Source organism: Meleagris gallopavo, chromosome 6 (genome assembly GCF_905368555.1).
Source record: "Meleagris gallopavo chromosome 6, MGAL_WU_HG_1.1, whole genome shotgun sequence".
Taxonomy (NCBI): Eukaryota; Metazoa; Chordata; class Aves; order Galliformes; family Phasianidae; genus Meleagris; species Meleagris gallopavo.
The window spans coordinates 39907706-40028499 of NC_139409.1; the positions used below are offsets into that span (position 1 = coordinate 39907706).

The 120794-nt window shown below is 43.2% G+C and overlaps 2 protein-coding genes across 3 annotated transcripts; one reads left to right on the forward strand and one right to left on the reverse strand.

Annotated features, from left to right (window-relative positions):
• The first annotated feature begins 3145 nt into the window (after window positions 1-3145).
• Window positions 3146-33637, forward strand: CNOT10 (CCR4-NOT transcription complex subunit 10). The gene is made up of 19 exons (XM_085226406.1): window positions 3146-3849; window positions 7045-7136; window positions 9316-9477; window positions 9726-9876; window positions 10611-10756; window positions 11675-11761; window positions 12457-12540; window positions 13550-13667; window positions 14703-14852; window positions 15548-15750; window positions 19852-19973; window positions 20423-20599; window positions 22569-22649; window positions 28920-29033; window positions 30133-30263; window positions 30699-30734; window positions 30831-30958; window positions 31876-31951; window positions 33347-33637. Exons 1-19 carry the CDS (start codon window positions 3828-3830, stop codon window positions 33499-33501), a joined length of 2235 nt encoding a protein of 744 aa, XP_085082532.1. The 5' UTR covers window positions 3146-3827; the 3' UTR covers window positions 33502-33637.
• Window positions 33638-35415: 1778 nt separating this feature from the next.
• Window positions 35416-92946, reverse strand: TRIM71 (tripartite motif containing 71). 2 transcript variants are annotated; one of them, XM_085226402.1, is made up of 5 exons: window positions 92579-92946; window positions 90529-91949; window positions 52485-52652; window positions 45406-45540; window positions 35416-43121 (listed from the first exon to the last, which is right to left on the reverse strand). In XM_085226402.1, exons 2-5 carry the CDS (start codon window positions 91408-91410, stop codon window positions 41670-41672), a joined length of 2637 nt encoding a protein of 878 aa, XP_085082528.1. In that variant the 5' UTR covers window positions 91411-91949; window positions 92579-92946; the 3' UTR covers window positions 35416-41669. The 2 variants fall into 2 exon arrangements, with proteins under 2 accessions (XP_085082528.1, XP_085082529.1); XM_085226403.1 differs by having other exon boundaries at window positions 90529-91954.
• Between the last annotated feature and the right edge of the window lie 27848 nt (window positions 92947-120794).

A 120794-nucleotide genomic window follows, 5' to 3' on the forward strand; every position in this document is an offset into this window, starting at 1 on the left:
TACAGTGGAGTCTGTCACAGACAGCAGGACTGAGAAAAGTTAGCTGGCTTCCACCTGTGAGGACATTGGAGCCTGGTGTGGAACAGACCTGCATGAGACAGATCCAAGCAGAACATGCTGCTTCCCAGCAGTCCCACAGCTGGGGATGCGATGTCTGGTGTGAGGGCTTTGCCCCACGAAGTTCCAAAATGTGTAATGGTACGGGGCCAGTTCCCACCCGACCCAAACCAACCTGTGTGAGTGTGCCAGGGGCGTGAAGGACCTCAGCACAGCTTCTTACAGCCATCAAGCCTGCTCCTGTTTCTCCAAGTGGGTTGTTAAAGTAGACACAGCCCATCCTGGCTTATTACCTGCCTGCAGACAGAATAAAAATGGCAAGTCTGCAATACGCCATCATTTTCCAGGAAAACATATTCCATAGCACTCTGAAGACGCAAATACTGTATTGAAATGAGAGATATTTTATTGGCTTTGATGGACAGATTCGGAAAAAGAGGATTACCAAACTGAGACTAATAACTGCATTCAATGTACTTACATTTACACACTTTACATTTTAAATAAGAACTCAATCTGCAGGGGGAAATGCAGTCCCGGAACGTGCCTTGTTTTATTGCATAGTGCCACCTAGGGGGTGGACGCTTCTAAGGTTTAGAGGGGCAAGAGGTACGAAGTCCTATTAGTAGCAGGATAGGCGTTAACCTAATCACCTGTAATTTGGAACTTAGCAAGAAAAGTAAAGTGCTGCCAAGATTTCTATACTGCTGTATCTGGCCAAAGAATTGTAGTTTTTACAGTTCCCTTTGGAGCTGGCTCTACTCTTACCTTTCTTTGCAGCCCAGCAGTGATGGAGGATGTTGTAGATCCTGATTTTCTCCCCTATGAACCAGGTTTTGCTTGTGTGTGATCAGCAGGGATGTTATCTGCTGCTGCAAGGCTGGGGATGGGATTGCTGTCTTGCTGGTTTTGAGTATGCAAGGACTTAAAAGAAAGCCTTGAATGAACTGTGATGATTTATTTCCTAAAAAATGAAAACCCCAAAATGGGAGTTTTAAATATTTTTTTTTAACACGCTTTTTATTCTCTCAAAGGACAGTTGATTTTATTCTTTATCTTCTTCAGCAGGTGGCGTACCTGCCTTGCTGGAACCAGATGCATGTTCTACTGTCTGCTCACTTGCCGAGATCTTCAGGCAGAATAATGCAAACTGTACATATGTGTACTCAAGAACTTCTTTCCCTCATCCTTGGAAGAAGGTAGTGATGTTATTGCTATATTAATTTTTCAAGAAAAAATATCAGCAACATTTCTGATTGTATGACCGTACGCTTGGACTGCACAAAGGGCATGTTGCTTCATTAGCTCTCACACACATAACCATAAGATTTGATTAGTAATAAGAAGGAGGAAAAAAAATACATTTTATTCATGACAAGTTCCTTTTTTAAAATAATCTATACTGGAGGAAAAAAAAAAAAAAAAAAAGGAGGGGGGGGACTAGCCAAGAAAGGGGATAAATATTTTCATTTTAGAAACATAAGCCGCAGACATGACAAACGATTGCTGTAAGTATCCCTCAGGTAAACAAGCCCTGCAGTACATTGACAGCATGAGGGATGAAGTAAACTACATGATGTCCTCCTGATGTCATGATGGAGAAGAGATGCAAAGCTGGGTACCAGTGCTGCCATACTTCAGGCTGAATGAGTTCTGACAGGACTGTCAAAGCAAAAGTATAGCAGGGAGCAGTACATTCACAGTGGTGCCTCTCTGTGTCAGTGCAAAACACTCTGTAACTACCAGGCTGTTTTAGCACTGGCAAAAACACTGTAGCTAATCTAAAGAGGGGCAGGAGCCTCTCTCCACATCAGACATTCCTGCTGTCGGGGTGGGTTTGGGGCAGCTTTATTGCTCTGGTAGAAGTCAGTCAGAATACAGTTATGCTGGTAAGCAAAGTGCTTTTACTTGTATAGGTTCTATTGCTTATCAAACATACCAGCATAAATCATTAATGACACTAGTAAATACATACACACATTAGGAGGGCTTGCTGTTACAACTTTATTGGCAGATGTTCTTAACACAGACATGGGCTGACAGCCTGGGTCAGCAGCTGTTTCTCACAAAAGAAATACAACAAATTCAGAGGCTTGGAATAAAGTATTTAAGTATAGGGACTGTAGGATTTTCTCACATATATGCATGTATGTCCAAAAGAAAGCCTGACAATCCAGGTAAACTGAAGAGGAACTGTAGACGTGATTAATAGAAGTCATTAAGCACAGGTTGGAATATTCAGAATTACGAAAAGAAAATCACTGTACTCTTGAAATTGTTCAACTAGTGTTGTCAAAAATGCGTCATTTTATGCAGCTTGGCTCATAAAAAGCTCTCATGGTTTGAAGGCATTTAGAGCCAGTGGGGTTGTGAGCATGTTTAATTCTTTCTAACTCTATCCCTTTGTCAAACAAAGTATCACCTTTCCTTGCAAACCTTCCTCTGCGTTATGTCAAAGAGTAGCATTAGGGAAAACAGAGTAGCTGGATGCCTGCGTCAGGAATAGAGCAGCCAGCAGGAGCAAGGAGGTGATTGTCCCTCTGTGCTTGACACTGGTGAGGCTGCACTTTGAATGCCGTGTTCGGTTTTGGGTCCCTCACTGCAAGAAGGACATCGAGACCCTGGAGTGTGTCCAGAAATGAGCAACAAAGCTGTGAGGGGTCTGGAGTACAAGTCTGATGGGGAGGGCTGAGGGAGCTGGGATTGATCAGTCTGGAGAAGAGGAGGCTCAGGGGAGACCTGATCGCTCTCTACAGCTGCCTGAAAGGAGGCTGTGGTGAGGTGGGGGTCGGCCTCTGCTCCCAGGTAACAGCGATAGGATGAGGGGGAATGGCCTCAAGTTGTGGCACTGAGGGATGTGGTCAGTGGGCATGGTGGGGATGGGCTGGCGGTTGCACTAGGTGATCTTAGCAGTCTGTCCAATGTTAGTGATTCTGTGATTCTGGCAGGAAATCCTTCTTCTACTAAACTGGTTCTGTTTTCCACTTTCCTAAGGATAAGTTTCATCCTCAAATCTTTACTGAATGTTCAACAGGCATGTAAGAAGTGCAGTTTGCTTTAGATTGCCTGGTCTGTCTTCGCAAATGTTGATAGCTGGCAACAATGTCAAAATCATATAAGGTAGAATCTAGTGATCAGAATTGGGTATATCTGCACTTATAGTTACGAGCAGAAAAGTGACTCAACATGAATGAGGAAGGAGGGAAAGTCCTGGAGAACCAGACCCGGAGAAACAACACAAAAAAGTATTCCTATGTTAACAGACAGCAAAGTTCTAAAGGCAACATCTGACAGGAACTGCAGTGTGCTGGTGCAGCACGGGGAGCCCACTGATGGGAGCTCACATCCTCAGAAGGGAACCGACGCCACTGCTCTCGGCAGCCAGGCTCCTCATGCTGCTGAAGGGAAAATCCCCTTCCGGTGTGAGATCGCAGCGCAGCCCGGCACTCCCGGACGCCGACTGAGGCCAGCAACATGGCGGCCCGGGGACGCACCGAGGTGGCGGGGCGCATGCGCACGGCGCCCCTCCCGGGGGGAGCGCGGCGGCGTCATGACGTCAGACGCGGTCCCCGGCAACGGCCGCACGTCGGCGGGCGCCGGCAACCCGGAAGCGGCGAGCGAATAGGGACGGAGCGGCGCGGAGGGGACTGGCGGAAAAGTAGTCCCGCAGGCGGCGCGGCGTTCGACGGAGGAGCGGGCGGCGCTCGGCGGAGCAGGAAAGGGCCTCGTCCCGCTTGGCGCGCTCGGATCGCACGGCGACGGCGGCAGAGATGGCGGCGGACAAGGCTGCGGGTAAGCGGGGAGAACGGCCGCGGGCCCGGGCGGAGGGATACGCTCTCGCGCTGGGGCGGTGAGTGCCGGCACGGAAGGCGAGGGGCGTGCTTCTGCCTCGTGTCCTTCCGCCGAGGAAGTAGCGCCCGGCGGGCGGGCCGCCGTGCGACCGGTTGATCCCGCGGGCTGTCCGCCTCGGTCCCGTCCCCGTCCGCCTGGCCGGAAGGGGCGAGCGGCGGCCGCCGGAGCTGTGTGGGAGGCTCTTCTCTGTCCCAGAAGAGATTATCCCCTGCTTCGGGAAATAAAGTGCTCCCCAGAGCTGTGGTGCTCAGCAGCACGGCTTGTGCGGGATGTACAGGGCCTGGGAACGAGAGGGCCTGGAGGCTGCTGCCGCTGGAGGTGCAGCTAACAGGTGTGAGGAGGATAGCTGCGGCGCTCCGGGCATCAGCCGGCCTGCCAGTGTGGGAGAGGTGCCAGCTGGTGCTGCAGCAGCAGGCCGGCGGGCCAGCAGTCTCCCTTCCCAGGTGGCAGTCTGTGCTCTCCCTGCCTTCCCCTACAACCGCTCTGCCCCACATCCTGTTGTCCACCATGCTGCAGCTGCTCCAGTGGGAACGGCTGCCCGCTTACACACAGCAGAACAGAAAGCCTCCGTGATGCACACGGCATTTCTCCTGGACTGCCCCTACGTTGCCAGCCATGGAGATAACTTTATGACCCGCTGCTTTTATTGCTAACTCATCTGCCTTCTCCAGATGAAAACTCAACCTGGCTTTTACATGCTTTCCTGGGTTGACTTGTTTGCCCCGCAGTTGAGAGAGCAGGAGTGCTTTCTTCCTCCCGGTTTAAGTGGGTGCTTCCAGTATCTGGCACCAGGCAGCTTTTAGGTAGCCTGGTTGATGATTTTAGGTTGATGAGATGTCTCAATGATGAAGATCAGCTGAAGTTCTTTAAGCACGAGTGTTAGGATTGGTGTACATTAGAGGGACCTTAAGATCTTCAACAGATTTCAAGCGTATTTGGGCAAAAAGATTGAAGAGCAGCCGAAGTGGTTTTGTCACAGGAAGGAGCTGTGCTGCCAGCTACTTCAGCTGGACTTTGGGTTTGTTCTTAAGAGCTTCCAGTTCATATTTACAAACTCGCTGTCTTTGGTGATTTGTAAAGTAGATGCAAGTCTTCAGTTGGCAGCCATAAAAGTGACTTTGTAAGGGAAAGAACAGCCCTGCATTGTTTAAAATAGTCCCAGGTTTCATTTTTGTCTTTAAACATGTGGTATAGAGTCTGTAGTGAAGTCTGTAGACCTGCCCTGATGCTTCCCTAGGAAATACGCCATGCAGGTGTGTAAGTGGCACATTTCCTAGACAGCTAACAGTCTCTTTCATTTATTGTTTGCTTAACTGAAGACACGTTACTTCAAGATTCAGACCTCCACGAAGCACCAAATTGCTTGTATGATCTGCTTGCAGACAGAGGCAGTACCCAGTACTGTGGCTTTGGCTGGCCCTACCCAAAGCTCAGCCTGTGTATGTGGCAGCTCCTGGCCAGGCTGAACATTAGAAACTTCCCGAGGTTTGAATTCTCACATCTCTGCATTGTTGTTCCCTGTGCTGGTGTAATCTTGAAGGCCCAGTGAGCGAGTAAAGCAGATAACTTATCTGTTAGCATGATAGTTGGAGGGAAAATGTGTTTATTTCTTCACTGCTGTGAAAAAGGTCCTTGAAAGTCAGTGGGTTCTGTACCACAAATATTAAGGAGAAGTCAGATCTATTATGTGTTTAGATGAGGAGAGGTGCTTCTTGTTCCTTTCCTTTCTCTCTGTGAGAAAACTGTGGCATGTCAAAGCTTTCTGAACTTTACTGACGCTTGTTTTCTCTCTTGTTATGGAAAAGGTTCCACTGGTGAATGCGTTATGTGCAGTCAGATTTCATAGCAGGTGTGTGTAGTCTTGTAGCACCCTAAGGGTTCATCCTTCCCAAGTGCTGGAATTGCTGAGTTTTGTCCAAATCACAGCCCGTTGCTTTGTAGCTGGCTGGTGAAAGATGGTTGAGATTTAACATCTCAACTTCACGGGCATCTTGATGCAGGATGAAAGCCTCAAGCAACAAATATATTCTTGCTGAAATACATGATTGCATAGGTTGGTGGAAAGGGTTTCCCTGCAAGAAGTACAACCCAGGAACTGGTTAGTGACTCTGTTCTGATCCTGCCATGGATGTTACCCCAGGAATGTCCCTAGGCCTGGTTATTATTGTTGTCCATCTTCATAAATAAATTTTAAGTGTTTGTAGCGAGTGAGTAGCAGATGATTCAGGTATGTTGGTGCTGATGGGGAGTGGATTTTGTGGTGGAGCTCATAGAGGAGTGTTTTCATTTGTTTGGTGTGAAAACAAAGTTAGCAGAGTTTGCGTTACATCCTTTAATTCTAGGAAGAGAAAGACATTGAATATGCAGTGCCCACTGTCCCCATTAACATGGCAAAATGTGGGCTCAAGCAAAGCCCCTGTTGTGAGAATTAGTTATCTGCAGCAGTGGAAACTCATTGCATTTGTATAATCTTTGTTTCAAAAACACTACATGAGCGTATGAGCTGATGTTTCCAGATACAAACCGGGCTGATGCGATGCTGGTTGTTCTGATTTTCCCTCCAGTGGTTTTGAATTTTGTATCAAAGAAATTGAAGACGATCAAAATCTTGTTAGATTACTGTATAAGTGTTCAAACCATTAAAAAAAAAAAAAAAAAAAAAGCCCTACATGCTGTGCTGGTCTTCATCTAGAAGGGAACATAGAGAAAATACTGCAACTATAGTTTTACTGTATTTTTCATGTTGTTCCCTAAAAGCGTCTGTTTCTTGCTGCTCAGGAAGCAGGATATAGGATGCATGAGATTTAATCCAGTGCAGTAGGGTACTTACTCATCTTATGATAGGTGGTCTTCACTATAATTTTATCAAGTCTATTCCTGCTGTCTGGTTGCAGCTTTAAAGAGAAATCTAAAATGTGTTCATTTTCAGTGAACTTGCAGGACGTGGATTATTGACAGAGCACAGTAGGGTTGTTGGGTAGCTGAAGATGTTGTCATGTAGTAGAGCAACAGTGTTACAGTTACATGGGAAGCTACTCCTGCTGGCAGGAGGATCCTGAGAACTGGCACAGTGGTTTTTTTTTGAGCTGAATTACTTCTGTTGTGTTTACAAACTTTTCTCTCATCCTTTGTCAGACCAAGGTGCTGAGAAGCATGATGGAGCGGGTACTTCAGGGATCACTGATCAGGAGAAGGAGTTGTCGAGCAGTGCATTGCAAGCCTTTCTGGTAAGATGCAGCCAAACCCATATTTCTCATCTACCACATAACTGCTAAAGTAGCTTATAGCGTTTTCTTTTCTGGTTTTCTTAGCATGACTGAGAATATATTAGCAAGTTATGATACTAAAATCAATGCTTGCGTTACAAAACCGGCGTGTACATTTTCATAGAATCATAGAATTGTGTCATAGAATGGCTTGGGTTGGATGGGACCTCAAGAATCACCAAGTTCCAACATTCCTGCCACGTGCAGAGTTGCCAGCTGCTAGATCAAGTGCCAGATCAGGTTGTCCAGGTCTTCATCCAGCCTGGCCTTCAGCACCTCCAGGGACAGGGCATTCACAGCCTCTCTGGGCAGCCTCTTCCAGCACCTCACCACTCTCATAGTGGAAAAACTTTCCCCAGACATCTAATCTAAATCTTCCCTCCATTACTTTAAATCCATTCCCCCTTGTCCTATCTATCTGTGTAGAAAGTTGATTTCTCTCATGTTTATAAATTTCCTTTTAATGTTGGAAAGCTGCCCTACAGTCTTTTCCAGGCTGAACAAGCCCAGTTCCTTCAGCCTGTCTTCACAGGTGCTCCAGCCCTCTGATCATCTTCATAGCCCTTCTTTGGGCTCTCCCCAAAAGATTCACATCTTTCCTGTGCTGGGGACCCCAGACCTGGACGCAGTACTCCAGATGGGGCCTCACAAGTGCAGAGCAGAGGGGGACGATCACCTCTCTCACCCCTTTGGCCACCCCTCTTCTGATGGAACCCAGATACTGTTTTCTGTCTGTTACGGTGTTTGTTTGAACAAAGTGTTTAAGAGCACACTTACTCTTCATTCTCATAATCAGTAGCTATAAAAGCAGTATGATGAGTGAATGGTACTCTGAGTCAATTTTGGAAAAGCCCGATCTTTCTAAAGAATTGATCACTAAAAGCTAATCATGTTGTGATAAAGGATTTAAAGGAGCTATATAAATCCCTGTGCTTCTATACATTCTCAGTAATCATCTGATAGAGTTGTGGAAATGTAGCAGGACAACAACATGCAATATCTCTCCACAAACTGCACAACTCTGCTTTCAAAGCAGAGCGAAGGATCTGGGATGGTTCTGTTGAGAATAACCACAGAATGGCTACTTTGTTAGGAAAGCAGAGGACTGGGTTTCTGCTGAAGGACCACAAGTGTTTCTTTGCTGCAGTGCTTTTCTCAAACAGGAGTTCAGGAGAACCTCAGTGGAACAGCACCTTAGAAAAGGAGTAGAGAGTGGGGAGCGATGGTGGTACTCAAGAGAATGGTGAAATGTTGACATGTGGAAATGATTCTACATGTGTAAATGGAAACTGCTCTGATCTGGCAGAGGTGAAGGTGATTATTCATGTCAATGAGTTTAACAATAGAAAGCAAAGAATGATTTTAGGCTTCACTTAGTTGAGACAGTCTAGAGTTCTTTCGTTACTCAGTGCTACTAAATTCCTCCTGCACAAACACAGGAAAGACAAACTGAAAGAGAAGAGGTATTTCAAAGTCCTTAAAATTAGTTTTCTTGTTTCTGAGGTCAAAGAGATTTCTTCATTAAATCACTTTTCAGAGGAGCACTGTATTTTGGCCATGTTTTTTATTGGACAAGTGTAGTATTCTCGAATAATTCATTCAACAGCACAAATTAAGCCTGTCTTGGGAAAGTTGGGAAAGGAGCATAACCCCCCTCTTCTGCCAGGCTGTGTTAAACAGACACCCAGGGACTAAACTGTAACTCAGTCTCTCAAGATGAAGTGAGAGATGAACATAAAGATGGAACAGGAATTAGACAAGCAGCTGCTCAATATACATTTGATGGAGACAGATTATAAAAAAGTGAGGAAATAAAGAATCTTGAAGCTTGATATGATTGAAACCATCAGAACAACAGTTTTCGTAGAAACATGTTTGTAATAGTTAACTATTGCATTTGTTCTTCCTCCACCAAATTCTTTTTCAGTTTCAGTTAGGCCCTCAACTTTCTGACTTGCTTCTCATACGTACCAGTCTGCATAACAAATGAAGTTTTATGTGGAGCTGTTTATCCTTGTTGGCCAGGGAAATCCTACCTTGCTCTCTGGACTCAGAGAGAGGAGACTGCCATTAAAAATTATTGACATATTAAAAGATACAAAGTTTAAACTAATCCCTTTCTGATACATGCTGTTTCCAGGCTGGAAATTATGATGCCTGTTTGCAACACTTAAATAACCTTCAAGACATAAACAAAGATGACTACAAAATAACTTTGAATACTGCAGTTGCGGAGTTCTGTAAAAGTAACCAGACCACAACAGACAATTTGAGACAAACCCTGAACCAGCTGAAGAACCAGGTAATGCAATCACTGCGTGGAATTTTGATGTTTAGGCACTGTTAATGGTAATGGGATCTTCCAATGAAATAGAAAGACAAGGCTTGCCTCTTCCCTTTATTAGCTTATGACTGTTACTGCCCTATCTCTAGGCTAATTAGTACCTTTGGGTTATTTTTCTAAAATAAACATTTGATGCTTTAAAATCATAAGTATGGAAAGCTTAAGGATAAACAAGATTCTGTTTTGTTTTGCTTTGTTTTTTTCAGGTTCATTCTGCTGTAGAAGAAATGGATGGTTTAGATGATGTTGAAAACAGTATGCTTTACTACAATCAAGCTGTTATTTTGTATCATCTCCGTCAGTATACTGAAGCTATATCAGTTGGAGAGAAGCTGTACCAGTTTATAGAGCCTTTTGGTGTGTAGGCAGAAGAGTTTTGTTTGTGCAGTAATGAGGCAGACTAAATGATCTTCCTCTGCTTATCAGAAAAGCGATTTGTAAATGTACATAATAATAATAATAAAAAAAGATAGGCTTAGGAATTATGTGTAATCTGTACTTACAAGGACAATGTTTGAATTTGGGTGGGAAGGTGCTTCAGAGACATTTAGCAGATGAGTGTAACAAAACCAAAGCAGATATTTGACAACTTCAAGAGGTGTTTATGAAGCGACGGGGATGAAGTTTGTGTGTGGGGGTCCCAACAAATCCAATAAGTGTAATGCTGTTTCTCTCTCAGTTCTCAGTATGCCTATGTGGAGCTTGCTCAGCCATGCAGAGATGTGTTTGTACGGAACCCTTAAGTTCTGTAAGATTCTGTGTAGGCATATGGCCCACACTGGATCTTTGGTGCTGATGTACTTAGACCAGTTCTCAGAATCAATCAATGTGAAGTGCATTTTAAGCTGTCTCTGGTCTTTGCTTTCAAATGACATCAGTATGAAGGAATTACCTCTTTGTGTTAAAATACTTATCTGTGTGATGGAAGTGTCTGCATCTTTATCTTTTTTCTTATGTAATATTCTGATTTTTCTCATAATGTCGTGTATACGCACTTAAATTGTTTTTCTATTATTTTTGTCTTGTGATCGTGTTTGGATGGATTGGTATTAGAACAGTGAGATCTTTTCTACTTCTTTTGTTTGATACAGAAGAGAAGTTTGCCCAGGCTGTGTGCTTCTTGCTTGTGGACTTGTACCTGCTGACTTACCAGGCTGAGAAAGCCTTGCATCTCCTTGCTGTTCTGGAAAAAATGATTTCACAGGGCAACAATAACAGCAAGAATGGGAAAAATGAGGTAAGCTTAAAATCATATGAATGCTGCTGCTTTTACTAAAGATATGTTTTTATTAAATCCAAAAGTAGTCTTTTAAAATACTTCAGAATTAAAAAGCTGTTAGAATGTCTGTAATTCAGACAACTGATACATTTTAGTAACCAACTTAATTGTGTACAGTAGCTGTATGTTCTCTCCATTCCACCCTTCTTCTGTTAGGGAGCTAAGAAGTGTCTCAAATCAGAAACTTGTATTAGAAAGTCAGTTGTGATTTTCACTTCAGTGCCAGATATACTTGGTTTTCCTTATGTGTCTTGGATGATGACTGTGTTGTACTCCATGTTTGAAATGTCAGAGTGGAAGTACAGTTAGTGCCACAGTCATCATTCAAGACTGTTTGAGAAATGAAACATTCCTTTAATTTAGTGTCTGGCAGACTTTCAAATGCAATCTTCAATATATAACTTTTGGAAACTACAATGGAATGAGTAGTGGCTTGGAAGTAAAAAGTGGACGCTTCCAGTTGATGTAATGTCACACTTAAAATAAAACTTTGAGCATATAATAGTTCTACTGAAGAAAATAAGGAAAAAATAATCAGGAACATGCAAATTATCTTTCTGAATAAGAGCATTCTTAAAATTCCTCAGTGCTAGAGCAGATTAGTGTAAGATTACCCTGCATATAGAGCTCTGCGCTTTGTAGGCTGATGTGCTCATTCTTTGGTTTTGATTGCAAACCTCAAGTTACAATTTTTTGTGGAATATGTGGGTGTTTTTGTGTTTTATTTTAAACATTATTGAATACTGATTTTCTTCCTTAAAAAAAGATTATTTTTACCAATCATCTTTTAAATTCAGTTTACAGTTTCCTTCTTAAGCTATTAACACTTTTTTATTGTTTCTTGGTTGTTGTTGTTTTTGTTTTTGTTTTTGACAGTCAGGTAATAATACAAATAAAGATTCCTCCAATCAAAAAGCTGAAAGTGGAGCTTTAATAGAAGTTGCTAAATCTAAGATACATCAGGTGGGTGTACGTATGTGATTTATATAAGAATATCCATTAGTCCTTCTTAAAACTGAGTGCTACCTGCCTCAAGTCTAACTCAGCATGAATTGTGATATTGTCACCTTAAATTTCATTTTGTAGATCAGAAAAATGGATTTAACTGACCTTTTCCTTCTTTTAAGATTCATGTACAGGAGAAACTGACTTAAAAAAAATTCCAACTTCAGTCCCTACATCTTAAAATAATTTTGTTAAATTGCATTTAGCTCTGATAATCTTACATCTGTTTGACTGAATCACTGAGGTTTTATTTCCCAGTAGTGCTCTTTGGGAAAATGGGTGAAGAAACACAATGCTTCACTATCACCTTTCACTTATTGTGTTGTCACTTGAACAGGTGAATGCCTGGAATTTACACATTAAATTATTTTAATTAATTTATTGTTTCATGTGCTGATGTTTTGGCATTTGAATGTAGAGCTGTTGAATGTCAGCCATTGAACAAAATGCACGTTTGCCTCTTGTAAATATGAACTCTATAAATTTGTTATTGATACTCTGAATAGAAATTCTTCCTTAGAAAGACTTTTTGAAGAGCTTTTTACTACCTATTTTATGATGTAGGAAATTTTATCATAAATCTCTAGTTATGGTCCATCTTGCAAATCTGCACAAGTTACTGTTTCTAATATAACAAATTTAATTTTAAACAGTATAAGGTGAGAGCCTATATCCAGATGAAGTCACTAAAAGCATGCAAAAGGGAGATCAAGTCTGTTATGAATACAGCTGGAAATGTAAGTATTCTTAAAGCTATTGTTTTTGTAATCTAGGTCTGTTCCCTATCTTAAAACTGGATTTGGTAACTTACTTTACAAGGAAAGGTCTTCCTGAGGATGGATGTCTGAAATAGTGCTGTATACAATCAGTTGGGTTTGTAATCTCTTTTCTCTAAGTGTATTTAATATAGGACTTTAAATTGCTCAGGAAGTTGCACATTGTTGTTAACAACATAAAAAAAAAAAAACAATGAAATGCTGTGTACAATAAACTGGTCAAGTATGATTTATAACTTGAGCAGTGCCAAGCAAGTTTTAGTTAACCATAAATGCTCTGGGAAATAAAATTTTCTGATGTTACTGCTGAGTAAAACCACTTTAGAAAGATTAATTTGGAGGTTTTCAATATTTGGGGGTTTTGTGTGTTGTCTTTTTTCTTTTGTAATTGTTGAAGTTGTTTTGGAGGCTTATCTCTTGCTAGAAAGCAGTTTCTTCTTTTGTATAGGAGTTCTCAACTCAGCATTGTGTCCACCATGCCATGTATGTTCTGCATTAACTGAGGATCAGGGATTAGGAGGAGAGCACTTGCATTTTGTTGCCAGTCTCAACAGGTGCTGGTTTGATAGAAGTCTTTCTGGGTTATGATGTGTCTTGTGGCAGGCCAGGAAAATCACAGCTCAGGAGGAAGTTGTTGAGCTCCACAGGGAGGGAAGCATGGAGGGGAGTGTATTAGAAGGCAGGTTGGAGAAAGAGCCTCTTAAAGCAAAAGGGAGATCCCCTGTACTTTGCTGCTGCTGTGACAGAGTTCTTTAGCATAATATTTAGTTTTGAAGCAGAAACAAAACAAAACAACTAGTTCTGCATTTCAGGAGAGGTTGAGTATTCAAAGAAGAAATGTTACTTCATGAAATCATTAGGGGCTAAGCTCATGTATTCTTAAAATGGCAGCAGGGACAAGCTGATCTAGTATTAGAAATCATTGAGGAAAAAAAAAAATAATAATTAACTGTTGTTTTCTTCTTCACAGTCAGCTCCTTCTCTCTTTCTTAAGAGCAATTTTGAATATTTGAGGGGCAATTACCGTAAAGCAGTCAAACTTTTGAACAGTGCAAACATTGCTGAACATCCAGGCTTCATGAAAACAGGTAAAATAAAATAGAAAGCCTTCATCCTGCAAGTACTTACATATGTGGTACAACTAGGAATGCTAATTGATACTAACTTTAAAGACATAAATGATTACTTAAAGCAGCAGGCCCTAAGCATCATGGATTTATATTCTGAGTATGTGTTCCACTTTATTGGTGCACTCCTTCAATTAACAATGCTGTGGCTTTCACTGAATGGTCATTTAGACAACATAATGACTAAGAAAATGGATCTGTGAAAGTCCTTCTGTACCGTTTATAAAAAGTTTTATTTTCAAATTACATTTTTTTTTACACAAGCAACAGTAGAATGTTCACTTAGTAGTCTTCCCAGGTTATGATTAAAATAACATCAGGCTAATTTGTTCAAAAATGTTCTGGTTTTTGGTCGCTTGATTTTTTTTTTAATTATTTTCTTATTTTTTTAGTGGTGTGACTTTATTGATGATGATTTTTTAAACAGTGGTAACGCTGTAAAGCTTCAGTTATCAGCAAATAAGTCAAACATTTGTTTGTTTTTTTTTTTTTTTGCTGTTGTGTGGAAGAAGCTTCTTCCAGTGTTAATCTGAACATGACATATTTCTGAAGGAGAGTGTGTTTCCTGCTTGAATGGTGAGGTTAACAAGTTTGTTTATTTTATAAAACTTAGGTAGATAATGTCATTAAAGAATTTCCTTTTTACAAGAGCCATCTGTTGGAAAAAGAGAAATGTTTATATACTCTAAATACTATGAAAAATTACAGATAAACTTGCTTCAAGTTGCAATATGTCAAATTGGCTTTCTACCTGGGTGTCTTGGAACATGGTGCATAAGATCTGAAAGTCTTTGGTCTTTACCCATGGATCACTTTAGGCAAAGTGTCCAGGAGAAACAGAATGATAAACAGAAAGGCAGGCTGTTCAAATACTGGAGACAGTGACGTAACTTCATAATCCTTGAACATCTTGCTGACCCACGAGAGTGGTGGGAATGTTTTGTCAGCTCAGTGACTTTTTTCAGTTTATTAAAGTAGTCTTTTCTGTTCTGTCAGGTGAATGCTTACGGTGCATGTTCTGGAACAATCTTGGCTGCATCCACTTTGCAATGGGAAAGCACAATTTAGGAATTTTTTACTTTAAAAAAGCCTTACAAGAAAACGATAACGCATGTGCACAGCTAGGAACAGGTAGCTCAGATCCAGGTAAGATTTGTAAGAGATGAAAATAGGTGGTGGAAAAGAAAATATATCCTGTAGACTTTCAGTATTTACCAATGAAATTCCTGTTCCATTTGTTTTGAAATGTGTTTCTATTTTATATACATTATAAAAAGTTTTCTTGTTCTGAGTAGAAGCACTCAAGTTTTTTTTCTCTCCCAAATGATTTCATGTGAAATAATAATTTGTTTGTTTTTTGTTTTCTTTAAAAACTAGTTCTTATCACACATTGTTATTTTTGCTGTTTCTCCCTGCTTTTGTATATACTGTATAGTAGTGTGAAGGCAGAAAATGTTTTCTACTTAATAGCAAAGTAGATTTCTGGAATTTCTAAGACTGAAAAAGATGCACGTTCTCATAAATCTGGAATTCAGTGCTATTGCATGACACTTAACTCAGGTGACAAAGTACATAAGTGGTTAACATTTAATTTACTTCAATCTTTATTGAAGATACAATGAATTTATCTCGAGTATCAGCTTTAGTGAGGAATGAATTTGCTTACAGAGGGAGTTTAGCTGATTTCTGTAATGGAAGTCGGTTTTTGTTTTTTTGGTTTGGTTGCTATTTAGTTTATGGAGGTTTCCCACAGCCCCCTTCCTACTTCTGCTCTTGCTGCCTTACCCTATTACGCTTTCACCTCTCCCTGCACATCCAATATGATGTATCCTTTTGTGCAGGTAAAAAATTTTCAGGGAGACCCATGTGTACGCTGCTGACTAACAAACGGTATGAGTTGCTGTACAATTGTGGAATTCAGCTCCTGCATATTGGGAGGCCCTTAGCTGCCTTTGAATGCCTGATTGAGGCCGTCCAGGTTTATCACTCGAACCCTCGTCTTTGGCTGAGAATAGCAGAATGTTGCATTGCTGCCAATAAAGGGGTGAGTAGATCTGCACATTCCTTCTGTTGATTGGCATTATGAAATTCGTGTGACCACAGAAAGTAACAAATAGTATATAGCCCAAGTCAAGGTATTTTAAAGGCCTGAGCTTGCAGCACGTCTAGGTCCAGATGAATTCTTCTTGTATATGCGTGTGTTTGTGTGTTTAACCTGAAGCTGCAACAAATGGAAGAAAACGAATGTCTGTATATTCTGTAGAAACAGTGCCTTGAGACCCAGAGTTAAATCGATTTTTCTGAGATCATAAACTCCATTGAGTGGACTGTTATAAAGGTTGCATGAGATAAAACAGATGTGTGTAGGTGCATAATGTAGCTCTTCAGTAATGCTACAAGACTTTTGCTGGAGAACCTGGATAAGTACTATTTTTCTCACCCCTAAGACATTCCAACTCATACCCTGAAAGAGTAATCCTGAATTGGTTTGAAGCCCTTTGGATTTCTCCAGGTCATCTGTTGGTTTCTCTTACTCTGTCTTAAGTAGTTTTAGAAATAAAAACAAAGATATTATTTGGTGATAAACTTATGCTGTTATCAGTGAGGCACCCCTTTCTAATGGGAAGTGATTTCACCCTTTCTGTAGAGAATACTATCTACTTAGTATGTAGATACTAGCACTAATAGTTTGACTTATTACTGGTGGACGTCTTCTAATGTCTGAGCTTCCTACACTCATTTCATATAGGTAGCAAAATCCATATGCATTGATTTATATAAATATGTAAGTATAAACCTCACAACTAAATTTTGTCTTTGTGTGCACAGAAGAATTAAACTTGTACAAAGTTTTTTCCTTGGTGCTAAATTTGTACTTGCAAGGATTTCTGTTCCTGATTGCAGAGATAGCAAGATGAAATTGGAGTCAGTGGCCAGTTTGAGCAGTATCCAAAGAAAGCAAGCCTGGCTGCTTGCAGGTTTGATGTTTGTTTTGAGGTCTGATGGGCAAAAACAACTGCAATAGCTTTTGTTACTGCTGCTTTGACAAAGAAAGGTTGTTTTTCTTCTTCAGTTTTTATTTCTGACTGTAATACCTCGGATTTTTGTATTTAGTCTCTAGGAGTTGTTACAGCTTCTGAGGTGATGATGTTCTAGCTTAAATTTTAACTGAAGTAGTAGGAGAAAACATAAAACTATCCTGTGGACATCCTCTGTCTCTAGCATAGGGCTGTTTTCTAGAGTGTAAGCCGTGACTAAGTATGCTGCTGCTGTTCTAGCAAGCGAATAAGGTTAGCTTTGATGTTTTCATGAGCATGGTTATTGGATCAGACTGACAAATGTCTTATTTAAAAACAGAGTATAGCACTGTGTCCTGGAACTTCATTGGAATTTGCAAAAACTCTTGAAGAGAACCACTTAGCATCTGATTCAACAGCTGTGTTCCTGGGATATTTTTAATTATTGATAGCCTTCTAGATGTATAAATAATGTAAGCTCTTTAAATGCTTTTTAATTCTGTCAACTATAAATCCACTTCCCAAATTCAGATATGATGTCATTCTATAGGGCTACTCTGGATTTGGATAAATTCTCTGACTTCCACTGATATCTTTACATGGAATCTTCCCTTTCATGCTGGCAAAACTCTAAATTTCCATTATTTCCTTACTGTGTTTCTGCTGGAGGTTGAAAGGGATGAGATGAGTGTGATCAGTCTAGAAGTGGTGGAGGCTGAGGTCCGTGTTCTTCCACCTGCATATGTGTCCACGGCCACTGGGGACCTGAATCCCTAATTGCTGAGACTTGTCATTCCTATGCTAGTGAAGCTTGTGGAAATCTGCCAGCAGCAGATGTGTTGCATGCCCATTGGACGTGTTGGCTTCTGTCTATTTAAGATAAACATGTACCATAGAATCATAGGGCATCCAGAGTTGGAAGGGAATTGCAAGGATTGTGGAATTCATGTCCTGGCTCCACACAGCACCGCCCAAAACCCAAACCCAATGTCTGAGAGCGCTGCCCAAACGCTCCCTGAGCTCCGGCGCTCAGAGCCGTGCCCAGTGCCCTGTGCAGGCTGTTCCATGCCCACCGCCCTCTGGCACAGACCTGTCCCTAACTCCCAACCTGACCTTCCCCTGACACAGCTCCATGCAGTTAAAATTCAAAGGGGTGGGGTACAGTGCTCACTTCTTCTGAACAGGAAACTGCCCCAAAATAGTAAGCCTGTGAAATTGAGATAACATCATTGATTCCCATGTGCGTGTGGTGACATAATCTGTAATTACATGATCTCATGCGTTTATTTGCACGGTATGCCCGTTTCCTTTAGAACAAAGGATGGCTCTGATGCATTGAACAGCAATATTCACTCCTTTTCACCCTGAATTCTGTTTTTCCTCTGTGGCTTTATTTATTGTATCCTATCCAAATCCTTCTAAATAAAAAAATCCATAAGATTTGCTTGGATTTTTCAGCATTGCTCATTATTTTGGTATCTCATTTTCCAATGCTTGAAAAAAAAAAAAAACAATTCACAACAGCTTTATAGATGACGTTTTCTTATGTCTCCACTTCACAGGCTCAAAAATTGAATTTTCAAGAATTTTAGGTCAGAAATGCACTGATTGCAGTTGTATGTAGATTGCTCTGAAAATAATGCCTCCTATTTATTTCCATGGAAGCTACAACAGGTATGAAGAGTACAATATTATGATGTGATAAAAATAAATTCTCAGCTACAAAATATTATTCTTTAACATAGGCACTGCATTTTCATGATGAACAAGAGCCTGCATGTCATGCTGGTTTAAAAAAAAAAAAAAAAAAATCTGCACCAGTGGAGGTGAACTGCTGTCACCACTGCTGAATTGCACCACCCACCACCTCACTGTGCTCACATCCATTATTTGGTCTCCATAGACATTTAGCAGTGGATGAATGTGAATGGGCACCATTTTTTCCACATGGAGGAATTCAATTCTACCCTTTTGCTTCAGATGCACTTCCATGTCAGATGCCATTCTGTCAAACTGCCCCTCTGCTGCCCTCTGTCACACAGCAACAACATGGAATGAAATGTTGGTCTACTGCCATACGACCAACATCTGCATCTGATGTGGGCCAACATAATAAAGCAGGAGGCATTACTTTTGGAGCAGCCCTCATATATATATATATATATATATATATATATATGATGTTATTCTGTAGTTCTGGGTGCTTAGTTTTATAAAGCAGGGTGACTGCAGGAAGAACAGCTTTTTTCACAGTAATTTTCTAATTTTCTGTGTCTTTCCTATTGATAACAAAGAATATACCACTGATCATCTCTAATGGAAAACTGTATGGGAGGCTTGCTGAGCATAGATTTTTGTGGCAAAAAAAAAAAAAAAACAAAGCTAGGATTCGCATTTGCTTTAGTATTTTAGTTTATAAGGTACAAGTGGAAGATGGCATAATTTTTTTCTTCCCATTGCAATTCTTCACAGGCTGTACTTAACAGCTTTGTTGGTAAGTACAGATGGCTTATGGTGGTGGGCTGTTTGTGTTGCTGTTGCTAGTGAATGTGGTGCAGATAGAAGTCTTGGGACCGATAATTAGTATGCATTAAGTTTGATTCCCCAGAAAACCTGCATACACAACAGTACATTTAACAAGAAAATTTAGTGTAACTTTGCATTCATTGTAGTTCAGCTTTGTGTTCCGCTTAGAACACCTTGAGATCAGTTTTTCAGATAACATCTTGAATTCTGTGTAAGCAGAGAGAGAAGATAATGCTCTAATGACAATTGTGATACTGTTTGGCAGAGCATATAATTTATTTTCTTGATAATCTAGCAGTTCTTGTAATATGACTTGATTGTTCCTCTGCTTTCCAAACAAAGGAGAAACTAGGTCAGTGGGCTATCAGACAAGCTGTCGGAAGGGATCTGTGAGAGCACTGTGCAGTAAAATCCCTGTGCAACACAGAGACAATAGGAGGTATCTGATTCTTCATGGCACTTAAACTTAAAACTGTATCCGTACAAACCATTAACATTACATTGTAGCTGGGTTTGAAGACTTCAGTTCTCACTTACCTTGCAAGGCTCTCAACGGTTCGACTGCCTTGATATTTTAGTCCTCCTTTCTTTTTTTTCCCCAGACATCAGAACAAGAGACTAAAGGTCTTCCCAGCAAAAAGGGGATTGTGCAATCTATAGTAGGTCAAGGCTACCACCGTAAGATAGTCCTAGCATCCCAGTCAATACAGAATGTCGTTTATAAGTAAGTATGTTTTCCATGGACCTTTATTTTGTTATCATAACTTTGTTAAGGATGCATGTTTGCTTAACGAGAGTCTTTTAAGCTGTCATGGAATTACCATGTTCGTTTTGGAATACTCATGTAATGAGAGAGATGTGTTTTAAAATGCCTAAGTACTACCTCATCATTCGGGTGTCTCCTGTGTAGTGGCCAGCAGAGGGCTTAATTGTGTGCTGTGTATCTAAGATTGCTATTAAAGCTTGAAATTTACTTATCTATCTGAAACTTGTGTTTCCAGATAGCTAAATCAATCTTCCTTCTCTCACATTAAAATACATATTTTTGGTAATCCACTCTGTAAAACTGCAGGTAGAATCTAGTTACTCTGACCTGCATCCAGGTCTTTCTGGATCTCTGCTTTTCAAGTTAATAGGATTGGTACTCACCAGCTAACTCTGTATCTCTTCCAGTGACGGGCAGTCCTCAGCAATACCTGTAGCCAGCATGGAGTTTGCAGCCATTTGTCTAAGAAATGCCTTGCTGTTACTTCCAGAAGACCAGCAGGAGCCAAAGCAGGAAAATGGATCTAAACCTAATAATCAGCTGGGGGGAAATACAGAAAACAGTGAAAGCAGTGAAGCATGCAGGTAATCAGAATATTATAATTTTGATTGCCTGTAAACCTTTCTTTTTGTCCAAAGTAGCTCTAGGCTGGCAATCTGTGCCTGCTACCTGTCCTATTTTGGCCAGCAGAAGAAATTACGTGTGTAAACTCTCTTAGCAGTTGGGGTATCCAAAGAAGCAGTTGAGTTGCCTGTTGTTTTAACTGCTGCTATGCTAATTAAAGAACAAAATCCAGAGTTGATTCCTGTCATGAAACCACTTTAATGAATGACACAGAGGCATTCTTTTTTTTCACTGATCATCTTTTTTTTTTTCTGTGCTGCGAATGTTTTGTTTTCCCACACACCCCTGCAGTGCCTATTGATATTTCTCTAATTGTAAGTGAAGTTTCACATTACAGTGATTTTGTGTACGTGCACACATGTGCCATATACAATTCAATATATAGATGTCTAGCAGCTTAGTTATAAAGATTTGCTTGTGATAAGATTTCGCATTCATCAGCCCTGTAAGCCTGTCCTCCCAAGGACAGTCTTTCCTGTCAAGTGGTCAAATGATCTATAAGTCTGGGCTGATTCTGTAGGCCCAGGCTGGTATGTAGTTTGTTTACTCGGTTGTTTTGTTTTTTTTTTTTCATTGGTTGGTGTTTTTGTATGTCAAGGGTGGACATTGTGAGCTGCCCAGCTTCTCTTGGTGAGCTGTATGCAGCTTTCTGGGATGAAGCTCTTCTGATTTAAGTGAGACTTTTAAGTTAAGCTTATGGGGCCCAGTAAAAAGCAGCGATGTAGACAAAATGGTGGCCCTTACTCAGCTGTGACCAACTTGCTTGTGTTGCTTCACTTTGTCTTCTGTAGGGGTGAGGAAAGGAAATCATGCCCTGTACAGGGAAGTCCTTTAATACCTTCTGCTTTAAAACCAGATGCTTCTTCAGTGTAAAAAGTCTCTGATATTTCCATGGTCGTTCATCTCTTCAGAGTACCCAGGAATGAGGCGGGCTGTTCTTGAATTTGCATGTTGCATTCTGAAAGGCTCTAACAGGATTTGTTCCCTCTGACAAGGGACCCTCTGTGAGAGAGCAGTAAAAGATAGAGGGCATTTGAAGAAAATCACACTAATTGAACAGGGTGATTTTGAAGCAAATCCCACTAATTGAATAGGCTGACTCTTGGGTATTTCCTTTGTTATTCACTGGAAAACTATGACTACTTTCAGTGGTTAGGGGTATTTCTGAATATTCTATCTGGCAAAGGCATGAGGTATCTGCACTACAATGGTGCTGAGTATAAGTGGGAAGGTTTTGTGCTTGGTACATGGATGGAACTTAGTTTCAGTTCAGATTTTTTTTTTATCTCTTTGTAAACTACAATGTCTCTCTGCCAAGGTGCAGCTGTTAACTTCTCTCCCTGTCTCTTCCTTTGGAAGGTTTTCTTTCCACTTACTGGAGAGTTGAAGTTTAAAATAGAGTTGAGGGTTTTTTTTTTGTTTTCTTTTTTGTTTTCTTTTTTTTTCAGTGGGATGCAGGGTAGTGATTTTAAAGTAATAAAAATAAAGGACAGCTATAAATCTAAAAAGGCTGTAGCAGTTTGTAGGTTTTACCATTTATAAAATATATGTGTAATGACTGGGGGTAGCTGTTTTGCTGCTTTTCTTAGTGGCTGAAGGAAAAAAGGCTACAGATTCCTGCATTTCTGGAGTTTGAACTTCTTATACCACATGGAACTTCAAAAATAGCCCCAGGCTGTGAAAAGTGGCATGGTTTGTTTGGTTTGTCAGTCAGATCCTTCCCAGCAAATGCCCCCATTCTTCTTTCTCAAACAGAATGGTTAGGGTAAGAGCATTTGCCTCATTTTTTTGCTTCATATCCCTGATTTCTGGGCTATAGAGCTTTTTGCAGACTTTTTAAATGGGCTGAGTAAATATTGATGCTTATTCTACTGTGAATTTTTATATTATTTATAGTCGTTCCTTATAATTAATATTTTTTTATTCTAGCAATAAAAGTCACGAAGGGGATAAATTCATTGCAGCTCCACCTTCTTCACCTCTGAAGAAACAGGAATTAGAGAATTTAAGGCAAGTAAAAAACAAAATAGTGACAAATTCACGAATCAGTAACCCCCCTCTTAAGCTGTGCTGTGATTCTGGAGTCGGTACTAGCTTTTTTTTGTTTGTTTTAATGCTATAGCACTTGCAGTGTTGCATTATAACTGTATGTGTAAGGATGACTTTGTTCCTATGAACTTCCTCTCCTCAAGGATTTGAGTAAGAACATCTATAAACCCTCCAGAATTTCAGTTTAGATGTTAGATTAGTCTGTGTATGATCCTGCTGTTACAGGCCTGGCATTATTTATTTGGCAAAACAAAAAAATCAAGACCTGTAAATGACAAGGCTAAAAACCTGACAGTGGCTTACACGATTGGTGGAAGAGAAGGAAGTTACAGCCTTGCTAAGGCTGGTTTGGAACTTAGGTGGCACTATTACATTCTTGCTGGGTTTCAAATAGAGCAGTGCTCACAAAGAAACTGATTCAAAATCTGACTTCTTGTCATAGTTAAAATGACCATGATATTAAACAAAAATATGCATTTCATTGAAGATAGGTTTAACTAAGATCTACTAAGATAATCCAGTTGGTGACTATTTTTTTTCCTGTGCTACTTCAGATAAGGTAGGATTTCCACAGTCTTGTCTAAAGTAGGGCTTATATATGATGGCCTGAGTGTGTGGGGAGATGTATGTTTATGGTGGTGTTCTACTCAGCTCTCATCTGGACTAGAGACACAGTCTTTAATAATCTACGCTGTCCTTTAGTTTATTCCTTTATTTCTTTCTTTCCATCATGTCCTAAAAGTTTTGCTTTTTTTTTTTTTTTAATTAATTTCCCATGATCACTTTTTCTTATATTACTTAGCTATTAAAGTAATAAAGACTCTAGGAATACTTCAGTACCATTATTTAATGAATAATAAGTGATGGCAGCTTTCAGGTTGTTTTTACACTTTAGGTGCTTTGGTTCTAAATAGTTGTTCCATGATCAATAATGAAAACCTGGTAGAAATATGTTGTTTGATAAATCTCCTATGTTCTTTCTCTCTGTATCAGTTTTGACTTTGCTTTTCGAAAGGCATATTTAAGAGAACAAGGAAGTTTGCACTAAGTATGTTGAAATTTAAAGACAAATGTGAGGGTGCCAACTTAATACAGTGCTAATTAGACATCATAAATCTAAGCTGATGTGCTTGGCTTTGCATTGATTGCGCCTCTGAGCCTGAAATTTCTTAGCATTGTAGTAATGCAAGCATCCATTATATCACATGATTTTCACATTTAAGCTGTTGTTCCATGTTATGTGTAATATCATCTGTACCAGGTGATGGCAAAACAGAAAAATACCTTTTGGTGGTTAGCTTTTCCACCTGCAACGAATCCACAGTTTGCATACAGTAGTAAGATCACCCTTGTCCTGCCATTTGACTTCTATACCACAGAAGAACATAAATAAAATTTGACTGCAATGCTTCTGTGTTCCCAGAGATCCTTAAGCTATTTGTTTAGCAGTCTAAGTGCTCTCCAAGTGTTATCCGAATGAGTATGGTGTTATCTGGAACCTGTTTTCCCCAACAAGATTATTGTAGCTAACAGTGCTAATTATTACAAGAGGCTGCTAACTTGTTAAAAATCTCTTACAATGCTTGTACCACCTGTTAAAACAGTTTTGTTGTGTTTTTTTTTTTTTTTTTTAAGTTTTCATTATGGACAAAGCATACACTAATTTCCCACTTAAATGCTTGGGTAAACACTGTTCCAGCCTAACCACAGATAACCCATGTTTTGTAATGGCCAGCTCAACCTTTTCTTTACTGCATTGTGTGTAGCAAATCTACTTGGGGTTTTCAAAACAATTTAGCAGTAACCTGTGAAGAAACTGAGACCTTCATTATTTATTCTGAAGTGGTGTGAGAATATTATTTGAAACAGAAGGCATTGGATCAAAAACAGTGCACATACTAATATTGTGTTTGTGTGTAATGAGTTGCTCACTGGGAAGCTGAGTGAGGAAGCTGAAATCCTTATCCATTTGGGAAAAGTTAAACTACTGAATGTTGGCAAGGATTGTCCTGAGGAATTAGGGTCTGTATACTTCAGTTTCTCCCCTCTGCTGACAGTCACTGGATTGAAAAATCTCCATTGTTTTTAATATTGACATGGGGAACTTAAATATTTCCGTTTTTTAACATGATTTTGTACATCCTAATGAGAGTTTGAAAGACTGATTTTGCTTAGAACTAGTTCTTTAAAAATGTCCTCTGTACAAGACTTCAGTGTCACATCTATTGTTTGGTAGTTGTGTACAAATTGGTTGAACAGACTTTTCTCATAATAGCAGTAATTCCATGGTAAGGCTTTAAGGTTAACAAGAAGTTTGAGGACACCAAATGTGCTAAGACTACATGCTTTGGAAGCAGAAACTCCAGAATTTCCTTCAGAGTTTATTATCAATTCGGCTCATTCTCTGAGAAGCTTTGCTTCCAGCCTCAGATATGTGTCAGTGCACCAGAACTACCCCATGCTGTTGGGGCTTATGGAGTTGTGGTAGACCACGGTGCTACATTTGGAGACTCCTGTGTATTTTCTTGTAAAAGTGAGGTGGGTAATAACAGACCTTGGTGTAACCTGTTTCCTCACATTGGACAGCTTTGTGTGAACACAAACATGACAACTTACCCCTTCAAAGATAATAGAAATAAGGGAATAGCTTGATCTGCTTCTTTATCCTGAATAGATTTTAACAGTGGGCCCTTCCCCTGAAGCATATGATCCCATTTCATCATTTTTTTTCTTCGTTTTGACTCTTCATGAGCCAGCTCCAGTCTGTCATGATGTTTTGCTTTATTTTATATTTCCTTGAAGCCTTTGTGCCCCAGTACTGTACACAACATTCCAGGAGCATCAGTAGCACCACCACTAATTTCACAGATAGTAATGTAAAATCCACTATCACTCACCAGCATACCTCGTCCCTTGTCCCCACGTGCCGCACACTGCCTCACTTTGTCCCCTTAAAGATTGCTGTGGTCTGGTTGGCCCCGGCACAATACTGGAAGCTTACAATGATCCTCTATAGCTGCTGCACCCCCTTCTTCCTCTCTGCGTGGATCTCTGCCATGGCCTCTGTGGTGGTGCTGATTTTCCCCACCGAGTAAGCATCATCTGTGTTCTGTACTTCATGTTTTAGTTTGTGTTGTCAGCACTGAAACAAAAATAACCAGATGGTATATATCCACCACTGGGCTTAATTAGCTACTTTAAATTATTTCAGATTAGTGATGTTCCCTAAGTGGTTTAGAGATGCCATTTTTATGCCTTCCTGCTAAGTTGCGAAGGACTGGGTGATCTCTGCCTTGCCTCTGCCCTGCAAAATGAGTTCAGCCAAATGTATCGTTCAGGTTCTATAAACTTGCAGCCAGTGTGGGCTGACAAATCTTGTTGCCTAGACCTACACAAGAGGTTGTTTGACATAATCTGGCGGTTTAAAAAAACATTTTTCTTTTTCCTAGTGCAGAGACGGTTTTATTTAGGGAATGCAGGGGCTCAGTAATGCTGGAAGTCTCCAAAGCTTAAAGACGACCTGCAGAGTTTTGTCAGAATCCTGACTGGGGTGAAAAACTAGTTTGTCTTTTCCCTTGTGGTGCAATTCTTCTGCTCTGATTAGCTGTCAGATCTCCTGAGTGTTCTGTTCGCTTTGGCTGCTTCAACAATGAGTCCGAGTGCGCGAGGACAGCGTTGTGAGGAGGAAAACGTTGAATGTTTTCCTCCTCTTTGGATGGCTTTTGCTGAAGAGGTCTTAAAGGGATTAGATGGGGATGAGTCCTTAGAGCGGAGGGATAGGTTTCCAACTCAATGGGCTTATTGCTGTATGGCTGGAGCGTGCCTTTTGTTCAAGTATAGACTTTCAAAAACAAAAATAGTTTAAAAGTTGTGGTGAGTAGAAGACCTGTATTGACTGAAAGGGCAGGAGCAGCAGTGCAAGGCGTTTGGTTGGTGGGACAGCATCTCTGCTTGTTTAAAAGTTGTGCTTACTTGGGGCAGAGAAGAAAGAGACTGCTTAGAGGCAGGCCATTATTTGGGGATTTTCCCCCCTCCCCACAGTCACAACCTTTCAGAAATATTTTAGGTTTGGGACTTGAGTTGGGGAAGCTTTCCTCTCTTTCTTGAAAGCTTTTGTATGTGTTCAGATTTGATGTGACATTTGGGCACGCTAAGAGGAAGTGGGGGGTAGGGAGAAACGCTGGAGAAGTTTCTTCCCCTGCCTGTGCATAATTAAGGAGCATGCCTCCTGGGAACGGGGAATAAAGGCACCCCAGGCCCTGCCACGAATTACACGACTTACTGCGGGACTCAAAGTGGGCTTGACAGTTGCCAGAAGGGCGGCGGGTTGCAGCCACCTCCAGGCAGCAGGGCTGGCTGGGAGCGGGGCAGGAGGGCTGGGAGCAGAACAGGGCCCAGCAGAGAAAGGTCTGTGCCCCAGGACAGGCTGACCCCACCAAGCAGTGCTGTGGCAGAGCCCCAGGAGCAGGACCAACCAGTAGAACGGGAAGCTTGGCAGGATGGAGGCATCCCAGTGTGGGACTGTTGCATGAAGGTAGAGAATGGGAGTAATTTTTTTGCACAGACTGTCAGGTTTTGTGCTCTTTGGAAACAGGGAAGCCTGTGGCAGCCACAGAATGCCACATCTGAAATCAGACTCCTGGCAGAGGATTATAGCTCTGTGTAACTCAGAACTGGCAGTGCAGAATTTTATTGTCTCTCTGTGTACAGACGTTGTAAAATACAGGACTGAAATATGTTACAATTTAATTGACCACGACAATATATCTGCAGTTCCAGGTGATTTATAGTATTGTGTGCTACAGAAAACTGCTCTCCTTTGGTGAAGGAGGCGGGAGGGCAGAGAAGTGCAAATAAAGATCCAAGGTTTAACAAATAAAACGAGGGTGGGAAAGTTTCTGAGACAAACAGTGCTGTGGTGAGGTCCCTCTGTTATGGAGAACAGCGTTCTGAGAAGTGCAGTGAAGCTGTGAGGGATCTGGAGCACAAGTGTTTCGATGAGTGGCTGAGGGAGCTGGGATTGTTCAGCCTGGAGGAGGCACAGGGGAGACCTGACCGCTCTCTACAGCTGCCCGAAAGGAGGCTGTGGTGAGGTGGGGACCAGCCTCTTCTCTCTGCTACGGATAGGAAGAGATGGGATGACCTCAAGTTGTACGAGAGGAGGATCAGGTTGGACATGAGGAAGAATTTCTTCTGAGAAAGAATAGTGAGGCAGTGGCACAGGCTGCCCAGGGAGGTGGTGCAGTCACCGTCCCTGGAGGTGTTGAAGAACCGTGTGGCACTGAGGGACGAGGTCAGTGGGCATGGGTTGCTGGTTGGATAAGGTGATCTTAGTGCTCTTTCCAACTTTCCACAGATTCTATGATTCTGTGAATGGGCACAGTATTGCTGGCATACAGTGATTCTTGCATGACATGGTGGAACACAATGCGTGCATCTCCTGGTTGAGAAAACATGATTGAGGCTGCAGATAAAGACCAGCTCCTTGACTTCCCACTTTGCTGATATTGAAGGCTTAGGATTTATTGCTTCACCATTTAAAAACTGTCTTTCATTTTTGTGAAATCAGAGTGGAGCTGAGTAGTTTCTGGACAGTCACTGATAAGCTGAGGTCTTTGTATTTTGTGCTAGTGGATGGTTTATTCCCTTTGGGTACTACTTTTAGAATAAAATGTACTTAGCCTAACAAAATCTTTTTCATGTTTTTTTTTTTTTTTTTTTATTTTCCCTAACTTGCAGAGAATAGTAGTCATTATCTAGTGATTATTTTGTTTTTAGGTTTTTTAGGTACATGTAGGAATTCAGTAATTCCAAATATTTTCCTTTGAATGTACAATAACTTCAACTGAGAACTAAGTATTAATGTAGTGATGTTGTATGGCTTTTAAAAAGAATATGTAGGTATATATTTGTATATAAGCATTCATTTGACACCTTCATATATGACACAAATAGCTTTTTATTGCTTTGAACGTGTACAAATCAAGTCTGAAATGTTGCTGTGTGAAAATGAAGGTAAATCTCCAGAATTACTGAGGTCATACTAAGAACGTAGTGATAGACAGCATGCTCTTTGCTCCTGCTTCCATTTCTTTTCGTACTCTGTGTAAGTAATGCTAGCATGTCTTTATCTGGATTTGCTGGATACTTGTTAAAGAAGAAATTTCACAGCTGCATTTGACATCACAGAATATTAACACATTGTCTCCCCCCTTTTCTTTTCTCCTTCAGGTGCTCAATACTTGCCTGTAGTGCTTATGTGGCTCTGGCTCTGGGAGATAACCTTATGGCACTAAATCATGCAGATAAGCTCCTCCAGCAACCAAAGCTGTCAGGGTCTCTGAAGTAAGTCTGACGTCATCGTTCCTTCCTCTTTTTTGCTGGAGAGCTCTGAGCTGAAGCTTCTCATGTCTGTAGTAATGGTATTATGATGATGGTAATAATGGTATTTGGCAAAATTGGTAACGTACTGGTGGAGAGCAGTCTAACTTGTGCCAATTTTAAATGCTGGAGGCAGCATACTCTAGAATGTTCTATATCCATTAATTTCTATGTCTCTCTTCAAACTACTGTAGAAGCTCATCCTTTTGCAATGATTAAAGCAGGAGTTTAGAGGAGTCTGTAAGGTAACGTGTAGTTTTCTGCAGTGTTCTTTTAATGCAAGAAATTCAAGACTGTTGTTTGCAAAGATAGAGCCCTGTTCCTGGTGCCAAGAAGCAAAGCCTCTGTGTAAGCTGGAGCACTGAATTGTTCCTCTTAAGTGACACATAGGTTGGTTACATGTAAGAAGTTACTCTTGTTTTAGCAGATCTCACTTGCAGAAATTCTTTTGAGTGATGCTTTCTAATAATTCATTTCAGTCAACTATACAGTTAATGTGAAATGTACATTATACAATCGCATGCTCAACTTTTGTTTCAGATTAAAGCTTAGTAATTTACTAACAGTGCTGTCAGTCAACAGGACTCCAAAGCTGCTGAGCAGCTAAGCTACTGCTGGCTAGCATCAGACTTGCTTAGTTCTTTGGTAAAGTCTTATGTTTGGAAAGCTGTTTGTGCCCTATGGACAGGCCTGCAGATACGTGGTGTCCTCAGAATCTTACCATGCAAATATCTTAGAGAATTAATTATTATTGAATGCTTACTTAACACCTCCAATTATAGGTGCCTTGGTATCCAAGGGGTGTTTGTGTAAGCGTTCATTTTTTCCTTCTTGAAAGAAAAGCCATGGTAGTGTCTGTCCAGAGTATTGGTGCCTGTATATGAATTGGAGTCAGAATGGAGTATTATGGCAATACTTTACAAGCAAGCTAACTTTGTGTATATTTATTAAGTAGTAGCTTTCAGATGCTCGAGTTAAAATCTGAATTCAGTTTGTTTTTGATGAGTGGTGAATTTTGAGGGTTGCCATGCTGACACTTACGCCTGACTCTTTGCTTTTGTAGGTTTCTTGGGCATTTGTATGCAGCAGAAGCTCTCATCTCTCTTGACCGAATATCTGATGCCATCACTCACTTGAACCCTGAGAACGTCACCGATGTTTCCCTTGGGATCTCCTCAAATGAACAGGATCAAGGTTAATGAATCCACACTTCATTAGAACCAGTTGTGCTATCAGCTGCCTTCCTGCCGTAACTTTTATGTATCAGTGATGATGAATACACCTCATTTTAAGACCATAACTTGTTAGGGGCTTGTTGGTTGGTTTGCTTGCAGAGCTAATTTTCTTGCAGTGTTTCCTGCTGGTAGTACTTGTGTTCTGGAGCAGAAAAATATGTCGAGGGCTCACCTGTATGGCTAAGACTACAGTAGCTCTGATCTCAGTAATGCCTGCAATTTGAACTTCCTTTTTCTCGTCTGCTAAAGACCAAAACGATGTTTTCCCCTTTAATGGCAGACCATGAAAGAAAAAGCAAATTTGTATCTGCTGGTCTGTGACAATGATTTTTGTAATGATCTTGAAAAAGCTGTCAGAAAATGATGTTTTGTGGTTGCTTCTTTTTCTTTGTAGGGTCTGACAAAGGAGAGAATGAGGCGATGGAGTCCTGTAAGTACCAGCCAGCATATTCAGCAGAGTATGGGAACTTCTGTGGGTGATTCAGAACAAAAGTCTTAATAAAAGGATAACTTATTTTACTTACAGCTGGCAAGCAGACCCCCCAGTGTTATCCCAGCTCAGTCACATCTGCACGGACGATGATGCTGTTTAACCTTGGAAGCGCTTACTGCTTGCGGAGTGAATACGACAAAGCTCGAAAGTGTCTCCATCAGGTATGGGAGGTGAACCTCACGTGGCTTTAGGGACAAATGTGCTTCCTACAAAGTGTCATTTAGATCACAGCAAATCCTGGTGATTTCATAGCTCGTATCTGTTGACTTTGCTGAGATGGTGGCTCTGTTCTGCCTTCATGAACTAATCTATATCAGTAAAATAAGGGAATTCCAGAGTTCATTCTCGTGTGAACAGGTCAGTACTGTTTTATTTTTTTTTTTCTAGGTTATTTCAGAACAACAGAATACAAAGGAGCCGTTTCACTTTTCCTAAGGTTTTGTTTAATGTTTGATAGTTATTGTTGTATTCTAGAAAAGAAACTTCTCGAGGGCTTTGGCTCCATGTGCAGGGAGTAGTCTGGGGGGCTGCTGGGGGCCCTTCAGCAGAGCTTGTGCTGTTCTGAAGCTCAGCTCAGGACCCAGCTCAGCTGGAGCACAGGGATGTGCCCTCAAGTCAGCTGAAATCAGTGGTGTGCCAATGCAGTACATCAAGAGTAAGAAGTCAGATATGGTGTTTGTGTAGAAGACAGCATCATTAACTTTGTAGGTGAAAAATATTAGGATATAGAAAGCTTATGATGTTTCTTGTTAACTTTGTATTCTGAACCTTGGAGCATGGAGGTTACCTTCACCTCTCAGCAGGAAGTGGCAGGCTGGCTCAAGAATGACAGACTCACATTGACGGAAGCATACAGCAGATGGTGCTACTAATTAGAGTGAAGCAATCTTGCAAGGCAGACAATCTTTCAGTCTCTCCTTGCAGGAACAACCCTAATGGAATATATTGGTTTGAAAAATCTTGTGTTATGAAGGATTCCATTTTGTTAGGCAAGCTGGCCAGGGTCTACTCAGGGGACACTTTGAGCTGAGCCTTTCTCTTAAGCACTTGTTCTCCCCCCCCCTTCTGTTTCAATAAGGCTGCTTCGCTGATCCACCCCAAGGAGATCCCTCCGGAGGCTATCCTGCTGGCTGTGTATCTGGAGTTACAGAATGGTAAACAATTTTATTCTTTTTCTTTTCTTGACATTAAGACAACTAACATAAAGTGTAAGCTGCAACTTCTGAATGCGACTTTTGGCATCTTTGTCATCTTTCCTTGAAGCTTACGACTAACATAGGCAAAGTTGTAGAACACATCCATAGCATTTTAAAATGTTCTGTAGTCCAGAGTTGGGGTTGATGAGGAGAAACAGTGCTGACATCAGAGTTTTGCCAAGATTCTGGCAAACCTTTCAGGTGCAGTCTCTATTTTACACTGCCACAGATCTACCTATGGATCCATGCATCTGTACCCTCATGTCTACAGAACAATTGCTTGCAAACACATGGGGTTTTCTTCTGTTTGAGTTTGTTTGTTTTTATGGCTTCATAACAGAAGCCATAACCTTCTTGGTAGAAGGCAGGGGATGTTGGTATTTGGCTGGCAGTTCCTACTTCTAGGCCTGCACAACCCTCCCTACATGCAGCTGACTTCCTAACCACACATCTTCTGAACTGAAGTCCTTTACGCTTTGTGCAGTAGCCAGCAGTCCTGGAGAGTTTCAGTAGCCTGTAATGGAGTACTCTAGCAAAACTCTTAACTTTGATAGCTCTCTTCCAAATCTGTCCTTCTCATGAAAGCAGTTCAAAAAAAGAAAATCTATATGATAGGAAACAGGAAATCTTGCACTTTGTTCTGACTGCTCAGTGCCCTTGGTTCCCTTTTAGGGGTTCCCTTCAGGTGTCTCACATCACAGGGATGCAGGGGACTTGAGCATTTGTGTTCTGAATGGAGGCTTACAAAGCTCTCCTTACAAAGATGTTTCCAAGTTGGAATTTTGAAAATGTTTCCTTCTGTAACAAAGAAGCACGGAGCGGAAGAAGGTACCAAGTTGGTACCCTCTCACATCCTTTTAAGTATAACCAAAAGGGTCTAAGGAGACACTTTGTTCTGTAAGTGGCAACAGAAAGGCACTTCTGAAAATAAAACTTCAATGAAAGTGATGTATTGGGTAAAGTGGCAAAATATTCTTTTTAGAACTTCACTGTTTTTTCTCCTACAACTACAGGAGTTTTAACAGAGCTATTTTTTTTCCAGTTGTATTGCTGCTTACTTGGTGAGCTATACGTAGCAAAAAATGACTCTTCTCTTCAGAACTCATTTCAGAAGATGCTCTGCACCTTCCAGCTCAGAAATTTAGTTTGATGTCTTCTGCTCAGCATCAACAGAATCAAGCATTGTGCTTGTTTCAGATTTACTTCAGTGCTTTACGTGTCTGTGTCAGCCCCTCACTGAATGGGAAGTGTGCTTGTGGCTGGGTCCAGCTGCAGGGCTGATAGGGACCTGACACCACAGCTCAAGAATTGCTGCTCTCACAGCAGAGCTGTTATTGCTGTTTTCATTTGCAGGTAACACTCAGCTGGCGTTGCAGATCATCAAGAGAAATCAGCTTCTCCCTTCAGTGAAAACGCTCTCAGACATGCGGAAGAAGCCCGTTTTCCAGCCAGTCCATTCGCTCCAGCCCATTCAGATGCCGACTTTCACCGCTGTGCAGAGGAAGTGAGGGTCTGTTGAGCTGCTGCCCTTCCTGGGAGGGCTGGGGATTTTGTATATTTTTTTAACCTCAGACATCTGCATACCCGGATTGCTGGAGTGTGTTCCTTTATGTAAATTTTTAATAAAACACTTAAATGTCTCCAGTCCTGTCGTCTTGTTGGTAAAGGTTATTTTATAATGGAACAGAGGTTGTGTCCGTTTGAAACATGAATGGCCTTTAATGGGGCAAGTGGTGTAGTTAACTAAGTGTGTAATCTCTGCTGTTTGAAGGGATAAGATGGGAGGGCAGTAAAGGTGAGGGAAATACTGTTTATCTGAAGTTATGCTGACACAGCAGTTATGCAGTATGGGTGCAGTGCATTTTCATCTAGAGGGAACGCTTACGGGTATGGCTATGACAGAGACTGAGCACAATGGGGAATTTGTACTGAGTCCTGCAAGCAGTGTGCCTCTATTTTGATTTCTGTCTTCTGATTTCTTTTTTCCTGCTGTTTCTGCTCAGACCAACATATTATAGTTGATAGTAACGAGGATTATTCATTCATTTATTGTGAACACGGGTGAAGAGCTGAGGCGCCTCCAACCTTAGGCCTTAACCCAGAGGGAAGTGAACCAGGGCTCGGCATGGCTATGTGTAGCTATTTCCCCTGCCCCCCCTCTGCCCAGTTTGTGCTGTTTCAGCTGTTCTGAGAAACCCTGGGAGAGCCAGGATCCCACCTTATCTATCTCCCGGTGTGCTGTGCTCGCTGCTGGCACTGCACTTTGCCTCTGGCCCCCTCGGGGCACACACACCAGCAGGGAAGGTCACAGAGCCGTGCGCCTGCTGGGGAGGGGGAGCCTGAAAGTCCTGCTCAAAGGAATGTGCGTGTGAGCTGGCTGCAGTTGGGTACCGCGTGTCCTACGTTTGCCCCCAAGATGTTGAATGGGAAAGCCACAGCTGCTAGAAATTGCACTGTGCAAGTCTGTTAAACAAGGTGCAGCGTGGCTACATGCATCTCTCCCTTCATGTGGGGTAAAGGCTGAAGCAGTGCAGTAGCCCGCTTTGGCACAGCCTCTCCCTTTGGGGAAAGGGCAGCCCTTGGTCTTCCTCAGCCTGTCAGAGTGCTGGATCAACGGGTATGTCGGTTGGTGTAGGAGTGGCACCAACACTGTCCCCAGGTAGGGAGGAGCAGTCCGGGTGTATCAGTATCACGTTTCTATAATAAGGGAGCCCCACTGCCGATGCATGGTTCGTGTCAAAGTAGATTGACCGATTCAGTACAAAAAGGTCCGAGCCGCTTGCTGTGTGGTCCCACGTCCTGAATGGAGAGGATTCTTCCCGGCCCTTCCCAGCCCCCCAAGGAATGCGGCGCATTCACATGCAAAACCGCAGCGCGACGCCCGCAGGCACGCAGCGCTGCCCCGGCTGGGGGTGCGGCCCGCGTCCCCCCTGCCCGCACGGAGCTCTCATCGCAGCGCCGTTCAGCCGCGCGGCGGGACAATGGCTGCGCCTCTGCCCTCGGGGCTGCACCGCCCGGAGCGGCCGCGGGATGCTGCTGCTGCCGTGCTGAGGCCTCCGCACCACGAGGTCAGGGCCGGGGGCGGCTCCCAGCCGAGGGGCAGCGCTGGGTTGGACGTGAACTGCGGCCAGAGCGAGTGACTGCGCCCAGTACGGCCCATATGGGCTCCCGTCACCACCGCAGGAGAGGACGCTGCATCGTGACTTACGCCTCTCCCCAGCACCTCGCATTCCTCCTCCCCTTGCAGAGCTGTGCCTTCAAGTTCAGGTTTTCAGTAGTATTCAGTAGTATCGCAACAGCATCACCAGCTGCATACAGGCAGGCTCACAGCCAGGAGAGGGTTTAATTTTTTTTGTTCCCCCTTTTGCATCCTGGCAGAAAAGAAGTCCTTACTGGTTAATACAGAAAAACACACACACAGATTTGCCATGAAAAAACAAACAAACAAAAAAAACTCCTCACATTTATTTGATTAAACAAAAATAAAATAAACTGCATAGGAACATTTTAAAGTCCAGAGAGACACTGACTTTGTTTTAAGGCTGCCAGTAGCTGATACATCATCTCCTTGCTACATCCTTCAGCCTTCCCTATGGACCACAGAGATACATTCAGAAGCCTCCATTAACACAGAAAGTTCTAACGTTTTGCTCACTTATCCTACGTAAAAGTTTGCACATAACCTGTCACGCTTTCCTTCCCGCAGTACTCAACACCCCACATCTCAAACGTCGCCTTTTGTCCAAGCAGAAATGCGATGCCCTGTTTGGAGCACAGAGGTTCTTGTCACAGCCTGTTTCATTATCCATTAGATATAAAAGCTCTGAGCAGCTCATTAAAAGCTGGGCACTGTCTGTCCTGCTGAGACATTTGTATTATTATGAGGAGAGAAGCATGATTAATCACTAAAGTAGAAGGAAAACAACTGCAGCAGAACAGGAAACTACAAACCCAATTGTCTCAAGATGCTCGACATCCAAGGGCTGACAAAACCATTCCGGATCTTGATACAAGCCTGCATCGAGGCAACATGTTACACACCGGTAATGAACTTTTCTAAGTTGGGGCCGTACTCTGCAGCCAATTAGAGGAGGAGAGAAAATGCGATTTGTCACACACGAGCCTGAAGTGAGTGACCATCTTGTTGCGGGCTTCCCATTTCCACCCAACTAAGGCAGGCGGCACGTGACAGGTGATGTGCAGCACAACAGCTCACATACAGTAGAACCCCCCACCGACGCCGCTGACTAACCACACCTTACAACCTAGGTAAAAACTTTTCAGTCGTTTTAGAAAAGAAACTAAAAACAAAACCCAGAAACAGACATCTCTCCCTCGGAAGGAAAAACTACTACGCTGTCTGAAGAGGACTCTACAAACCTATAAAAGGACTCTTTTTTTTAATCTAGTCTGGTAGCTCAAAAGGAAGTTACTCAACTACGGCACTACACAGACACTTAACATTCAGTCAGAAAGGCTCTATGAAAAGAGCTTAAAAAATTATCGACCTGAGTTTGTAAGTTGATACAATCATTAATAGAAGGTCTAAGACCATGCAGGTACACAAAGCATTTTTAGAACCATTATTGGTTAAACAATGATGGAAAAGATGCCACTCTGGCTTGTCAACCCGTAAGATCACTTAGAGACATCAATGTACGTTTTCCACCATAACATTTACCAAACCCAACACAGCTCATCAATATTAGGGAGTTTCTGTACCCGCTTCCATCAACCCCACATGTGAGCGGGGGAAGAAAAGAGATCTTCCAATACAGTGATCTGAAAATGTGCTTCTGCAACTTCACTCCACAGGTAAAGCAAGGGGAATGCTGCATGTCACTATTAAAGTTGCGTAAAAACCCAACATTCTGGTTCTCAACTGCCTCTCCTGACAATATCTGAACTTAAATCGCCCTCCAGGAATAGGAACTTGGTTGCTTTGTCATGGTGGAAAAAATCCCATTGTGTCAAGAAAGCTACTACTATAATCACCAAGTCTAACACAAATCAGTATCATATTCCCTTCAAGCATTTGGTATCGCATTGCATTTGCAGCAATTGTAACATCAGTCTTTCCAAACAGGAACGGGACAACTTGGAGGTGTGCACAAGAGTTTTCTCTTGTAGAGAGAAGACCTAAAGGTCTTAAAGACGTAAGAACACTGCAAATGGACAAGGAGTATGTCAGCCAGTAGTGTCATAATACTGAACAAAGTCTACATCTCCGTACTTAGTAGTAAAAACGGAACAAACTCAAGTGTTTCAGGTATCTCAGTCCTGTTTGCCAGAATACACAAACCTTTGGTTTCATTTACGGATTCTCTACCAAGGGCAGCTTATTATTTCCATGGCAGGTAGAAAAACGCCACCAGAAGCAAGAAGTCTTCATATTGTATGCACTATCTGTTTCGATTAAATGCCTGTCCAAAAGGCAGGATGAATCCTTTGCCAAGGCTGATTTCTCAGCTATTTCTCAAACCTGTCTGATGCTAAACTGAGGTAGATGATTAACTTCTGCAAAGTGAGGTAGAACTTCAAGAAAAAAATAGTGGCATCTCTCGTTGTGCATTTTGTACCACATCAGACTGGGTTTCAAACTCCCAAGAACTTGAAAACCAAAAGGTACAATATTTGTCTAACACAAGTACCAGTGTTCATTTTTATACAGTTCCAAACTGTGTCTAAATATCTCTATTTTTAAATACCTCTTACCTTTTGGCACCGTTTGGCTTACACTCCTTAAAAAAAAAAACAAAAACAAAAACAAAACACTTTGGCACAATTTCTTTTAAACCGGAAATAAAGCAAATTTTATGATCAAAGATATGGCCTGATAAGGCTATCAATCTGCACTCTTCAGAAATGATTTTGGTTTCACTGTAACAAAACAGACTGGGCCCATTTTCCTGCAATTCCAAGGGAACACTACACCCAAGCGCCTTGCTCTTTCTTCCCTCACCTTACTTATGTCTGGCCCCAATACACATCAGTTTTTCAGGCATTGTCCTCCTTTGCTCGCTTTCTTTATAGTTACGGGCTTCCTTTAAGCTACTTAAAAGGTACTAGGCAAAAGGAGTGAGTTATCTGAAGGACCTGCATTATCAAGTATTGTATCTGCTTTAGCTCGGTGCTGAAGTTCCTGCTTAACTGCCAAGGAACAAGATTGCTTCACAGGCTGACCCTGGAGCAGCCATACTGACTGCTGATAACATTGTCAAGCAAGTTTACTGAGAGCCACCGGTTTAACCTGGCAAGGTGGGAATTTCTTTGGGAGTTCTAATCAACAGGTCTGTTACCCACATCTCTCATTCGCCAATGCTAGAGCTAAGAGAAAGAGGCACAAGCTCACCTCGGCCTTCTCCACGCCACCTCTGCTGGTTCAGAAGATTACTCTGAACACTTTGGCTTGTTTGGTTTGCAATGCAGCATCAAAGCCTTGCTTTCTTTTTTTCTCCCCATACACTTTCACCATTTATGTTCTGATACTGGGGCATCAATCTTAGAACGCGCAGCCCAAGAACACTCACAGAAAAAAAAGCAAGGTTTGAATCTCATTAATTATATATTACTTTTTAAAAGCTCCTATGGGGCATCTGCTGTTAGCACTGAACTTGTATATTATTGTTGCTTATTTTCATTGCATATAAAACACTCCATTTTATAAGCTACACTACTGCTTTTCAATGAGACCGAGTGTGCTTAGCACTATGACAAAGATCTGGAATTATTCTGGGTAGCTAAACAGTAGCGTTTTTAAAACAAAAAAGCTCCCCGACATGTGAGGCCTAATGATTTTGTCTGTAAGCAAACCCACTGATTAAGCAGACAGCAACTAAAGAAGTTGAAGTCGCTCCTCTTCCTGAGGGAGCTGGACTGGTGGTTTGTGCAATGGCTCCGTACAAAAGAGCAGAGGGCAACTTCTACATCACCTTCTACACAGTGCAGGCTGGAGAGAGGCAAGGATGTTTCTCTGTTCAACACAAGGGTGAACACACACACATAGCCTTTTTTACTTTTTTTCTTAATGCCTGGAAAACAATTCCCTTCTCCCAGCCCCAGAGAAGGGGGGAATCCAACAAGTATTAAAGCACAAGAGCATTTCTAGAATGCTCTAATCACTGACAGCCAGTCAGGTCAAGATATTAACAGAGCTGGCATTTTCATTAAGACGTGACAGGATTAAAGCAAGAACACTGCAAACTAAATATTAAAGCTTTTTAAACCAATTTTCTTTGGTATCTAGATGTTGCAGGGTATTCATTTTCACAGCCCAAACTTCAAATAATTCTCGGACTGAATAATACAAAATAAACAGGGCCATCTGCCACAAATGTTGGCCACCCCCAAGGAGGGAGGCATGGACACAAGCAGAACTTGAAGCTGAAGGTAAATTGGGTTTCTCTCATACCCATATGTTGAGTGGCCACACAAGTTTAATGACAGACATCTGTATAAAAGATTATCCTTTTGAAGACTATTTTTAAACCATGCTATCCTAAGATTAAGCCCAGCTGAAACGCACTGCTTTGAAGAGTTTGCTTCCTCGAGGCTTTGGCTGAAAGGCAGCACAGTTACTTCATTTAATTTAGGTGTTTTTCCTTATCCTTTTAAAAGAGGTTTTGCCATCTCATTGAATTGGTCTGTTTCCTTCTGGTCCTTTTAGTTTAAGCCTCCTTTAAGTGAAGGACGTCTGTACGCAATACATCAGGATTTCTACAAAACCCAGAAAGTCAAACACTCCTTGGAGGGGAAAAGCAGCAATAAGGAAAGTGCACCTTGTGATTTCTCACAAATTTGTAAAGAACTTTTCAATCTCAGGACACTTTTGAGCATGGCAGCTGGCAGCGGGATGAACCCTTTCCGCCAAGGATGGTTAAGGCCCTTCAGACTTTGATAGTGACCATGCTTATGTATCAAGAGATCTTCTCTTGCAAGCAGTAAATGTAGATCCCAAAGCATTTCCGAAGCAAAGACTGGATAATCCTTCCATCAATGAGTGACAAAAAAGCCCCTTTCCCAACTTTAACCATTGCCACTAAATGCCTTATCCAGAGGGTAAAGCAACAATTCTAGAAACCATATCTGCACTAACAGCCAAATGGGAACTGGAACAAAAAAGAATAAGACTAAATCTTCCGAGGGACTCAAAGTCCTTAGTACGTTAGAAAGGTCTCTAATCTCCCAGAAAGTTTCTGCTTCTCAAAAAAAGCAATTTTTACATCCCTGAAAGGGCTCATTTCCCCCCGCCTCCAAGCTTGTAAGGATCATATTCAGTTATTTTACACAGAATTCTTTGGTACTGCCCTGGAAAAAAAAAGAAAAAAGAAAAAAAGAAGCAAATTTTCATCTTGATGCAGTTTGCCTTAGGCTGGAACTCGTAGCTTTTCACTTTGATCTGTAGCAAGAACTACACGGAGCCACAGGCTGACCCCACCCTAACAACTACAGCAGAGCTTCTGGACTTCTCCAGTCCAGCTCTTTGGGGAAGCCAGAAGATGAAAAAAAGTTGCATTTATCACGGTTAAAGTTATTGCAATCCTCTAAACACAAGAGACTTAAATTCTCCAAAACTCACCCTGAATCTCCAAAGCTGTGCTTATTTCTTAATTTTGGAAAAAGGTACCACTTCTGTTCTAACAAATCCACTGAACTTCTTGTTTTTCTTAAAGACTCTCTATGGGGAGAAAGAAAAAAACCTCACCATTTCACAAGAACATAAACCAAGGCTTGATTTTTCCTTGTTTCAATGCCCCCTGTAACCTCTGTTACCCAGATTAGGCGCACATACTGATAAAAGAAACTTTTTTTTTTTTTTAACTAATTTAGCTTTCAGGTGAAAGGAGTAAAAAACAAAAACAAAAACAAAAACAACAAACCTCAAGATGTTAAACTAAAGAAAGCATTGCTTTTTTGTTTAATCTTTATGATAACTGTACTAAGCCACTAAAATGAACAATTTGGTTTCAACTCAAAAATAATTGTGCATTTTCATCAGCTTCTCTTTGTGCTGTTGGATTACTGTGTTTCAGAAAAAAATACACAGAAATGCCAAAAAGATGCAAACTCACTCTTCCTGGCGAGTGAATCCCACTCACTTCCACAAAACGTTCAAAAGTCTTCTGGGAACAAAACGCTGTGCTCACCAGTAAATCAAACACACTGAGGTATAAAAAGGAGAACAGGAAAAAGTTCTCTGCTGCAGCAGCAATTCAAAAAAAAAAGAAGAAAAAAAAAAATCCCCCCCTCCCATGTCCCCACCCACAGAAATGCAGAATGGTCAAGAACACAAGTTCTCTACAGATATCTACTATCATTTTCTCCATTAAAAAAAGTGATATAGAGCCTTTTTGGCTTAGCCTACAGAATTCACCACACAAACCACCTAATGTGCACAGCAACACATGTTTGTGCATGAAACCCCATCAGGGGAGAGGTAAAATTTTCTGAACTGCGAGTGTGTTAGGATGGGGAGGGGGGAGAGAAACCGGGGAGGGAAGGGAGGACAATGAGGTAGATAGAATTTAACTTTACAGGCTCACTCCCTGCAGAAAAGATAAGTACATTCATCTGTAAAAAAATTAAAGATGAGGTAGGTTTGAATCAACGTTGTATTTTTTTCATTTTCTCTTAGAAGAATTTCCCTGAGACAGTTTCTTCCAAATTCAAACGCAGATTAGAAGACGAGAATTCGATTGTTTCCAAAGTCGACCACAACAATCATGCCATCAGGGGTGACAGCTATACCTGAAGGACGGTCCATCTGACCAAAGCCGCTTCCCTGAGTGCCGAACTTGCATAAAAAGCTACCATTGGACTCGAATATCTGCACCCGGTGGTTCCTGGAGTCGGCCACGATGATGCGCCCCTCTTGATCCACCGCCACTCCCTGCGGGCGCAGGAACTGCCCGTTCCCACTCCCCTCCGAGCCCAGGAAGCGTGCTGACTGGCAATCTGCATGGATGACCAGAAGGCGATGGTTGTTGAAGTCTGTCACTACCAAGTGGCCCTCGTGATTGAAAGTCACACCTCTGGGGGAATCAAAGTGCTTCCAGAGTGCCCCTTCAAAGCCATACTTATTAAGAAACACACCATCGGGCCCGAACAACTGAACGCGATGGTTCCTTGTGTCGGAGACCAGGATTTTGCCCTCTGCGTTGACGGCCACGTCCCACGGGTAATTGAATTGCCCATTCTTTGTTCCTTTCTCCCCAAACTTCAGAATGAACTGCCCCTCAAACGTGAAAATCTGGATGCGATGATTGTCCTTGTCAGCCACGACGATCCGGCGTGAGACGTCACAGGCCACACCGGCGGGACGATCAAACTGGCCGGGCCGGGAACCCAGAGTGCCAAACTTGTGATGGAAAGTCCCACATGGTTTGAACACCTGGATACGGTTATTGCTGCGGTCAGCCACGATGATGTAGCCTTCTTTATCTACACTAACCCCCCAGGGGCGGCAGAGTTTCCCATCGCTGTCTCCTTCACTGCCAAATGAGAGCCCGGGTAGCCCGATACCTATGTAGCTGCGCCCGGATTTCACCACAACTTTGAAGGGGCTGTTCTCAATGTGTTGGTTGCACATCATCACGGACACCAGATGCTCTCCCTCTAGTTGCGGACGGTAGCTGACCAGGTAGGTTCCGTTCTGCTGATCACTGACATCTGCCCCGAACAGATTTCCATCTGGGCCCATTACCACTGCAGAGATCATGTCACCTCCTGAAAGGCGAGGCTCACCGTCGTGGTCGTAGCCTATAACTGTGAAAGAGGCCACTTTGCCCTGCAGTGCACGCTTGAGGCCTTCCCCAGTGGCTTTGGTCAGAGGAGCAAAAGCCCCACTACTAACAAAGCCCATTGACTTAATGGCCATATACAATGCCTGGTCAGGGGGTGTGAACATGATCCTGTCATCCTCCTGGGGCTGCAGAAGGCCTCTCACATTCTTGAGCTCCTGCACCTGAGCCAGCATGCGGTCCCGGGCCAGAAGAATATCTATGGTACGACCTTCCTCCAGGACCTGCTGAACAGCACTAATTGTGTTGTCCAGCTTATTTAGGTTCTGGCGTAACTTTTCAACTTGCAAGTAGAGCGACTTAGCCTTGACTTGACGAATCTTTTCCACCTGGGAGAGGATGAGGGGTGGGGAAAAAAGCATACATCAGAAAAGACAACCCTTAGAATCATAGAATTACCATGGTTGGAAAAGACCTACAAGATCATCCAGTCTAACCATCCACCAATCACGAGCAGTTATCACTTAACATCAAAACACATCCCAACATCGCTTTTACATAAGTGGTCATATATCTGTTGCAGCATGCTGACACAAGACATGATAAGACCAAGAACTGTCAGACAAGTCTTTAGAAACCCTGATGCAGGGGAGCAAAAACAAGGAAAAACAATTATCTATCCAAATTCAGAAGATTATTTTCTCCAGTCTTCAGTTAAAAATCACACATTCATGCTCCATGGAACTGCTGTATCAGTATAACATTTGAAAAGAAGATTTGCTTCTTTAGTAGCTAATAATGACTATCTTCCTTAAAAGCTGTTCTGCCTTCTAGTTGCAGAGTACTTGACAGATTGTCAGAAGGTATGTCTTATTTAATGACTCTGGAGAGGAAAGAAGTAACTGCGAACTCCCAGCCAAGGCTGCTCTAAAAAGAGAACTGAGACCAATTTCAGAAGGCAGGCTGTTATCACATAACTCTTAGCCTCCTAAGAGTTGGCATCAGCTAATGGATATGGGCTCTCCTCACTCCCTTGCTTGTCCGAAGTGCTTCCGTGTGATTGGATAATACCAGACATCTGGAATTTTTAGGGTCCAATTGCTTTAATATTTTCCTACAAATACCAGCAGCCACACTGAACTACTGCTTTAAAATAAAATGCTATATAATGCTACTTCAAAGGACACAGATAGCAGCTGCCAGTCCCTTCTTGGGCAACTGTAGATCAAGCAAAAACGGTTGGTTTTGTTTGTTTGCTTTCAGGTTTTGTTTGTTTTGCATTTGTTCGTTTGTGTTTACATGACCGTGTTTGTCTTTAATTGTGAAAAATCACTCAGGATCCTTTGGCAAATACACCTAGCTTGCAAAATTAATGAAACGTAATTGTTTTATTGTTGGAAAAACGTATTTCCTCATGTCTGAATGCTTGCTTGGCTGCAGAACAATATCTCTAGTGTATTTCACTGAGGGACAGAATCACAGAATCACGGAATTGTAGGGGTTGGAAGGGACCTCTAGAGATCATCGAGACCAACCCCCCTGCCAAAGCAGGTTCCCTACACCAGGTCGCACAGGTAAACAGGACAACTCACTGTCTGAAGAGTCCTTGGTTAAACACTGACTAGCTAACAGATGTATAAGAATGTAATTTCATATATATATGAAATGTATAAAAATATGCATTTTTTAAAAAGGCTGCTTCTGAAAAAAAAATAGAGATGCTTCTTTCAATATCCCGTTAAGATCACCTGTTTCCAAAAGATTACCAATCACAGGTACTTTCTGGATGCTAGTGAGCTTTGTTACCCAAAATAATACACTAGCACTCTTCATACACTACCTTAATATATACTCAATTGCCTTACTTTTGTTAGAATGATTTCTCACACCTCCAAAGCGTATACTAACAAGAACTATTTTTACTTCTTAAAATATTTTATAACCCAAAAAGAACTTGTTCTCAGGCATTCCTTAAAAGTATATATTCAATCTCTTGAGATACAAACAACTTAAGAATAGCTCTTACTTCTCCTGTACTATATATGATACTTCAAAAGAAAAGGTTGTTGAGCTACTTAGGGAAGGCTTAGAGTGGAAAGTGAACTCATTTCCCTCAATGTGAGTACCTCAGAAAAGCATCCTTAGAAGTATAGAAACTACAAAGTTAACTTTTGTAAAAACGTCAGTACTAAGAAAACAACATAAATACAAACCTCTCCTTCAGAAGATTAATCTCACTTAACTAGTGTAGTTCCATGAAATAACTTTACCAGTATAATGGTCATTTTGCTGGCAACACATACACCAGAAAATTACCATTTCAACAGGATAGGAGGCAGGAGAGAAGTAATTTATATCAGGATGGCACTATCTCTTGACATCTTGACCTCAGTACTTGAGATGTGATGCACTGCTGCTGAGCCAGCAGGGGGAGTGCCCACCTTACTTGTGTGGCTGAGCTTGCCTAAGGACACAGTATTTCCTACAAAAAAAAAAAAGCTTTTTCATAAGGCTAAGAAATCCTTCAAAATAAAACCAACTAGAGGCAGAACACAGCAACCTGCTCCCTAGAAAACAATGAGTTCACCATAAATGGTAGTGTTTCTGCTTAGTGTACAAGTTCAAGAGTGTTTCCAATATCAAATGTACAAAGCACAAGTGTTAGGTACGTACCTTCCAGAGCAGCTCACACTCTCGCTCTTCCAAGGCCTTCTTATGCCTAGTAGTCACTGCTTTGACTTCAGACTGTACCACCTTCGCCTTCATCTCAACTTGCTCTGCCACAGCCTGGGCCTGTTCAATACTCAACTGGAGAGAAAAATAATACACTTAGGGCTCAACCAAATCTGTAAGAGCTTACTCACATTTAACTGCACCTTTAGGAAAAGGCACAAAGTAACACTTCTTCGATTCTACTAGGCCTTCACCCATTTCATACAGCAGAGCCCGAATATCGGCTTGATTATATACATATATATAAGCAAATCTGCTGTACAGAGCTTGTGACTTCATTGTACCATGCACCAGTACAAGGGATTAAAGGACAGCTTCTGGGAGCATGAAAATCTCCTGCACTTTCCAATTACTGCAGGGTGTCACAGCTCTGCCACAATAAATCTGCTGTTGTTCAGCAGGCATTTCCTGTATAGAAGTTGTCCTCTGAGAAGCCAGTATTTTAGGAACAATGTTGAGAAGTAGCATTCCTTTTTCTAGTCAAGCACTACACAATTTTTTCCACCACTAATCCTTTCTAAAAAAGGCACCATTCAACACTCTCATTCCAGCTTCATCCTTCCAGTGTTTGTGAATGAAATAGGTAACTAACTAACATGCTTGGGAAACTGGAGACAAGAGCTGTGTTCAGGAAACCATCTGATTCAGTTATCCATTACCAATCCAGTAGCATCTACTGTGGCTCCTGCTGTTGGCAGGTGCAGTTGTCCATTTTCAGCTTGCACCTATGCACTCATGTGGCTATCCAGGAGCTAAAAGACTAACAAGATACTCTCCATTCTATTATGGATTTCACCAGAGCCTTGTGTTGCCAAAAATGAAGAAATGACTTTGCAGTATATCTTGCCAACTTCAGGACTGAAACCAATACTCCACCATAGTAAAATTTAAGTAATGACAGTGTGCTCACTTGATGCGATTGAGAGCCACAACAAATGGAAACCTTGCAAATCAAGCTTCCATTTGGCAAACAGGTATGTTTTCATGATTAAATGCAATGCAGTCCAGCAGACATCTGTCACTAGCTACAGTTACCAGCCCATTTCAGAACACCCTGTTCTTCTCTATAAATCTACTCAAAAAAGCAACACACGAACACAAACACATTAGCAGAAGAGGACTACAGCATGCAACGTTATCTGTACTCTCAGACTGCAAAGTATTTAATGAGGACTATTAAACGAGCAAGTCTTGTTTAATTTAGGCATTTTATACAAACCGAAAGAGTTTGCTGAAGCCTCAAGATAGTTACACCTACTGAGTCATACATTTTATATGCTTCAGCCACTTCTGAGTAAAAAGTGAAGAGCGAAATTGTACCAAACTCCTTGTGTCCTTCAGGACATCTCTGCAAGCTTTCTTGTAGTTGCTTCATGTTTCTGCAGGAAACTCAGAGTAGTTATCTTGCTACAGTGGTTCTGACACGGCAACTGATGCTATAACACAAAGTAACGAGGAGCTGACTGTAAGAGCCAGAAGTAGCAAGGAAGTCTAAAATTTAGGTTTTGTTTCTGGATACCTGGGCTGACTATGGAGGGACCCAAAGCAGGACTTGTCAATTTCAATTTTCATCAGTTTTTCAGATGTCCCATCTTCTAATGGACATTAAGAACTCGCACTCTGACTTAACAGAAAACCTTAATAGTTTCATCTTGGCTGAATTATAATGTGCCTATGAAATATTTAAGTGTACTTTTCTAGATACAACACTACTTGTTTTCACTAGTGCCAGTTTTTTTTTTAAATGAAAGGTATGGTCAGAAGAGTGCAACACTCAAGGAGAAAGACAGACTACAAACAAATATGGAGTCACTGTAAAGATGCTGGTATCATTGCGTGGTTTCTGCAGATTGCTACCCAAATTAAACAAGTACATCCACAATTACATCCACACAGCAAAGTTAATGGAAAAAGGCCAACTTAAGTCTCAAAGAGAAGAGCCTGCTAATCCAAACGCAGAGGCAGAACGTTAGAATTACCTATTTGAACACTGCTGTACAACACAGCCCTGTGTGGAATCACCAAGAAAATAAAGGCTGTTTAGCTATAAGTGTATCGCAGAGCATCAATGTTAAGCTTACCTAACTGCTTAAAAAAAGGTCCTTCCACAGATAATGGATAAAGAACTTTAAATACCTACCTACCCTACCTCTGCATGGAAGATTTAAACCTTAAACACTGAGGAATTTAAGAGCAAGTTTATCCTTCTTAAAGGATATCTACGGGGGGCAGGGGAAAGACCTTTGAGAAGCATATTCTCTGGCAAACCCTCACGAGACTTTAGAAGTAAATTAAATGAACTAATGAATGAACTTTCTGCATCTCAGGTTAGCCCTCTTCCACCACATTCTGAAAGGTGTTCTGTCCATAAGCATTGTTTGTTTTTGGTTCCTTGATAATAAGGATAATACATGATAGAGGGCTGGTTTCTCAGGATTCTTCCAATTACTTGCTACAGTGCAAGGTGAAACAACTCAGCCACAACAGCCAGTTTTCTGCATCATAAAAGCTTCCTACTGTTCCTCTACTAGAGAAATTAACTGCAAACCTTACACAAAGTATAATTACAGTATGAATATTAGGATTAATCAGCTTAATTACAATATTAGTGTGGCCATAGCACAGATCACAGTAGCTAGGTCAATTTAAATGGTCAGACCTCAAACTGGAAACAAACTAAAGTATTCTCACTTCTTGTGGTTAAAGAATTTGACATAGGGAGGGCTACAGGAGAGATTAGCTCACATCAGACAAACAAAATCACTTTCTCAATTTTGCCTAAAGTTTAAGGTAAAGCAGTAGTTGGACAGTGTCACGTGTAAAAATACATCTTCCATGATAACTATCTGCTTATATATTAAACTGAGGAATTTATTAAAGCAAGGCACAAACCAGAAATACCTGAGGAAACAAATACCCACAGGACAGCTCCCACTGAAGGGCATCCTTCAGTGCTCAAGACAACCGAGCATTTACTTTGCTGGAGAAAAATTACTTAGCTACCTCCCTCCCTTTCTAGCAAGAAGGGTGTTCAAGGTCCACCTCATCTGCATCATACCAGCTCCCCTCACAATTTCTATGAGAAAAGAGGTACTGCCTTAACGGATGACCCTCCTTATTGGCAAAGTTTGAGCCTTTGATGCTGGAAGATAAGTCTCTTCTTCCATATTCAGCTAATGACCAGATACCACTGCAAGCTTCCACATTTCACATAAAGCACTGCCAAATACCTCATGCAGATATAGGCTCAGATCAAAACAGTTTTATTAAAAAAGACAACTGACCTACACAAATCAAATTGTATTTTAACACTTCCACCTGCAAATTAACCCCAAATGGTAGGAAGCACTCCTTGCTTTACTGTTATGCAAGTGCATTAGATTACATACACATACATACATATATACAATTACACATGTATAGATGTATTTTAAGAACATGACATTTCAAAGAAGCCATCTATCTTTCATCATAACAGATTTACGTTCAGTTTGTGGCCCACTCCTTGGAAAAAAATTTATAAGAAGACAGCTAAGTGTGTACTTTCCTAAGGTACAAACAAGCCAGCAGTACAATCTGTCAGTATCAAAAGGGAACATTTCTGTCTCACTCCACCTCATTAACTTCAGCTTTCAGATCCTTGTGTGAATCACTTCAAGCCACTGAAAATGTGAGAAAAGTATCTGAGCAAAGCTTTCTAATGAGATAAGACTGCTCAGAAAGAGGTCCAACAAGCAATAAAATGGGGTGTTTCTGTTCCATTCCTGGGCACGATCGGTCTCTTTAAGATCGCAATGAGCCAGCCTAGGGAGTTGACTCGGCCAAAAAAGCAATTCCACTGAGAGGCTGTCTCTTTAGCTGGATCAGTTCACCACTCAGTTACACAAATGCAAGTTCTTAAGTTAGGGATAGGCTTAGAAATGCACGATTCAGGTCAAGACCAGAGCAGTACTGGTGAAGAGAAGCTCTCCACTGCTGTAGAATCAAGAAGATTGGCCAACAAGCCTCATGTTGCCAGGCTTACTACTTGTTTTAGAGGAGTTCCAAATCCCTTGAGGAGGGAGGTTTTTACTTTTCAGCATTTTGAGTCACTGAAGCCTCATCTGGTGTGTCACCCCTGAAACTGAAATGTACCTTAACGTATGGCAATCGTCATAGCCTGAAAAAAAGGCTTTCTTCCAAAGCCACAGGAGGAGTTTAAATAAACATTTATTCCTAAAAGCCTTCAACTTTGGTTAACCAGATATTCTCCAGCCAGTTGACTTATGGCTTGATTTCCTCTCTCCCGCAAGGCCCTTCAGAGCTCACCTCTTTCCCTTTACTCTGAACTACCTCTCCTCATTTATCCCCAAGTTTTCACATCAGGGGTATCTCTTTCCTAGCCTATTTTAAGAAGATACTAGAACAGCAGTATGAATCAGTTGCATGGAGAAGTGTTTCTGCACCATACTACTTTTCAATCATCTCCTTAGAGCTGAAGTCTATGTTCCTCATATTGCAGCTTGTATAGGAATTTGATTCTCTAGACTGCTTCCAAGCTTTAAAAAAAGTATTCAAGTCAATTTCTTTTATTTTAGTCTAATTTCCTCAGAGTTTGTCCCAAATGCATGCTGATATGCTGTCTCCTTCCTGGGATAAACATGCAGCTTTACAGCCATGTTGTCCCAGCACAAGCTCTTCTATACAAAAATTCCCTTGTGTAGCAAGTTCACTGCATCAACCTTCGACTCAAGTGCCTCAGTTTTAAAACCTGCTTTTCTTCTAGCTGTTGCTGATGACATTGAGGCAGTAGCTGCCCTGAGCTGCAGTATTCTCCATCTCCACATATGCAAACAGATTACTAACTCCTTAGCTTCATCACAGATCAGCTCGCTCACCAGCTTTTTTCTGTAGAGTGGTCTAGATTAAAAGGCCTCGATGAAAGTCAGTTCTTGAACAGCCTCATTCATTTTACAGATTTTTTTCTCACTAACTGCCCAATTGCACTTCCTCTTAAAGTGGGTGGGCAGTAGCTGAACCAGGGCAGAACTGGACGAACTAAACTCAAGAGCTATTTGCTTAAATTATATAAGCAATGCCAGGCCACCCACCTTTTACCTGCCCATCAGTAGTCAACTCACCACAAGAGCAGGAGCCTCCAAAAGAAAAGCCAGAGAACAAGAAAGATAAAAGAGCAAAGTAGACCAGGAGCAAGCAGGGATGAAAGCGTGCACGCAGTACTAGCAGAGTGATGCTCAATATTATTCTTTTGGTATCTACTCCAAGAGACAGTCACTATTTAGATGATTCATCCATACCAGTTAAATGATTAAGAGCCCTAAAGGCCAAAAGCAATAATTTAATTACTAACAGACAAACCCTTGTTTAGGGCAGCCTAGAGAAATTCAAAACACTGCACTACTGAGGTTCTCTAGACTAGAATAATCCCTTCATTCTTGCTCATTCTTGGGACATGTTAGATGTTTCTGAATGTTTCTGATAATGCTGAAGAGCCTTATAATTTTATTTAGAACAAATCTGGGAAGTTAAGTTTTGCAGGGTTTGGAGTTAACATGATGTTTTAAAATGGCCATCCAGCTCCAAAACTTTGGTGCTTAATGTTCTGACATATGTAACAACCTCATAAGCCAAAGGGGGCTATCTAAAACAGTTAATATCTACACCATCACAATACTTTTTTCCTTCCCTGGGTGCAAAGACTCAGGAGGGGTAAAATTAGCTGCTCCTTTCAGACTGAACAAGCTCACCTAAAAAAGGGTTATAACTGTCATTTATTCTCACTTATTAGGGAGGCACAAAGTTGTCACATCACAGAGAGGGATTCTCCAAAACAACCAGCCTCTGAGACTCACTCTACACTTTGAAACATGCCTGGAGTACAAAGAAATTCTGTAGCACTGCAGGAAAACAACTAGCAGATATTGCTGTTGACTATGATCACTCCTTTGGAGGATGAGATTTAAAAGATTTAACAAGAAAATTTAAAAGATCCAACTCAAAATAGTCATCTATTAAAAGAAGCAATGATGAGGGGACAGCTCTTATGTAGCACACAATTGAGAGAAAAACACATCTAATTGAGAAAGCTTACTTCTGCCAGTGTTTAACAAAAAAAAAAAAAAAAAAAAAAAAAAAAAAAAAAAAAAAAAAAAAAAAGTCTTGTTGGTTAAGTCTAACATAGAAGTATTAACTATCCAGCTCAGAGCATTTGAAGCTGACAAAACTAGGTAGTCGTAGTGCAAAATCGCTTCGTACTATGCCTTCCCGGTCCAAAGGCTCTTTATTAAAGGAAAACTACTGCTAATACCGTAATAGTTACTACTAGATACTACTCAAGTTAACACACAAGTTAACTAACTACCAACATATACTTGCAAATTCATTTCCTATGCAGATTTTCCTTCTACCGGTTGAAGCACTGTGTTACCTTCCTTCCAGACCTCACTTAGCATTTGTATGTGCACTGCAAAGTAGCTGAGGTAGGATGCAATAGGCAGCTATGGTGTGCACCTGTGTGGGCAGAGCAATCCTTGTATGGAGGTAACTCTGATCCCCCACACAGGCAGATTAAAGTTCCACACCAATCCAAACAGATAATTAGCGTTTTATATGCGGTGGCAACGCTGAAGACACAACCAGACCTATAAGTAGTTACAGTGTAGATGCTGTACAGACATAAGAGACATCTTAGAAGTTTCAGCTGTAAAAACAGAAACATGCTTGGCACTGCCGTACAAGATCAGAACTTTGCTCAAAACGCCTCATGTTCAAGTGCATTTGGACATAGCTTCATATATATTATGATTTACATGACAGGACTATGCTGCAGGAATGCAAAATTCCTAACAGCACTTCGTTTTCAGCTATACAGCCACTTCTGTCAGATCTGGGAGAACAGAAGGGGTGAGAAAGCTGACAGAAGCAGCAGAGAGCTTTTTGCCTGACAACCTGCCCTGTACCAGACAAGCTGTGAGGGAATAGAAAAAAAAAATGGAATACTTGAGTTGGGAGTATCTTACCTGAATAGCCTGTCGTCCTTGCTGAGCATCTGCCAGGAGCTGGATGGTAAGAGTCCTGGAGTCCTGGAGGGCATCTTGGAGGTAGATAAAGCTGTGACCCACATGTCTCCCCATGGTACATTCACGACATATGGGGACAGAGCAGGTATCACAGTAGAAATGCAGTACCTGGAAGAGAAAAACCTGTATCACCATCTGATGAAGAACTGAAGAGGGAAAAAGAAATGCAAGGTTGGCAAACAACAAAAACAAACAAGAGATAATGAGAAAAAGAAGAGGCTGGAGGCAGTAGCCACGGGCAAAGACTTCACAATAGTTTCTCCTCAGAGGAAAAGCAAACCCTCTTTCTTAGTAAGCTTCAAATTGTATTCTGAAAGTTGGATGGAAGTGTCATTGTTTTCTTTGAAATACAATACTAGGAAGAGTGTCCACATCAGCTCCTCTTAAGAACGGAAGCCATCTGCCAACACTTACGGACTGGAGATGTCATGTATGCTAAATTTCAGATGAAGACTTTTCCTGCATTCACCAGATACATTCTCTGAAGTGGGTCGTTTAATAGTGACTGTGCTGGAGAACAAGAGCATCCCCATCCCCCAAGAATAGAAAACCATTATGCATGCTGAGAACCATCCTGTTTCCTCAAAACACGTAAACCCTCTATGCTTACTCAGAGCAGCACAGCACCGGGCAGAACTCCTTTCTGTCGACTCCCAACCGCAAAGAGAAAAAAAAAAACCTTTGCTCTGCCACAGTGTTTCTATTCTGGTAATATCTGGAGACACTTGATATGGAGAGCAAGACAAGACAGTAGCATATCCATCAGTCTTTCAGTTTTACCGAGAACTCTGGGTAACAACCAAAGCCCATTCTACTCACAAAGCACTTAAAAAGTATTTCCAACTCACAATGGAAGTCTTACACAAGACATTAGCCTAGAAAGCTGGATCCATTCATCAGCCACAACTGTTTCCATTCCACCCAGTAGAGGGAAGCAGCACACAAAAGTAGTATTTTCCACACATTTGTGCTTTCTCAGAAGAAAACAGATCAGCTGTTTTGTTTTCAAAGATGCAAGCAAAGGAGTACAAAACCGCTAAACAAGAAACTCCACATTCAGTCTCACTCCTAGCAACATACACTATATTTTTTAGAGCAATGTTAGAAAAATCTAGCTTACCACGGAAGAGTCAGGAAACCACCACAAAACCCTGTCTGCCATTGTGGAGTACAAATAATTTTTCCGTCACTAGCTATTTAAATTCTACCTCAGAGAAAGCAGCAAGAGCAGAACAAAGGCTGGGCAAGTATTTGATATGCCTGTCTCCTCACAGCTGTCACCCAACCAGTCCTGACTCCAGCTAAATATGTATATATATTGTGATATGGTGCATGGCATCCCCACTTCCCTTCTGCAAAAGAACAGGGGAGAGGGAGGACAGGTGATTCCCTCAGATTTCCTGCATTGCATGAAGTGCTATTTTAAGTTCTCCTGTAAGCGCAACAGCTGAAGTGGCGTATGGATTAATTTCTCAAAGGAACATGTGTGTTTGTGCATGTTAAATTTTCTTCACAGTTAAGTTTTGCTGTAGGGAAATGGAAAAAATTGTTTTGCGTCTGTTCAAATTCTAACCCCTCAAGCAGTATCCTCAGATCCTCAGTCTTCTTTAAGGATGTAGGTGCTGTCTTTCTGAAATGCATTTTTCAATATACATCACCTCCCTCAACTTGAATGTTCCTCATCTTTACACTGTGGTTGTCTGAATCTGTAGGCAATGTTCACTTGCTCACGCTGTTCTGTAATTTTGCTCTTAAAATTACAGGGAATGTTTATTACATGTTGCTGAATGACTCCACATACGCAACTGAGAAGTTGAGAGAAAATGAAAACCAAGGGAGAGTATCAAGTTAAGTCATACGAATCCGATATACTTCAAAAACGTACAGGAGGGATTTAGGGACTCAATCAAGCACAGCAGCTGAAAGGAAAATGGTGACCATATGAACACAAGTCTAGAAGCAAGTTATATCTGTTGTTAGTCCTCCAAAGTAGCCAACATCAGAAGCAAAAGCTGAATGCCACAGATCTGCCCTGTTACCAGTACGTTCCTGCTGTGAGGTGACAGCATCCACTGGCAAGATCATCTGGTTGCCTGAGCCAAAGAGAAACTAAATTGAAGCTCTTCAGCTGCCTCTGGCCATGCAACAAAATGTGGAGGAAAATACCACTCCTCAATTTAGAATGGAGAGAGACAAGAGCCATAATTTCATTTCAGACACGTACAGATTATGTAGGATGTGGCTGGCAAGTATTTTGGGTAAATGCTACAAAGACATCGTTGAAGTCTCCCAATTGTTTCTTAGAAGACTGTGAAAATCACCTAGATTTAAATTTGAGAGCAAAAGAGTTAACAGGCTTGGGCAAAGAGAAGGGGAATAAGCAGCAGTGGACTGATCTCCATCATTATACTGCTGTTTAAAAGTTATCTTAAATACACACAAAAGAGAACACAAATGCATAGTATCATTACTGCACTCAGTAGGGAAGGGAGCTGGTCACCAAAAGTAAACTAAGAGAGTCAGCCAGCTTCTAGATGAACAAGGAACCGCCTAGAAACTCCCTTCTGGGCATGCTGACTAATTGAGAAAAGAAAAACAGGAGCACCCCCCAGGATGTACACTGGCTCTACCAAGCAGTGGGGCCCACAGCAGGCCGCTCTCTCAGGGTTAGAACTGGGAAGTACCCAGCTGTGCAGGGGTTGGGGGAGATCTGTGCCAGTCAGACTGACAGAGATGGGAGCTTCTCTGCGCTTGTATCCACAGCTGGCCATTTATTATGCTCCAGCCTTTTCACATCCCAGTCCCTAGGTCATGGCCTCAAAGGTCAGGTACTGTTAGGTAAAGTTTCCATGCCTGCTACATAGAATGGGAGAAGCAACAACCAATCAACCACTACCAACACATTGACAACAAAAATAACCAAGCAGCTCACTCCAAGAAAAATCTCACGCTAACAATACATAGATTCCTTACTTTCTTGAAGTAGGACAACGCAAGAGTCTGCTCTCTATTTGGATGTGATGCATTTGCAGTGCACCTAAAAGCTGGCAGGGCTCCCCCTTCTGCTAATCTTAGCAGCTAGGAAAGGCCACCCTGAATTTCAGTTGTGCCGTTAATACAGCAATATACTGCTCCTTCTGTGCCCGTATCGCTGCCTTAAGAACAACAAGCCTAGTCTTGAGCAGTGGTGGGAGGGAGGGAGTGGAAGGAAAGAGCAAGGCTAAGTCCTCTGGAAAGGCCGGGCTTATGGTGCACAGCCTAACAAACCAATTTCAAGGGGAAAAAAAAGGTCTTAAAACTGCTCCCTCCTACTGAAGAGGGGGAGCCAATGCTAAGTAAAAGGACCCACCAATTAATTTAGCTATTGTCCTATTAATTTCACCATTTTCCAGCAGCAATTTGAGCAAAACCTCCAAACACTTTTGCTTTTACCTTATGCAAGTGTTCTGATAGGAAGGCAACAGAAATGAGAAGAAGCCAGGAATAGATATATTTTAAAGAATTTTGCAAGGTTTTATCTTTTTTTTTCTTTTAGTAATATACAAATACAGAAAAAAGATTGTTTTAAGAGAAAAAAAAAGAAAACTTTTCAGCATTCAAGCCTTTTCAACATTTCTCTTGGTAAAATTGTTCCCACTAAGGAAAGATTTCTAAGCGAGTTGGGTGGATTTTTAAAATAACCATTCTATTACAATAAATAGTATCTCAGAGTTTCCATCAAAATCAAATGAAGAGATAAAAGTCAGAAGCGAGAGCAGAACAGTTTCAGAGATAGTTAAAAGTGATTTATTTTAAAATAAATCAGCTATGGGTTGATTATTTCCCAAACAGGAAATATTTCCTGAATTGGTGGCATACAATTTTAGACACAAAACAATAAAGGGAGCCTACTTCAATTTAAACAGAATCAGTGAACCATATTACAGGGCTATTCATCTTTTACAGCCACAGCAGCCCAAGAAATACAACAGCAAGGCCATAAATGTGATTGCTTCAGGAAAGGCTGTACAGTGCACCGTAAAAACATTTTACAACAGCAGGAATTCCTGGGTGTCGCTCTCCCCATTTTTTGGTCCATCTGCTTTCAAAGGGGGTAGGGGGATGGGCGGAGATGTTGTTAAACGTCCCCCGGGACTGCACAGCAATCAATCATCATCTGATGAATGGCCGCTGAAGTTAAACCCTGACCCCGCTCCACAATTCCCACACCAGTGCTCCTCTCCTCGCTGACCAGCTTCCAGCGTCCTCCCCCCCCCCCACCTTCCAGCCCTCACCAAAATTTCCCAAATACCAAGGGCAGACAAAAGCAATGGAATGCAGTAGGCACCACGACAGAAGAAAATTCAGCAAAACCAGCAGTTGAGGGGGTTTATCCCTAACCTGCCTCTCCCGGCTCACGAACACTTGATTCCTCTCACTTCAGAGCACATTTAAGAGCACATAGGCACACAGTTGTCAATAAACCACGTGAAATCTGTTCCAGCATTTTGCTTTCTGTCACGACGTTTCAGTGTCTTGACAAAATTGTATTTATGCCTGCAGCATTAAGCAATTGTACAAGGCAGCAACGTGTAGGGCCACATTTTAAAATACAGACGAAGTCTGATGCCCTGAGCGCTGCCCTGTAACCTTAAACAACAACAAACTCTTACAAACTAACTGTAGCCTCTTGGTTTTCCCTTTGGAAAGACCTCCGTCTGGCATTTGTGCATTAACTTATTTTGAGTTTATGACAGAAAAATCACACACGCTATGTCAGTCTGAAATTTTCCATTACTAAAGGTGCTTTATTATTTAATTCCCTTGTCAGCAACTCAAACACCAGTGGCTTTGTTAGGCAGCGTGTGAGGCTCGGGGCATTATGAATTTAGCAGAAACTCATTTTCCAATGAATGTCAGCCCTTCTCTTCCAGCACTGGCTTTGATTTTTGTTGTTTTTTTCAGAAGATCTGGGGGGAAAAAAGCTGCTTCCCTGCATCATTCAAGCAGCAATATATTTTAAACAGCATATAAATGCAACCACAATGGACAACTGGGTCAGAGTCTGATGCAGTTAATTGTTTTGGAGTTTAAGCAGAAGAAGGTGTGGGGTTTTTTTGGTAGATTTTTGTTTGTTTGTTTGGTAGGTTGGAGTCTTTTTTGGATTGTTTTTACTCTGTAAGACCCTGGTCTTTAGTTCCCATTTTAATGGCAACCTGTGAGAATTACCTCATGATTAGTAACTTATTTCACATCATGATCAGAAAAACACTTTTAAATTCCTTAACTTCTCTGGATAATTCTTAAAACTTAAATACCACATACAAGTCCTGAAGATACAAGAAAGCTATGTGATACACATTTAATGTCTCCGTTATATCTGGGACATTAACTTATAGAGATGCTTAAAAAACTTTTGTGAGTACTAGCTAATGAACAAATTAATAATTAATCAATTAATCATATGTAGCTCTCCTGACCCAATGCATAAGGAGAAAGCACTCTCCCAGTGAAAACTCAGCTCGTGGCTGTGATTTCACCCTACAACTAAACTGACCTGGTGGCTGGCACCACTGCAAAAGGAAGTCCTGTACCTCCTGTGTCCTTCTCCTTTACTTCCTTCCCATCTCAGTTAAGATACCTGGGATCTTTACAAACAACAGGGAAAAAAATAGAAAGTACTTTATTCCATCAGCTGACCCTGAACAGCAGTAGGGCCAGCACAAGGGAAGGGGCGTAAGAACCCACAGCTAATGACACAGAGCATGGCTGAAAGACTGTCAAGTAGAGCTAGGGGAGGTCCAGGTTGGATATCAGGAAACATTAGGAATGGTCAGATGCTGAAACAGGCTGCCCAGGGAGGTGGGTGAGTTACCATCCCTGGAGGTGTTCAAGAAATGTTTAGGTGTTGTACTGAGGGACACCATTTAGAAGGCCAGATTGGTGATAGGTAGACAGTTGGACCAGACCTCTTGGAGGTCTTTTCCAATCTTGGTGATTCTATGATTTTTATATGACTTACTTAAAATATCAGCGGAGCTACAGAGCTAAGCCACACAGTTCAGTTCCATATTTAACCAGCCTCACAGCTGGAAGTCTGCATCTTAAATCTGGTTAGGTAGTGTTCATCTCAAGTTCTAACAGAGGGGATGCTATCAACCAGAATTAAAACTGTTAAAACAGGCTTTTAAAATGGATGAATGTGCTGCTTTCACAGTTCATGAGTTTTTGCCTTCTCCAGTCCTGCTGTTGGGACACGAAGTCACATATTTTAGAGAACGGTAATGCGACAATCAGTCAGATTACCTCGATTAAAAAGCAAAAACTTTTTGGAAGATGGGTAGTTTCATTAATCAAGGTCAGAAAATCCATTGAGCGTTAGGCGGTAGTAAAGCAAAGGCCACCTAGGTCCTTTCAGGGGAGGAAAGCAGTATTTGCTAGTTCTGTGACAAGCACTCTGAAGGCCATATCCTCAGTGATGGTGCAACAAAGTTTGCAAAATGTGGCTAAGAGACATGCAGTCACATCAATGTCAAAGCTAATTTAAAGATTTGATGGCTTTACTGTATTACAAAACTGAATCTGTTTTGGATTGCAGTCTTACAACTAGAGCTCCATTTGATGACTGTAGCTGCTGGTTACAGCAACCCACCAGAGCCCTGAAAATGTAGAGTGCCGTGCATCCCAGCAGCACCTCCACCAGCTGCAATGCACTGTTCATCTGATCCAAATATAAAGAAAGCATTTTACCACTTATCTGGAATGTTAAGGTTAACAACTCGTCAGCTAGCTTTCTTAAAGCTCCTGGGTGCAAGTTAACTGGGCCCACTGATCCACTCCACTGTCTTGGGTTATTGACAAACTGGTTATTGATAGAACATTTCATATCCACCTTATAAACGGATTTCTTTTTTTTTTTTTTTCCTAAATAAGTACGGCTAAATATTCTTCTAATGTTAATACTGATGAGGTACAGGTATAATTTTCACAGTGGAATATCTGTAAGTCTACATTTCAGGATTTTCTTCCATAAAAATTATTTGGGCTAAGAAAATCTCTCTTTTGTCTTAAAAAGTCAAAGCATCTGCTTCAGCACAAAAGCAAGTAAAGGAGCCAGTCTATGGGCAGATGCAATAGTATCAGTAGCTAGTAGATTATGCAGCCAGTGATAAGTCAGGTCTTTTAGAGCTTTCAATAGGGAGACCAGCCTGTGCTTCAGCATGCAACTCATTAGCTGTTTAAATGCAGCTTGTATGCCAAATCTGCATGACACGAGTAGCAGCAGGGTGGTCTTGGCAAAGGGGACAGTGGGCGGATCTAAATATTCAACAGTTCAAGAAAGCAAGTTAATAGCCTGCTGTGGAAGCAGATACTGGAGTGGGTCAGGACCCAGTTCCACTTTCAAGCCAAGTTTCATCCAAGCCACTATCGTAAGTCCCTGCAGGTCAATCACTGAGCTTCCCTGACTCTTCAGCTCTCTTAAAATGCTTGGGTGCCCAAAAAAGGCTTGCCCACAGTTTCAGTGATTATGTAAAGAGCCAATAATTACTGTTATGCTATTACATCTGGAGTTTTTATGGCTGTTTGTTTTAGAGAAAATCAACAAATTTAAATATTCCTACAATCTACTTTAAAACATTTTTCCTTTCATGCACAGCTCAACATTAGAGCTTCTCAAATTCTCTTCCAAGAAGAATTAGAAACAGATGTCAAGGTATGCTTGAAATACACTCCCTCACCTGCAACTAACATCAGGTACAGCCCTCATCTCAGCTGCTGTATGTATTCCTCTGCTTTGTCCTGTCCCAACAGCCTTTGCCTCCATTCTGGCCCTTGGCAACTGTTGACATTCATACAAGTCTGACAGCAAGGCTGCTATTATACAGCTTGCAAACAAATAGCTACAAAACATTGATTTGATGGGTGTGGGGGGAGGAAAATGGGAATTCTACTACGCCAAAATTCCCAGCTCTCCTTCAAGAGAGCTAGTCCTTACGCAGAAGACAAGCCAGTTGTGAAACATATCTTAAGTTTGACAGACTGTGCAGCTTGCCAGAGCAGTTTCCTGATCCCAGCACAAACAGGTCTTTTGTAGGTTCAATTTTCTTATAGAGCAAGCCTGTAGTCAAACCACTGCTCCCTAAGAAATTTCTTTGGTGAACTAAGTCCTATTTATGCAACAGATTCCTATTAATATTTTTAGTGGGCTTCACTGGGAGGGCAGAGAACCTACCGGGCTAGACATCTTAAATTCATAATGCTTAATTGTTAGGGAGGAAAAACTTGACTGAGGAGAAAGAACACATTTATCCAAAGAAACCCTGGCTTTGCAGTTTATGTGTACGGATACACACACACGTACAGGTCCCACACCAGTGTTACTGTGCAGGGTTTGTTTTTTCACAAGCACTACCGGGTACCTTGGTTTGGAAAAACGTTTAGAGCATGAATCTCTGCTTACCCTTTCACACTGTAATGCTGCAACTGCAGCATCTAATGCTTGTTGCAAGAAAGAATATTAAAGTGCATATTTGAGAAATCCAACTGTTTCAATGTTACACAAATTTAATTTGTAAGTCAAACCACAGCAGCTAAATACTAGAAAACTAAACAACCATGAACTCCCATCCACATTTGAATGTTTAGCCTAATATGTTGGATGGTCACAGCCAGAGGGATGTAGTCAATGACTCTGTGTCCAGATGGAGGCTAGTCATGAGTGCTGTCTCCTACGCATCCATCTTGAGACCAGTGTTCTTCAACACCTTTATCGATGATTTAAAGACAGTGGGGTCAAGCATATCCTCAGCAAGTTTCCTGATGACACCAATCTGAGTGGTGCAGTTGACACAACAGAAAGATGTCATCCAGAGGGACCTGGGAGAGTCTTGAAAAGTGGGCCCACGTGAACCTAATGAGGTTCAACAAGGCCAAGCACAAGATATTGCAATTGATCACGGCAATCCCAGATACACGTACAGACTGGGAGAAGAACTCATTGAGAGCAACCCTGCTGAAGACTCAAGGGTCTGGTGATGGAAGGCTGGACATGAGCCAGCAGTCTGTGCTTGCACCCCAAAAGGCTAATGGTATCCTAAGCTGCATCAACAGAGCGATGGTCAGCAGGGTGAGGGAGGAGACTGTCTTGCTCTGATCTTCCCTTGTGAGGTCCCGTATCTGGAGTACTGCATCCAGATCTGGGGCCCCAAACACTGCAAAGTGTGCAGCTGTAAGAATGGTTCCAGAGCAGAGCAACAAAGATGATTAGAGGGCTGGAACATCTCTCTCATGAAGAAAGGCTGAAGGAGCTGGGCTTCTTCAGTCTGGAGAAGAGAAGGCTACAGAGAGATCTCACTGCAGCCTTCCAGTAGTTAAAGATTATGAACAGGAGGGGAACCGATTTTTACATGTTCTGATAGCAATAAGACAAGGGAGGATGGCTTTAAACTAAAAGAGGGGAGATTTAAGTTAGATGTTAGGAAAAAATTCTTCACTCAGAGGGCAGTGAGGCTCTGGCACAACTGCCCACAGAAGTGGGTGCCCCTCCCTGGAGGCATTCAAAGCTGGGTTGGATGGGGCCCTGGGCAGCCTGATTTAATAGGTTCAAGCCTACCCATGGCAGGCAAAACTGGAATTAGGTGGTCTTTAAGTTCACTTCCAAACTAAGCCATTCTATGATTCTCTGAATTATAGTCTAGTTCCCCTTGCTTACGCGGCAATAACAAACGCCAGAAACCAGAGTCACAGCTAGTACAGAATATTGATCAAAAGTAACAAATTTCAGAGATAAAAAAACATATTTGTGAATGACATTGGTTTAAAGAAAATAATCTAAGCATGGGATGGCTCAACATTTTTGCTTTATGTTTAGAAGTAAATGCTGTTTGAGGGAGATGCCTCTGTACAGTAGAGCAATTTTAATAACATTATGTAATCTTGACAGAATTAAAAAAGCATTTCCTTGTACCTTTCTTAAAAAGAAGATTAAGACGGAGGGGAAAAGTATATCAAGTTTTAGGCTAACTAAACTCAAAGCCCTTTTAACAAAGAGGACTGCTAACGTACATGTAGCAGAATTAAGCAATTTGGCTAACATCACTGCTAGATTCTGGTAATACTAGTTTAAGTAACAGCCTTGTAGGCAGTTCACATACTTGTCTAAGACAATGTCCCTTCTCCATTTTCCACAATCAATTCTCCAACAGATTTACGTAGTGTAACGCAAGCTAATATCAATACAGAGATTGCAATTACTGACTGCTTGCAATGATGCCTTGTGGTGAGAGTTAAATACACTTACGTATACAAACAAAAAAATACCTCCATCAGTTTAAATTTAGAAATAAAACTCTACTGCGACCCAACAGTAGAAACTATGCTGAGTAAAAACAAAGAACAGCAATACCAATTTATGCTTTAGGGCATAAGCTGATCACCTGGGATATTAGGAAGGAATTCCTCCTGTCTATCACATTCTCAATGAGAAATGGCGTGCTTGGCCAACTGTGTCTACATTCTGAGATGGACACAGGAAAGTGCCAGCCTTCTCCCCTCAGCACTAGGCATTGTCTGCTACTGTAGGCTGGATTGTCTGATGGAGAACAATTTAACTGTTCCTCCCAACTCTGCATTTCAGCTCTTCCATCGTTAGAGAAAAGCTGTAACAAGAACTGTCTTGGTGCTGAACACCCACAGCAGGGGCTGTTAATTTTTTTTCTTTAATTGTGAAACAATCCATGCCTATTAAACAAGTCCAGTTACCGCCAAGTGCCATATGCACATCAAACTCAGGTCAGAGCAAATATGACCAATTGCAGCCTTTTATTAGGAAATACAGGCAAGACTTGTCTGGGAAAACTGACATATAAACCCATTCCAAGTGTTTTATACTGCAGTGTTTTCAGTTACTGATTATGTGGAACAGGCTGTTTTGAAAACACAAAGGCAGCACTGAATTACCCCACCCCACTCTTCTGTTCTTTACCTTCTCTGCTCCTCTCGCGCTGTCCCAATCATTGCTTTTATAACCATACAGCCACATAACTAGTCTTTATTGGATAAGACCTTTGAAGAACCTTGCTTTTCGTTGCTGAAACCCCAAATGGCTAACACAAACATTTAGAAAAAAACATTTCATCACTCTCTATACCATCATCCTCTCAAATGCTCGCACACTAAAAATACACAAGTGTAATAACTTTACTAGCGTAAGTACACGTTTCAGAGCAGGAAAAAAACTACAACATGTTGAGGTTTTGTTTGGGATTTCTCATAAATGAGAAAACTTAATTAAGCAAAACCAAATTTGGACTGCATTAAAAGAAGGGGAAAAAAGTAGTTAAGTCCCAGAGCCAAGCCGCAGCTTCCAACAACACATTATCTATACACCATATCAGGGTTCCTCAGCTAATACCATCTAATTGTACCATCCATGTCAAAATAATCATTATCTGCTCTCAGCATACAACTTGGTGCGTATGTCTGACTATCTCATTCAGAGAAATGAAGTCGAAGATGAGGATCAAAGTTTCACTGCTAGTGGTAGAATGCCCAAACTGAATTTATCAGATTAATATGCTTGTTACACAATTCCACTTAATTTTAAAAAGGATTATACAGTCACATCTTAGGAAAGACTTCTCTTGAAAGTGCTATCCTTTGGGTGCTAGTGCACTGTTACTTCCAAATGAACTCTACTATCTGATGTTTGTTTTGGAAGACCTGGCTGTCTTAACAGCCACAGGGCATTTCAATAATCATATAGCAAACATTACCACAGGTTACTCTTTAATCCCTTGTGAGTGAATGAGTAAGTTCTTGTCCACGTATCATATTATGACACAGCTCCGCCGTTGCTGCCAAAAAGGCACAGTAAATCATAAAAGAAAAACAGATCTAAGAATAAGGAGATCTGTTCCTAGAAGGCAGATGTGTTTACTCAGAATAATTTTATCTTCATCATTAAAGAACAGTAAGAACAGATAAACCTTTGTTTACAAGCCATTAACACAGAACAAGACATGTATATTTTTTTCTGAAGATTTAAGGCAAGTCTTGATGGAGTATTCAAATATGTCTTTATACACCTCTGGCTGACTCTCTAGTGACACAGCACAACCAAGTCCTCAGAAGTTTCGGTACTAAACATTAATCACTCCTCTGCCCCACTCTTCTTTCCAAACTGATGAAATGCAGGAACAAACAAGTTCAAACCCTATGGCTCCCCTTTCCCCTCCTCAAGTTTCTGTGTTTGTTTCTGTTTGTTTGTTTTTTAAAGCTGAAAGATAGCACCTTGAGAGGAGAACAGAAAGTAAGTACTGCAATTTTATTTATTTTGTTCTTTTTTAAGTGTTCTAGTATAAGAAGCTACTTTCCTCATGGAGATATTTAAGAAAGCTCTCCTGAATTTGGAAGAAGAGGAAAGAGATAAGCATTCCAGGATAAATAAACAATCATGAACTGGAAGAGAGCAGAACATCTTTTTAAACTGCAGAACAGATTTGAAATAAAGAACTTAAAAGTAACGAACAACTAATTATGCTTTTTCATTGCATCATAGATGCTGTTACAGAGAAGTAGGTTCAGTTTGAGGAGACTAAGGACAACCTTCCATCCCAGTCAAGGTTTAAGTTATGATTCACACTATTTTAACCCATTCCACGGGGCTCCCGTAAGTAGCAAGTAGTGAATATATTCACACTGCCAAATGATTTGTTGTAGAACATTATACTTTTGGCCGAACCAAACTAAAACAACAAGTTTTTTAACACCCTTGAATGGTTCAGCAATATATGTCACAGGCCTTTTTAAGAATTTGAGAGCATTTGGCATTTGTAAAATAATTTAAAAACTTGTGCGAAATATCAGGCCTTCTCAACAGCATCAGCTTTTTCTTGTTACACTTTTTAGCTTTAAACTGCTTCTATACTGTGCAGGCACATTAAACTTATCTAAACTTCCACTGCATCCTTGTTTGAGCTTTAAATCGGGATAAGAACAAATACAACAAACAAAGAACAAGGTTTGTTCAGTAGTCAACAGCAAAGACGGAAGAAAAGCCATAGAGGCAGAACTCGGCAGGAGTGTCCAACACCTTAACAAAGACAGTGGGGAGCAGGAAAAGCTAAGACAGTCAGCTCCTTGCCCTCGTCTGAGAAAATACTTGTTGCAGTCTTAACTACAGAAAAGCAGTTTTGTGATGGAAGTGGTACTGCCTTGTCATGGGACACACTCCTAAGGAAGAAGTCTTTTCTACATCCAAGATGTATGAAATGCAGCATGAACGCCCACATTAAAAATACACTATTTCTGACAAGCACCAGCAGACACTTGCATTTCGGGTATGTCTTTTCACCAAAAGGCCACATTTACACAAAGTGTGGTTTTGCTCAGGTAGGCAATGCAGGAGAATTCTTTTTGATATATATATATATATTTTAATACTATCACAGTACAATCAGCAGGAAGTCTTTATGAATACTCTCGTGTAAACATGCTGTGCTCTAGAGCCAGGCATAATTGACACTCAGTTACCAAAGTTCTGACAAACACAACTATTTGTAAAACGCAAGATTAAACAGAAGTTTAACAGAAGTTTAAAACAGAAGTCTACAATCCAGGCAAAAGAACAAAACACGTTTAACCACATTTCCAAGCAGAAGAAAATTAACCTACTGAATGAAGTCTGCTTGGGTCGAAACACTTCCAGGGAAGTCAGCTCGCTGCCCCCTGCATACCACCTTCACTGCAATCAAAATAATGGAGCAACTTTAAGAGCCACACACAGGCAAGTACCTCTGGTAACTTAGTACCAAGACAGACCTACTGCTTCAGGAACATCGCTTCCTGTAACTCCCCTTTCAAGTAATAACCAGACCACTGATTCACTTAGGATTTAATGAGATTACAGCTTGAGGTGATTTGACTGGAGACCATAAAAGTTTTAGGAGCCCATCTGCTCTGCAAAACGAACCTCTCACACGCTGGGTACGAACTGACCTTTGAAAGCTGCGCTGTAGCTTACATAGGCAAGATTCAAATCCAATTGGTACCTGATGGGCAGGCAGGTCAAACAAAACAAGCGATTGGTGCTTTTGAGCAAATTTCCATATGCACCAGTACTCAAGGAGAGTCTTTCCAAACAATCAACAGCCTTTTCATCAACGAAAGACTAGCCACCTCAGGGTACTTCCCCCATCATTACCACACCATTAATAGCAAATTCAAACGGTATCTGGTGTAATGGCCATAAAGAAACATAATTCTATTCCGACTTTGCCCATACTCCCACAATCCATGACAAAGCACTGATCCTTGATCAAACACCACACTTACTTAAAAAAAAAAAAAATTCTAATTGCACTGAGATCATCACTGGCTTCCATATCTCAATTTACACTTCTCTTCCCCCATTAACAGCTCGCAGACACATTTTACGAACCAACTAGTTACCTTTCTCCCATTTCCTGGTATCAGATCAAACACTATCGACCCTTATTCGACGAGGAAAGTACAAGAAAAAAAACACATTGATTTGAAAAGATTAACAGCGTAATGGGAAAGAGCTACTGGTTTTACTTTCAGAGAGCTGTAAGAAGTGGCATCTCAGAGACTGGAGAGTTAAAAAACTTTGTGAGTAGTTGTCCAACGTTTGCATCTAGACTTGAAGTGTTTCACAGTTTGTTATGGCAAACCTGACGTTGCTCACAGAAGAGATGAGTCTCCCTGGACAGCTGTATGTTGTATTTAAAAAAAAATTTAGGTGCTGTTATTTTTCCCTCCCCGTTTAGGCTGAGATGTTTTGTTGTTTTGTTCTCACTTCAGTAACGGGCCTCTTTATGCAAGTTACATCTGGAAACAGACAAAAGCCAACTGCCCAGCGGTATTGGAAAATTAAAACATTGGGTCAGACTCCAACGGACTAGGAAGCCAAAGGTCAAAGCGGCATTAAATCATTAGTTTCCCAGCTGCCACCAAGGCATGGAGTTGACCTTTGATTTTTTAAGAAGTGGTCCAAGCAATTTTCTGGTGGCAATATGGGCAATCTGGCACACTGGAATATTATCCTTAAGAAGGGTGGGGGGGGGAAAGGAGTTTGGGTCTTGGAGGCAAGAGATTAAACTAACCCTTCGGTCCCTCCAGACAAAGTTTACTCTGCTAAACTGTAAGTGCAATTAGTGAATATGAAATTATCCAGCTGCAAAGCAAAGAGACTCAAGCATGTGAATAATTCAAGTAGCTTCTTTTATTCATTTAGTAGGCAGAGCAAGAGGAATTTAAGAACATAACCAATACATTCTAGAGAATACCAGAATATTGTATTTATTTCCTTGAATGGTTCAAGTCCAGAAATTGTGTTGGAAAGCCCCTTTTTTAGCAATAAGCTTGAGATAGGAGGTCATGGTTCTTCAGGTGGAACAACGAGAGCACTTTATTTAACACAGCTAAGGCAGCAAAGGCCAGCTTACTGCGTTGTCTTTCTCTAGTCTCCAGGATATTAAATTTTATCTGCTGCTGTCCTCTGGTTATAATTCCCAATCCAATTCTTACACACAGCCCTGCTGAATGCAATGGCTGCACACACAGAGTTCTGATCTGGCTGCATTCAAGTTCCAAGAAAGGAGTTGGTTTTACTGCTGCATGGCAAAAAGCAGCACAGGTATCAAAGTAGCTTCTGATATGTCCAAGGTATATTTGAAAAGCGTAATTGATTCTCCATTAGCAGCTGAGCACATGTACACAAAAAACAGCTTGTTTGCAATCATCTGTTAAGAGATTTCTGGGTATTTTAAAAGTGTGCATATTTTTAAAGCATTTTCCATCGATTTATTTACTATGAAAGGATCACCCAAGCCCATACCTTACTGTGACAGCTGTAAGAAAAGTAAAAGTAAAAGCTCCTGCTTTTCTCTGTTTCAGGGAGCAGCAAGTTGTCCAAATAGAAGTGCTCCCTCCCCATCCTGTGCCCCAGTGCTGGGGATTAACTACTGCCAATTCTTCCCACGAGACGCCAAGAGCCACAGCAGTGCCTTTAGGCACGGACTGAGCCACACAAGCAGGGGTGCGAGGAAGGTAAAGTATTCTCTGAGAACTGAAATTAGTCACTGATGGCGGGTGAAAAAACACTTTCTTGCTGTTCTTTTTACAATCAGTATTTTCACTGCCAATGGCGAAACGCACACCACCCTTAACAAATACCTTAGTGACTAGGGATGGGCAGGTCAAGCTCTGGGAAAGGGTCAAATACAGCCAGTAGAAAGTAACAAGCCCTGAACACAGACTCACCACAGGAAATGAGACCCGTCTCCAAAGAGCCAACTGTTGTAATGCTCAAAGCAGTGAAAACATACTTAAGCCCGCATTAGTAACAAATGCTACCTGAAACTGTTCTGTTTCAGGGAAGCAGCACTGGAAGACCATAACAATAACTTCTCAAGGAACAGCAACTTCACAGTTCAGCCAGTTGGCAAACCAAAAAGCATATGAGTTGCATATCTTTTAAACTTTTCTGCAGGTACTCAACTTCGACAGCACTAAAGAACCACACATCAGATTCCATCAAGACCTTCCAGAGAAAGTCAGCTCAGTTTTCCTTGGAAGCATTCTGGTTTAGTCACATTGTAGCAAAAGCTCAAAATCACTTCTAAGATACCATTTAAGAGTTGCATTAATTCCAAGCAACCTGCATGTGCTCACTGTTTCCTAAAGGGAGGACAGGTTCTACCACCGCAGCTTTCCTTCTTAAGAGGGGAAGGCCAAGTCTTGCAGGAGATCTACAAGCTACAACTTTAAATGAGAATTAACTCTTACAGCAGTTGCTGTGCTGCCTTCTTGTATATAGTCCTGAGATAGATGCAAGACATGCCAAACTAGAAAATACAGTTCTTCTACACATAGCTCTTGTCCACATTTCTTGCTTTGCAACTTGCAGTCCTGTTTTCACACAGAAAGCAGTCACCAAATGATGGTATTTTTTTTAGGATTGGGTAATAGAGGAGATTTCTAGAATTGTAGTTGCAGAATTGGGTACTACACACTGTGATGTAGCTTCTGCCACAAAAACATGGAATCCATCTATTTGCATATAGCCTTCTGATGGCCATATCAATATGAGTGAGACAAGGTTCTGTCCTCTAAGCAGCAGCTTAATATTCACCAGTGCTACAGGTAAGTAATTTGCTCTTAAACAGAGCATGCCATGGATGTTAAACAATACGGTAATCATCTAGGTGACTGACTGGACCTCTTCTGGCTGCTACATGAAAAATACCTTCTCCGCTTATACTAGAAAAACTTCCATTGGACCTCCATTCTCATTTCTGAATGGAACACTGCCAGTGCTTAAGTTTACAGTAGAAGAAAACACCCTAAAAATAAAATCAAAAGCATTTACAAGGAATTACCAGCGATTAACTAATACACTGATTTTTCTCAAGCATCCAGTCTTAAGGATGAAAACTGTCTATTAATATCCATGCAGAAGTTGAACCTGAAAATAGTTAAAAGCCAAACAGAATATTCTTCTATAGATGAATGTAATGACTGCCAATACAGTCCATTGAGATAATACACGAGAAGGACAACACTATGCAGTTATCACCAAGCACTCCTCAGCTGAAGCAGCCCATTCAATACCACCTAATGACAATAAGAGACTTTGTAGTCTCCCCTGCAGCGAGCTTAGGAAGAAGAAAGACCAGCCTGCCGGAGTTAGACCAGAGGTCCCCTTTCTGCAACTGCACGTTCCTCTTTGCTACCATGCCTCTTATCACTAGAGACAGATGCTGGGGAAGCTGCTGGAGAGAGTAACAGGCAGCAGCAGAAGTCAGGGACAATAGCCTGCACATTTGGGTGTGGTGGCCAACAGGAACCAAAAACAACTATTTAATGCAAAGTCTTGGGCACAGCTGAAAGCACCCACCCCATCACGTTCCAAAACATCTTCTGGGAGAAGCAGGAGAGATCCTCCAGACCTATGTATGATGCTGAAATGATCAGCCTGAACTCTCCTCCATGCAAATAGTTTTGCTTGGTCTATTACCAAGCAGGTAGCAGGCCCACTTCCACCTCCACAGAGAACTTTTGCGAAAGGATCTCTTTCTTCCAACTGCTTTGTGTATGCACATAAAGCAAGAAAAAGTGGGTTTTGTATTGGATTCTTAGTCCTAACATGCTGCTCTTTGGGAAGTGAGAAGATATCAATCATCTAAGTTTTTTTGATGGGAGGATGATCCTATAACTCTACCTCAGGGTAGGAACCAGAGTGGATTTCAGTGGTTCCTCTAAAACAAATGGTTGATAAGAGTTAATAACTCCCCAGTTTTAGGAACACAGACTTGGCAGACTCCATGGACTTTCTAGCAACAATGTCCCTCTCTTGCTCCATGGGAGTTTCAGTTTCATTAAGAATAAAGACTAGTCTGTTTTTGATAGAAGAACCACATCAAAAGACTTTAAGCTGAGGATCCACTTCTAGCACTGTCCTTTCTGACACTCAATTGTGTACTCAGGTTTGCATTTTCAGTTCCAGGAACCAGCTTTCTGGGGCCATTGCCCTAGAGAAGACAAAGTGGTGTGCCAAGGCTGAGCCAAATGCAGGCAGCCTAGAGAAGCACAAAGTGCTCCTGGGAGTGGCCCTGGCACCCAGTATTTCTCTGATCTGCAAGGCCATGAACATAAAAACAACTTATCAGCTGGCATCGTTATTCACAGAAACAACACAAGTCAAGTGATTTATTTCCAGGAAGTGTTAAATCCTACCTTGCCTTCTCTCCTGCTTAGAGAAAAACAAAGCCTGAGATCTTCACCTCAAGTGCTAAGAGGAGAAACTATCTGGGGAACTGCAGCTGCACATACAGGTTTGATGAGAAGCAGGCCTTTGCTTCAAATCCATTGGTTTTCTTCAGCTCCCTCCTCAGGGTTGCCATTAACACTTTGGACAGTGAGTCAAAACAACCCTCTCTGCTGGAAGGGAAGTTTGAATCCTAAAGAGACTGCTGGGGAGTTTGGTTCAGCCACCAGTATCAGGTAGGGAATAAGGCAGACATCTAAGGGACCCCTGGAAGATGTGAGCAAAGTACTCCTTCCTGACATAATCAAGGCTGGCTGGCAGCAGACTCTTGTATCTAAAACGTCAACAGCTCCCTTAAAGGTCCTACAGATGTCAGCAAAAATAAACATGGAGTTCTCTTAGGAGGTACCCTATATGACCTCATTAATACCTTCCCCTACTGACATAAAAAAAAAAAAAAAAAAAAAACACGTTATATGCAATATTATCAATGCTGCCTTACCTATGATGGAAAAGTTGAATATAGTGTTCTAATCTGGTAGATCAGTAGCAGAAAGCCCCTCCTAGGTAAAGCTTAACTGTGACCTTTAGAAACAAAACTGATCTTGCAGGAAGTTGCATGCTTAAAAAAAGTAATTCCAGTGAAACAGGCACTCAAGATGCTTGAGATCTGGAGCTAATACAGACCAGGAAGGGATTTCTTTTCTTGGGGGAAGAAGGGAGGAGTCAAGAAGGAGGAAAAAAAAGAAAAGAAAAAACTTACTAAGAATGTTAACAGCAGACATTATATCTAATTTCTTTGCATTCCTTCTCCCCCTCCTTTTCCTCCCATTTTTAAAAAACAGGAGCAAACTTGTGAGTTAAGGATTCTGATCAATGCAACATGTTAGGAAAAGAGAGCAGGAGGTCAAGAGGAAATGATTAATCCTGTGCAGAAGACTGGCAGGATGGGTCCTGGAATGGCTTAGCAGAACAATGCCCCCACTAATAAGCAGGTCAAAAGACCCTTACAGTGAACAGAAGTCCCAGTTACACTGTACATGAATATTCTTCCCTTACCCCCAAGGTTACATTTGTTCATTAAAGTCTGAATCAGAAAGTAAAACTACAGTTGAATTAGTAAAGACAGGTGAAAAGCTGTGGTGCCAGACACAAGGATCAAATCTGAAAGACAAAGAATCACAACTTAACACATCTAAGTGATAATAGCTGCATTCTAATACAGTATTTTCTGGAGGCCACAATAAGTGGAGGAATGGGGGAAACCCCACCATTACAGATTCCAGTTGTAACACTGACAGTGTCCAGCTCACGATGCAACCAATGCTGCCTCTTGATAAAGACTGCTCATGTGTTAACTGCATAATACAATGTGGAAAAGGCCAAGCAATTTCACTGCAGGCAGAAGTTTGGATGTGAAGGTGCACGTGGTTGAAGATTTATTCTGAGAAATAGCTATTTAGTATTGTGGTTAGTTGCAATCCTGAAGGATTCTCAGCCCCTGGTAATTATCCCAATCCCAGCCTGTTCCTTCTCTTTAGCATCATCAGCATTGCAAAGTCTTAGGGCTGCAATGGGAAAGCAGTCAGAGGAAGTCAGCTTTACTTTCATAAAGTTTAACTTACAAGAAGTGTTGCCTACTCCATGATGCAGCACACAGAAAAGCCCCACGGGTTTATGCTTGTAAATATACAGCTGAGGTTTCACAACTGCTTCAAGGCATGACCCTCCTATTAAGGAACAAGCACCCCTGTTTTGCAGGCTTTCGGCTCTTTGTAAACTTCCTCACGTGAGCATTAGCATCCCCTTGGTGCCATCGGGGAACCGACGGGCTGAAAACTACCCTGAAGGCTGTTCAAAATTCAGTTCGGTATGATTTGCTGGGAAGTTAACAGGGAAGACAGTTTTTTACACCTGGAATAGTGACAGTGCGCAAGCAGCCAGATGAAGAGGGGCCGGGCCGCCCCTCCTCCCCACAGCACGCACTTCGCTCCGGCCACTGCACAACCATAGCCCGAAGGAGCCAAGTGGTGGGGAGGGAACGCCCTCCGGCAGCACTGCTGATTGCCTTTGTATCAGCAAACAGCCTCCATTTTGAGGAGCTCAGGGTTTCGGGGCAGCCTGGGGAGGCCAAACCTCAGCCTTCGACGACTAGGAATAAAAGTGGAGGATCCGTACTCGTGCTTTCGAACACAGGCCGTCATTAGTGCCAGCACATGCCACTTGTGTGCACAGGGCACGTTTACTCCGCGAGCCCACTCCCACAGCACCCCGGGTGCTGAGCCCCTCCTCCCACCCCCGGAACAGGGGCTGCACACACAGCTGAGGGGCAAGGAGCACAGGGTGCCTGCGGCCACACCAGAGCCTGCACCACAGTCTTGGTAAATTACCCTCAAAAACCTCACAAATTTTACTAAGTTGAGAATGAAAGCCAAGACTAGACAGTGTAATGCGTACACCATTTTAATCTACGCTCTTTTGTCCCGCCCTATTCTATTTTCGCTCTCCTGGTTCTGACAAAACCCAGCGTGTGAATCCCACCAGTTCCACAGGCACAACCTACTCCAGTTGGTGACCCCTGCACTGCTGACAATCACATACTAGGCCACCCAATAAATAAAAATTTATCTCCTCAAGCCAAGAGAATACTGACTCATTTATTAAATTCACTGCTTCTGAATCTAATTCCCTATTCACATTTTCACAAGAGAACATGTTGAAAACATTCCTTCTACATTTAGCCCGAGCTACTAATTTACAACAAATTCTGCACCACACATTAAGAGAGGTTGCCTCTTTAAACACATCCTGGTCAAGTGTTGGCAGTCTCTGTTGACAAAAGCAAGCTCAAGAAAGAAGCCTGAGAGCAAGGTTAGGTTACATCACTGCACAGAATCACAGTTGTTTTTCAGCAACACATGGCTGATGAAAGGTAAAGCACCTGTGAGCTAAGCAGGTGACATTTTGCACCTAATGTGCGAATACATAGGCCAGCCCTGTATAGCTGGTTCAACAAGCCAAATACAAGGATGTTAAAGAGCCAAATAATTGTTATCTGAAGCTCGGCACACGTGCTGAGTTCAGTGCAAACATCCATTTTACTCTGCCTCCCCACAGAAGCATGAAAAGTAGATTCCAAAGTTCAAGCACTTACTAGAGGAAACACGGAAATGAAATCCAGAAGAGAGTCACCGTAAGCAGAGGTTTCTCCAAAATTTAGACAACCTAAGTTGTTAGGCAGCAGCTCAGTGACAACGATATTTAGGCTGAATTTCCTAACCTTAAGTACTTTGCTCATATTCCACAACGACCACTAACCAAAAGCTGGCCCCTCAAAAGAGCCAGGCTAACACAAGTCATGATGTAACTCTTTTCTATTTTACACGTAAGATACTGTTCCAAGAAAAAATAAATTTCAACTATATCAGAATGTTATGAACAAGCTACATGACCCCCCGCCCTCGAGCCTTAGCTAGGTACCTGTAGAAAACAGCCCCCATATATCCCAAGATTCTAATCCCATTCCTGACAGTGACAGATTGTCATTGTCCCAGCCTTCATCCTGAACTCCCCAAAATAGCAACTAGGCTGTCCTCTATCATCCCCACTTAGACTTTTCTTGATACTCACCATCTTTCTTACACCACAATTCCCACAAAACAAGCAGTAGTCAGACCCCAAATCTTGTCCTTTTTAATACAAGTACAAACACTACTGCTAGTGCAAACGCTCTGTGGAGCTGCAGACCTTTGAATTCCATCCCAGACTCCTCTTTGAAGCTTTCCCCAATGGCTGACTCAAAGACAGGGCCTATAAAAAGACTTTATTTCATCAAACTGGAAGTGGTAGAAAGGGAAGCAGCCCTGTGAACACTACACTTAACTCATTAGACTAAGTTAAGTGTTTTGCAGTTTGAGTATTTTGTGGAGTGAGGGAAGAGAAGGCATACTTACCAGCCCTAAGATTGATTTAAAACAGTTTAGGGAAACAGGCAGAAGCAAGTACAGGGCTTACTTTCAAATATGAAAAGGAACATATCTTCTTATTGACCCTATGGTCACATTCTCTGCTGTTTTTCCTTAGGACCATCTAAACAAGACAGATGTAGGCACTACTGAGGCAGCAGCTGAAGCCTGAACACTGGAAAGCACTCAGGAGTGGGGGTGGAAGGGAAAAGAGGGAGAAGAGAAGAGGAAGCCATTTGGCTATAAAAAGGATCTTTCTTTCCTGTTGAAATGCAACGGTAAAGAGTGTCAAAATGGCTTAAGGGTGGGGAGGTCAAACATGTTTTGAGATGTTAAGAAACTCTTTAAGCTCTGTCAGAAAAGACTGAAAAAAATCTTAAGGTAGGTTTTTGTTCTTCTCAGAATTGTTAGCCATCTTAATAGCTGCAAGCAATCCTGATCTGTGGTCTTTTTTTGTCAAAAACGACCTAGAATTATTCAGTTAAGATTTTATCCTGAAGAATTTCTCACTACAAAAACATTGCTAGGTAGCTAATTTTTAAGCCAATCCTCTCTTCAGCAAGCCTCCATTTTAAAATTAGTACTGCTTATATAGTATGACTTAACTCAGCAATATTAAAGATGCTGCGAAATACACACTAAGTAGCAGTTTTATTAAAAACACGACAACACTATTCTGTATAACGCCCATTTGCTCTGTATGCTATCAAAACAAAGCACAATATACCTTTTCACTATCAAAAAGCACAAATATTTTAGGAACACTGGGGACTGGCAGATGACTTTTGCCATTTAAGGATGAAATTTCAGAGCTCTCCTAAACCTTAAGATTCACGAAGACAACGATTAAGTGTTTGCAGAAAGACAAGATGTGAGGAAAGGCTTTCTAAGATTTATTATCTTTTACCCTTTTTTATTTCCTTACTCTAAAATCTGCAAAAATGCATAAAGCCTGCACAGTGAAACCGGATTTGCTATGGCTACAGTGCCTGTAGCCAGTTTATTTTCTAGTTTGTATTGTAGTGATACAAGATTATTTTTTTTTTATAATAAGGATAAAAAATAGAGTGACATGAAATAAGAGCCACTGGAACACAGACTGGCAGCCTAGACCATCCCTGCCTACTGAAAAGAAAACCAGGCTCATCCTTGCTCTCTTAGGCCAGTTATTGAGGTTTTGCTCTATAAAGCTGAAGAGCTCCCACAAGAGACCCCAACACCATCTCTGAAGTTAGACTTGAAAGTTCCTTCACAGAACAGGAACTTGGAATTATTCCTGTCTCATCTTCGTTAATTGCGTACAATAGGGATACAACAGAGCAAAGCCACACCTCCAGCATGACATCCCACCCCTAAGTTACACACTTGATGTGGGTGAGAGTGTAAGAAGAATAAATACATTTAGGAGAGGGTTTTGAGATATGACTTCTGAACAGATGCTGCAAACACATACCCACCACTGTCCCTATCGTAGAGCTTATGTAGCACACCAAGAAATTAATTCCATTTGCTAACACAGAAATCAGGATGTTTAGCAACCTGACAGACCCACTCTAGCACTGACGTCTTCTCATGTTCTCGCACCTTGTCCCTTCCTTAAGTTTCTGCACGCCTCTAAAATCTTCTACACGAAGTAGGTATTGCACTCTGGGATACAGGTGTTACTGCTCTGCACCAGACAGTTCTATGTGAATAGTCCTTAGAGAAGTGGCATGTCAGATTTCTCCCTCACTTCCTCAAGTGTGAAGTCCTCCCAGCACTCAGCTGGATTGGCCTGTTTGGATTAACAAGCATTGGATGATCCTCAAGGTTGGTTTTCTGGCTTTTTTTGGTGAACTGACTGGGCCAAAGTCATCCTTTTCTATGCATTTTCAGGAATTAATGATCACCACAACCAAACACTTGTGGTCAGCACAACACGAGATGCATACAGGAAGAGACAAGGCTGCTTAAGCCAACAAATTGGGGCAGAAGTAAAACTTTCCTCTTACCTGGGAAGTGTTTGTGAATTAGGAATAAATTATAACCTCACACAATACTGGTAATACTGAAGATGTATAATTAGAATTTCAAGTCAGCTTCACTGACACTGCTATCAGAAACATAATTAGAACATGACCCTCTTTCTCCAGCTTTGAACAATTCAGAATCGATCAATATTCTTTATTGGAAAGAAGAACAGTGGAAAATACTTTGTCAGTTCCTTCTTAGGGAAAATAAAGACAGAATCCCCTTATGCTAGACGACATTACTCTCAAATGCCAGTACTGCTGCCAAAATTATTTGGTCATCTAATTTTAGCAAGAACACAAACCCATCCTAGCCCTATGTTTTTAAGAGATGCACAGAGGTAAGTCAGAAAGTTGAGTTGCTAGAACCAAGTTCCAATCCATCATCTTTTTATCCCAGGGTAAGATTAGTAAATGAATAACATTTCCATACAAAAAATCTCAAATCTATAGAGTATGACATTGAGATGTTGACAACGCAGCTACCCAACTACTCAGAAGTCATCTCAAAATGTAGCAATAAACTAAAAAATATTTTATTTCTAAAAGGTCAGGGCAAAGATGACCAAGAGATGACAATGTTTCTATCTGGTAAACAAGAAAAATAAGAATGGTTGATAGTATTCTTGCAGTGTAGGAAGTCCAGCTACTTAAAGCTGTGATAGAGCACAGGAGATGCAGATTCTCAGCTGCTCTTCTTCCCCCCTGCAGTTAACCAAGAATGAGACCTGGTGCCTGAAGAGGCTATCAAATTTAAATCAATTTTTTTTTTTAAAGTATCAGTAGTAGTATATTACTGCAAACATCCAGGTTTATAGTAATTGAATGTTCCTAGAGGAGGTGGCAGCATTTTAAGTTTTAGTAGCTGCTGTTAAATTAAGAGGTTGTCAAGGCAGTTTTAACTTGACAAATGATTCTCAGTGTTACAGAACTCAGATTTTAACTTTTTCATTTCTGACTTAGTTACAAAAAAGGAAGAGGAACTGTATAAATCAGTACTTAAATTTCACTCAGAATTTAAGCTAGCCTAAGGAAATCCCAAGACTGCCTCACCTCTAAATTTTTAACATGGTTATTGAACACTGGAAGATGAAGTTTCAGTTCACATGTTCAGTGCAAAGGTCACAAGCTCTGCAAGACTATGATCAGAAACATTCCAGGGCAGTGTTGCTTAATTCATGGCAACAGCTTTATTTAACAAAAGCACTCAAGGAATGGTTTCTCTCCGTAACTCCATATGGGATCAAACATGAAACAACTCAGCTTAGTTCAAGAAGTGGCTTCTTTGACCACATGAGAGCAGGGTATTTTGAGAATTTGTTTGCTTGTTTTTTTTTGTTGTTGTTTTTCTGTTTAAGCTTTATAAATCAAAGATTTTTTTTTCCAAAAGCATTTAGACATATCTAATAGTAGTGGAAAAAAAGTCATGCCATACACATTTGGCAGGAATTTATCCCCTGCTCAGAAAGAAACATACATGAAATGGGGAATAACAACCCACACCATGATAGTCTGACTCTCGCTGATTTAGTAGAAAATATATTTCAACAACAGCCATTTGCTCTTTGTGAGCTGTTGGCAGCAGTTTGCTCGAGTTAGACAGGTTTCCTTTCTTAGACCACATGTGTAGTATTTTATATCTTTTCACATCATATCACCCAAGATGCATGTGCTCCTTCAGTAGAATACACATACCCAGAACAAGATCTACAGCTGTGGAAGCCACCTTGGATATGTCCCCTTCTATGAGGGCAAGGAACTACATAGCTGTCTGTCAAACCCAGTCTAGGCCACAGAAGCCAACTGGAAAATTGCCAGTATTTCTAATATGAGAATCCCCTAACACAGGTGGCAACTATTTCTTTACACATATACACCTTAAAATTTCCTTATGAAAACTATAAGCCATAATGTAAAATGCCTCAAAGCAAGGAATAAACCAGTTTGTCAAAAATCTCAGAATTCCCCCCGAACTGACAACCAGATCTGAATTATAAAAAGTATATTCTCTTTAGTACAGCATATTTTCATTCTAAAGTAAGCTACACATAAATGCACATTAATTTCTGGAACCGTTCTTTCTTATGCTAGAAAATACCTGGAAGAGTAAGTGACATTTCCAAGACAGCACAGCATTTCATTGAATCTCTCACCTGCTGATAGCGTATTTGGATAGCACAGTCATCTCAGCTGGGAAGCATCACTATACTCAATTATTTGTTTTGGTGTTTGTTTTTACATAAAACACTTCCTTTTTCTAATCTACCCCCTAGCTTATGAGAAGCGTTTCCTTTTGTATTTACACTTTAGAGGGCACTAAAAGGAATTTAATCTTCAAAGTAAAAACAGATGAAAATGTTCTCTACTAGAAGATAAAATTTCATGTTGTAGATGTATTCAGTTGAGACCATGTTTTTGCTATTACTCATGCTAGAAAAATAGGTGTCAAGGAATAGGACATACTTTAGGGCTTTCCCATGCTCATTTAGGATACAAATTAATTAGAAAGGACCCCATGTGAACCATTTATTCTATAACTGAATAGGAACACCCACACTGAAGACCAAACAGCAGTTCTGACAGGACACTGGCTCAATATACTATTCTTAGATTAACTATCAAATTTACCCTTCATTTAAGGGGAAAAAAAAAAAAAAAATCTTACTCTGCTAGCCAACTACTTCTAAACTCTACATAAAATTCTATTTATATAAGTTTACTGACAATACACAAAATCAAGCCAAATTCACAAATGCTTATCACTAAATAGGAGTGAATTTGTGTACCATGTTTAGACAACAACCAAAACTAGGAATAAGAAATACTAAGTCACAAGAATGTTTTATAATGAAAAGCAAAAACAAAAATTTGTTTAAAGCATTTGAGTCTTAATTCTATTTCAATGTTTGGGTGGCTAGATTTGCAGAAGAGAAAGGAATTTGTGGAAGAAAGTGAAGAGAGCAAGCGTGGGCAAGAGATGAGGAACTTTGGTTGGTACTTTTTGTCCTGCCTTTGTACCACATTTTCAGCTGTAGTGTTTTCTTACATTCATCGTCCAGTGTTGAGTCAGCCTGGCGTCTGGTTCCCTATTCCTAGCTTTGAGCCAGCTCATCCTGCTGCTTTTTGCCATAAAGAGATCAGATACAGAATGTACAGACTGACTGGAAGAGGCTGAAGCAGAGGAAGCACTCATTCAGATGACAAGAGATTCCTGTGCCAAGTGAGACAACTGGCTGTTTCCTGGTTAACTGTATACCAAACACCAATCCATTTCATCCCCAGGATGATTGCACTTTCTGTCTAAACTCCACACTACTGAGTGGCTTCATTAGCTTGAACTTCTCAGCAGCCCTCTTCTTTGCTGAACGCATTGACATTAAGAATAGGTTTCATATGATGAGTTGCTATCTACAGAACAGAGATGCTAAACTCAGATTGTTTTCACAATGAAAATGAAGCTATTAAATTGTTTAACAAAGAAATTATGATCCTTTCTGTAGACAGATTAAACGCCACAGTATGTAAGGATTGATATTTCAAAATGAAGCTAGTAACTGAAAGAATGGTTCAAGGTGAATGTATGTTCCAGTACAAAAAAGTCAGGGCTAAGATTCTCCCATTTCTACTCTCAGTGTAGAAGTTTTTTGGCATTGCTGACAAGAGACAAAGACAGGAGCACCAGTAAACTTGCAATTATATATTACTTGAACTCACTTCACTGGCTCAGAGGCGTAAAAGAAGTAACGAAAGAACTGACATGGAAATGGTCAAGTAGAAGAAAAACCTTTGGATCACATCCATGCCTGAGTATATACAGTGACATTACAAGTTTAAATGAACCCAACTATTCAAGTCTTTGTAAATTATTATTTGTAAAAAGAGCTGTTTTAGTGACAATAATGCAAGATAGCAACACTGATAATTCTTAAGCTGGCATATGTTTTGGTAGTAACCAATTATCTTCTAAGAAAATTCAAAGAGAGTTAAGTAAGGAGAAACCTACATGGCTACAGTTGCTTAAGTACTTTGCAACCAAACCCGAATAATTCAGTCACCTTGTTTTGCCTAAGACTGCAGCAATTCCTCCATGAGGGGTTGCTCTGTGCCCTCCTTTCAAGCCCACATCGTTGAGAGCTTTCCACTCTTGGTACAAATGTAACTTACTAGAGCAGGTATGATTCCTGAAGCTGGCTTTACTTACCTGCTACCTCGAGCTCCGATTCTTTTTGACAAGATACAAAGATGAGATAACATGAAAATAAATCATGTTTATTTTGACAAGAGACAACTATCTAAAACATATACAGGAAGTATATCAAATCTGTATGCAGCTTCTCCCTGACAAAAGCACATCTGAAGAGTAGCTTGAGGTTTGGGGTAGATGGCCTTCCAGCAGCATGCCAGATAGCCAGATATGCAGAAAATCAGCTCAAGACCCTCCAGACTGTTTCTGTTCACAACAGCCTACTCAGACTGCCCACTAACTAACCTCTATACTAGTCATCCCACCACCTACAGCCACAGTGTAATTCAAGTAAAGGAGTCATGCTTCAGCAACAGAAAGCTCAAGAGTCAGATGTTATTTCTATTCTGCCAAGAAGCTCAGACTCCTTGAGAAAACAGGTGATGCTAAAAGAGCAAGAACTACCACAAAACAGTACTGTCAACACATGCATTGTCTACAATTGAGAAAGCAGTAGACTTTAAGGAAGGGCATGCTATTATCTTTTTGGACATGGTCACCTAGCACCACTTGTAGTCTTGAGCTAATGCCTAGCCCTATTCACTTCCTCAGTACTCCAAAGGGAGGAGGGGAAACACAGAAGGTATAATTCATCCCCAGTTGCTGTTGTGTTGAGCACGAGCAGCACTGGGAAGACTGGGACCTCACTGTTCTAGTAGTTCTTTCATCTCAGTTTCTGCAATTCTCTAATGTTGTCATTTAATTCTTTCAGAGAATAAGCTATCTATTCCAGAACATTGTCTGGTGGTTCTCACTCTGCTTTAGCTTTTTTTATTTTTATTTTTTAATTTAAATAAGTAAATAGTCTGTTCTGTCTATGAAAGTTTTTGTCCATACACCCAAAGCTCTTCAGCACAAGTTAACATCAAATGCATTGTACTGGGACACCTTTGCCATGTTGCAACTGTTTCTACAGTGGTAAGTGTGTGCAGGGGATGATATCTGCCATTTGTTCAGTTTTTTATTCAGTTAATTCAGTATAACTCAATAGAGAATTTAGTTATCTGCAATAACAGTTTCCAAAGCCTGCTGACACTCCAGTGAGAAGCACAACTTCCATTATCCCTACAGATAGGCATTGTTGTCTGCAGGGAGATAGTTCTCACAGCAACTTCAGTCGTGTTAGTTATCAGTCATCAATTAAAGAAAACTGAGTTTGCTCATGTAGCCAGAGAGACTTTGCGCTCAGGGACACACTCAGCTGGCTCATTTGGCAACCAGTTTCTTCCAGAGAAGTCATGCCTTTCTCAAGTAACATCCTTGTATGGATCAAGTATTCCTGAAATTTGAGTGACTTTGTCTAGCAGCCCGCAGACCCCCTTCACGCTCCAACTTCAATGTATTAAATCTCCAGTGCCTTTGGGCACACCATATATAGCAGTGGGGGCAGGGGTACTGCTGGGGAGGGGGATTTAACCCTTTACCAGCAGGTTTTTCTTTTTTCTAAAAGAAAAAAAAAAAAAAAAAAAAAAAAGAGATGAGGTGATTCTTTTTGTTCCCAAACAGAGTTCTTCTTCAAAGTAACAGATTCACTGTCCTACATGCACAGAAAGCATTGTAGAGTTTTGTAGTTGACTTCTGAACAACAGAAGAACCCTATAAACTTTCTAATATTTATCTTACCCCCTCAATTACACAACATGACATTAGTCAAGGTTACAGAAGAATAGTCAGTTCCGACTAGTTCTGGCTAGCTATTCACAGCCTTCCTTCCAGCCTTCCCACTGGAAAGCTGCAGCATCATACAGTTCCTTGACATAGCACTAGGTTGGATTACAAAGCTTAAAGGCATCTACAGTGCAGATGGCTTTCAAGCTTTGCTTATAAAGATTTAAGTCATTTAACTGACAATATGAATGCCATGCATAATAAGAGTCACTGAAATGAAGGGTGAAGAGGGTGTTCTCACGTTTGATAGATAATATTTTTCTCTAAATAACAGTTTGCCTTTTGTTAACCAAGATCACCTGAACAAAGGGCTACATAACACTAGTCCTCTGACACACACCTGCCACTCTGGACAGCAAATACTCAAGTATACAAACAGAACCCAAGACAGCCTGGGTCAAGGGGAAGATACAGCAACAAGCTGTAACCACCATCTGATAACCCCACTGAAGATTCATATCCAAATCAGAAATCCCAGGTAGCATTTTAATCCATCTGAGCATGTCATTTGGTCATTACATACATTGACAGTACCTTAACCTAGGGAAAGGAAATATTTACAGTAGATGGTGATTTATAGTAGTGCCTGTCCACATAATGTATGGGAGAGATGAGCACATAATACCCGCAAACAACTAGAAATAGACAAGGCTTAGAAACCTGACAAAATGCCTTTGAATATTTTGCTTATGCGTGGAAACCAACATTAAAGTGAAGATGATGCAACTCAAGTTTAGCTATTACCTTTAGTTCACTAATGAAAATGCATCCCTCTCCTCCTCCCAGAGCCTGGAGATCCAAGGGCAGCAGTTGCTATCTGACAGGAAGGCACTGGCAAGGAGACCAGCATTGGTGTTTACCTGCGTCACCTTAGTTAATGAGGCTTATACCATAGTCACTGACACAAGAAAGACTTAACTACTGAGGTCGCTACAGGAAGGCATCAGATTTTCAGATTTCCTGGGTTAATATAGGCTATTTTCACTGCACTACTGAAGGCATACCCCACTAGCCCCCAGACTTTAAATATTCAACCCTGAAAAGTGATTTTCAGCCACTGCTAGCAATACAAGACTGCCTCAGGATGCCTACTGCTGCTGGAAGATAAGTCCTTTTCTCCAAGTTAGTGCCATTCTGTTGCACTGGTGCTAAGTAAGCAGAATCATTAAATGAGAAATTAAATGAGAACTTTCTCATTTCAAGTTTCCATGTGAAGACTCAGCCTCTTCAAAAAATAGTAATTCACATACATAAGTAGGAAAGCTGCTAGGACAGGACATCATCCTATCACTGCTCACCCCCTGATGTTTTAGAAATGCATGCTATACATTTAAGTGAAACACATTTAAGTGAAACAGAGGAGTGGAACTCTCATTTCTTGCTGGTGAACATGCAGCTACAAATGAATTCTTGTCAAGTGTATGCATAGGTAAAATGCAGCCCAGCTGAACAGCACAAAACATACGTTCGTAAGCCTCATCTGTGGGTACCACATTTTACTTTCTCATGCTGAAGAACTAGAGCATTCAAAGCTGTTCGGCATTTGTAATACGAATTTGTAATATGAATGAGACTATTAACTATAGGAACTATCCCTAAACATTATTTTGCTGGGGGCTGGTAAAAGAGAGAAAGAGAGAAATAGCTTAGATTTATATTTAGAAAATGAGGGCTTCTGCCACATACTTCATACTACTTGTTTTTGTGTTGATGCTGTTAAGATGGGAGGGGTAAGAAGATGAACACATCTAAAAGTGTTGCAAATGGTACTGCACTGTAAAGATCAGAAGACAGTCAGTATCAGTGATTATTTTCTACATCTTTGTTCTATTCCGGTGAATTCTAAAGTTGGTTTGGGATGCACAAACAACTCAGTAGTGAGAGGATGATACCCATCCCAGCCCACGGCCCTTCAATGGGAGGAGCCGTAGACAAGTCCACGTAGAAAAACACATAGAACAAGGACACACACACCCTGAAGTTTTAGAATCAGGATCATACATTTACTACCATTAAGAAAAATCCCAGCATTGCTAAGCTACTCCCATTCAGTATTTCTATACTTCAATTAAAACTTAAATGCATTCCTAAAATTTATTTAATACATAGTGATGATTTTTATGACCCAAGATCATATTTTTAATTCATCTGTTGAAAATGGATTACAGGTAAAGACAAACCTCATCTATGGATTCTTCTCTCTGGTAACATTAGTCTCAGATTCAGTGCATAGTTAATACAGCCTAAGGTCTGTGCTCAACATACGGTTCTTTGTCTGATGGAAAGACACCAACAGCTCTGCAGGAAGGAAGGGAGCATGGGAGGAGAACTAGGAAGAGACAGGGTCAAGACAGTATTGAAAGAGGAATGGTACCTTCTTAACTTTAGAACAGAGGAACTAGGTAGTTTTCCTCTAAGGAAGCATGGTCTAGCAGGCATGTTTACATGCTCTGAAGAATTAGCTGAAATGATAAACTCTGCATGTGGTACAAAATTTGTTTTCTAAACTGATACAAAATTCAGCCAGACCTTCTCTCCATGTTACTGAAACAATAAAGTCTCCAAGTGTAAAACCGAAGTTAAGGGAATTTTTTTTCAGTATGCAGTAGACTAGTTCTGTACTAGTCTGTATGCAAGCTTCTTTTGCACTTCTGCACTCGTACTGAAAAATTTTTCCCACTACACAGTCCGTGAAAGCCCCTCAAATAAATAAGGCATTTTTATTTCTTCCATTTACTCACTGGAAACTGTCTGAAGTCACATTTCATTAGGCCAGGAGTGTAACAATATCAGATTATCGTCAGGAAAAGCTTCATTGTATTTTTTCCCTAAATGTTGAGGATATTTGAATACCTGCTATACCAGAGTAGAGGAAAAGAGGACAGAGGTTGATTCTGCATAGAATGTTTTTTTAAGTCCTGTTTCACACCCAGTAACGTTAACATCCTCTTAGAAAACAGTTGAAGAATAATCTCTTCTCATACAGGGAAGAGCCAGGAGTTAAACACCTGCTGAGGGAAAGTGCAACCTGAAGGAAAGCAATGCAGGGTAATTTAAGAAGCAACCCGTTTATTAACAGGTATCTGAACATTGCATGGAAGTTAAAAAAAACAAAAACAAAGTACATTTGAAAAAATGAAGATATTTTTCAAATCCTTCATCATTCAGATGATATCAAGTCCACATTACATAGACTATATATGAATGAATTAACCCAAGAGTGTTCTGTTTTCTTCACTGGGGATAAAAACTGAACAGGAAAACAAGTGTCAGAAACTAAACCCAAAATATTAGGTAAAGACTGGATGCTTGCACATGCATTTGATATCTGAAGAGACATGGCAAAAAGGATAAATGAAGGGTGCAGTGCTGTGTAAAAACCTTGCACAATTTTTTTTACATATACACACAGTGTGCACTACATATTTGTCTAGATTCCCCTGATGTGCAAGTTCTCCTATAAAGCTAAAGCAGCCATAGCAGCTGCACTACTGTTAACTTATACATATTCCAACTGGTGGGTGAAGCTGAACAGCATAGAGTGCCATACAGAAAGCTCAGTATTTGGCAATGATGGCAAACCACAAAAGGGAACCATATCCAACCTACTCTTCCTTCCCGGATTCTCTTCCTCCTTTTCCCTTGCAGAAGTTCAGTTTTAGCCAGGCTCCCGCGATTCACATAAATGTACACTAATGCTGAATGAAGAGTTTATTTACCACATTAACTGGTTAAAGTAGCTCATAGAGTCATCTGCTGAATGCACAGAAGCAAGGCCGATGGGAAGAGGACAGATGCTCTCCTTTGAGCAGCCATGAAACATTAAGATAGCTTGCTCCTGTTGTGCAACCAGAGCTGCTGAAAGGAGCCAAGGTGTCAATTCAATGACCCAGGACTAGTACCTCTGAGTTGCACAGGCAGTTGTTCGAATTCCCCCCTCTAACCATACACAAAAATTGTCTCTTTTACAGTCCGCAAGGCAATGAAATGTAATATTTCCTGGTAATCTAAAGAGACAAGTTAGAAGTATATGCAATTCTAGAATTCAAAATAGCCATCTAATTTCAGCCAGTCTTGCTCAAGTGCAGTGATATCCCCATGAAACTATTTCAAATCACTGATCCGATAAGAAACCGCTAATGAGTTTGTGAATTAAGCTGATCATTAAAGAACCTGACCCAAGCTGTAACTGATGAAAGCAAAATGAAAGAACAGTGTAGACAAGGAGAAAAATAATTTCAAAATACTTTCTTGAAGTGGAGGTAAGCCATGGTGCTACAAGGTTTTGCCGTGTGTCTATAAACCACTCCCAAACTGGAACTTGTAAAGTAATACATGGAACTACGGGGTCACAGATCACTAAGTTGACTGGATCTGGCAGCTCTGCACTTTCCCTCTCAAGTGTTACAAGTCTGCTTTTAAAGTGCTTTGACCAACCACCACTGTTGAATCACCAAGTGATACTGAGGAAACCCCCACATCATTCAACTTGAGACTTGGGACTTGTGTTTTCCACTCTTTGCAACACTGAAGTCATTTGAATTCAGGTAGTTTCACCCAAACAAATACTCCGCAGCAATCCCAACACTTTCTGAGCATTTGACTAGTCTGATCGACAATTCTATAAAAAGAAAGAGTTGACTTTTCATTCCAAGATTCTGAGACTATCAGGCATGCTGACAGAAGTCAGCACATTTTATTCGCTTATGGATTAGATTAAAGTAGAATCCTCTTCTGGGTGAAGTTCTACTGGCTTCTATCACAACTACAGCACTGAGAATTCCATCCACACAACAAACAGTCACATGGAAGAAGATTTCAGGGTTGCTGCAGAAGTATTGCTGCCTTTGTACAACGCTCTTAACATCCAACTGAAATCAAGCCTCTTCCAGGTTGCCCTGAAAGGATGTTATAACAGGCAGGGAGGTTCCACACATTAAGCAACTGGACTAGGTTTCAAGAGCGACTTTATGACAAAGAAGAAAGTTTAGTTTTTGCTTTTTTTGCACGAAGTTTACTTCCTTTCCTTTCATGCATCATTGTAGTACTTGCAGGCACTATCCACCCTGAAACCAGAGCCTGGAATTTTATTTTCTTTAATACTGCTATTACAGTAAGTCAGTCTGCCAAGCTGCCAATGACTGCAGGCACTCATAGAGCTCAAATGAGAGCAGAACCAAGTCAGATCATTCCTGATATCCCACTGAAGAGCCGAAATGCTCATTTTTGTATGGCAAAGGATGAACGACTATGTCACAAATGCCCATCAGCTGTCCAGCTCTGAGACTTCCTGGAAACACCCAGGAAGCAGCCATCCACAGTGCTGTTTCCCTATTTCATTTGTTCATCCAAAGAAAATGGGGATGTGATAGGAGGAAAGGTATGGGAACTAGACAGAACTTGGAAAGACGAGACAAAACTAGAACCAAAAGGTGGGAAGCAACAGTGATGTTGGAAGGTCATGTTGAGAGGAGGAAGATAAAGGAACCAACTGTTTTGGCCTAGAGAAATGGCAGAATCAAGGTCAACCTCTTTGCAGCTTATTTCACATAGGGTGAGGAGGATGCATGCTAGGGAAGTAGAGTTCCACAGCTGAGAGCTTCTGCTCCATAAGCTTACCATGACACTGCCCGTGCCTGAACTTACCTGCAGGACATTGGACTGTGAGGAAACATCCTATGCAGTCACCACCTTGTCCACTTCATACAGCGAGCCACAATTAGTAACTACAAGAACTTGAAGTTCCAAGCTGCCATTCCAGCCATGCATTTTAGGTTAGACTTCACTTTGTTTGGCTGTCTAATAGTGCGTTTAGGGTATCATTTAAGTACTCTCCTGGAAAGCTGCCTTTCTATTATCATGCCTTTTATGAGGCTGTAAATAGCATTCTTAGAATTAAACAAGCAATAACCCTCACTGTTTTGCAGCCATCCCTTCTCAAAAATTGTACATCTTGTCCCACGTTTTCAGCAAAAGTGAGAAAGATTTACAGCATAAACTGTTCTCTACAGTCACAGTCTCACTCAAATGTTTCCCCTCGAGTTAATAATAAATACTTGCAAACACTAATCAGGCGCACCCACATTAAGGAACCACCAAAACTCACCAATCAAGAACAGCAGTAGATCATTAATTTGCAGATAAAAGCTTTTCTCAACAGGGGTTGAAGGCTTGAAAGCGCTCACTTGTTTTAAAACAATTTCTCGGTCTACAGGACACAAGGACATCCGAGACCAATCCTAAGACACGCGTACCCTTTTTCTCCAAGCATACTTTTGAAAATAGAAAGCATCAGTTACAAAAATAAGCAAGCTTTTTTCTTTCCTTGTTTTTTTTTTTTTTTTTTAATAAAGTCTTGAGTTTCCTTTAGAAGTCTTCACTTCTAGAGAAGCTGTACAGTTTACACCAGATGGGAACACCTTTCTTTCCTTAATGGTTTAAAGTCTATAACAAAGCACCTTGGGGGTCCCAGCCCAGGGACTCCTTTTCACAAGTGGTAGGGAATACTCAGCGTCTGCTGAACTCATACTTTCTCTCCTCGGCCACTGGCAATTCTTAAGAGGAAAAGCTCCTCCTGAGCTTTCCAGAAAGTTCGAGGTAGCACAGCACTGGAGGAGCTGGGCAGTGCCCGTGCAAACCGAGCGCATCCCCACGTTTTCCCAGGTTAGATAACCGCAGGCGTTTGTGACCAGCTGTCCCACAGAAACCTCTGCGGCTGTCCCACCCCGTTCTCTGCCGGGAGGAAGCTACTTTTAGCGCTAAAGGTGCCGGAAAGTTCCAGCAACGCGCCCCGGATGGACCTCCAGAGCAGACAGGGGGACAGCGAACAGCCATTTCCCACTTTCCGAGGAAAACCAAGGCTCAAATTACCAGAGCAAGAAGCCACGTCCCAACCAAACTCACAACACTACCAGCGCACGGTGTAGCAGCGGCCGCCCCTTCGGCGACCCAGCGCTCGGGATGGTGCGGAGGTAACCTCCCCAGCACGGCCAGCGCAACGCCGGCTGCTCACGTGCGTGGCCAGCGCCGTTCTCCTCTATGCCGCGGGGCAACTATCCGACACAGGCGAGTGCTTCCATTACCTTTCTGGCTCCCAAAACGGCCGTTTCCCTCCTCCCGCAGCTATTCTCCCGCCCTATTGACCCGTTTTTCCCCTCGGACGCGCCGTATGCGCAGCACCCTACACAGCAGACCCTACTAACAGCCCGCAGCTTTCCCTTCTCCGCTCCGCGCGAAGGCAGCCGGGTTCCCTCCCGCCCCGTGGGGCCCCGCGGAGGGCGATGGGGGGCGGGAAAAGGGATGAAGCGCGGGGCGGGCGGCATTCACTCACCTCGTCGTCGTGGTGCTGGCAGTAGCTGGCCCGCTCGGGGAAGACGGAGAGGATGTTGTAGGGCGAGGCGGGATAGGGCGGGCTGAGGGCGAGCGGCGCGGCAGGGCCGGCGGAGGCGGCGGCGGGGCCGGCGGCGAAGCGCTCGATGAAGTGGTCCTTAGTGAGGCGGACGCGCTGGTGCGCCCGCACGCAGTTGTCGCACAGGTGCTCCTGGCAGTCCAGGCAGCGCGAGCTGGCGGCGTTGCCCTCGTCGCAGGAGCTGCAGCGCGGCTCGCCCTGCCGGCTGTGCGGCCGCCGCAGCAGCAGCGCCGCCGGGCCGCCGCCGCCCGAGGAGGAGGACGAGGAGGCGGAGGAGGGCGCGGCGGAGCCGGCGGCGGGCGAGGAGGCGGCGGCGGCGGCGCGGTGCGGCGGCGGGCGGCCGTGGTGGCGGTTGTTGGCGCCGCCGCCGCCCCCCGCGCCGGAGCCGGCGGCGGGCCCAGAGCCGGCGGCGCGGCCGTTCTTCTGCTCGTCGGCGGCGGCCGCCACCACCACGACGTCCAGCAGGTTGCTGAGGAGGAAGTTGGAGGAGGGCAGCGCGTCCATGCCCGAGGGCTCCGAGATCACCACCTTCTGGTCGCAGATGGGGCAGCGCAGCTTGAGCGCGTCCCCCGCGGCGGGGTGCCGCTGCGCCTCCAGGCACTGGCGGCAGAAGGCGTGCAGGCAGGGCAGGACGTGCAGCCGCCGCGCCGCGCCCCCGCACGACGAGCCGCCGCCCCCCGAGGAGCCCGAGGTCTGCGAGGACGACGACGAAGTGGACGAGTTGGAGGAGAGCGGGGCGGGCGAGCCGCACATCTCCTTGCACAGCGGACACACCTGGAAGTCGGCCTCCGGGAACGAAGCCATTGGCGGCGGGGGGGGAGAGGGCGGCGCGGCCCCGCCCGGGCGGGCAGCGGCGCGGGGAGAGCGGCGCTCAGAGCGGGGCGGGGGCGGGGGGGGCTCAGCGCCGGCTCGCGGGCATCGCTCAGGCGCTCCGCCCGGCGGGAGTGCGGGGCCGGCTCCGCGCACGCGGCGTCATCGATCCGGCGCTGCGGGAGCCGGGGCCGCCGCCCGGCCCGGCCGCGCTTCGGTGTCACGGCGCTCAGCGCCCAGCGCCCGCTCCCCGCGGCGTGAAACGAACGGTGCCGGTGCCCGGAGTGGTCCGTCCCGAGCGCCGCGCTCTCATCTCCCCCTCGAGGCCGCGGGCTCACGACGTGTTGCGGGCGCTCGTCCTCTTCCCAGCGCCCGGCGCATGGGCCCGGCGGCCCGGGGCCCCCCGGCGCGGGGAGCGGCTCCGTCCGTGCCGGGCTGCGCGAGTCGCTCTGAGCCGGGCGGCGGCGGGGCTCTACCTCCCGCTGCGCTCTCTCTTCGCGGGACGTTGCGCGGTGTCTTCTTTTCCTTTAAACCTGTGCTTGGCGGGGGGAAAGGGGAAATTTCGTTTCAGTTCCCCCCTCCGCTTTTGCGGCGCGACTCTAGGAGAGGCAGCGAACCACCGAAACTTCCCGACCCCCCCCGGCTCCCGACGCCCGCTTCGTTCCGCCGCCGCATGACCGGGCTGGAGACGGCGCCCTCCCCGCGGCGGAGACCCACGCGGGCGGGACGCAGCGAGGGGGGCTCCGGGGTCGGAGCCCCGGGCGTTCCTTCCCTCCCTACGACCGTGGCTGCCCGCACGCGGTGCCCGGCACAGAGGAACGGCGGCAGGTCCCCACCGGCCGCCCTGCATTATTCATGGAGGGTGGATTATATTCGCTCGCACAAATTGAAGCCGCTGTGCAATGCTATCCGAGAGCGCCTCGCTCGCCCCCTCCTCCTTCTCCTCCTCTCCGGTTCTCCTTCGCTCCGAGCCCCTGCAGCGCCCGGGATCACATTTCCTTTGTCATCGCGCCTCTTCGCGTGGTGTTTTATTGAGAAAATTATCAGAATACCCGAAGAGGGGGAGGGAGGAGGGGAGCGACGCGGCGACCCCCACACCGCCCTGCCCCCCAGCAGCCCTCAGCCCGCCGCCCGACCCGGCCGAATTGCGGCCATCACTCACCGATGCGGCGGCGGCGTCCCGGGCAGCGCGGGATCCGGGCAGAGCCATCGCGGCGGGGCGGTACGGGCCGTGCCGCCCGGCCCGGGCTGCGGGGAGCGCGGGACAGCGCTGGGCCCGCCTCGGCTGCGGCCGCGGCACTGGGGCGGCGCGGCGTGCGGGAGCCTTTTAAGCTCCGACGGCGCGGGCTGACTTCCGCCCGGCCCCGGGGGGCGGCCGGGGGGCGGCGGCAGGAAACATTCGCCCTCCTCCCGCTCGACCTGCCCCCATCCGCCCGCCGCCGCGCGAGGCTGAGGCGCCGGGGACCCCCCTCTGCATGCGCTTTGAGCCGCGCTCTCCCCCGTTTCGCTCGGAGATGCGGCGCTGGGGCCGCTCTTTGAAAGCATCGGGCCGGGGGCGGTCGCTTCCCTTCCTCCGACGCGGCGGAATTGGCAGCGATTCGCCTCCGTCCGCTCGAACCGCCGCTTTCGGGGCAGCGAGCGCCTGAGGGGAACGCTCCGAGCGCCCAGAGAACTGCGGCGCCCCGAGCGTGCGGGGTGCGGGCCGAGGTGCGGGCCGGGGTCTGGGGGAGGCAAAACGCGCTCACAACGAACGCGTGTGGAGCGATGGTGACGGGTAAGAAGAAATAAGGAAAAGGAAACCTTGCCATTAGAACGTACCAAGTGATACTGCTGCTCTGGTCAGGCCTCAGGCACACAGATATCTTGGTGCTCGCTGAAAGTGTCCGCTCAAAAATAAAACATCTTTTGTCCCCCGCTGACAGATACGGAAGACAGCAGCGAGGATGTGTGCCGCCAGTATCTGCAAGCACAGATGCCTGGTGCCCAAGCTCCTCAGCACAGTGTTCTCGTGGTACAGTGTGGAGGCATCGCTGGAGAGGTCCCCAGGGTGGCCCATGTGCATGGAGTTGTAAACCAGTGCAAACGGCTGTCACAGTCCTCAGCAGTGCATGCAACTGGAAATGAGTGTGATGTATTGGTAAAGGACTGGGCTCATGGGCTGTGTATGACATCATTCTGTGTATTACACATCCATGTGTTCACATCAGAGGGAGCAGGTGAAGCCCACCACAGCCCTGACTTGCAGAGGATAAAACACCATTGAGCCCCTTCTCAGATCTGCACTGTGGCCATGGCAGAGGACTATGGTGTCATAGAGTTGTCTTTTTCCAGAGGACGCAGTCAGTGGTGTGGAGTGGCAACTCCAAGACCAACAAGCAACTGGTTAGGCTGCTTTAGTTCCCAGAGAATGCTTTCTGCGTACCCTCCTTGGTTGGAACCCTCATCTTCTGTGTTCAGAAGTACATGAACCCAGCAGAAGCTCCCAGATGCACATCTCCAAGCACAGTAACACTGTCACTCCTCTGGGTCCGTATTCCATGACTGTCGTCCTCAGGTTGTAGCACCTCTATTTTGCTAAGTCCAAGCGCCTCTGTCTTCTCCCTCCACCGTCCTGGAGGTAATGCAGCATTCTGGGGTTTCTGCTGATTATGAGGGGATTTCTCTTTTCCTTATGAATACCCCCAGAAAAAAGCTGACAGGACGCACCAGCCCTGTGCTCAGTTCTGCACCAGCAGCTGCTGGAGCACTCAGAGCAGCTCTGAGCACCGTTCTGCTCGGTGCAGTGGCTCGGTGCTGCTCAATCCATTACCTCCAGCCGTCAGTCCCTCAGCTCTCCGCAGGCAGAGCGGGCCCCGACATACCTCACTCATTTTCTAAGCCAACAGCACGCGGGTGAGTAGCAGCACAAGGGAGATGGATGAGGTGTGAGATCGCGGGTTCCTCGCAGACAACAGGATGAGAACTTGTTTGGGTGATTTTTCCCTGGGGAGCTCGTGCTGCACATGTACACTTTTTGTTTCCAAAAACAAAAGAACAATGGCTATCCTGGTTAGCAGCCATTGTTCCTCTGTGCCAAATAAATGAAATCTCGCTGCTTCCGTGGCTGGCTGAGGCATTTCTCGGCATTCTGTGCCTTCTCCTTTGTGTTGCTCTGTGGAGTTTTCTCTCATTTATTCCCATCTCTCTCAAATTTTTCACACCCATTTATCTCGTCTTTCCTTTGTCCCCATCTCACACACCGCTGCTGGTCTCAGTTTGAGGTGGTGTAGCACATTCACAGAGCGAGCCCATCGCTTCCATTGCAGTGAAACCACAGCTGTGCCATGACTACATCACATCTGCGTTAAAATATTAAAGCATTTCAACCATGTGAAGATCTGGGCTCAGGCAGATGTCCAGATACACGCACCTCACCTCGGGATAGTTCTGAAGGTTTGAGCCAATTGCCACCTAAGTGGAACGTCTCTACTTGGCAACATTTGATCAACTCCCCAGCCACTGCAGCTGAATTCTGCATTGAAAATACGTATTTTTTTTTCTCATTTTATTGCATAGGAAAATAGGATGCTGGGGTGGAGTGCTGCACCTGAACGGCTCCCTGGCATGTGCTGCAGGGGTTGGGTTGCGCTTTCCATCTCCTGTACTTGGAAACTTTGTTTGCTTGAAGGAAAGCACCTGCTTTCTGCCAACAGCACGATGGGACAAACAGAGAGGTGTTCTGCCAACAGCAGTACAGCTGGAAAAGTCCAGGGTCTGGAGGTTAAAAGCTTTGTTAAGTAGAACCAGGTACAGTGATTGTGAGTTTGGGGTTATTTTACAGTAGTTTTAGAGGAAACATTCACATGAGGAGCTCTCCCCTGCACCACCTGTGTGCAGTGGCCCGGCAGCCAGCCAGCTTTCCCCCTCTGTGTTGCGCACAACAGCAGTGTGCGAGCTCAAAGCTTGGTGTTGTTGAGAGCTGATGAGGCTGGGAAGCTGGTGTGCATCCCTTAGCATGCACACATAATGGTGAATGAATGGCAGTGAGCTCCTCTTGGCATTGTGGCCGCTCTGCATATAAGGACCTGGAGAACATCTCTCCAGGTGTCACCATGATAAAAGCTTCAGCAAGACTTTGATGCTGCCTTCATCTTGGGGGATTTCTCATTTGTCAAATAGTCCCAAATAAATGGAAGAGGAAGGTTTTGCTTTCGTTCCTTAACTCGCTGTTAGTGACTTATTCATTACACTCTGAGGAATATCCATCTTTTTTTTTTGGCTTTCATCACGACTGCACTCCACAGACAACTGTGCCACATTAGTCCAGCCACTTTAGCACTGATTTGTGCTTTTTCCCCCCTTTCCTCGTTTTTTCTCCCAAGAACACAAACTGCTAAATTTGCCTCAGATTCCACATTTGCCATGCCTGCTCTTGCACACTGGCTCTGGCTCAGCCATATATCTGTCACTGGATCCATTAGTAAGTACAGTAGTTGACTTCAGCTTTCTGCTTGCGTTGCTGAGTTTCCTGCATGCTATGCTGGGTCTCAAGGAGGGTTGGGGAGCAAAGCAGTGCTGAGTGTTGTCCCTATGGTATAAATCAGGGGAACTGGCTCAAGTAACACATTAATTCAAGCCCCCTCTTCTGCCCATCCATCTCCCCTCCAGTAGGGTCACCTTGAGTTTAAAGATGTGCTCATGGGGATCTGGTGGGATCCAGAAGGGAACAGAGATGGCCTCCTCCTATATACCTGTGCAAGTCAGACCTCTAGATCATGTTGGTGTGTATGTATCTTTGCATGAGAGCATTTTTTTTCTGTGCTTTCTGATTTATTCCTTCTTCCTTACAGAAATTCTGGCTGAAAATCAGGTATTTTTACTCACTAAGTGGGATATGCCTCACAAGGACTTTTAGCACCTTTTTCTCCCAATAACTCTACCTCAGAAATGAGTTTTCTCTTCCAGACCTTTCGACTCTCTGCATTCCCCATCTGCCCCATCAGATATCTTGTTGGACCAAGTACCTGCATTGTCTGATGTCGCTAATGCTGATGGCACAACCATTGTTGTCCTCCAGGATGGACTGGGGGCCAGAAAATGACAATGTCTGCTCTTTTCACTTAATCTCCTAATGGCTTCCAAAGGGGACGCTTGCCTGAGGAAAGCTCTGAATCCAGGTCTGGAAGTGACTGGGTGTTGGACTTTGTAAAACACATGTGAAAATTGATGCTGGAGTGGTATGAAAAAGGCATTCCAACTCACCATCAGAGAGATATCCCACCAAATCCCTTTAGGAAAGCTTAGCAGAGGATACATGTCTTGTGAACATGCTCTGCAGGTGAAGAAATGCATGTTTTTTTTTGCAGCTGGAGGTAGACAGTAGGTGCCAGCTCTACAGGCTAATAGGATCTTAGAATCATGGAATCATAGAATATCTCAAGTTGGAAAGCACTTCTAAGGATTGTTAAGACCAGCTCCTGTCATCCTGCCCCTGCAGCCAACCCAACCATGGCCCACGAGGCAGCCCTGCCCGTGTTCCCCTCCACATCCACAGATCCATTTCCTCACGTTCAGCCCTGTGAGGCAGCGCACAGGGCTGCAGCAGGGACAGGACCTGTCAGCTGCTAATGCTTCCACGCAGCTGTGTAAACGCGGGGAGCAGGCAGCTGTTCCCCGAGCCGGCTGCCGGCGCTGCGGCTCCTCGGTAGCAGCCCCCAGCGAGGGAGGTGCGTATCCCCTGATGCAGGCCGGCTGCAGCCTGCTGCTACCCATCTCCTCCCTGTTCCCTGGGGTCCACTGCTCCTGTGGGGACACAGGTGCTGCTCCAGGAGCATCAGCCGGCCATGACCTCCAGAAAGAGGCACGCGGCCTCGGGTGACTGTGCTGTGTGTGGTCTGTGTGGCACTGACGTTGCAGAGGTGTGAACTGAGAGACAAAAGCAGAGGTGCCATTGCAGTGCCCTTAGCTGGAAACTAAGCGCTGTGGTAGTCTGTATGTTGCACGTGCTGTCGCCAGACAGTGTTGGCTTCAATGTATACAACCCCTACGCACAAGGATTTAGCTGGTGCTGCAGGTCTTGAATGGGAATTGCCCCCTCTGTGTGCCACTATCTTATGCTACAGATGCTCATTTGCTGAAATAAAAGCAGCCCTCGCGGCCCCTGCAGTGCAAACCCTTCCCTTCCTCAGCTCTTCAGAGCTGCCAGCTCTGGATGCTGCCATGAACGGAGAAAGAAAAACAAGGAAGGAGGGAGCAAGGCTCAGGAAGCCAAATCAAATGCGGCCGCAGCATCTCAGGAAGCTCTCCCAAGATGGTGGGGTGCAGGGCAGGTGAAGAAGATCAGAAGCGTAGGAAATCGGGGAAACAGATGTGGCCGTGCCAGGCTTATGGGAGGGAGCTGCTGAGATGTGGGGCGGCATTCCCATGCGTTCCCATCTGGCGGTGAAGGAAATTATGTAAAGTGGAGGGGCGAGGGGCCCCCTTTCTTTTTTTTTCTTCCAATTCTTTTCTCCCCTCACTTCCCATGATGCAATTAAACATCCATTGCTGACATCATCATGTATGCACGCTGAATGCTGCCATTGTGTCTGGGCTGCGGTGCTGTACTATATATAGATTAGTTGCCAATCTCTGCTATGTATCAGCGGGGAAGACACCCAAGGCACCGAGCAGCAGCCGCTCCATAGGACTCCTGGCTTTTGTCCCATGGCCTCGAGACACGATGGACTGCACAGTGCAACTAGAAATAATCAATAGGTGACTTGGAGTCTGTGCCAGGAAATTTCTGAAGGACTGCTTTGCAGTGGCTACTCTGAGGTGGCAGGAAAACAGTCTTATGGATTATGGTGCACAAAGAAGAAAGATGATCTGAGCTGCACGTGTTGCTGCTTTACTTTAAGTAAGAGTCAGTAGTTGATTATCAGTCCCACCACGCTGGGCATCTGGGCTAGGGAAGTTCAGTCTTGTGCCTTTCCAATGGCAGGACTTCATTTTGCTGTGAAGCAGCTCCATCAGGTCCGTTCTCCTCCCAGCCCTTTGGCGGGAGGTGACAGGAGGTGGCCAAGCCAATCTGGCAGCTCAATGCTTTGGAAAGGTTCTCACTGTACTCCTTCCCTCAGCTCCTGCTTTTGCTGCCCATAGCCAGACACTGCGAGCAGCCGACAGCAGGGCTGGGACAGGGCAGGCAGGGGTGCTAGAGGTGAGCAGCCCCTCCCTGTGCAGCATCCAGCTGCTAGATTGACCCAGAACGGACAAAGGAAGATGTAAATTGACCCTGAAAAGAAAGCTTTGATGTCAGGTTTTTTTTTTTCCTCTTCTTCTTTTTCTTCTTTCTTGTCAACTTTACTCCAGGCCAAATTCCAGCTAAACTGTGGCCACTAGCAGCTTTCTCGATCCTTTCATAAAGCCCATACCAAGGCGATGAGACCAAGAGTTGCCTCAGCCCTAGGCACTCACCTTGCTGCCCTCACACTGCCCTGGGGCCAGTCGTGGCTTTGGTGTCCTGAGAGGCATTCAGCTCCTTATTCGGCAAATGGCATGTTCTGCTGCTCTGGCTCTTGCTATGTTTAGGAATAAGCCGGCTAAAAAATGTTTGCTCCTAGTAGTTTCTGAAAGAGCAGCTGATGCATTAGTAGTAGCCAGAGAAAGTCTACAAGGGCTGTTCTGCAAATCTGTGATGGAGGTCCTAACTGTCCCATTTCTCCAGCCTGTCTAGGTCCTTCAGAAGAGCAGCTCATGAAATCTCCCTCCATGGAAATTATCTCCTCCCAGTATGATACTGTCTGTAAATTTGCTGAAGATGTGTTATCTACTGTTGTGCAGGTTGTTGGTGACGGCAGTATAAATTAGTTCTGGCCCCACTGCTCCTAAGTGGCTGCTGATGGGCTCTGACAGCTTCCTCTGGAGCCCAAGCATCCAGCTGCTTCCTGACTTACCTTGCAGTCCCTCAATGCAGCCCATACCACCTTGGTGTGACTACAGGGAAGCTACGGGAGACAGAGACCATGGTGAAAGCCTTGCTGAAGATGAGGAGAGCTATATCCATTACCTCCTCTCCCCTGCAGATGGGTCACTTGCTCCACTATAAGAGCAAAAGGCTGGTCCTGCATATCTTGTGCTTGGAGAACACATGCTGGCTGTTCCTGTTTTCCATGACGTGAAAACAAAGTCCCTCAGGACTTGCTTCATAGTTTTCTCAGGCACTGGAGTGGGGCTGACCAGCTGCTCCTTTCTCAGATTATCCTTTCTGGCTTTTTTCTTTCTCCAGTCATCAGAGTCTTCTTCCAGTTGTCATGACCTTCCAGAGAAGACAGAGTGGCCTCTCAGCAACGTTGGCCAACTTCCCAAGAGGGAAAGAGATGAATGCCCTCCACCAACTGCGGTATGAGTTGCATTTTCCATCACATGCCAGGTGTGCTTTGTGCATGTCCAAGCTGAATGTTGAATCAATGTCATGTCTTACGTCTCACCAACCAAATCTGACCAGGCCATGCACAGGCTGATGCTAATGGCAAATCTCAAGTCAGGCATCAGCTGGCGGCTCAAACACAAACCTGGTTAATGCTGGTGGATGTACAAAGCAGCCTTCATGTGAAATAAAAGGAGCATGGACAGTCCCTGTCCAGTGTGTTAGCTGCTCATGTCATCATAGCTAGAGAATGGCAACATAGGACAGTGACAGCAACTGCAAATAAAACTATAGAACTTTGCAGGGAACTCTCTAGTCCCAATCCACCATGTCACTGTCAGTTTTTTCTAACAAATTCTTCAGAGTATCACCAATAATTTACAGATGTTCCTCAAGAGTAAGAAAAAGAGATGCTATCCTACATCATTGCTACCGTCAGTAGCATGATGTGATTCTGTTCCTGCTTGTTAGTGCTTTCAATTGTGTGTACAGCTTGGTCAGAGGCAAATCTGGCCATGGGATCCCAGTCTAGCTTAAGTCTTTTGGACTTGGCCACCTTCACTGCTCGAAGAAAGGCAACATCAGAGCAAATAACGAGCACCAGGGTATTTCTGGAGGTACGAAAGAGTGCATCATATTTCCTGGATACAAGCAGCATTTCTGCATGGTCATGGAAATATTAGAATTAAACTTCTTTCAGTCACTGTCTTTTTATGTGTCAGATAAGTGAAATTAAGTATTTTTAAATTCATTTTTTATCTTGTCTCAACACTGCTTGACACATCATCCTGAAAGATGCCATCTAATGGGACGTTACGTTTTGTATTTAAGTTAAAAATATTTAATCTGGAACGCTAAGCACCTTTCAAAGGTACTTTAAATATTGGTCAAGCCCTGACTGGGTGGTATGGCTGTCGAAACAACACTGAGCTCTCCCAGGAAACCATGCAGTTGGGAAAATGAAGACTCCCAAGTCCAGTAGTGGCAGCTGAGAGTTTCTGCCCACCCTGACTGGTCCCGTCAGGAGCGCTCTGCATGGCCACATGCAGCCTTCCCTGCTTTATGGGTTTCCAATGAAAGCACATTGTATAACACCACTGGCTTTCAGGTACAGGAGCACAGCCAGCCCATGAGGCTGAGTGCACATCTCATCCACCTTGAGGCCAAAATAGCCTGACCTTTCAATGATCTTCGGAAGATGATGAATAATGTATTGCATCTCCCAGAAGGCTGGTTGCTGCCCATACAGCAACTGTCAGTTTTCCTGACATCAACCAAGCATGTCTGCTCATATCTCATTGAAAAAGGTTCTGAGATTATTGAGGGGACACAGACGGGCCTGCTGGGCTTGTCATCCCTGCCCTCCCTCCCAGAACTTTCTGCCATGAGTCAGATTCTCAAAAGCACCAAAATGACTTCTAATCCAAGAGGGAATTTTCAAAGTGATTTGATGCTTAGAAGTTTACACCCGTAACGGGTAAAAGCCTTGCTTTGCTGCTTGTGAAAGTGCTTTGCCATGCTGATTAGGCACGGATGTGTTTGCAGGGCAAGAAGGATGCTGCTGGAGTTTCACCCACTTCCCTGGGCTGGACAGCTTCTTGTAGCACAACTGAGCTGTCTGCCTCAAAGCGTGCTAGGGATGTCGTAGCTGCAACTGGAGCAGCATGAGGACACACAGTGCTGCAGCCCCAGCAGGCAGCTCGCTGCTCACCTCTTGGATGAAAATATGCATTTAGACCTAACAAATGCTTTAGCTGAAAGGCACTTCTCTTGGGGTTTTATCTTCTGATTTGGCTCTCTGAACTGAGCATTGCTCCAAGGACTTCTCCATGCCTTTGGAAGATAACATCCGTCGTGCTGGGACTTGTTGGGCAGTGTGGGAACGAAAGGCCACCTGGCTCACAAGGACTCCTCCGGGCTGCCGCCATCCCTCGGGTCACAAGGTGGGAACAGTGGTATCTGGGTCTACACGACTCTGCAGAGCAGTGAAATCTGTCCTCAGAGACAAGTGGGTGTGAGGAAGCCAGGACATCAAGATCTCATCACTGAGGCTGTGGGCAGGAGGATGGCTCCAGCAACAAAGCTCTGAGTGCGCTGAGTATGGATGGCAGAAGGCTGCTGAACGCACTGGGGTGAAGCAAGCTCTCGGGGGAGGGGTGAGGTGGACACGAAGCTGTTCGCAGTTGCTCTGCAGCCAGCATCTTCCATCACAAGGAAAGATGACAAATTGTTCGTTCAATTATTTAAGGTATTGCTGACTGGCTATGAATTATTAAAGTGTTTATTACTTACCATTTGGATGGCAAGTCAGCCTAGAAAATCACAAGTCTTTCAAGAAGCCTGAGGGCAGCTGTGGCTTGCTGGGCATCCTTGGGACTGGGAAGACCGGAGGTGGCCAGCACAGGAGTGTTAGAGAAGGCACAGCCATCCCTGCAGTCTTTTGCAGCCTGCACTGCTGTAGCCAGCTTTGCCACTGTTGCTGCAGTTGTACAACCTCCTGCTATTCCTCCTGATCCTGTTTTTATTTTGTGATCCTGTTTTTATTTTGTATTTGCATGATGGCAGCACTAGGAGACAAGAGCTTGTTGCGCCATGTGCCATATACCACAAAGATGAATGTTGTCTAGTAATTTGATCCCTCTAACTGTGATTTTCTCATTAAATTATCTTCAGTTAGTAGAGGATGGAGCTAAAATGAGCGCTTGCCAATTCCCATTCACAAATACTTCTGTTTGTCTCATATTTCTGCTCTGTTGAAGATGTTTGCAGCTTTTTACACTGGCCCTTTTCCTTCCTTTCCAGTTTTCCCTATGTTTTGGGTTTTTGCTTTCTTTTTTAATTTCCCCATTCCTTGAAACTGTAATCACGTGCTGTGCTGGCCATTAGAACTTCTGTTCAGTGCACACTTATCCTTTGTGGCCACCACTCAGGAGATGGAGATTACATGATCAAAGAGTGCTCCTTATCTTCTGATGTTATTTTGAGAAAGACAAAGCAAGGAGATAAACACAGCCCATTTTGACTTGCAGCTCTGCTTAACAATACCCTCCGGTCAGTGTCGAGACAGTAAGAACTGGGCACGTAGTTAAAATATAACTCCTCGGAATGGCCTCACAAGTTCTGGCTACATAACATGGCTCTTAAATAATGAGAATAGGTTCACAATCCCCCTTCTGAATCAAATATGAGTTTGATTTGCAGGCATACACGATGGTGCCCAGCATCCACAATGGAGTCGGTGAGGGCTGGAAATCTCTGGAAGTGTTTGTGACTTCAGTCAGCTTAACATGTTTGTCCTTGAAACGCACTGTTTCTTGTTTAGTATCCTGTGTTCATTTTTCCTCCCTTGCAAACATCTCAGTCATTCCGCCCAGGAACTGATTAAACCACCCAACAAACACAGTACAGATGTCAGAGTGAAAAATTCACAAGCTATTCATAACAAGCCATCTGCTGAAGACAATTTGTCTGAACTATTTGGTGAAATTTTACAAAGTATTGAAAATGCTCAGAGATATTTGGGAAGATACTAATTACAAAAAAAAATGAAAATAAAAAACAAACAAAAAAAAACACAAAACCCTTCCCCTCTCCCCCCCCCCCCCCCCCCCCAAACAAAACAAAAAAAACAAAACCCAAACAATAGAAGACCTATTTGCATATTTTGGACATGACTGAAATCTTCATAGCCTATTGCAGGATTTTGGATCCTCGGCCTGCCTCCCTACTTCCTAGCTGCTCAGTTTTGAAGCAGATAGGTGTATTTCAGGTTGATGAATTCCTTAGGAGAATGAGCAGCCTGGGGGTGGCCCGTGCTCTGATTTAAAGTCCTGGCTTTCAGAGCTCTGTGCTGAGTCCCACAGGTGGGCTTTCCCATCTGTCTCAGATCCAGGTACACATTTTTCCATTCTCTGCATCCCTTCTTTCACCTCAGTTTACATACCAGTGCTTTGACAAACACCTGAAACCGCTGAAATAGTTTTTGTGTGTGAAGCACAGATTGTGGCCAAGGGGAGATGCACAGAGATCTCACCTTAAAAGCACAAGCAATTTCCTGAAGAAGGCTTAAAGAGAAAAATGGCAAGAAAAAAAAATGATAGAGAGATTAGTGTCTTTGGGGGACAACAGTTCTCAACATATTGCTTAAACTTTCCTCCCCAGCACGTGGGTTGAGTAGAGATTGATCCCCCAGCATATGAAAGCCCATACAGCCCACATTCCATCAATACTCACATGTTCAGGAAGGATTCATCTGACTGAGCACAGGCTGTGCACACACAGAAGGGTGTCAGTGGAGATCTAGGTCCATCCATCTCCAGCGGTCATAAATGTAACACAGGAACACTGCTGCAAAGACTTTGTGCTGTGGGCTATGGGAACACTACTGCTGTGCACGTCTGGGATGGGGCTTCCTCTGAAGGGGGACCATGTGGCACAAGAAGAAAGGCTGCTCCAACATGGAGAGCCCACATGGAGAGATGGTAATTAGGGTTTCACTCTGGGGTGAATGGCCTTGGGGTCAAACAGAGAGGTAGGTAGGTACCTCATGAATTTTTCAGTAGATGTTAAATCTGAAACCTGTACTTACAGAATCATTTCTGTGTCCCCTTTCCCTTTCTCTTTCCTTTTCCCTTCCCTTCTCTTCCTTTCCCTTCCCCCTTCCTTTCCCATCTGCCAGTGTATATATCCTACATAATCCTGAATTTCTGTTTATACTGCTAGTAGGCATCTACTAAACAGGTAAAACACTACTTAGTAGGCATCACCAATAATTCATGAAGAAAATCCACTCGACACTTGCAGTAAGAGCTTCCCATTTTTAGGTGAATTCTGATATTGATGTCTCAGTTATGGGATTTCAATTAGAGCCAATTAGAGCCAAGTGAGCACACTGTCCAGCTGCCCTTGCCGCTATCACGTTTACTAACAGTTGCCCGTCGCATCTCGGCCAGCAAAGAAGGCACGGAGGGTTGGTCTGGCTCTGTGTAGAAGTTGCCTCCGTCCAGGCATCCCCACGGCCGTGCCAGGAGCCGCTTTCTGGGTTTTCCTCCACCTCGGCAGCCGCACTGGCGGGGTTTGGTAGGACAAGAGTGGCACCCAGCGGTGGGTTGCTCCATCACATCCATCTTACTCATCTCCGGGCGGTGATGAGGGACAGCACAGGGCTGGTCTAGTCCCCTGGGGTCACATAGCTAGGGTAGGGGCAGGTGGGGAGACTGGGAGGGGAGGTGTGGGCTTGTTGCTGCCACGCCAGAAGAAAGGGAGCTGTGCACTGCAGGGCCTTTCTTTTGCTGGAAAGCAGTGTTTGTTCCGAAGTAGCTCTCATGAGATGGAGATGTTGGGTTGCAAGAGTCAGATGGAAGCTGTGCCAATAAGAGAAATGGAAAATAAGAGCACTGCAAAGAAAATCTGTCAGATGATCCCAATTCCTGGTCCTCACCAGGAGCTTTAAATCCTGTCAGAGCACCTGGGTCAAGACTGTTGCATTTAAAGATGGGTTTTTGGCCAAAGGTCTTTGTCTTAGGTTAACAAAGACCACAGTAATCATGCCTAATATGTAATGGTCTGCTCATCTGTGTGAACTGGTGATATCCATTGGGTGAGGCATTGCACTGTGGGAGCCCATGGGCCACCGACTCCAGGCAGGAGAGAGCAAATTGGAGAGCCCGAGCCAGCCTGCCACTACTCCCAGATAACAGCCATAGGGAGAGAGGGAATGGCCTCAAGTTGTGCCAGGAAGGATCCAGGTTGGATATTAGAAAGAATTTCTTCTCAGGAAGAGCAGTGAGGCAGTGGCACAGGCTGCCCAGGGAGATGGTGCCGTCACTGTCCCTGGAGATGTTGAAGAACCGTGTGGATGTGGCACTGAAGGATGTGGTCTGTGAGCAGTCACAGACATAGGCTGATGGTTGGACTAGGTGGTCTTAGTGGATTTCTCAATATTAATGATTCTATGATTCCATTATATGATTTCTCTGCTGGCTCCAACAGGATGCCAGTCCCCATTGCTTTTACTCCTGCTGAACTGTGATAAAGAGCTGGTGCTCAGATGGCTAAATTTCAAGAGAAGTATAGTTTGGTGGAAAAATATTTTAGGGAAAACCGTATTTAGTATTGTTTTTAATTTTTTTTTTTTTTTTTTTTTTTTAGCATAATTAGGGACTGGCAGACAATCGACTTTTCTTGTGGCTTAAAATAATCCTCCTAAATGAATAAAGTATGGGGTCTGATAGAACTCAGCTTTAAAACTAGAGAGGAGAGGAGATGAAAAAGAAGATGGAACACAGTCAGTCCTCATCTCAGCTCTCACAGCCATCTGAGAATTCATGGCTGTGTTCCTACAAAAGAACAACCCCTGGTGGGATAAGAACTAAAATTAGAGGAAGAAAAAAACAGAGATACAAAGTGACCCATGAAACCTAGCACAGAAACAAGGAGGGCCATCAGAGGAAATGAAGTTAAGGATATGTTTGGAGGGAGTTTGTTTTCTCAAAGCCTTCCATTTCACTGCAGCTGGTTTAAAGTGAGGGATGTATTTCAGTAGAACCGGTTGCAGAGGGGCCTCCTCTGCTCTGGGCTGAGCAAACCAAGGGACCTCAGCTTCTCCTCGTATGTCTTGCCTTCCAGATCCCTCTCCATCTTCATAGCTCTCCTTCAGACACCCTCTAATGGTTTTATGTCTTTACTGTATTGCGGTGCCCAAATTTGCACAGTGCTCATGGTGAGGCTGCACAGTGCAGAGTGCAGCCTGCAGTGTAAAGACAGCAAATCAGAGAAGAATACAACTCTTTTTTTTCAGGAAAGAATTCAGCTCATGAAGTTTCAGCTCATCTATTGTCCTTTGCAGGACACAGGTGATCCTTGAGGCCTTATACCTGAAATTACCCCTGGAGATGTAGCTCTTGCTGGGTCAGGAGGCTCAGACTGAGAGATGGTCCTGTGACCACCAGTCTCATTGGTGCTGGATGAAGGAATGGTGCAGCCTGCTGCACCCCATATTTCATCCAGAGAAACCTAGACAGGCTTGAGCAGTAGGCCTAGGTGAACACCAAGAGGTTCAACAAAGCCAAGTGCAAAGTCATGGCAACCTGCACTATATCACTACACACTGGGGGTGTGAGGATGGAGCACAGCCCTGATGGGAAGAACTTGGGGTACTGGTGGATGGGAAGCTGGACATCAGCTAGCAGTGTGCCCTCACAGCCCGGAAAGCCAACTGTATCCTAGGCTACATCAAAAGAATTGTGGGCAGCAGGGTGAGGGAGGTGATCCTGCCCCTCTGCTCTGTGCTGGTGAGACCTCACCTGCAGTGCTATGTCCAGTTGTGGAGCCCTCAGTGCAAGACAGACATGGACATGTTGGATCACATCCAGAGGAGGGCCACAAAAATGATCCCAGGAATAGAATACCTCTCCTACGAGGACAATCTGAGAAAGCTGGGGCTGTTCGGCCTGGAGAAGAGAAGGATCTGGGGACACCTGAGAGCTGCCTTTCAGTGTCTAAATAGGGACTGTAAGAAAGGAGACAGACTCTTTAGCAGGGTTTGTTGTGACAGGAGAAGGGGAAATAGTTTCAAACTAAAAGAGAGGAGGTTTAGGTTATAAGGAAGAAGTTCATCACAATAAAGACGGCGTGGCACTGGCAAAGGTTGCTCGGAGAGGTGGCGGGTTCCCCATTCCTGGACATACTCAAGGTCAGGCAGGACAGTGCTCTGAGCTCCTGATGGAGCTGTAGGTGTCCCTGTTCATTGCAGGAGAATTGGACTAGATGGCCTTTAAGAGTCTTTTCCAACTCAAACAGTTCTATTACTATGATTTCCCTGCTGACAGCATGAACATTTGCTTGCTGGTCTGCAGTCCCAGGATCCAGCCCTTCTCAGGGATACAGTGGGGGCCCAAAGCAGAGGAAGTTACTGACACCATTAAGCTGACACAATTCAATGACAGTTTAAATCAAAGCTAAATTATGGGGAATTTTTGCATAACAAGGATCTTTATACTTGAAATATGAATACTGTGTCTGAAAATACAGTCAAACACCAAGCTGAATAAGGGCAGCACTGGGGTTGTTTCAAGTTTGTTATCTCTGTACAAAACCATACTTACATCAAATAGAGCAGAAACATTTCTTCAGTGAAGGGCACAATCCTGCCGGTGCGGTCCAAGGACCCAAGAGCCCTCACTGTGATGCAGGTTTCTGGGTGCTGAGCTGCTGCAGTGCCTCCAGAGCACAACTTCTGACTGCATGTCATGGCTGAGGACACTTTATTGCTTTCTGTCGACACCCTAGCACCGAGCTAGGAAATAATATGTGCTTCCAGTGATGCGATCCCTCAGATGACATTTTAAATCAAACTCCTGTCTGCAGGGAGTCGTGAAAGATCCCATGACACCATTTTTATTTCCAGAAGAATAAAGGCATTCATGTCCGCAACATTGGCGAGATTCACTGCGTTATCCCAATAGGGCATCCTCACATACACACTTGAATTAAGCTGCAGTCTGGAATAGCAGTCAGGGGTAGGAAGCTGGCTGTATGGGGCCAGGAACTAATAAACTAATGTTACTTCTTTGCTAAAACTCGCTGTGCTTTATTATTTTGAAGGAGGGTAATGGGCAGTTTTTGGCACAGCTTCCAAATGACGGTTTCATTTTTCTTCAGACTCCAGAGTCATTTTTGTTTGGAAACTGGTTATATTTACAGTTTCAAATCCAGTTGTGTTCAGAAGAGTGAAAAGAAAATCAAATGCAAGATTAGACCCCTGTTTTCAATCAATTTTGGCAAATTGTTAAGGGTAAATTGCAGTTTAGAGCTTTTGAATGTAGTTCTAGTTCTAAAAGGAGAAAGATGACAGCAAGACAACTTAAAGATATAACAATTCTAATACTAGTGGAAACAGCTGATTTTGCTTAATCCCTTTCTCTCAAGGGAGAGACAACAGCTCTTATAAGGCCCACATCTCCCAGTGGTAGAGCTCTTCACATCCATTACTGGTCACCATCTTCCCAGCAGCCATGAAGCTTGAAAAGCATTACCCCATTTTACAGACGTGGAACGGTGGCCCAGGATTTGGGCTTCCCTGAGGACAGTGAGCAGTCCCACAGCTGAGTCAGTGCTAAACCTCAGGGAGTCACTCCCCTGCCCCGCTCACCAGCACGTGCCCTCTGCAAGACTGAAGCTCACACCCTGCCCCTCACACTCCTCAGGGAAGACTTGCACTTATCCACAGGGGAAGATTGCTTTGTGCCATGCCATAAGAACCTGAAAGCTCATTTGGCCTGTCAAAAATAAGGAGGAGAAAATCAAGGTAGAAAGCAAAGTTGCTGAAGGACATAGATATGAATACTAGCCACAATATATGGCATACTTAAAGAAAACAGGAAGGACTTAAAAAGCCCAATCTCAATCCTACTATTATAATTGTAAGCATCACTTGTAAACGTATGGGTGGGTGAGTTTATCACTTTGTGGAACATTTAATTCTTTGATTTGTTTATACTTTTGAAAGCTATTTCAGCCTCAATGGGTCTAACAACTCAAGAGGATGGGGAAATGCAAAGCACATTATTGTATCTTTTCTCCTTTCAGGGTTTGCATCAGGGTTTGACAATTTTTTTTCAGGTCAATTGACATAGCTGTTAGTTTGGAGCTGTGTGTGTGCATCCCCACATTCTAAGAAGCCAAAGCGATGATCTACACACCATTATTACTCTGCAAACCTACATTTAGGAATGACTTTGAGTTTTTTTCATCTTGCTTTTTCACCATCTCATCAATTCTTCTTGCTGTTGGCTGCAATTGGGGAAAAATTGCACATACTGCGCATAACATGGCCTGCCCTATTCCCTGCATGGAAGAGGGCTTCTCTGCTTTCTCTCTGCCTCTCCTGTTCCGGGTTCTCAGTACAACATTTCTCCTTGCTCCTGGAGGCCAAACCATTGGGGTACAGGGAGAGCTCTGCTTTTCTGCAACCTCTTCCTCCCCCTCTCAAGCAGTACTACTGGAGAGAAGCACAAGTTTAGCATCTCCCACCGGAGAGAAGCACAGCGGAGAGATGCTTACTTTGAATCAGAGAATCATTAAGATTGGAAAAGCCCTCTCAGATCACCTAGTCCAACTGCTAACCCACCCCACTATGCCCACTGACCACATCCCTCAGTGCCACATCCACACAGTTCTTCAATACCTCCAGGGACAGCGACTGCACCACCTCCCTGGGCAGCCTGTGCCACTGCCTCACTGCTCTTTCGACGAATAAATTTTTCCAACCTGGACCTGGAACATCTGGAACAACCTTCTCAGTTCTTCCTGAAAGCTGCATCCCTTCTTCCCAAGCCCATGATGGTCCCTGAGGCACAGAAACCCAACCCTGGGGCATCCATCCCACAGAAACTGTACCTTGCCGGAGATGAGCACAGGAGATCACTCGCTGCAGCTGTCAGAACCAACTGGGAAGCAGCCACCAGCCCCCACGCCAGCCTTGCATCTCAGGTGTCCTCAGGAAGGAGAGAATTAGCCAGGACTTTAATGCTGGATTAGGCTGCTCCAAGTCTTCCCCTTCTCTCCTACCACTGGCTCAGACCAGGAAAGCAGGCGGGTAGCCTCCGGTGTGGGTTACAGCCCTGGACTGCCCTTCAGATGGCCATGTCCTCTCCTTGACCCACAGCCCCTGCTCTGAGCAGTAGGAGGTGGCCAGGAGAGGGGACAGAGATGCAGCTCAGCCCACTCTATCTTCTGCCCTGCAAAGTTGAGGCAGGGCATTTTGGGAAGAGTCCTCATTGTTCCATGAACTGTGCAAACATCAGCTGGTTCCGGGAGTCCATTTCATTCAAAACCTATCCATCAAACAGTGGGGAGAGCCTCTGTGCCCAGGAAAACTATCCTCACCTGCAATTTTTCATAGAATCATAGAAACATAGAATAGCCTGGATTGAAAAGGACCACAATGATCATCTAGTTTCAACCCCCCTGCTATGTGCAGGGTCGCCAACCACCAGATCAGACTGTCCAGAGCAACATCCAGCCTGGCCTTGAATGCCTCCAGGGATGGGGCATCCACAGCCTCCTTGGGCAACCTGTTCCACTTTTTAGATACTTCCCTTCTCTACAAAAGTCTTGGGAATGTTCAGCTGAGCTGCAGGGATCCCAGTTGCCACAGATGGGTCCATCAGCCCTGGAAGACTGAGCAACACAGTGCTGCAGCCTTGCTCTCACGCTGCAAAGGAGCACGAGCCATTCACCCTGAGGTCACAGTAGCAACCATTAAGGTAACCACCAGGAAGCTGGAGTTAGCGTGACTTGTTGAGCAGTGCTTTGTAGGCTTCCTGGCTGGATTTAGAGGGCCTGGCAGGCTGCCCTCTAACAGCAGTCATGTGGAAAACTGCACAGAAGATCAGGCTGTTGTGACAATGTAATCTTTCTGAGAAGCCTGTGAATAAGCTCCTATGGATTCGGGACAAGAATCCCATATTCATGTATCACAAAAACAAGAATTGGAAAAGATCTCATTTATGATTTTCCCCTGGCACTAAGAGCTTTGCCAAAAGCACTGTGTGCCAAAAGATGGGAGGGAGTAGAAGAAGATCACTTTGCATTTACCCCACTTCTCATCTTTCCTTAAACATCTGTTACTCATTTTTGCTGGAGAGAGGTTTAGGATGGGGAGGTAGATCACATATGACCCATGGTCATCACTCTCACTTTCTGCTATACATTTCCCATTTTTTACACCATTTCATTTTCCGAGAGCACTCAAATGAGATGTTTTCTTCCAGATAAATCATCAGCATTACTTAAAAGTTTATTAAGCAGCTTTTGATAAAATATTCTTGATCAGTCCTGCTGGACTGAATTAATATTGGAGGTATCATTTTGCTGCCTCCTGATTTGCAAACTGAGGTTTGCAAACACATTCACAACAAAAATCTGAAGCAGAATGACCTTGTTCTAGCTCTCAGTCTTATCAAAGGCACCAGGTCCTGTGAAATCCTATCTCAGAAGAGCAGATTCCTCCACTGATTACAAGATCTCAGGTAACTGGTACTGTCTTTTGGGTGCCTGACATTAGGAGGGACAATCCCCTTTTTGGAGATGGGAAGGCAGGCCCTCATGGCTAAGTCAGACAGCAGAGCTGCAGAAAGAAATATGAGCTGCATATTTTAGTGGTACCACATTCTTCCCATCAAGCACTTACTCATCCAAAGTGGATAACTCTCCCTGGTTAAACATCTTTCACTACTGGATCCTTTCCAGCCTGGCTTTCCTCCAGTCAGGTCCTACATGAACAAAGTATGTATGAGCCAAGACCTATTTTAATTTGCCAAGCAAGGGTTCATGCCCGTGGGAAAGCCAAGTTTCCTTCAAGAAGGCATGGAAACAGACAAACAGCCTGTGTGGACAGCTGATGCAAGACTCATTGTTTGGGAAGACGCTGGAGCTGAAGGAGCTCATGCCAAAGCACCACGAGGAATTCACATTGTTCACAATGAATAAACATTGTGTAAAGTGAAGTTTGGGTCCAGCCTCTTTGCTTGTATAAATCCATTTGATTTTTGGACTAGACACATAATAGCCCCGTGACTCCCAGTATTGACGCAGCCTCATGCACATCATCAGTCCTATGGCCAGTGAGACACAGTTTGGTGAATGTTTCCTCCATCAGGTAACATTTTGGAAATGATGATTAAGCAAAGCTTGGCTCCTTCCTCCCAAGTCTCATTGGAGATTGAAGTAAGAAAGGGGCTGCCCAGCAAGCCCCCATGCAAGCCACAGGGGAGATCTCCACAGAGCATACCCCACGCATTGCCCTCTTTTAGCAGAGCTAAAAGGTTTTGTAGGATCTCAGGGCAAACCTCACCTCAAATGGCAGAGCCTGGTTCTACAGATTAAGCAAATAAACACCAATGTGACACACAACGAGTTTTCCATACATCACTACAGATAAAGGCATGTGCCCAGAATAGATCTTAAACGTATGGAAGCAGAAAATGCAGAGCTGTGGTTTTGTGCCAGTGAGCATTTTAAGCAGAAAATATGCCTGCTGAGCAGCATTTCCTCCTGTGTGAGGAGGAAGGGGTATTACCCTGAGTACAGCCTTTCAGAGTGATTTTGCAGCATGTAAATTTCAAACCACTATCACCCATCTTGTTGGTATCTATGATATACATGATGATCTACTGCATCAACCTAATCAAACTGTATCATCAAAGAGCAAAATCAAGCAATGCTGTGCTCCTCAGCCACAAGATAAGCTCAGCTTGCCTCCCTCTTTGCAGAGGCCTCTGCTCATGGCTGTGCTTGTGGCACGCTGCTCGGCCGCTGCTAGTCCGGAAACACAGTCAGGAGGCCCAGCAGAGGGCTGGGGTGGGAGAAAGGCAGCCCCAGAGCAGGCCTGAGGTCATGACACTTGACCCGCTCGCTTCGTTTCCTCTTTGAAACCTGATTACATCTATTTTTAGGGCCGTGTTGGGAGAAGGAGGGGATGGGGTGGCCGGACCCTGCCTGGCAGAGCTCCAGTCCATTTGCACACCCAGCACTATGAGGGCTGCCGTGTCGGTGGCCATCTGGTGCTTGTGCAGTGCTGCGGAGCAGGGCACTCACTGGTTATTCCTCCTGCCCCAGACCTGGCAAGTCTCACACCACCCACACGGCAGCATCTCCTGAACACATTCAGCACAAAACCTGCTGGGGCCGTGCACGCTAACGCGACATTCACATGTTATTTCACGTATTCCTAACGCACACATGCAGCTCTCTGCTTTGTGTTTTCTTTTTAAAAAGACCAGGGCATGGTCAACCAATTCTCTTGGCTGCTTAGCAACAGGCAATTGAGACCGCCTATCAATTCTCAGTTTATAATAACCTGAGGCAGACCTAGATTTTTGTTTTCCCTGGAGCTTTTGTCTTCCCTTCCCTCCGTAATAAATACCAGGAATCTGTGGGCAGCATGTGTTGGAGATCCCCGATGGAATATCTTTCATCACACGCGCCGGGCGGCTCCTCTGGCAGGAGAGCTGCAGGCTCAGGCACCTTCCCTTTGTCAGAGCACTGGAGAGGGTCACCCTGCACCATGCTGAGCCTTAAAGTAGGTTTCTCTTCAGATAAATAATTGTTAAAAACAGGCATTGCATTAAAAAAGATCCAAAGAGTTCATCTGTACAGACAAACTGTTGTTTGAGCAGGAATTGCTGGGAGCAGAGCATAGCATCAGGGAATATCCCAAGCTGGAAGGGACCCATCGGGGTGATTGAGTCCAGCTCCTGGCAACCAACAGGGATTACAGAAACATGGCATCTTGGTAGCACTTGAGGAATTGGGAAGTACATTAAAACACGTGGGCTGTGGTGCAAATCATTGGCAGTTTCACTGAAGCTACACGACTTGCTCCTGCAAAACTTACATGTAATCAGAAGCTCAAAGAGATGAGGAAATGGCTCTAGTGTGTGGGAAAATGCCCCATAACAATGCTGTGTAAGCTGTGTTAAACTATTTATTGTGCTCACACACATGATGATATATTAAAATTCTTGCTAGCAAAATGTCCTTTCAAAATTAAATGATGCTTGAGCCTCGCCACCAGGATTTTCTCATCCCAAGTCATGTTTGTAATAAACTTTATAAATACAATAAAATATTACGCAGTTCCAACAGAGAAATCCAATGGGGAAATCACGTCCATTTCTGTTAAACTAAGTGGTGGATCTTTGTTGCTGGCATTAGGGGAACAGCTCTGTGCTTGGCTTGAGACATGTTCTTGAAAATCCCTATAGTTCTCTATGAATAATTGAAGACAATATATAACCAAGACGCTTGTTTGCTACCTCCAGAGTTGGATCCTAGAGGACCATTAAATTAATTTTTAATAACATGCTATAGTTAAAGTTATGGGATACAAAATTCCGCTCTAAACGTGTTCATCGTAAAAAAATAAAATGAAATCCCAAGGTTACAACCTGGGTAGCAGGAGGTTTATGGCGACTAATAAAACAGAAAGGGAAGCATTAGGAGAGCTTACCATTACTCCCATTCGTTTCTCACATACCTTTTGTTACGGCTCAGGTAAGGGGCCTGCCTTTACCTGAATACTTATTCCAAAACTTCCACAGTGCTGTGATGGTAACATTGAGGTTCTCCAGGTTTCTTCCCTTACATGGTCATGTTTTAATTTCATTTCCCCTCTCAGAAATCAGGAATTGTGCAGGTCATATGCACAATCCCACCCATCACGGTTACTTGTCAAGCAGGGCCAATGACAATGTCATTTCTGCCAGTGCCTCGGGGCGAAGCTGAATGTGCTTTGAAAAATCATTATCCAAGAACATGGTATCATAAATTGTCTGCAGAACCAATCTGTATGGAACAAAATAATCATTAGGAAATGCTGCTCATTTTATGTAATTGCCAGCTGCATCTAGGCTTCTGTTAATTGATGCCAGTATTTCACCTGGTATTAACTTTGCTCTTGAGAAAGGCTGGCTTATCTCTGAAATAAACAAGCATAACAAAGCAAGGAAGCAATTCAACATCATCATCTTTAAAACAATGAAAAAAGAAGTTTTCAAACATCCCGTACCACGGATAACTCCATAATTCTATAGAATCTCTACAGAGCAACATTGGAGCACCTCCAACACTTGTGTTTAAGGCAGAGTGAGACAGATGTACTCAGCGCACCATCCCTTCCACTCTCTTCTTAAATACTACTTTGTTTGTGCAAATTAAATATATACGTGGAAACACACAGGTAAAAGCCTGAGTCAGTTATCACTAGATAGAATATGGTCCTCTTTATGGTCTTCCTCTTTATAGTCTCATTCTTATCTCTCAGGTTTTGGAGTTTCCATTTATTTTCATGCTACGTCTTTCTCAGCTTTTTATGTACCCGTATCTTCAATTTAATGCCTCATACCAACACTTTGAGTAACAGGCTGTTTTACAGTCTCCCATCCAGACGCGTACCGGGCTGATGAATTTACAGAACATAAATAATTTATTGGAGATAGATCAGGTCTCATGCAAACATGCAGGAACTACCAGCCATAACAAAGAACAAATTTTTCTTCTCATGCATTATAAAGCTGTCACTTCCAATACACGAACATTTGAATATTAATGTCAGCTACAGGGTACCCTGTATGCACTATGCCAGCCGTTAGAGGGACTGTGCATCACATAGAATCACAGAATCATAGAATGGCCTGGGTTGAAAAGGATCATCTAGTTTCAACCCCCCTGCTACGTGCAGGGTCGCCTACCACCAGACCAGGCTGCCCAGAGCCACATCCAGCCTGGCCTTGAATGCCTCCAGGGATGGGGCATCCACAACCTCCTTGGGCAACCTGTTCCAGTGTGTCACCATCGTCTGTGTGAAAAACCTCCTCCTAATATCTAACTTAAACGTCCCCTGTCTCAGTTTAAAACCATCCTCCCTTGTCCTATCACTATCAACACCCTTGTAAACAGCCATTCCCCCTCCTGTTTATACGCTCCCTTCAAGTATTGGAAGGCCACAATGAGGTCTCACCAGAGCCTTCTCTTCTCCAAGCTAAACAAGCCCAGTTCCTTCAACCCTTCTTCAGAGGAGAGGTGCTCCAGCCCACTGATCACCTTAGTGGCCCTCCTCTGGACCCGCTCGACATAGGAATCACATACGAATCTTCCCTCATTTGAAGTGCAGTGAGAGGTCTAACATTAGCTAACATTAGTAGTGCTCCTTGTTAAGGACTTCCTGGTAACTTTAGTTAGCTGTGAGATTGATAGATTTGCATTTATTCTTAAAACATCTTTTTGAGTATTCTGTGATGGTGTAGTTATATAAACATCCAGCAAGCAGGAAACAGGAGTAACCCATGCCCTTATGATTATAAAACAAGTGCAATTCAATCACTCCATCTAGAACTATGACCCACTGACTTACTGAACTCAAAACACCACATTAAAAAACCAGCCCTGAACGTGAGGTTCCCAGGAGTGTGGCAAAGCAGTGGTAGCACAACGTGTGGGCTGGACAAAGCGCTCTCAAGGAAACGCCTTGATCTTCAACTGTGGCTGCCAGATCACAGGCGGTCCTGAGGGAGGACATCGGGTTCTCATCCGATGGCTGCTTTTAGCAAATGGTCCCAGAATATCCCGTTACAGGCAGAGGGTGCACACGGCTACCACGGGCGTTCGCTGACTGCTCAGCTATGGCTCTGCAACATAGAACATCAAATGGCAAAGCAGATGATTAAAGAGAATGAATCAAAAAGAAATTAAAGCCGGCTGTGATCGTAAGCTACGTCAAATTGTCTTTTGTTCTCCAGAGCTGCCAGGTGGGGATGCTGGAACTAAATTAACAGGATTATAACCCTGCTCTTTTTTATCTAACCTCAGTGTTAAGCATCATTTCATGCTGCTGCAGTCAGTACCTCTGGCACAAACGCTGGCCACTGTCACTGTTCCAAAATCCTATTTACTTCCCTTGTTGAAACCCACGAGAAGCAGCTCAGTTTATGGCATCTTCTGGGGGAGCAGGGAGCAGACTGTAGTCAGCACAACCCACAGCAGAGATGGAGCCTATTTAAAGCTGGTCACATTAGAATGAGCAAAAGTGTCCCCCAAACTATTTAAATTTGCTAAAATAGAGTCACCCAATATCCAAAAGCTATGGAAAGGAAATCGCAAGGAGACTTACAGAATGCAAAGAAACAAAGAAACAAAGAAAAAAAAACCCAACACCCAGCAGTTCTACCAAATAAAATATCATCAAAAGCTTTTTATTTTTTTCCCCCGGACATTACTGAGATGACAATCAATCAGTCTGGCTACTTCGACTTCGTACAGCATAATACCAGAGGATTTAGCAAAAATGAAGTATTAAATTATTCAGCGTTTGAGCGATGGTGTAATGAATACGCGGCTGGAAAGGACAAACTACAAAACAAGTATTTTCCTCTTATTGCAACCCATGCCACTGCTTTCTTCCAGGGAGAAATTCAAACATTACTTTTCGATGCACAGAACTGAGGTCTCAGCTTTTTGCTGTGTATTTTTAAGTCAAATTATTCCAGTACTTACATGCAACAGAAAAAAGTGTTCTGTATCTCTTAACTTAGTATTTTTTCTGTGTTTATAGCTGTCTTACATTTCTTTTTTAAGATTTCCCTGATGCAAATCCCCACACTGTTAAGCTTATAAAGAATGTTAAGTGAAGAGGCTGAGCTTTGGATACATGGAGTACATAGATGTAATTCATACATAAGCCCAAGGAATCACAAAGATAACCGTGTTTGGATACATACTGCATTCACAGAACAACAAATTACACTTGTAAGCTTTAAAATGCCACCATTTCCTCATAAAGCTTTTTAGCTGGAAGGTATACAAACTAGATCCACACCATTTACGTGCTCCAAAGAAAGCTCAGATGCATTATGAGTATGCACAAATACATCAGGCTGCATTATTTACCTTCTTTAAGTCTTTTTCAAGATTCATAACCACTATTTTTAATGCCCTGTAAAATATAGCAGCCATGCACACCTGAAGGGGGCCTTCAGGAAAAGGGGGGAGTGGGACTTTTTATAAGGGCAGGTAGTGACAGGACAACGGGAAATGGCTTTAAACTAGAGAAGAGTAGATTTAGACTATGTATTAGGAAGAAATTCTTTACTGGGAGGGTGGTGAGATACTGGAACAGAGAGTCTGTGGATATCTCCCTCCCTGGAAGCACTCAAGGCCAGGCTGGATGGGGCTGTGAGCAGCCTGGTGTAGAGGGAGGTGTCCCTGCCTATAGCAGGGGGTTGGAACTAGATGGTCTTAAAGGTCCCTTCCAACCCAAATCATTCTGTGAGTCTATGAACCCAAGTCCATTAGCTGTATCACAATAGCCAAATGCACAGTGATCAGATGAGCACTACTTCACATATTTCATATCGAGCCTTGGAACGCGAGCAGAAAACGGTAACTGGAATTCATACAGAGCTGATGCTACAAAATGTGAAAGCAGCCACCTGACAAAATGGAAATTACTGTTTGCCACTGCATGCATCTCAGGGCCAAAGTATCAGATAGCATCAAAACAACTCATTAAAAGTGATAAATTTATTCTTAAGTTCCCGCATCTTTATTCTAACATTGAATCTTTTAATTTCCTTCTGGCAGCTGCACTAAAACCTTAAACTGTTCTGAGAGGCTGAATGACACGCTCTGGGCATCATGGTTTATTAACTCACGATGGATGAGCAGCACACTTTCCAAATCTTTGATCACTGGTAAAGATTTTTACTTATCTTTCACACGTTTATCGCAAATTTCTATACAGGAGGAAGAAAACTCAAATGGAGCCAAGCATTTATGATTCAAATGGCAAGACATCAACTCCGACTAACTTAATATCAGAACCTGTTTTTAAAACAGTTCTTGAACTGTACTGGGCATGTTTTTTGTTGCTGGTCACAGAGCAAGTAGGAATTTTGTACTGACAGTAGATGTTAATACTCATTAAAGCTATTTTCACAATGAGCTGATAGCACACATTCTGTAGGGTGGGATTGGAGGTGTTCTGCCCCATTTAGAAGCAGATTAAACTTTCAAATCTCCATCTCCACTCTGTCATTACAACAGAAGGCTGTCAGAATTCTACATCTCATTTTTCACCTCATTAAAACACCGGAAACCAGAACATAATTCTGACAGATTCAGCCTGCATACAGCCACCTATTCGGACAGTTGTGTTCAAAATAAAGCAAAGTTAGCAAAATAAATATCTATAACATGCATATTAAATTTAATCGTTTCCCTCCTCCCCCCAGTTTTTCTTAATGCATTTAAAGAATGTTTTGAAGACAGAATGTTTGTAAAGCCAACTCAATCAGTCTGCAGCAAAACTCACCTACAGAAAACATGCTGTAAAAAAAGTCATTTGAGATTGAAACCTTACAGTGCTGAATTAATGGACTACAGACAATCTCAATTTTACTACTGCTCAATTTCTGAGCAGTTTTTAAAGATTTTAGCATGGATCTCCTTTCCCTGGATGGGACAGCAGTAAAACTGGAAATCCTTAACCTACTGCATAAACCCAGGAGTCCAGACATAAATGTCCAAAGGCTGATAACCTCTTCTTTGGGTTGACATATTTTGCTAGAAGATTTTACGTACTTCCCCTCGAGAAGAATGGTAAGACTCATCAGATCTGCTCCAGATTGGAAGTGTCTAGCAGCGATTATTTCCATTACTCCCACATTTCAGTTCCATTCACAGAATCATAGAATCACCACGATTGGAAGAGACCTAAAAGATCATCCAGTCCAACCGTTCACCTATTACCAATAGCTCCCACTAAACCACATCCCTCAACACAACATCCAGTCTTTCCTTGAACACCCCCAGGGTCGGTGACTCCACCACCTCCCTGGGCAGTCCATTCCAGTGCCTGACCACCCTTTCTGAAAAGTAGTACTTCCTAATGTCCAGCTTGAATCTCCCCTGCTGTAGCCTGAAACCATTCCATTCACTCTTGCCTGTCCTAGCCAGGTTGGGATCCTTACCAGAACATTATATTTGCTGAAAGATCCCACATTCTATTTCATAAAGGCTCTTTACAGCTTACATTCCAAACAGTTTTAGTTGTCCTCTCTAAGATTCAAAGAGAAGGTCCCCAGGACTGGCTCCTGCTTTCCTGTGACATTAATGTCAGTCCTCGTTCAATCTCTTAGTAGGATTCCTGTTGCAGTCACATCAGATTCTTGGTCAAGTCTACTCACCTTCAAACTTTTTCTCTCTTCTACATCCAAACTGGACAGCAGCTTCTCTTGCCTGAATGCTTGCAAAGAGGTATTCAATTCAAGCAAGAAAAAGAAAATTGCTTTTATTCCTAAAGGCAGTCTACTTGCAAAGAGCTATTACAGAGAGTATTACTAGGCTGCAATTGATGGGAGTGCCTCACTTGCTTAGTACAACTGGGATATGGACATTATTGTCAATGCTAGATGGAATGAGGGGGAGTAACATG

Bases quoted from the DNA above. Each gene is read 5' to 3' on its own strand.
- CNOT10 (XM_085226406.1), top strand. From the start codon at position 3,828: ATGGCGGCGGACAAGGCTGCGG. The intron at 10,757-11,674 runs GTAAGCTTAAAA...TGTTTTTGACAG, and splicing joins GCAAGAATGGGAAAAATGAG to TCAGGTAATAATACAAATAA. The intron at 12,541-13,549 runs GTAAGTATTCTT...TCTTCTTCACAG, and splicing joins TTATGAATACAGCTGGAAAT to TCAGCTCCTTCTCTCTTTCT.
- TRIM71 (XM_085226402.1), bottom strand. From the start codon at position 91,410: ATGGCTTCGTTCCCGGAGGCCGACTTCCAGGTGTGTCCGCTGTGCAAG. The intron at 52,653-90,528 runs GTGAGTGAATGC...TTTCTCTTCCAG, and splicing joins GCCAGCACCACGACGACGAG to GTACTGCATTTCTACTGTGA. The intron at 45,541-52,484 runs GTAAGATACTCC...TTTTCTCTCCAG, and splicing joins AAGGACGACAGGCTATTCAG to TTGAGTATTGAACAGGCCCA.